The sequence below is a fragment of the Megascapheus bottae genome, chromosome 27 (genome assembly GCF_031878675.1).
Source record: "Megascapheus bottae isolate mThoBot1 chromosome 27, mThoBot2.hap1, whole genome shotgun sequence".
NCBI lineage: Eukaryota > Metazoa > Chordata > Mammalia > Rodentia > Geomyidae > Megascapheus > Megascapheus bottae.
Genome location: NC_143535.1, coordinates 22834735 through 22978913, shown reverse-complemented (window position 1 = coordinate 22978913; position 144179 = coordinate 22834735).

Below are 144179 nucleotides of genomic sequence, written 5' to 3'. Positions count from 1 at the left end.
TTTCATTTCTCTACATTGCAACAACCTGTGTGTTGGTGACGCTTTAGAGAGACTTGGGAAGGGTTCTGTTCTCTGTACTCAGTGTTTTGACTCTATCTTGCTTTGGCTGGAATGTGGTGACTACTAGTTAGAAAGCCTGGTGACGATTCTGTGGCCTTTCATCCACAGATACCTAGTATATGCTCAGAAAGGTTCTCCACCACATAGCACACTCGTCGCGTGCTCATTGGGCGCTCTTCACAGCCCACAGGGCTGGAGTTCACCAAGGCCAGCTATATCTTGAGAACTTGGCTCTGTTTTGTAGAACAGGAAGCAGTTTCTATCCACTGCTCTTAGGCATTTCAGGTATGCTTTCTGGTGGGTAAATGTGAATCTTGTCATGTCTTTTATGGTAATGAGAGGATTTGTGGGCTCAGGTTGTACCCAGGGGTGAAGGTTCCCAGGATAGTGGACAGGCTCAGAGAGAGGCTTGACCACATGCTTTCCTGCCTGAAGTTTCCTTTCATGCTTCTTTCTCAGGCCTTCTCCTTGCTCATCTTCCCTTGAGGGTCTTCTTCCCCCTAGGTCTTTGTGCCATCCATGATGAGCTAGCCTTCTGGCCAAACTAGAAATCTCATTATCCTAAAATCCTCAAGTACCTTTGGCTGAGGGCCAGGTGTGATTTAGGTCCAGATTATTTGCCATCCTCACAAATAAATAGTTGTCCAAGTAGACCCCACTGACTGGCAGTGAAAGGACCCTGAGTTGTAGGAGACCTGGGATCTGAATTTGTAACATCTCTCTGAGCAACAATTCTCCCCTCTGTAAGATGAATCTACTAACACCAGCTCAGAATACCATGGAGTTCAGTGCTGTGAAAATGCCATGAAAACTCTGAATGCTTAGGAGAAATATATAGTGTGCTAAACTGCTATTAGCACATGGCTGTTGAGGGGATTCAAACCTTGGGGGCTCAGATACCAGTCAACACAGGATCATAGTGCCCTCTTGTGGGGTGGGGTGGCTGTTCTTTCCTTTGAAATTGAGGGGGGACTACAGGGGCTGCAAAATCATTGTCCCATGGGGATTCCTAACATAGCTTCCTGGCACTAGCTTGAGTATGCTTATTGCCAGACCTCTATGCTCTAAGACTCACAGTAGCAGCAGCAGTAGGAATTCCTTACCCACTTCTAGCCCTTGCCACAGCCCTCTAGGCATACTATCTCTGAAAGATAAAGGGAAGAGTCAAACCCCAGACTAAACTGGAAAAACAAACTACTAAGACTATGCTCTATCTGCCCAAGGTGTCAAGGCCAAGTGTGGCATAAATGACTTAACCTCTAAGTGAGGTTCCTCCTCTGTGGAAGAGGGGCATGCATCCTAAGCATGTAATGGTTTGTTAATCTCATCTGAACAGGAGATTCTAAGGAGCTTCAGTGACTATCACTTCAATATTCACTCACTTCTTTCTTCCCTGTATGGTAAGATAATCTTGCAGGAAGCATATTTTTGGCTTCTTTGCATATAACATCCTTTTACTGATTCAGATATGAATCTTAGAACAGAGATCCTGGTTTGATTGCATCCTCTAAAAAAACATCTTTGCAAACTTAACCCCTAATGTAATTGTGTTGGGAAGTGCACCCTAAAGAGAAGCTTCTATCCCAATGAATGCAGGAATAGTGATTATAACATGGCTTTGGGTTACAAACCTGATATCTGTCTTATCTGTTCATCTTTCTATCTCTTTTCACTCAATCTCTCTCATACAGCCTTGACTAATTTCTAAATGACAACCAACAGGAGCCCTAACCAGATCTGATCCTTTTTAACTTGGACATATCAATCTCCAGATAAATTTCTATCTACTGTATCTTACCAAGCTTAGCATTCTATTATTATAGCTCCACAGAGACCAGACAAGGGCCTAAGTGGGATGCAAAAAGCTTCACCTTAGGAGCCGTTGGCTTCCTGGTGACAGGCAAGAATGAATAAGCAGTAGGTGAGAAATGGGAATGCTTCAGGCAGGGAAGCTAAATATTTATGAAGGCTAAAGGTACAGAGTTGGGCAGATGAAAACTCCATGGATCAACAGATGAATCTTCATGAACCCTTCCAGGTTTGTGACATCTCCCACCTGCAGACATAGGCACCTCAGCAGCAGGACCCGAATAGGCAGGCCTGGGGCAAGGCAGGTGGTATTCCAAAGTCCTCGGCTCACTAGGCTGCTTCTTCTAGAATCAGAACAGAATGAGGTATCTCTGGTGAGTCATAGGATGGCCCTAGCCACCTGCATGTCCCTTGACCTTGTAGAGCTACAGCTAGAGGGGGATTTCTACTTCCTACTGCCTTCACACTAGTTTTCTTCTCTTTATTTTTTTGGCCAGTCCTGGAGCTTGAGGGAACTCAGGGACTGGGCACTGTCCTTGGGTTTTCTCAAGGTTAGTGCTCTACCACTTAAGCCAAAGCACCAATTCCAGTTTTTCCAGGGCTTCATGCATGCTAGGCATGCACTCTACTACTAGGCCAAGCTCCCAGCCCCACACTAGTTTTCCTTCTTTTTTTTCCAGTTAAGAATTTTTTTATTGTATTTTATTGTCGGGAAAATGTATAGAGGGGTTATAGTTACATTCGTCAGGTAGTGGATGCATTACTTCTTGAACATTGGTACCCCTTCTCATGTTTTTGTCCTCCTTTCCCTCCCTCCTCCCCCACCCAGTCATCTTGTTTTCCCACTTCCCTTCCCTATTTCAAATAAACAAATAAGTATATATACAGTATACCAGGTAACAAAGGCAGATACAGTAACCACATGAGATTAACCATAAGTGGAAAAAAAGAGAAAAGAAATATCTTCACATAGTACATTAAGAACAGCAATCACAAAGATAAACCTCTTATTTCTATAACCTAAAGTTCATTTAGTTAATCTCATTCTGTATGACCATATGTACATAGCTTTTAAGGTATTGTGATCCTTTGCTAGGAGAATCCTAGATTCCACACTGGTTTTCTTGAGCCTGCTCCTGGTCCAGCTTTCTGGACCAAGGTCCCAATGTTTTGATTAGCTCTTTCATAGAAATACCTGTCTAGTAGCTCTGCTGGGGACACTGTTAGCACTCTAATCCCTGTCACAGGGAGTTTGTCTTTAAGAAGCCACCACTGATATCAGCATGACTATTGTTACTGAATTGGGCCTGGCAATTGATCTATGGTGGAAGTAGGAGGCCACCCCCACCCAGTGTGTAGATAAGAAAACAAATTTGTGACTAAAAACAACTTTACCTGCAGCTAAATCACTGGTCTCAATCTGCAGTGAGGGCCCTGTGCATTAATCAGGGCTTATCCACAGAACAGTGTGTTTTATATGGACAGCTGTATTAGACGGACATGGTGTGTTCTCATTGTCATGAACGCCCGCCAAAATGGTTTCTGAAAAGCTCCTCCTGTGTAATCCCATTTAGGCCAATGCTGTAACATGACTCCTGTGAGGCCAGACAGGCTTCAGGGTCAGCAGGACTATGTGTGTCCCAGTTGCTGAGGCCATGTCTTCCACTTAGACCTGGCTTGACTGGGCTGCCCCGGGAGTAGGTAAAGAAGAGAAGCTGCCTGTTGGGAGGATGGAACAGAGCAAATTTTCACTGATCTGAAGATCTAGATATTGATTAAAGCCATGTGATAAATTACTGTAAAGTTGCCCTTTCCTGCAAATGAAGCTGCCTGGCCAATCAGGGATGCAGCAGAGAAGCATAAGCTGAAAATCTTTCCATAGCTCCCAGTTCCCTGTGGCCTGAACAAGGATTTCAGGAAGCCTCCCAAGAAGGAGGCTGTGGAGTGGGCTCCAAAGCACAGTGCTGCACACCTCGAGCCTGTCCTGCTTCTGTGGGCAGCTTCCTTCTCTGCAAAGAGCAAAGCATTGCCGGACGCGATGGCTCAGGCCTGTAATCCTAGCTACTTGGGAGGCTGAGATCTGAGGATCACAGTTCAAAGCCAGCCAGGGCACGAAAGACCATGAAACTCTTATATTCAATTAACCATTAGAAAACTGGAAGTGGTGCTAAGGCTCAAGGGATAAGGCAATAGCCTAGAGCTGAAGAGCTCAAGGATAGAGCCCACGCCCAGAGTCCAAGCCCCACAACCAACCAAAGGTGACAAAGTCGACGACGACAACGACAACAACAACAGCAAAAGAGGAAAACATTGCATTTTCTGGGGACCTTACATTCATTTCTCTTCACTTGCTATACTTGTTATGATAGTACTCTGCCACTTGAGCCATACTTCCAGTCTACTTTTATTTTTGTCAGTCCTGGGGCTTGGGCTTGGACTTGGGGCTTGAACTCATGGCCTGGGCACTGTCCTTGGGCTTTCTCAAGGTTAGTGCTCTACCCCCTGAGCCACAACACCACTTTTTGTGTATGTGATACCAAGGACTCGAACCCAGGGTTTCATGCATGCTAGGTGAGCACTCTACCACTAAGCCACAATCCTGACCCCACTCTATACTTTACAAGTTATTTTGGAGAAAGAATCTCATTGATTTTTCTACCTGAGATGGCCTTGAACTTCTACCCTTCAGATCTCAGCCTCCTAAGTAGCTAAGATTACAAGTGTGAGCCACTGGCACCTGGCTCTGTGCATTATCTTTCTTGATCTTCAAGTAATGGAGCACTTAGGAAAAAAATCAAATGTGGAATATACCCACAATTCAGTTTTATTCAGCCATAAAGAAGAACGAAATTACATTGTTTATAGGAATACAGATAGGACTGGAAATTATCGTGTTAAGTAAAGTAAGCCATGCTAAGAAAGAGAAACATCATCTGTTTTCTTTCATATGTGAAATCTAGATACACACACACACACACAAAAGTAAAAGAAATGTTAGAGGAGGAAAGAAAAAAGGGGATGGGGAGGAAAAGAGAATTATATGGGTGAATACAATTGAAGTATATTATAGGAGCATATGAAAACAGCACAATGAAGTGGTGGTTTTTTTGTCTTTTTTTTTTTTTTTTAACAGTCCTGGGGCTGGAACTCAAGGCCTGGCACTGTCCTTCAATGCTTTTTGCTTAAGGCTGGCATTTTGTCACTTCAGCCACAGCACACTTCTGGCTTTTTCTGTGTATGTGGTACCAAGGAATTGATCCCAGGGTTTGTGCATGCTAGGCGAGTACTCCACCACTAGGCCACACTCCCTGCTTGAAACTCTTTTTTAAAAAAAGAAAAAAATCTATACTCAGAAATTTTAATTAATGGGAAGATCAAACAAAATCTGTGTTTTCAGTCTTAATTGTTTATTTGTTTTATTTATGTACTTTTTTTCTGATCCTGGAGCTTAAACTGGGAGCCTGAGTACTGTCCTTGAACTTTTTTGTTCAAGGCTAGTTCTCTATCACTTGAGTGGCAGCTCCACTTTGAGCTTTTTGGTGGGGAATTGGAAATGAAAATCTTATAGACCTTTCTGCCCAGGCTGACTTTGAACTGAGATCCTCAGATTTCAGCCTTCTTAGTAAATAAAATTACAACCATTGACACTAGGCTTGTTTTAAAGAATGCTTATAGGAAACACTTTTCTGATTATTATAGGCTGTGCTTATGAATACAACTAATCAATTCAGTGTTTGGAGGATTGTACCAAAAGTATTCTACCATTAACCCATATATGGAGGCAAGCAGAGCCCAGAGGCTGAGTCACTAGCTGCTAAGGAGCCACCACCATCACTTCTGACCCACTTCTGACAGAAGTCCTTACATTTCCTAAAGAACAAAAGTGTTAGTGGGCCGGGAGTTTGGCCTAGGGGTTGAGTGCTTGCCTAGCATGCACGAAGACCCAGTTTCGATTCCTCAGTACCACATACATAGAAAAAAGCCAGAAATGGTGCTGAGGCTCAAGTGGTATAGCTCTAGCCTTGAGAAAATCCAAGGACAGTGCTAAGGCCCTGAGCTTAAGCCCAGGACTGGCAAAAAAAAAAAAAAGGAATAAAAGTGTTAGTGCAGTGATAACCTTGACCTCTAGCAACCTTAAAAGAAAAAAATCAAGACTTCCCTAATGTCAGCTTCTAGGGTGAAAAGTGAATAAAATCTTACCATTTATGTTTGCTAAAATAACTATAATTTTAAGGGGCTGTGGTGAAGACATTCTTCTCCCTGAATTTCAACATTCTTTGGGCTTCAAAGTAGCACCACAGTCTAGAATCTTGAATAGCTAAGGATGGTGCCTGAAACTCAGCCATGAAATTTCTGAGTAGTGTTTATTCATTTTTTTTGCAGTCCTGGGCTTGAGCTCAGGGCCTGAGGACTGTCTTGGACTTTCTCAAGGCTAGAGCTCTACCACTTGAGCCTCAGGACCATCTCTGGCTTTTTTCTATGTATGTGATACTGAGGAATTGAACCCAGATCTTTGTGCATGCTAGTCCAATACTCTACCACTAGGCCAAACCCCCAGCCCTTAGTGTTTATTCTTAACAAGAGTCTTGAACAAAATTCTAGTTTGTAAAATACTGGCAAATGGTGAACTGGTGAACTCATGGATTTAGTTTGCATGTTAACTAAGATTATACGTGTGTATATAAATATGAATACGTACTTAGTAGATATACCACGTGGTACATTAACAATGTTCAGGTAAATTTTCAATAAATTACTTCTTGTTTTCCTTTTGTGCCCATTTGGAGGCTTGAACTCAGAGCCTTGGTGTTGCTCTTGAGCTTTTTGCACAAGTTTAATACTCTATCACTTGGGCCACAGCTTTATTTTCTAGCTTTCTGGTGGTTAAATGAAGATAATAGTCTCACAAAATTTCCTGCCTGGACTACATTTGAAGCTCAATCCCCAAGTCTCAGCCTCCTGAGAAGTTAGGATTACAGGCTTGAGCCACTAGTGCCCAGCAATAAATTGCTTTTGAAAGTCAATAAAACTTTGAAAATAAATTAAAGCTTCCTTAGAATTGAAGAGTTTGTTCTGTTTTGATTTTTTATGACCATTCTCTGGGGGCTGATGGTGTAATTAAAATGATCATTTCCACATTTATAGCTTAGGACAATGGGGTTTAAGAAATGATGTGGACTGTGTTAAAATTTGCATATGTCTGCTAAAAGATTTTGAATTCAAATTGATCTCATGTGTGTCTAGACTTTTAAATTGCTTTTTGGTCCTGATAGGAAACCAATGTTTAGATTTTCAAGGGGAAATAAACAGGCTGAGTGTGGAGACTCATACCTATAATCCTAATTGTGTAATAGGGGCAACAGAGGGAAGGTCACTGTAGTCTGAGGCCAGTCTAAACAAAAAGTTAGGGATAGACTTCCAGTATCTCAATAAATAAGCTAGGTATGGTGGTGCATATGTGTAATTACAGCTACAAAGCAGGCATAGGTAGATTGTTCAGAACCCAGCTCTGGACAAAAATGTGAGATCCTTCTTGAAAAATAACAAACAAAACAGGCTGAGACCTAATTCAAATGGCAGAATGCCTTCCTAGCAAGCATAAGACTCTTCACTTCAAACTCAGTACTATAGGGAGAAAATTACATGATTATATTCCCTTCCTTATATCAAACCATGTAGTTTTATTTGGTTTTCACATACCTCTCTGTTCTTTTTGTGGATAGTTGAAAGCAGAAATGGTAACATTGTCAACATCCTGCTCCATCCTAGCCACAGTCTGGTTTATTGAAGGTGAAACTAGAACTCGGTTTTTGCATTGCTGGCCTGCACTCAGGTTCATCTCACTAAGGTTCTAGGTCAGACAACACACTTGTTACCACTTGATTCTTGATTCCTTTCCTTAGCTCTGTGTGTGCGTGCGTGTGTGTGTGTGTGTGTGTGTGTGTGTGTGTGTGTGTATGTGTGTGTGTGTTTCAGGGCAATCAATTTCTTTTTCAAAGCAACCTAGTATAGGAAAAAAGAAAAATAAAAGACAAGATTGGTAATCAGGAAACCAGGATTCTTATTACAGACCTGCTATTCATTCCCTAGTTTTAAGATTTGAGTGTTCAAATTGCTCATCACATTTGACTACCTACCTTGAATCAGGTGCTAAAAATACACAATCTTATTTATGGCTTCTAAAAAAGCATAAGGATTGGGTGCTGTTGTTCCTGGCTGATGATTGAAAGATCTGAACTGATGAAAGCTGGCAGAATTCAGAGCTAGGGGAATCCATGTTACCCCTACTCCTACCCTCTCAGCCCTGGTGTCTTCTTTCCCATCATTGCCTAGGCTTCTGAGCTCTGTAGGGGTGGCATGGGCTCTATCTGTTGTTCTAAACTTTTACGCCTTATCTACTCTGCCTATTGTTCTACAAAGGAAAAGTGAGACCTGTGTCCAGAGAGTCAGCAAACACCTGCTTCTACTCTTGAGAGAAGTCAGTGAAGAAACTAGTTGGAAGCAGAATTTGGGGGACTCAGACCACATCTAAACCCCAGGTACTCAACATAGCCTCTGGACTTCTTGAGCTGGGGCACTTGAGGGAAGCATGGGCCATCTCTTTCTATGCTGCTGGTTTCTGTAGCGTCATATATTTGTGACATCTTCAAGTCTCAATCACAAGCTGAAAAGGTAGTAGTAGCCTCAGAATGCACATCACCCGACACATTCAACTTCCTCAAAGACTGAGGCCCCCAAAGGGCAACAAGCTTGCTCAGGATTAAACTCCAATAGTCAGTTATCAACCATAACGTTATCTCTAGAGTGTCTATAAGTATCCACCTTAGTAACAGACAACCTCTTGCTCCATTCTTCTGGTCATTAAGCTTCTAACAATATAGGTAAGAAAGTTTAGTGAAAATGTAGATAGAGCATAGGTGTTTAGTACTTGGCAGATGTTAAAGGTCAGGAAACAAACTCTCATCGCCTACTCCAAGAACAAACATCAGATAAGGAAAAGGACTTGTGTCTGTTCTCTGATGGGCAGCAGAACACTCTAAGGTCTCCTCTGGAAGCAGAAAGGGTTTGTTTAAAATTTTGGAAGAAGCTCAGAGTGGAGGGAAAAAGATAAGTCTTGCAGCAGCAGCAAGCATTACACCAAGAGTACAGACTTGATTTGGCTGATAACCAAAAGGTTTACATGAAAGGAAACCACTGCATGATTCAGGCAGAAAGAGCTTAGTGGGCAGGAGAGCATACTTCCAGCCAGCAGGAGATGGAGACCCATAGAGGGGGGAAGGAAGGAAAAGGAAACTGCTGGTGGGATTGGGATTGGGGTTAATATAGAAAGGGGGAAGGAGTATGGGGAGGAGGTGTGGCTACAGCAGATGTGGACCTGACCCCAGAGTCTGGGAACCTCCCATGCTATGTGACTGGGCAGTCCAGGATGTAACCTCAGAGAAAGAGGAGGCACCTGCCTCAGGTGTGCTCGTCACCTAGGTAACGCAGGTGCTGGGCAGATTCTTCTGGGAGAGGACATATGTGGTCCTGCAAGGAAAACAAAGAGGGAGTGGGAAGTCTATGTGCAGACTGGCATAGAGAAAAGTGGCCCCCTTCCCTGGCAAGCCTCGTAATGACTTCACGAGGAACTTTTCAATTTTACAATGGGCCAAAAGTAATATGCAGTTAGTAGCAACTGTACATGGAATTTTGAAGTATGGTTCTTTCTCAGGATAGCAATATTCTGTGGCCACAACTTCAGCATGCTGGGAGGTAGCAGAGATACAGTTTCAGGTCAGCCATTTAGTCACAACAGTAAACAGGTTGTTTGGGAGGATGGGTATTGCAGTGTTGGTTGCTATGTGGTCATAAGTGATCAGTTGCTTAGGTGTATCATGGCTTTTCAGCTTAAAATATTTTCTGCTTGTAAGTTTATCAGGTGTAAATCCATCCTAAGCCAAGGAAATCTGTGTTTTTCATAAAGAGAAGCCATTGTCTTCTGTGTTCCCCCCAACTCCATGTGGTCATCCTTGTTATTTCCCTTTGAATCTGCTTGTTTTCTACTTTATGTTTTTCAATGACACCCCTAACTTGCACTCTGTGTATAGACCTTTTGGCTAACTACTCTCTCCCAGACCCACAAGTTAGTTGTGCAGCTGGGAACGATTTAAGCAGTGTTGAGTGACAAGACACAGCTTTCCCAGTCCTGGGTCCCTCAGCTCCATACCAGGAAGGTCTTTAGAATCTTTTTTTTTTGCCAGTCCTGGGCTTGAGCTCAGGGCCTGAGCACTGTCCTTGGACTTTCTCAAGGCTAGAGCTCTACCACTTGAGCTTCAGCACCACTTCAGGCTTTTTTCTATGTATGTGGTACCAAGGAATCGAACCCGGGTCTTCATGCATGCTAGGCAAGCACTTTAACCACTAGGCCAAACTCCCGGCCTCTTTAGAATCTTTTGAGACCAAAAGCAAGAAATCCCTGCCCAGGAGGCCTCCTGCACTCTTTCCAGGAAGAGAAGTGTGAGTGCAATTATTTACATTGACTTTCGGAGGTAGTCACTTGTTTTCTGGGATTGGAGAGCTTGCAGGATGGACAGTGGGACATTAGAGAAAAGAGGGCAGGGCAACCTGACTCGCACAGAGAAAGGCCACTTCAGGCAGAGAGTGAGGTCAGAACTTAAAGTTTCCAGGTATAATGATGGACAAACCCAATCTGCCTTTCCAATAGCTTAGAAAAATAGATAGGATATTTTAAAATCTAACATTGACATTCACATTCTAGAAAATTCTAGCACATAAAAGATCTAAGATGTGTGCAGAAGGTGGATGACATTTTTCAGTTGCTCTTAAAAGGTATATTATTAGGAATAAACGAGAAGGGATTATGGAGAAGAAAGAAAGAGCAAAAGAGCAAACTCTACTGTCTTTTTTTTCTAGGCTAGGCTTCCTAATCTTTCTCAGCACCAAGGGATAATTGGCACACTCACACTGCCATTTCCACATTCAAGATCCTGAGCATGTCCATCAAACCCAAAAGATTCCTCCTGCAACTATATGACCCATTCCCTAAGGCTATGGGTTGTGGGGCTTGAACTCTGGGACTGGGTGCTGTCTCTGAGCTTTTCAGCTCCAAGCTAGCTTGAGCCACAGCTCTACTTCTGGTTTTCTGGTGGTTAATTGGAGATAAGAGTCTCTTGGACTTCCATGCTCAGGCTAGGTTTGAACCTCGATCCTCAGATCTCAGCCTCCTGAGTAGCTAGGATTACAGATGTGAGCCACTGGCACCCAGCCCTCCCCTCCCCCCCCCCCGTATTTTCTTTATGTCACTATACATTGCTTGGATTTTTCTAGGCTTTCTTTTCAGAGAAATCATATGTGGAATGCATTTCATTGATCTAACTTTTCACACATGGATTGATCCATCCTTTTACATGGAAAAGTGTTTTGTCTCAGGGAGCAGATATATCAAATTGTATTTAGCTACGCACGCATTGACAGATAGATGAGTTGTTCCCAACCTTTGACTGTTGTAATAAAACAACCATCAATGTTTGTATACACATCTCAGTGTGGTCTTCTCTCATTCTTCTTCTGTAAATATCTAGGATTAGAATGGCTGACTTGAATGTTAGATGTATGTGAGTTTAAACTTTTAAGAAACCCATTTGTTTTCAAGGTAGTTTCACCATTTCATGTACCTATAAATAGCATGGATAACCTGGTGGCCTCTCCTGCAATACTTTGGAATTCATACATTTGCGAGCTTATTATAGTTTTAATTTGCAGTTCTCCAATGACAAGCCAATTCTAAACACCTTTTCAAGAGCTCATTTCTAAAGCATATGTCTCTTCTTAGTAAATATCTATTCAAAGAATTTGCCTATTTTTCATTGGGTGGTTGAAGTGATTCTCACAGAATTGTAAGGGTTTCTCCATAAGACTTATTTTATAAAAAGATATTTTAGTCATAACTTCTTGGTGAGACAGCTGATCTTTTCTATCTTTTCTTTTTTATGTTCTAACTGCTTATTTATTTTGCTGGTACTTTTATTTTCTGAACAGTGACTTCTTGACAAGCAAAAATTTAATTTTGATGAAATCCAGTTTATTGAATTTTCTCTTATATTTCATACTTTTTATTTTTATACAGCAAACTTGCCAAACCCAAAGATACCAAGATTTTCTTCTTGATTTTGTTTCTTGGTTGGTGAAGTTTATTTTAACATCTGGCCTTAGATTGCTTTTGTTCATTTTTGAGTTAGTTTTTATATGTGGATAAGAATGATCACTTTTATTATCCAGTTATTCTGTTTGCATTGTTCTTTCCCTGATCTTAAAACATTTAAAACATTAAAACTCAGATAAAGATTTCAGGGGAAACTTTTCCAGCTCTCTCCTGCTCCTACTCCCTCCCTCTACAGAAGTCTTTCCTGGGCACTTTACAATGAATTGCAGTAATTTGGCACCTTTGAATTCTTGATTTTTCCTTTTAGAATGCCCATCAGTTTCCTAGCGTTCCCCTAAGCAGAAAGTTGGAGTGATTCTAGGACTATCATTTATTTCCTTTCCCTCTAGAATCACCATCCTTTGCTACCTATTATTTAGTCATTGCTTTATGTGTACTGCCCAATGTTTGTTTCAAGAAACAAAGTGTAGCTACTTCAAAACTAAACCCTGAAAGGTACGTTTCCATTTTTAAACTCTATAATTTGGTTTGAATCCCTTAGTCATACGTACTTTAAGTGATACCATGGTTTGGAAATGTGAGCCTGAAGGTCATCTTAAAAGATAAGAGTTTGAAAGCATCTATTTTTTCACTACTCCCCTAACATCTACCGTATGTGTGGTCCATTAATTAGAGATAAGAATCTCTTAGTCTATAGTGCCGGCCTATCTGTGAACCTCAGTCCTCAGATCTCAGCCTCTTGAGTAGCTAGGATCACAGGCATGAATCACCGTGCCCGGCTTGTCTTAACATCTTTTATTCCCTTGTTATTTCCCGAAACATTCGGAGAACATGGAAGGGCACACAGTTCGGGATACATTTTCTTTGTGTGTTGGTACAAGTCTTGGCAGCTTGAACTCCGACCCTAGGCACCATTCTTAATCATCTTTGCTCGAGGTTAATGCTCTACCAATTGAACCACAGCTTCAATTCTGGTTCTTTGGTGGGTAAATAAGGATAAGAGTCTTAAGAATTTGGATGAGTAACCCCAAAACAACTTTAGTTTTTCTTTTGATCGAATTAGTCACTGGTGATGCATTGCTTGTGATTGTTTACTCTTACCCATTATGGTTTTTTTTGTGTGTGCATGTGTGTGTGTGTGTGTGTGTGTGTGTTACACTAAAACACCATTGTGAATGTTGTGGGGAAAAAAAAGATAAGAGTTTGCTAGATGTGGTGGTATATATTTGTAATCCCAGAAGTCAGAGGACTAAGGCAAGAATAGAAGTTTTAAGCCAGTTTGAGCCACAAAGGAAAACTGGCTTAAAAGAAACAAGAGCTAGATCTTTTAGGGATGTCCTCAGGTCCTTAGGGATCAATATGCTCTCAGAAGAGATTGTGAGACCCCACTAGCTCATTTTGGAGATTATAACTGCCTGTTTTGGACACATGTATTTGCCATTGCCTGTCATCTGTTCTACAGGGTGACACAACTGGGGACTATCCTTGCCAAGCCTACTCTATACCATTCAGACTTCTCAAAGCAAACATGTTCCCTTTATAAGTTAGATGCCTCAGTTGTTTTCACAGTAAACACAAAGCTGATCAATAAAGACAGACAACTCAGGTAGACATTGCCACATGCAATAAAATGCAAGTGCCCTCATGAACCAAGCAAGCCTTCACTCTCCAAAACCTCACTATCTAAAACACAGAACTGAAAACATTAATTTCCCCCCGCATTGTTGTTAGCATCTATTGCTTGTCAAGATTTCATTTTAACATGATCTATGCACATATCTTGATCAGACTCAACCTCCTACATTGCTCTCCCTCATCCTCTTTCACCCCTTCCAAAGCTGATCTCAACAAGCTTCTTTGTTTTGTTTTCACACATTTATGGTGTGCTTTAAAGACCACATTTGCCCCCTTTCTCCTCATTTATCCTTTTATCCTTTCTATTCACTCTTTTCTCTTCCACCAGTGCCTACAACCTGAACAGAACCTGGCTTACATTTCTAACATTCTTTATTCACAGTGTATGTTAATTGTTCAAAGGAATTTCATCAGTTTGCAAGTATTTTATTAAAGATCTTTGCATCTGTGCTCAACAGTAGCCAAGCATTTCTCTGCAGGCTCTGAAAGCAAATCTTATCTCTAGCACCACCCACAGTGATGAAAATAAGCTAGACTCTCTCATGTTCAGGTTGATGTAGTTGAGATGAGAATAATGAGCTCTCAGTCTCAATGTTTTCTCATCATCATCATCATCATCATCATCATCATCATTATTAATTATTATTTCCAGTCCTGAGGCTGAACACAGAGTCGGAGCACTGTCCTTGGACACTTTTTGCTCAACGTTAGCCCTTTGCCACCTGAGCCACAGTGCCACTTATTTTTTTTATGTATATCGTACCAGGGAATCGAACCTAGGGTTTTGTGCATGCTAGGCGAGCACTCTACCATTAGGCTATGCTCCCAGCCCCTGTTTTTCTCTTTGTATGCCAAGAGTCACTTGTGACTTCAAGGAACTTTGAATCCAATGGGCCAGGGAAAGTCTCAATGACTATATCAAGCTCCAATTTGTATCTACAGAGTCAGCAATCATAGTATAGGACCCAAATGAATCAGAGTGGGAGAACCTCTGATTTTTACCCTGAAGTAGGAAAAGCAAGGAAGCCTGGCACTCTGCCTGCCACTCAAAACTTTCAGACCCACCAAATTGTTAACCAGAGACTGAAGACATTTTATGATCTTAAAAACCTGGGTACAAAGCAGTATTCCTACTTGACAATACATCACAGGTAGCCCAGACACAGCTCCTAGAGGCTTAGCACTCTGCCAGCCACAGGTTTGGAGGTATTTCCACAGTAACGAACAGGCAATGGAGTTTACTCTTTGCTTCAGAGGGTCAGCTACTCACTATGTGACCTATACTTCACAAGTTCTGCACACCCATGTTACAACCACTTCTCATGGCCATTTGTAGCAAAATGTTCTTAGGCTCCCGGTGATTCTGACTCCTTTTATGATCTCCACTGTATCTTGTTTTCAACCAATTGATCTTATCTCAAGTTGGTTCCTGGCTATAACTATAAGGGGAATAACAAAATGGTTTTGTCTTCAATGCTGACCTGTTACACAGAAGAATCATTGTTAAAACAAATCTTTACACTGGATTTTAAGCTTTTGAGAGCTATGGGCTCAGCTGTGACTAAATCTGAAAGTCTGTTGTCTAGTTTACTTTGTGACATTGGTTTCTCTTTCCCTCATTCTGGGGAGCCTGGACTAGAACTGTAAACTATTCCCTAGTTTTCTCTGTATTGACTTTGTGTTTCTCTATGCTTTACTCGAGCCCTATTATCCCTTTCAGGGATTCACAATGCTTTCTCTCCCTTTCCTGGAAACATAGTCTATCCTTTGTTAGTTACTCTGGTTGTTCTCATTTATGGAATCTCATGGTGGAAGTTTCTATTCTGTCCTCTTGCTGAGTATCCTAAGATCTATGTAATATTCCAGTTTACCTCCCTCTTTTAACCCACAACACATCTTCAAGGGAAGGGTATTTATAGATGATAGCCTGCCCAGGCTTGAAGAATAGGGTTCACTGCAATTTAACAAGTATATGCCCATGTACTAGTAGCACAGTCAAGATCTAGGACATCTCTTTTACTCCAGATGTTTCCTTGGGCAGTTTGCCAGCCAATGTCTTCTATTCCTTAATTGGCAAGCAGTGTTTGGACTTTCAAATGCTTCAGACAAACTTTTAGAGCCTGAAATTGTTATATAAATGGAGGCACAGTGCATGCACATTTTGCTAAGATTACTTAACTAAGCATCTTTATTTTTGAGATTTTGGAGTGTTGCATTTGTTTATAGCCCACTCAGATTTGTTAAATTCCTTTATAAGAAATAGGGATGAAGCTCTGGTAGAATACAACTTGAGAATATACAAAATCTTGGGTTCAATTACTAGAATTGCAAATAAATGTATAAATAAGTAAAAAGGAATTATGAATACATCATGATTTGTTTATCTGTGAGATTGGTTTATCACTGAGAATCTAGATGTTCAGGTCTCTTATGACTAAAGCTATCATGAATATTCTGATTCAAGTTATTTTTGTGAAAATATGACTTTATTCCACTTTGGTAAAACACCCAGGAGAGAAATTGGTGGACTATGGAATAAAGTGAGTATTTAAGAAAATTTGAAATTGTTTTCAAATGTGGTTATGTTATTTTAGAGTCATACAAACAAGTATGAGTCCAGTTACTCGGTGGCTACATCACACTGGTTCATTTCATTCATTTAAATTTAGCCATTCTACTATGTTTGAAGTGCTATCTCATTTGAATTTGAATCTAAATTTGTATTTTCTTGGTAACAATTGACATTCATTGCTGGTCGAGGGGCTTTTGGGTACTGTTTCTAAGCTTTCTTGCTCAAGTCTAGCACTTTATCCCTTGAGTCACAGATGGCTTGTTGGTGATTAATTAGAGATAAGAATCTCAAGGACTTTCCTGCCTAGACTGGCTTCAAACTGTCATCATCAGATCTCAGCCTCTTCAGTAGCTAGGATTACAGGCATGAGCCACTTATGCCTGGAATGATTGCATTTTCTTTTAAAGTTTGCATATGAATATTTACAGCATTTATTTAAAGCATTTTGTCTCTTTCTTGGAACTCTTAGTCTTTGTTGTTGTTGATGTAGCTCTTGATCAAAAAATACTTATTGGTGCTTTCAGTCCTTTTTGTGGTTTATGTAGTTATTGAGAAAAATATTTCCTATTTAAAGGCACCAAAAATACATCGCTAAGCTTAATTCTAGACATTTTGTGGGATTGGCTTCTACACTCAAAAGGCAATGTATTGTAGAGTCCTTATTTTTGCATTAGTGTGAAATTAGGGAGGCAACTCTATTTTTTTGGTCCAGTACCATATGTTGAAAAGCAACAAGTTCCTCCTTGAATTGACTCAATACTTATGTGTAAATATGTTTTCACATTCATTATTCTTTCCCACTAGTTTACTCTGTGATTCTTCTGTCTATTCTGGTTAACTTATTTATTATGGTCCTTTAAAAATCAAGTAAATAAATATTGAAAGAAATTCAGCCAACTTCACAGGTCAAAACTTTCTTAATAAAGACCCAGAAACATAACAAATCAAAGACAGTTTGGATAAGTGGGACTGCATTAAATTGCAGAGCTTCTGTATGGCAAAGGACATAGCTAGCATATTAACTAAAAAGCCTACAGAGTGGGAGAAGATCTTCACCAACCAAACAACAGACAAAGGCCTCATATCTAAAATATATCAACAGCTCAAAAAATTGAATCACTCCAAAACTAATCTCCAAAGTAACAATCATCCCATTAAAAAATGGGCCAAAAACTTGAAGTGAGACTTCTCTGAAGAAGAAATAAAAATGGCCTATAGACACATGAAGAAACGTTCAACATCTCTGGTCATAAAAGAAATGCAAGTCAAAACAACTCTAAGATTCCACCTCACTCCAGTTAGAATGGCCATGATCAAGAAATCTAATAACAACAGATGCTGGCAGGGATGTGGCCAGGAGGGATCACTACTACACTGTTGGTGGGAGTGTAAGCTCATTCAACCACTGTGGAAAGCAGTAGGATAGTTCCTCAAAAGACCAAACATAGAGCTCCCCTATAACCCAGCAATTCCACTACTTGGCATTTACCCAATCCTCCAGAAACAAGGACATACTAAACCCACTAATACAACTATGTTCATTGCAGCACTATTTACCATAGCAGATATGGAACCCACTCAAATGCCCCTCAGTTGATGATTGGATCAACAAGATGTGGTATTTATACACAATGGAATTCTATGCTGCCATCAGAAGGAACGATATCACCCCATTTGCTAGGAAATGGAAAGGCTTGGAAAAATTCATATTAAGTGAAGTAGCTAGACCCAAAGGAACATAGTCTCAATCGTTTCCCTCATTTGTCATAATTAGTATAGACCTTGGATTCTCCTAGCAGAGGTTTACAATAGGACAAAACCTAGACACATAAAGCCATATAGGAAGAGGCTAAATGAAAGGACCTCCAAGATATAGAAACTGTGTTATTTTTCATCTCTTTTGTTGTCCCTTGGTTATATCATATTGTCATAGTATCTTACCTTGTTATCTGGTATCTTGTGTATATGTTTATTTATTTGAAATAGGATAGGGAAGGGAGGAAAACAAGATGAGGGGAGGTGGAGGAGCGGAATGGGGACAAAAACAAAACATGAGAAGGGGTAGAAATGATTGTTAAGTAATGCACTTTCTATCTAGCAAATATAATGTAACCTCTCTATTAATTACAATTTTATATATATATATATATATATATATATATATATATATAAATTCAGCCAGCTTATTCCTTCCTTCTTGCTTTGGCTGTCCTGGATTTTTGGTATTCTTGTATAGATTTAAAGGATAAATTTCTTTATTTCTATAAAAATAAGTCTGTTGGTATTTTGATTGGGGTGATGCTGAAATTTTAATTGACATTCTAACTTAAATATTTCTCTCTATTTCATTTTCTGTTTTTGTATTTTTACATATTTTTCCTTTTTCTTTTATTCATATCAGGGTGATATGTAGAGTACATGAACTTCTTGAACATTGTTACCCCTTCCCATGTTTTTGTTCCACTTTCCCTCTCTCTACTCCATCCCATGCTATAAAGTTCATTTCCAACATTTTGTCTTGTGAATATCATTGTTACACTGATTCACCCTGTGTATTTTTCCTTTTTCTCAGCAAACTTTCTAGACTTTACTCTAAAAACTTGCATATTTGCTTCTCAATATTTTGAGTTTGTATGGTAATGTGTCATATAAAGTACTATTTTCAGTTTTTATTGTTATTTTTTATTTTATTTAATGTTATTTATTTATTTTTGTGGATCATAGAACTTGAATTAGGCCTGGGCGCTGTACCTGAGCTCTTCAGCTCAAGGCTACTGCCCTACCCTTGAGCCAAGCCCCACTTCCCACTTTCTAGAGGTTAATTGGAGATAAGAGTCTCAGGTCCCTTTGTGCCTGGGCTGGCTTTGAACCTTGATTCTCAAATCTTAGCCTCCTGAGTAGCTAGGATTACAGGCATGAGCCACCACACTCAGCTATTCTTTTTATTTTATCATCAAGGTGATATATAGAGTAGTTACAGTTACATTTGTAAGGTAGAGAGTACATTACTTCTTGAACATTGTTACCCCTTTCCCTGCCTTCTCCCCTAGTTTTTGTATTATTTAGAAATGCAGCAGACTTTTAGTTGTACTAGTCGTAGATTTAATTTTGCATTATTACTTATCTCTTGCTGATTGTATTGTATAAGGCTGGCAGGAAGAGAATAATATGAGTGTTGTGGGATGCTCATGTACCTCACTGCCATTCATATGAGTGTCTTTTATAAATATGTCTAGCTGCACAGGAGGCTGGGGCTCATCATTTGGCTTGGTGCCCAGAATGAAGCCACCAAATGGATAACAAGCCAGCCATTCTACGCTACTGTAGACCTAAAATGGTAAATTTATAGAATGTTAGATTAATGATAAGCACTATGAAAAAAATGAACAGTGTCTGTTTGATTGTTAAGTATAATCTTGACTTTATAACTGTGTCTTTGATTTTCCATGTGAGTCCTAGTCAGGATTTTCCTTGCCTATTATTAGACCTCTTTCAATCAACTTCCTGGTGATTCATGAGTCAGAGCAGCGCTGTGCCCACAGGGCCTGAAAACCCCCTAGAGGTGGTACCAACAAATGAAGAGGCCTTCCTCTTCAGTAGTCTAGGACAGAAAGGCTTTTGAAAACAGGCCTCTTTAATGAGTGGGGATATTTGCTTCAGTCAGGGATTCATTTTTCCTTCAAACACATTCCAAATCAATCAGCAAAAACTCACAATAGAGGTATGGCTCAAGTGGTAGAGCACCAGTCCTTGCCAAAAGGCTGACAATGAAAACCCTGAGTTTAATCCCCAATACATGTGCATGTGTGTGTGCATGCACACATACACAAATCATGAAACTAGTAAAGCTCATTCATCTTGACTACATGTTTTGAATATACTTTAATATAATTTAACCCTACATATAACAATCAAGACTGTATGTTGTAGATGGAAGCATAGACATACAAGCAAATGGGACAGAAGTGGACTCAAATACATCAGCCTAACGAAATATTCATATCTGACTGTAGGTCAGAGAAAATAAGAAATCGGTGCACAAGTTAAGAGTGAAACCTGACACTGACCATGCTGGCTTTCTTTGGAGCATTTTGAAATGCATATTTGGAACTGGACCTGAGGTGGCCCTCTTTAACTCCCACCAGGAAGACTTCTTGTTGGTTTGACTGCTGTTTTATCCAGCAGAAAGCAATGTAGCTCAATACTGCTTTCCAGCATCTGACCTGTGCTTCATGTCCAAACACATAAAGGGGTCTGTCACTTATGTTTTAAAATCTGTAACTCCAGATTTTTTTCTTTCTTTCTTTTGCCAGTCCTGGGATTTGCATTAGGTGTCTGGTCATTCTACCACTCGAGCCACAGCACCACTTCTGGCTATTTCTGTGTGTGTGATACCGAGAAATTGAACCCAGGGCTTTGTGCATGTTAGGGAAGCACTCTACCACTAGGCCATGCTCATTGCCCAGAGGCTTTTTCTTAAATTGCACTTGAAAGTATTTATACTCTCTAGGATCTCACGTTTGGAAGACAAAAATAGATCTCTAGTTCACAGACTGGACATTAGGAAACTGATCTCACATATCTGCCAAACCTAGAGGCAGCAATCAGTCCTAGTATTCAGTCTTGGACACCTTGTCTTGTGCTTCAGGGGAGATATCATTATCACAGTCTGAAGAACATGTGTACATGTTTACACTATGGAGAATAAAAAGAAGGGAGGTATCCACAAGATGACTGTAGCTTCACTACGCCTGTAGTCTGCACCTGGTGTGTAAATAAAAACCTGCAGACACCTTTATTCCCAGCATTTAAATGTCTTATAGAACATTCCCTACTCAGAGTGGCTCAAGAAGTCTCTGTAGCTGTGCAGTAACTGTGTACTTTGTCAGTCAGAGGTCCCTGAGCAAAGCTCAGATTCAGCCTCATGTCCAGCACTGAACCTTCAGTCTCTACTCAGTCATATCTCCAGAGAGCAAGTGGCTTTTGTGCTATACCCTGCAACAAGCACCATTCTGTATATGTGGGTGAAATGTTAATCTAATTACCAATAATTAATATAGTGGAACATGAATAACAATTGGAAGTATGGGGTACTTAAGTTCTGATTCTTTCAGAAAATTGGTACAATTTGGTTATTGAGAAAGGTGCTAGATTTTTCTGGGACACTAAGGTATTATTATTAAAGTTTAAATGAAATATTGTATGACCCGGTTTCAGGAATTTTTTAAAAATGTCTCTGTCTTTTGATTTGTTAAAGTTTTCTCCAACTTGGTGAGGATTGAAGAGATTTCTTCATTTCAACCCCAGGTGCTGCCCCAGTCTAGCTGAGGTTATTTGCTTCCTATAACTTTGCATAAACTTGATCTGAACCAGGAAGGACATTGTGAAGGCAAGGGTTAGGACACCAAGATGAAAATCAGGGGTTGGCAAGGAAGGAAGCCTCAGTTCTGGACCATCCCTCCTGGCAGATATGCTATTTAGAGCTCCTTCTCCTTGCTTTGTGGTCCTGGATCTGTGGACTAGAAAAGGAATCTCCGAGAAGTAGGAACAAGTGGCCAGTGAGAACCTGGGTCCATCTCATTGACTCTTCTGTGCAGCCTGACTTTGAACCATGACCATCAGATCCTGAGTAGCTAGGATTTCAGGCATTAGCAACCAGCACCTGGCAGTTCTATGATTTAAGATTGTTTAATTCATCTAAATGATTGGGTTTGTATGTAACATTGTTTGAAGCCTTCCCTATTTTTTTGACATCTGCAAGTTTGTAGTGTGTAATGGAAGTATTACACAATGGTAGTATTTTATTATTCATACTGGTGGTTTAAAACCGTTCTTAGCAGTTTAGAGATGCATTCACTATTTGTGTTTAAAAAAATCCAGTTCTTGGTCAGGAGTGTGGCCCCCTGGTAGAGTGTTTGCCTAGCATACACAAAGCCCTCGGCTCAATTCCTTGGTATTACATACACAGAAAAAGCCAGAAGTGGTATTATGTATCAAGTGATAAAGCATTAGCCTTGAGAAACCTCAGGGACAGTGCCCAGGCCCTGAGTTCAAGCCCCAGAACTGGCAAAAATAAAGGAAAGGAAAAAGAAAAGGAAAGAAAAAGAGAAAAGAAAAAAAATCCAGCTCTTTGTTATTTCTTCTATTGTATTTTATGGTTTTTGTTTTGTTCTGTTTTGCCAGTCCTGGGTCTTGAACTCAGGGACTGAGTGCTGTCCTAGTGCTCTACCATTTAAGCCACAGCACCATTTTCAGCTTTTTTCTATGTATGCGGTACTGAGGAATCAAACCCAGGTCTTTGTGCATGCTAGGCAAGCACTCTACCACAAGGCGAAACTCCCAGCCTATATTTTATGTTTTTAATTGTTTTACCTCTTTAATTCTTGCTTTTTAAAAATTTCTTTCTTTGGCTAGTGACATGACTTCATGGTAATACAGCAGCCTAGCAGGTATGAGGCCCTGAATTTAAACTTTAAGTACTGTCAAAAAATAAGAATAAAAATAAATAAAGAATACAATAAGTTTAAAATATAGGCATTTCCAATTTCATGAAGCTTATTACATTTTGCTAGAGAAGATATGCAATAAAATAGTAAAAGTAATAAGTAGATTACTATTGGTTGTGTGGGGTGGCATGAGAGTAGCAGTGTAGAAATGAAATGATTAATGAAATACACTACAGGTGAGGGAATGGCCAGTGAGAGGGTCTAGTCATGAAGAGCCTTGGTGGATACCATATGGTCAGTGACTAAGACAAGGACAGACATCCCAGGAAAGAAGCAATTGCTTTCATGAACCAAGACAGCCTTTGTGGCTAGCCTCACATCATTCAGCTTCATCTACCAGAAGAAATACCCAAGTTGGACAATGAGTTGTAGATTCGTTAATTGGGATCGAGAAGCTGAAAACCTTGAAATATCCCTCTCAGCTGATAATGTCCTTTCTATTTCTCTTATTCTTTACAATTATGTCCTTTTCTCTTCATTTTCAAATTTCTCTTAGCTGTGAGCAGCACTAATGACCATCCATCTATTATAAAAGGTAGGAAAAGCACTCCCTAGCTTGAAATAAGCCAGAAAGTGGTATTTAAGTGAAAAATAAAATTCACTGTCCATGGAAAATGAGAATAAATGGGGGGTTTCATTTTCTCAGAAGAAATAACATCCAGGTGACCGCACACTGTCCCTGTCTTGCTAATACAGAGCTTTCACAATCTGAAATGTCGATTTAGTGTAGTTCATGCTGTGATAGTGAAATTGAGAACAGAAGAACCAGGACACTAAGGAAGAGAATACGTTCAAACTCTACCTGCTAGTTCTTTTTACTTGACAAAGATCTATAAGTTGTTATTTCTGTTTAGTTTTTTCCACTTCCAAATGGTTTCCACTTTAATTTACTATGCACTTGAAAATGAAAATAAATCATAGAGTCTACAAAGAATATTTTGTCTAAGAGACAAGAATGAATCAATCCCTCTAGCTCTACACAGAATGGCAGATATTTTCACACATCTATCCCCTTGCTTCCATATGCAGGAGACAGCAACTCTAAAGAATTCTTAAAGTCTTACTTTCCTGGACAGAAATCCAAGAAAACCACTACTAAGTGAATAATGTAGACACTCTTAATGTAGCAATATGTGTTTCCTATAAAGCAAATATTCTATTCTTTGTCAAATGATCAATATTTTTGTTACCAGCTAACATCTTAGTTGTCAATAAACACTTCAGGATCAGAGGAAATTAGACAAAGGGGAATAGGGGTACAGGTAGATTTTTTTTTAGTCTTCAGGATTTGAGAAAAAATATCGATTGTTTATAAAAACACTTAGTTGTATGTTCTTTATTGTAACAGACTGAATGAGTTAAGACAGAGGTTGTTACCCAGGAATGAGACATGGCTCTAACAGATCCCTACAAGCATGGGAGGGGCTTTGGAACTGGATATTGGGCAGAAGATGAGAGGGGGAAGGTTGGTGCTAGAGACCTGCAGTGTTAGTCCTGGGGCAGTTAAGGGTGATTCTGGTATGGGTTAAAGTAAGGTAGGTGAGCTGTTACCTGAGCTGTGATCAGAAGGTTGGTAGAAATAGGAATTGTAATATTGTTTGTCTTATTAGGTCTCAGAATTCTCAAACCCATGAGCCCTTTCTGCTTTCCTAATTTTTCCTTTTTACAATTTTTGTTTGGTGCCAGTCCTGGTGCTTGAACTAAGGGCCTGGGAAGTGTCCTTGAGCTTTTTGTCCTCAAGGCTAATGCTCTAACACTTGAGCCACAGCTCCATTTCCAGCTTTTGTGGTGGTTAATTGGAGAGAAGGGTCCCATGGAATTTCTTACATACTCAGGATGGCTTCACACTGCAGCACCAGATCTCAGCCTCCTGAGTAGATAGAATTACAGGCATTAGCACTGACACCAGCCTTTTTTTTTTTTTTTGCCAGTCCTGGGCTTGGGCTCAGGGCATGAGCACTGTCCTTGGGTTTTTCAAGGCTAGAGCTCTACCACTTGAGCCATAGCACCATTTCTGGCTTTTTTCTATGTATGTGGTACCAAGGCCAAGGAATAGAACCGAGGTTTTCATGCATGCTAAGCAAGCACTCTACCACTAGGCCAGATTCCCAGTCTGCACCCAGCCTTTTATGATGGAAATACCTGTTCTATGCTGACCCTTCCATTGAAAACACATCACTTGTTATTTGTTTGATTTTGTAAGATCATAGCTAGAGATCTGGCCTCAAAATAGATCACATTAAATCTCATTCCTGCTTGATTTAGATAAGTATATGGACTTTAGACTTTTTAATTGATTTTGAAATAATTATGACATTTAAGATTATTGGGATGGAAACAATGTATTTGGTATATGAAAAGAACAATTTTGGTGGGGGAACAGGAGGCCATATCCTATGATCTGATTGTATGCCCCTACAATTCATATAGAAATATGACCTGCAATGTGAAGTCATTAAGAAGCAAAGCCTTTTGGGGCTATTTAGGTCATTAGTGTAAATATTTTACTAATAGGTTTGCTTCCCTATAACAGAGGCCTGCCTTTCTTCCCCTTCTACATGTGAGGACACTTAGAAAAAATGTTATTCATTTATTTGTTCATTCATTCATTAACTTATGTATGTAATATGTATGTATGTATGCATGCGTGCATATATGTGTGCATGTATCTATTTAGTGTTGGTACAGGGGCTTGAACTCAGGACCTGGTTCTCTTGTTCGACTTTTTCATTCAAGGCTGATGATCAGTCACTTGAGTCACAGTTTCACCACTGAAATTTTGCTGGTTAATTAGAGATAAAAATCTCAGGTTTTTCCACTTAGCCTGGCTTTGCATGTAAACATCAGTTCTCTGATCTCAGCCTTCTGAGTAGATAATATTACAGGATAAGCCACCAGCACCCATTAGAAAGTGCTGGGGTTTTGTTTGTTTGTTTGTTTGAGAAACAAGCCCTCACCAGATAGCAAATCTACAATTACATTGATTCTAAATTTGTCATCTTCTGCAATTATGTACATTAAATTTCTTTTGTTTATAAATTATCCACATGAAGGAATTTTGCTCTAATCGCCCACAAATACTAAGGTATACTATGGCCATTGCATTTGAAACAGTAAGAAAAGGTATTTTATGTATGTAAGAAAATGAAGATAGAAACACACATGTGGTTTTCCTACTCAGAATTTACACTTATTTAGAGGTAGCTCTGGGTGTCTCCTGTCTACCTCCTTAGATGCCTACATCTCAAAAGCAATGGATTTTCCATCTGCGAATGGCAGACATTTATCTGTCCTAGACAGAATGATCTCCTCTTTATGCTTTAAAACGTTAATGAATGCATTCAGCCCTCTTCAGAGAACCCTCTCCCACAGTGTAGTATTCTTTTCTCTCTAAAAGCTTTTCCTTTTAGGTCCTTTTGACCTGAATTCCTTAATGCTGGCTTTATTCATTTCCTCTGAATATGGATATAAAGAAAGCACACAGTTTATTTTATGAAAGAAGGCACAGCTGTTCTGAGCTATGATTTAAGTATTAGTGTCAAACGGTTATGATTCAAGATCAAAGTTTGTACCTTAAATCTATCAATTGTAAATTAGCATAACACTTCTTTATATTGCTGCCAGAGTCACAAATAATTTAGTTCTTGTGAGTTTACTTTGTCATGTGTCAAATTATTGATCAGGGAAGAAATGTTTTTCTTGTTAGTGTGATTTGAACTTTTTCTGGGAGTTCTCTTTGTTATGTCTTTCCAAGATGGAAAATGCATCTGTCCAGAGGAAGACAGTATCTGTGAGAAGTCCTTGTCACCTTGTCATTTTGTTATCCCCTCTGATTTCAGGAACATTGTCACACTTGTGATGCAGCTATTTTTTAAGCCTAGTACATCCAGAAAGAAGCCACACATTCACAATTTATTCACTTTATGTTGGGTATACTGCAGCCAACAGGATGCAATGATATTCAAAAGTGAATTGCATTCATCTTTGGGAATAGTGAACTATAAAAGGATGCAGGCAAGCAGAACATTGTGTGTAATGTAAGAAAAGATAAGCAATTTTCTCTTACTACTAAGTGACTTTAAGGGACCTAAGTTCCCAGTGGGGGTATAGAATGGTCAAAACGTGAAACCTGGAATCCTCCACACCAGGCTATTTTTCTTTCTTCTGGGTATTGCCCCTCCAGATCCAATCTTGACCTCCTTCAGTTGACTGTGTAATCTGGACACGCGTCTGATAAACAGCATCAATGAGATCATTTGTCCTCTAGTTTTCCAAGGGATCCAACAAATGGAAACTAGTAGCTAAGGATCACAGGAAAAGAGTATGGTGAAGAAAGCACTGTTTCTGTCCTGTTTCTTGAGTGTCCTACTGAGCAGCCACCCCCACGTGCCACTCTCTCCTCCAGGATAAGGTTGCTTCATGTGTCTCTTCAGTCCAAAGTATGAACAACAGATAGTACAGTGTTGGGGCCCTTCTCAGACGTCTAAGAGGCGGGTAAGATGGCGATGGAGCCCACGAAGAATCCCAGGAACACAGACTCCTGGGACCAGACTCTTGGTGCAGATCTAACTTTATTTTAGAAAATGCGTTTGCTAAATACAGATCAAGACTTGGATGGCACATAAGCAAATAGGGACCTCCCTGAATGTGACCCTCAGCCAATGGTGTCCTGAGACATGCCCCGCTCACCTGAAGTTTCCAGGAAGTCCTGCTCTAGGCAGGAGAGGCCAGGCACCCTGGACTGCTTGCATCACTGAGTGTGTACATGCACAGGTGGAAGCAGCGGGCACCTACACCACTAGCTAGGAGTCTCCACAGTACAGGATAGCTGTTTGTAATTCCAAAACACTATATTATCTTGTGGACACTATGATCTACACTTCAAGCACCAAATAAATATAAATGGTTACTTTATTGAATTGTCTTCAAGTGCTTAATTTGGATGGGACATCTTTCCTGCTCAGATCCTAGATTATCACTGGAGATGGCCTCTTTGGGGGAGGGTAGAATGGTTATTGTAACTTTGTGAACCAAAACCAGGTTGAACTGGAGAGAAGAGAAAAGGAAAAATAACATTATGTAGGATTCTTGTTGATTCCTTTCCTCCTAAGTTCTCCTAACTTTTGATCCAACTGAAATGTCAAGCAAATAAAACTAAGGACACCTCTGAGAGATAAAGACGTTCAATAGCTGAACAAGAGGGCCAATAGAGACCAGAGTGGATGAGCTAGCTATTTGATTTTTTTTTGCCTTGCCAAAATGGAGTTTTTGTAGCTGCAGATTCTTTAAACTTTCCCTTTAGTGCTGTTTAGAATTGCAAAAAAAATGTTGTTAGAATCTTGTCTCAATATTTATGTTAAAAACTACACCATATTTGTATATAGTTCCTAAGATTTGTTTTTAAGTGTTTAATCCATGGTAAAGTGTTTACAACAATGTTCAATATGAGTCACAAATAAATGTATATATTCAGCCCTCAATAAAATTTAGTTGTTCCTATTTCATTTTCTGTTACCTCTTCTCCTTTTTCCTCCTCTTTAAAAAAATATATATATATTTATATATAGAAAGATTACAGTTTCCTCAATCAGGTATTGAATCTATTTCTTTTTGAACCATGTCTTCCTTTCCCTCACTCTCTCCCAGTTTTTCCTATCTCTTTCTTTTCATAATTATTTTTTCTACTAATCTGATGTTTTCAGTCAGTCTTCACCATCCAGGATGCAAGGATCTCTACACATAACATTTAGGGAGTCTGATTTCTAGACAATGACCTGCCATCCTGACTTTTTCTTCTGATCACCTTTCAAGAGAAGAATCTTTGTTAGGAAACTGAGTCATAAGTGTTAGTGTTATGGAGTCAAACGGAGGGGATTCCACATCCCTCCAGGTGGGGATTTCATGTCCCACCACAGTCCACCACACAGAGACAGTCTCATAGAAAAAGGTGAATGTATTGGGGAAGTAGATGGTGAACTGACCAGCCAGGGACACAGTGCAGACTCGGGAGCTGACACTGTGACCCCAAGCGGCTCTCACGCTGGGTTTTTAAGGGCAAAATCCCTGTGGTCAAACCTGGCCACACATAGGTGGCCAATGGGATAGTCACATACACAGAGGGACCATTGCCAGCTCCGGCCACACGCAGGTAGGGTTACAGCCCAGTGTTTGAATTTACCTATCACCTTAGTTGGAGTTGGCGCTCAAATTGGGCAGGTCTCAACACAAAGTAGGCCCACCCCCACCCAAGCAGATATCCCTCCTCATGGGGGGTGGGGATAAGGTCAAGGTTGCCCCTCCCTGGAAGGGTAAAGGTGGCTGGGCTGTACCATTGTCGACCTTCCACAATGGGGTGGGGAACACTTAGGCATTCTGGATGGCACCAGTCCCTGCTCCCCTTAACACTCCCTGCTCTCCTTAACATTAGGAAAGATCAAGCCGGTGAAAGGAGAGGAAGAAGGCAGAGACCTCAGCAGACTAGAACAGGCTTTAGTCACAGCTACAGAGGCATTCCATATAATGTTGAACAGGGTGAGGGAGACAAAGTGCTGGGGGTATGGAGAGGGGGTTATGTTTTTATACATTCTAGAGTGAGACTCTTCTTTGGAATTTCATTGTCTGCTCCTGTTGGGGGTTTATTGCCTGAACTGTTTTGAATGTCAGATTTGATGGTAGGATGTCCTCCAGACACCAGCAGTCCTGCACAGATAAAGCAGATAAGGCTGTCAAGTATTTTCAGATAAAGCCTGTCTTATGCTTTCAGATAAGATCAGGGGTGAAGTTCTCCTGAGAACCAGGAGGGCCTCCCACAGGGGGAGCAACATGGAGTTATGAGAACAAGGCAGATTCCCATCAGTACTGGCTTCTCAGATCCTTGTTTGTTGTTTTTGTTTTTTTTCTTTTTCATTTTCCATTTTCCATTTTCTTTTTCATTTCTTTCTTTCTTTCTTTCTTTTTTGGTGGATCATGGGGCTTGAACTCTGTGTCTGGGCACTGTCCCTGAGCTCTTTAGCTCAAGGCTACCTGCTCTACATCTTGAGCCCCAGCCCCACTTCCAATTATCTAGTTCTTAATTGGAGATAAGAGTCTCTGCAGATCTCAGCCTCATCAGTAGCTAGGATTATAGATGTGAGCCTCCTGCAAAGCAGTTTCTCAGATTCTTACTTGCTTGGTTGCTTCAAAACCAAGCGACAAAAATATTATTTAGATGCTGTAAAACTACTAGGAGTTTTGAGACATAAGCACAGCTGATATAAGCTACCAAGGATTTCAATTCTTGTTTTAAGCAAATCTTCTTACTGAAAACTGAATTCTTTATGTTGTAAATTATCAGATATCTCATCACTTTACTCTCACATAAAGCTGAGATAAGCAATTTTTTCTCGTTTGTTTTGGGGTGGCAATGTCACTGGGGAGCTGGTGCTTAGGTCTGTGGTGAGCTGCAGAATATTTAGCTTTCTTTGAACATGATAAGGTTTTCTTCAGCAGCTTTCTGCCTCATTCAGATGCCTCTCTCAGAGAGAAATTTCAAAACCCTACAGACCAGAAAAGCCTCTATTCTATTCCCTTCCTTTACTTGTAGTGTGATAAGATTTATCTTCATACATATTATGTAAGTAATGTTCAATGTCTATTTTGTCCATTGGAATGTAAGTCCCATAAGAGTCAGAAGTTCAAGGATATTGTTCCCTGCTAAAGATATCCCTGGCACCCAGATATGCTAAAACTTTTCAGTTTGTTTTCTCTCTCCTAATGCCCTAAGAGATTATTGCGTCAATAGCCTCAGGAGACTGCACTGAATCTCACTGATATTATTAAATAGGCCATGAATTTGCAAAACAATGTTTTCACTAATACAAACTCAGTTACCTATGTCTTTTCTGCATGAAGAACCCTGATGGCTCTGTATTTGACATCAGAAATTATTTTGAATTTTTTAAATAACTAGAAGCTAGGTAAAAAGGAGGAGTCATTGTTTTTTTTTTTTTACTTTCACAAAGCTAATAGAAATAAGAGGATGAAAGATTATTTTAGGTAACAGAAATTGTTGGCCTGCATTGAGATAAATGTCCTTTCAAAAGTTTAATAAAAATAGTTTTTAATCCATAAAGCATTTTATATTCTAATAGATCAAGCTGGAGAAAAAAAATTACAGGTAAACCTTATTAAGAATCTCTGAAATTTAATCCTCTTTCTGGTGCTTTACTTGTTGTCATTATGGTTATTTTAATTTTTATTTAAATTATTTTGTAACCTATACCCTACAATACATAGATGTTCTTCCACAGGTCCTGTGAACTAATATAATACCTTGTTTTTACTATTAATTATTATATTATTAGATAATCCTCAACATGTTAAACTCATTGCATATCCTCGGATTCCCTGGTGTGAACTTCTTATTTGACAACTAGCAACATTTGTAGGTTAGTGCAAAATTCTTTCACAAAAGAAGGTTTTAATTTAAAATTTAGAGGTAACTCTTAAGCAGGGATAGTACACAATCAAGCCAGGCACCATCACCACGTCCCTTTGGGTAAAGGAAGTATGGGGTATTCTGCGGTTACAGGAGCGCAAATGAAACATCTTCCCTCCTTTTATATTGTGTGTCTCTTGTGAGCCTCAGTTAGATCCTACCACTTTGAAAAGTGCAGATCCATGTGAGAGAACTATGGCCAGATGATGATCATATTAAGGCACTGAATCTACCTATAAAAACTTAAAAACAAGTAGGGTTTTTTTTTTTTGACGGGGGCGGGGGGAAGCAGAGAAATCTGAACATCTACAAGAAATCACATGGCAATGTATCTCTAGAAATCCCCGAGGTATGAGTGAATGAGAATCAGCCTCTGATGGTTAGCAGATCTATGCAATACTAGCATGTGTAGGAAAGGAATGGGCATTTGAGACAGCTCAGACAAGTAGACAAAAAAGCCAGTGGGAGCACACTGGAAATCAGCAAGGGCCATGGAGAAGAGTTCTGAGATGAGGCATCAGGAGGTAGGGCAGGAGCATTTGAGCAATCTGAGCTCCATGAACTTTGAGGAGAAACAGCAGAGTGCTGCCTCCAAACAAAGCAAAACCAAAACCAAAACCAAAAAAATGTATTGAAGATAGACATCAAACTGAACAGGACAGATGAGGACAAAGAAAAGGGCATTTTACACAAAAGTGAACTATGAGAATAGCGCTAGGGGGTTACAGAAGTATGATTTTATAGATCTCAAAAACAACAAAGAATGAAGGCCCGCAGTTTGGGTCACGATGGAGAAATTGACATGGCATCTGCCCTCCCATCATAAGCACACCTGCAAGTCAACTGCTTAAAGAGCAGCAAGCCAGGGCTGTTTCCATTGAGAGAGGATGAGTTTCTCTCCATCCCATGCTCTTGCTTCCTGTCATTTTACTGGTGTACCAGGGAAAGAAGAATGAAGGAGTAGCCTGCTTTCCAAGCAATCCATTGGTGGGAAAATTGTGAGTCAGGTGTCTACAAAAGAGCCAAAGGAGGTGACAGGTTCACAGACTGGGGACTCAAGAGTTCTACACTGAGAATTACAGTTCAATAATTCAAGAAGCTCAGAAGGTAGGAGCTATCAAAGAAAGAAAACCACATCTATTCACTTCTTGACAAATAAGAGTAAAAAGAAAATACTTGAAGACACCTGAGTAGGAAAAGAGGTTTTATGGAAGGGAATTCTCACCCTCCACCTCCAGTGTAGGATTTCTCATTGGAAATGATGGATGCTAGATACAAATGAGACAACTCATCTGTAGCACTTCTCAGTTACTTGTATTAGATGAGTGTTGGGGGACAGGCGAGAAACAATAGCCAGTTCTGCAGAAAGACAGACATCTTCAGCACTACATACCTGCCAGCCATACAGAGTTTACAAAGAAATACCAATGATAAAGTTGAGGTCCATGGCTATATAGCCCCCCAGAACATGAGATCCTTCTCGCACACCACGGATCCAGGAACAGTTCTTAGCAGCAACAAGTCTGTGACATGCTTGTTCAAGCCCCAGTAATCTTGGCTCAGTTTGCCAATGCTTTCATGGCTGAATATGAAGCTTATTTTGTTTGGCTTGAAATACACTGTAATGGTGCAACTATCATACTATCTGCCCAGATTAATTTGGACAAAATGAACATGCTCCTACAACTATACTGGTAAGTAAAGAGAAGGACCAAGAATACAAGATTGAATTTTAAACAAAATCCTGTGCACTTTTCAACATTCAAGCCTCATCCAGGGTAACAATGATCCTGATCTAAGAGTCACAGAGCGCCTGCTTCACTTTTTTGAACATATGTCATTTCATGCCTGACTTTTTTTTCTTCATGATGATGTTTTACAGATAGTCCCACCTTGAGATACTTTCAATTTACTAATTCTCACTAATATATAGTTCTCCACTGTATGATTGTGTCACAAATTAACAGCCCATCTGCTGATAAGGATTGATTTTGTTCAACTTTAAGTTATTACTAAATCTGCTACTGAGAAGATTCTTGTTTACATCTTTTAGTACATATATGTAAGTATTTCTGATATTCAGAAATGTTTTAGTACACATATATAAATATTTCGGGTAAGTAAATGGGGAATGGTAATAAATTATAAATTCAGTTTTAATAGATACTACTGAAGTTTTCCTTTGGTGCTTTTTATACCAGTATTTGTCCTTGAACTCAAACCCTCACACACTCATTTTCTTTTCTTTTCTTTTTTTTGCCAGTCCTGGAGCTTGATCTCAGGGTCTGGACACTGTTCTTGGGCTTTCTCATGGCTAGAGCTCTACCACTTGAGCCACAGCACCACTTCTGTATTTTTCTGTGTATATGGTACTAAGGAATCTGACCTAGGGCTTTGTGCATGCTAGGCAAGCTCTCTACCACTAGGCCATATTCTCAACTGCTCATTTTCTTTTTGGTTCTCAGGTAGCACATTACCATTTGAGCCACACATCAACTTCCCACTTTACTTGTTAATTGAACATAACCTAATAGTAGTATTCACCCAGGCTGGCTTTAATCTGCAGATCTCAGCCTTCTGAATAGCTAGAACTATAGACATGAACTACTAGTGTCCAGTCTTTATTTGATATTATACAAATGTTTTTATAAATTTGTGCTTCCATGTACTCCTGTACATAAAGGTTTTTGAGTATATTGATTTATAAAAACAACATATGTAGTAGGAGTAGGAATTACTAGGTATTGATTTTGCTTTTACTTTATTTCACTCATGTTGCCTTATTGTACTCCTAAATTAATTATTTCCCTGATGAATAAGAAACTTGATTTTTCTTTATACAGGAATGTTGGCCATTTGAATAGATGTTTCTCTGAAATGCCATTCCATGCCTTGAACAACTTTTCCCTTTTGCTGTCTGTCTTTTATAAAATTGATTTGTAGAACTCCCTACAGATTTTTACTGAGTCTGGTCCAGTTAATGTATGCAAACATTTCTTTCTCTATTGAAAGTACACTTGTATTTTTCACTTGCTTAAAGTTGTCTTTGCCAATGGCACTCTAATCTCATGGCAGTCAATCTATCAAGTTTATTTTTTCCTTGTAGTTAAATAGTTAACTTTTTCTTTTTGGATTTGTAAGACAGATCTTCCTATACTGAGTTCACAAATACATTCTTCTAAGTTAAATTGTTTTCCACTGCTGGCTATTTTAAATACAGCTTTACTACCTGGGTAGAACTTATTTTTATTGTAGCTGAAGTAGAAATCAAGATTCAGCATTTTTATATAGATATTCTAATGTTCTAGAGGTAGAAATGTGTGACATTTCTCACCACTTAGTCAACTTTATATGTGTGTGTGCTTTCAGTGTTACCTGTTCTTTATTGGTATATTTATGTGTTTTTGATCTGTGTCTACTATCAAGTAAATATATCAGCAAGGAGCTACTTCATGCATTCTAGCATTACTGATTTTAAATAGATCTTACTATCTTTCGGTAAACATCTTTTAATCTTGCTCTACTCCACCAATATCTTATTGCTGTTTTGGACTTTGATGCGTTTTCTTGTCATTAAAAAATGGAATACTAATGTATATGTGCATATGTACACATACACACACATGCATGCTCATGCTACAATTTTTTATTTGATGCATCAAATCTATAGATAAATATGTATATAATTAATATCTTAGCAATATTACATTTTCTCTGTAACCATTATATATCCCACCATTTATTTACATCTTTTAAAATTTTTGTCAGCAATGCTTACCATTTTCTGGCTAAAGACCTACAAATCAGCTGGGCACAGTGGCTCACACCTGTAATCCTAGCTACTCAGTAGGCTGAGATCTGAGGATCAAGGTTAAAAGCCAGCCTGGGCACACAAGGACCTGAGACTTAACTCCATTTAACCTCTAGAAAACGGGAAGTGGGGCTTGGCTCAAGGGTAGGGTGGTAGCTTTGAGATGAAGAGCTCAGGTATAGCACCCAGGCTGAGTTCAAGCCCCATGAACCACACACACACAGACACACACACACACACACACACACACACACACACACACACACACACAAAGACCTACAAATACCTTTATAATTTGTTCCTAAGAGTTTGCTATTTTATAACCTTGTCAAAGCATTTAATTTTCTCACTTGTTATGTGAGACAATATAAAAATATCTGAAGCTAGAGGAAGGGACCTTTCCATTTCATGGCAGGGGGAAATCAGGAAGCTCATGTTTCCAGACCAGACAAATCTGGATCTCCTCAAAAGTTTGAAAGATAACATCTGAACATAAAAAGCTGGGTGTAATGCATGTGCTTGTCACCCTGTCACCCTTCCTAAGACTGTCAGTATAAATTGGAAGATCCTGGTCTAGGCCAGGCTGCACCAGGCAAAACTATCATAAAGGTAACTAAAGCACAAAAAAACTGGCAGAGTTCTTTCTAGAAAGGTGAAGACCTGCATTCAAACCCCAGTTCCACCAAAAATGAATGAATGAGTAAATGAATAAAATTACTTCTCAGTAGAGACCTTGTATCTGTCTTTGTAAATTGATTTACTGTCTCGATTGTTTTTTTCCATTTAACAAAGCAGTTTATGAACACAATGCATGCATCTTGATCAATGTTACACCCTTTCAACATTTTCACCCATCTCTTCTCTACATACCTCTTCCCCCACTTCTTAATTTTGTAGGACATACATCGAATTCTTTACTACATTCTCTTCCTTTCTCCTCTTCATTCATCAACCCTTTGCCCCTTAACCCCACTACCCTACCCTTTTCAAATACTTGTTTCCTGGTGCCTATTTTGTTGAATTTTGTAAGTCTCAATTTTTTTCATAGATTACTAAGGCTTTTCTGTGTCCCTGAAAGTAATGGTGGTTTGTCTCTCCCTCTTCAGTACCTGTGCATTTGGTCTGTTTGCTTGTGTTGTAATGGTGAGATAACTGTTTCCAGGTGAAAGGAAAGTGGCAACAACAGCATCTTTCATAGTGCTCAGAGCTCTACCACTGTGTTGCTGGCTTCACACTTTTGAATTAAGATGATCTATATTGAAGTTGCCCAGTGCCATATTTCATTATATAGATGCAGCATAGATTGTATATTGACTCATTTGATAGATAAGTGGTAAATCTGAGCTGAGCTCAACCCACTGCTTTAAGTTAGTTTTCTGACTTAAGTTTCTTCTGCAACATGTGCAGTATATGTGTTAATAACCTGCTTGCTTTTATCTTGTTAGTCTTGCTTTCTTGAAAGAACTAATCTTCTTGGTTAAGAAGGTTAAGAGGAGAAAAGTCATGTCTCTTCCCCTTCATGGCATAACGGAGAAGGAAATGTCAATGTCCTGTCTTTAGTACACTGACCATGTGGAAGCCATGGTACATGAAGGGAAATAAGTGGGGAAGAAATAAATATGATCACTTCAGTAATAGCAGTAAGGAAAAGGGCTAAAAGTGGAGTAACTCGAGTCACCTGGCTTCCAGGTGTTTAAGGAAGGGTTCTCCATATATCTGATGAGACAGATCTGCCACATAAAGACTGACTTCTCAGAAGTCTATAAGAACTAGGAAGACAAGGGTGTTTCCTGTGTTTTTCTTTTGTTTAGTATTGTTCCTTATCTGTGAACATTTGAGAGGGTGTTCACTGCAGAATAGGTGTCAATTGTGATAGAAAATGGCTAAACGCCTGTATATCTGGGTCAATAAATGTTAAGGTGACAATCAAGTAGTCCCTGTTGCTATGCTTTTGGTTCAGGAACAGGAAGTCCCATTCACATTCTCATATTGTTGGCTGAACACAGCATTCTTTTCATTTTTGTGCTTCATTTGTTGATCTAAGGAGTCATTGAACTTATTCTTGTCAGGTGGTAAATTGTTTTCACCTTATGGGCAACAAAATGTCTTCACAACACTGCAGAACAAAAACAGCCACAGCGAATACATAAATAAAAAGTCTGACTATGTTCCAATAAAACTTTATTTTACAAACAAGTGGAAGGTGGGATGTAGCAAAGGGCAATGATTGTTAAGCTTTGAACTCTTTCAAATCTCTTAAAACAACTGAGGCTTCCTTTACAAAATTATAGTATCAGTTTTTGCTCTTCTAACTGGTGAAAAGTGGTCAATAAATAAATACATACACATACACACATACATATACACAGAGTAAAAACACTGACTCTACCAATGGTAAAGTTGTCAAATATAAAAATCAGTAATTTAGATATTTAGGAAAAGCTTCTAAATATTATTAAAGTAGCAAGTATCCCAAAGTCAACATCTTCATTAGTATGCAGAGTTCTCAAATCCTATTCCCAAGAAATCTGCCTCAGTGATTTATTCTGTGGTATGTGAAACTTCTTCTCATTATCTGTCTGTTTGTATGGAACTTGGTATTTTTTCATATATTTTTATTGTAATTAATAGAAAGGTTACATTATATTCACTAGATAGAAGGTACATTACTTCACAAATATTAATAAGCTTTGTCATGTCATGGTCCCCATTTCTCACTTCCCCTCTCCCCACTCATCTTGATTTCCCTCCTTCTCTATTCTATTTCAAATAACCAATTAAACATATATAAAATATATCAGATAACAAGGTGAAATACTATAAAAATATGAGATAACCAAGGGACAGCAAAAGAGATGAGAGATAACATAGTACATTAGAGACAACAATCACTCATTATATGGCTTTTGGTCCTATGAGTCTGGCTTACTTCACTTAATGTGATTTTTTCTGAGTCTTTCCATTTCCTTGCAAATGGGGCAATATCATTCTTTCTGACAGCGGCATAGAATTCCATTCTTGTTTATCCACTCATCAACTGAGGGACATCTAGGTTGGTTCCATATCTTTGCTATGGTAAACAGTGTTGCAATGAACATCATTGTCCTAGTGGATTTAGTATGCCCTTGTTTCTGGACAATTGGGTAAATGCCAAGTAGTGGAATTGCTGGGTCTTAGGGGAGATGTATGTTTAGTCTTTTGAGGAACTGCCATACTGCTTTCCATAGTGGTTGAACGAATTTGCACTCCCAACAGTATAATAGTGATCCCTCCTGGCCACATTCCCTCCAGCATCTGTTGTTATTAGATTTCTTGATCATGGCCATTTTATCTGGAGTGAGGCGGAATCTTAGAGTTGTTTTGATTTGCATTTCTTTTATCACCAGAGATGTTGAGCATTTCTTCAGGTATCTATAGGCCAATTTTATTTCTTCTTCAGAGAAGACTCTCTTTAAGTCTTTGGCCCATCTTTTAATGGGATGGTTGTTTCTTTGGAGATTAGTTTTGGAGTGATTCAATTTTTTGAGCTGTTGATATATTTTACATATGAGGCCTTTGTCTGTTGTCTGGTTAGTGAAGATCTTCTCCCACTCCGTAGGCTTTCTAGTTAATTTGCTAGCTATGTTCTTTGCCATACAAAAGCTCTGCAGTTTAATGCAGTCCCACTTATCCAGTCTTTCTCTGATTTGTTGTGTTTCTTGGTCCTTATTAAGAAAGTTTCAACCTATGCCAAGGAGACCTAGTCTATCTCCTATTCCTTCTTGTAAAGTTTTCAGTGTGTTGGCTTTTACATCGAGGTCTTTGATCCATTTGGAGTTAATCCTAGTGCAGGGTGACAAAGAAGGATCCAACTTTAGTTTTCTGCATGTGCAGAGGCTGTCTTTCTTCCATTTTTGGCCATAGGTATGTGGTCTAATATCTAGGTCCTCAGTTCTATTCCCTTGGTCTTCAGGCCTGTTCTTGTGCCAGTACCAAGCTGTTTTGCTCACTATAGCTCTGTAATAAAGTCTACAGTTTAGTATTGAAATTCCTCCTGCGCTGTTCTTTCTGCTAAGAAGTGTTTTTGCTATACGGGGCCTTTTATTATTCCATATGAAATTTTGGATTACCTCTTCTATTTCTTTAAAGAGTGACATTGGGATATTGATGGGTATTGCATTGAATTTGTAGAAAGCCCTTGGCAAGATTGTCATTTTCATGATGTTGATTCTTCCAATCCAGAAGCATGGGTGGTTTTTCTATTTCCTCAATTCTGCTTTAATTTCCTTTTTCAGGGTTTTAAAGTTTTCATCAAAAAGGTCCTTTATATTCTTAGTTAAGGTAATTCCTAGGTACTTTAATTTCTTTGAGGCTATTGCAAAAGGAGTTGCTTTCCTGATTGTTGCCTCGTTCCTCCCACTGTTGGCATATAAGAAGGCAGTTGATTTTTGAGGGTTAATTTTATACCCTTCTACCTTTCCAAAGTTTTGAATCAGCTCAAGGAGCTTGGGAGTGGAATCTATAGGGTTCTTTAAATACAGAATCATGTCATCTGCCAAGAGGGAAAGTTTCACTTCCTCTTTCCCTATTTGGATCCCCTTTATGCTTGCTTCTTGCCTTATTGCACTGGCTAGGAATTCTAATACCATGTTAAAGAGGAGTGGAGAGAGTGGGCATCCTTGTCTAGTTCCTGATTTTAGAGGGAATGGCTTTAGCTTTTCACTATTAAGTATAATGCTAGCTGTGGGTTTGTCATAAACAGCCTTTATTATTCTGAGGAATTGGAACTTGGTATTTTGATAGATTCCATTTGTTCTAAATTATAGATAGTTGGGAAGAACTGCAGATATGCTACATTGCTATGGCAAAGAAGAATTTAGAATGGGATACAATGTTTGAACACTGGTGCCTCAGGCATGTAATCCTAGCTACTCAGGCGCTGACATAGAGATGGTGGCAGTTTGAGGCCAGTCTAGACAGAATGTATTGAAGATTGCTTTTCTAAAATAACAAGCAGGCTAGGAGTTTGTCCTGGTGGTAGAGTGCTTGCCTAGCATTCATGAAGGCCTAGGTTCGATTCCTTGGTACCACATACAAGAAAAAGCTGGAAGTGGTGCAGAGAACCAAGTGGTAGAGCTCTAGCCTTGAGAAAGTCCAAGGACCGTGCTCAGACCCTGACCTCAAGCCCAGGACTGGCAAAATAAATAAATGAATAAATAAATAAAAATAACTGGAGGTGTGTCTCAGTGGTAGAATGCCAACCTTGTCATCCTGAGGCCCTGAGTTCAAACCACAGTACTATTTTTTTTAAAGTAAGACTGGGATGGAAAGAGAGACATTAATTAAATCACCTGATTTTGAAATAGGGAGATTATCCTAGATTATTTCATATGGTTTAGATTTGGTTGGAATATGACCCTAACTGTCCATGAGCTGGAAATTTGGGGTCTAATAGGTGGTGCTGATATGGAACCATTAAGAAGCAATCTAGGCAGGAGTTAGACCATTAAGGGAATCAACCTCGGAAAGGATTAAAGGACTTCTTGTGGAACTGTGCTAGTTCTGCAATATTGAGTTGTGGCTCCCCACATCCATCTTCTGCACACACTGCTAGCCAGTCTCCTGCTACTGTGACACAATCTGCTGTGAGATCCCCATCAGAGCTGAATAGATACTAGCACAAGACCTTTGAACCCCACACCACAATGAGCTACAAAAAACTTACATAAACTTGTCTCTTTTTCTTTGTACAACCCCCCATTGCTGGGGATCAAATCATTCACAGAAGACAAGGAGTCTATCTCTGGCCACTATCCTACCCCCAAACCTATGACTGAACCTAAATTTCATGGCTTTGCAGATGGGACCACTAGCCAAGCTAGAAAGCATCAGAAAACTATTTTCCCTGAAGCCTTCAGAAATGGATTGACTCCTCTGCAGAAATCTTCATTTTTAGTCAGTGAGATCCATTTTTAACTCTGAATTAACTTGGAAAATAATAAATTTCCAATAAATTTATGGTCATTTGTTATGGTAAGCAGAAAGCCTACTACAACTATCACAGCAATTTCAGAAATCCCTTTAAGTCTCTAGATGTTTAAACTAAATAAAGATAAAATATATGCGTCCAATACTTTGGAATGGTGTCACCGGATTGACCTCAAAGTTGAAATGAAGAGAGTCTTAACTATGTTTGCATAAATGTGCTCAAATCCTAATTAAATTATTTAATTAAAATGAATAAAGTTAGACATTTCCAGGTGGTCTTAAAAGGTAAACAAACTAGGAAAATAACTTACAAGCATCCTAATAAAATAACCTGAAGAATCTGTGTTCTCTAAGACGAGAGAGTTGGTATATAGATACACAGATTTATGAGCAGATGGCCATTGGGAAAAGACACATTTATTTTAAACCCAAGAAAAACCATGTAAAATGTGCTCTGTGATGCCATCCAAAGGAAAAAATGACCCCTGTATTTCTTGTTTTCTTTCCCAACTGCAAAGTGAAGTGAGAGTATTTCCAAATAGATATTAATAGTTTTCTTTCTTTTGTTTAAAAAATACAACTTTCTTGTTTTTATGTCAGCACATCTTGGTTTTGTTTGATGTTTTATTTTATTTTTTTGAAACAGGTTCTCATTATAGATTCCAAGCTGGCATAAAGCTCACCACTGTAGTCCAAACTGTAATCGAAGGGCCCAGAATTCTGCCTCAATATCCTAAGGACTGGACATTACATCTTTTAATTCATTATTATTATTTTTTGTGGTACTTGGAATTGAACTCAGGGCCTTCAGGTTGCTAGGCAGATTCTCTACCACTTGAGAGATGTCTCAGGCCCGCTATTTATTGGTTATTTTCCTGGTGTGGTTTGGATTTATGCCCAGGCAGACCTAGGCGTTAGTCTTCCTGCTTTGCTTCCCTTCACTCCTGGGGATGACAGACACATGTCACTTTACATGCCATCCTAACAACAAGTGTGTGCCACCCCTTCAGGACATGACCCCATCAAAGAGAAGTGTTAGAAACTGTTCTACCTAGTCTGGCCTTGAACCAAACCCATCTCTACCTCCCGAGTAGCAAGGATTACAGGCTTGAGCCACTGTACCTAACATCTGGTTTGAATCTCATGACTATAAGATGTCAGAGCTTTAAAATTAAAGTTTTATAGAGGACTGACAGAGCTCAAGGAGGAGAATGGCATTCCAAGTGTGAGGTCTTGAGTTCAGTCCTTAGTACTGTCAAAAAGACCATATGAAAAGCAGAAATAAATATAAAGTGACTTCCTAGAAGCAAAATAAAATAACAAGAAGGAGGGAAAGGAAGGGAAGGGAAGCAGGAAGAGAGGGAGGGAAGGACAGAGGGAGAGAGGGAAGAAGGAAGGAAGAAAAAGAGGGAGGAAGGAAGGGAGGGGGGAAGAAAAGGGAAGGAGAGAAGAGGAGGCTGACCTTGGCTCCAGCCATGATGCAGTGGCTAGCTGTGGCTGAGCACACATAGGAGTCAGCTCTTGGGTTAAAAAAGGATTCAGGTGTGGAGGGAAGGATGTGGGCTGGGAAAGCTGAGGTAGCCAGAAGTATGCTGTCAGTATGCTGCCACAGACTGGCTGGATATGGCCTGAGACATTCTTTAGGGGGACTGAGTTTCTGCTTGTGCAGCCTTCCAAGTTTCTCCTTTCCCTAATACTGCCTTGTTCTAGGTGTGTTGGAACCATACCTAAAATACTTTCATCGTCCAGTCCTTCAGTTTATTTCCCATGCCTTTCATACCCAACACACACACACACACACACACACACACACACACACACACACGCATATATCCTTGCACATCCATGTCCTTACAGTGCTCATGGACAAAGCAGGCACACACTGATTGCTGACTGTCAGTCTCCCTGACTGGCTGGGCTTTACCTTCCTCTCCAATCTAGGTGAGTCTTAAGGTTGCATTTTATTCCCTGTAGAATATTTCTCTTGCGCCCACTTCATGGGACAGCAGGTGTCTGGACTCCCACTTCATCCCAGGCCCATCACATTCTGAAAGGCTGTTTAGTATCAACCAGGAGTTAATGCTGTGGCGAGTCTCTCCTCTCATCTGTTCCTTGAATCTCCAAACTGAAGACTGCTCTCCATTTGATCTTCCTTACCCTCAGGATGAGTAAGAGCCTCTCCTATTTTAACTGTACCACTCAAGTACTGCCCCAGGCTCCTCAGAAAACAGATTACCTTATAAATCCTTAAAAACACATGTGAAAATACCAAAGTGATCATTACTACATTTATTCAGTCAGTTAAGAGTGCTTGGGGGAGAAAAATAACCTGAAATAAATCTTCATTGGAAGAACATCTTTCATTTCTTGAAAGCAATCAGATGTCACCGAATCATCAATTTTATTTTGTTGTATGGCGAAAACTAATTTTCTAATGAAAGACCAGATATGACTGACTTGCTTCGTTCTGGGAAAGGGGAAAGTGGCCTCCATCATGTAAACATTCTAAATGTGCTGAGCAAGCATCTTTAGGAGTGCAATCTTCAGGATATCAGGGCCATGTAACCTTAGGGACACTCATGTGACAGCATTTCAACGCACCAGGACCAAACTAGTGAGTGGAGTCTGCTTGAAATTCTCTCCTCCTGCCTTGAATGACTCTGGGTCCTCAAGAAGGAGGCTGCATACATACCTAGCAGCTCCCTGACCTACAGCCTGGTTTGAGGCACCCAGGGTACAGCAAAGGCTTCTTGGTGGACCAGCATTTGGGAAAGGACTGAGTCTGAAGGGAACAAGAGCTGCTGGGATTCTTACATGACAGAATCATTCTCAACTTGGGGCCTCATTTCTCAGGTTCTAGCTGCAAACAGAAGGGAGGGGGCAGAACAAGAGATGGTAGATACAGACAAGAATGGGGTCATGAAGGGAAGGGAGGTTTATTGAAAGATCACTGTGGTGGGAAAGGTGTTTAAAGAGAATCAGAGAAGGTGAGATGAGACAGAAGGTGATAATAAACTCCAGATAGTGTTGTTACAACTTTACCCCCAAGATAGCATCAAGTCTACAGCAGGTGCCAAATTGGGAAGGTAGGATTAAAAGCCATAGAGGCTTTTCTCTTTGCCCAGGGATGATCTTCACAGGCACAGTTGGTCTCACTGCCACTTCTAGGCATGGCAGCTCCTAGGAAGCCTAGAGGCTTCCCTGCAGGTAGGGCTAAGCACAGGCCTTGAGTGTGTGAGGCTCATTTTCAGGGAAGGCATGCTAGTAGGGGTATCCTTGCACAGTGCATAGGGGTCCTGGCTTCTGGCAAAACACTGGGACATGATAAATTATGCAGGACTCTAGGCATTCACACACAGTGAAATCAAAGGAGAATAGTCTTAGGGGAGGACCACAAAGACTCAATGCCTATGTGTCTCTGATCATATAAAATAATATATATTGAAATGAACTCCAGAAAATGAAAACAAAAAGTTTTTTCCCCTTTGTTGTTGTCTTTTCCCCCTCATTACTTACTCATTTCTTTATTTGGGAGAGGGTAAGTGTAGAGCACAGAAATGGAGGGTTAACAATACAGCAGTGATACTATGTTGAAAATAAACTACACAACTTGTAGGTAGAAACAAGTGGAGGGAAGGAGTGACATTGTCCAAAAGGAAATGTACTTAGGATCTGATTTGTGTAACTGCAGCTCCTCTGTGCATCATCTTTATAATAACAATAAAAATTAGGGCAAAAAGGTTACAGTTGTGTGGCTGCACTCTTTTACTTATTTTCCTTTTTTTCCTTCCCACCAGTATAGGACTCTACTGGGCTGATAGAGCTGAGATGCACATTTAGAAAGTTTTCACTTTGGAGTCTTTTGCTGAAAGACGTCTAGCTAGTACTGATTTGAGAATTGAACCCAGCCAGCCCCACAGCAGGCTCTTCCCTCCTTACTGCTGAGAACCCTAAGTAGTCCAGAGTTCAGAGTGTCTGCTCACAAATCTAAGTTCAGCATGCTGCCCCTGAGAGGGAGGAGCTGGCCTACCCCAAACCTGGGATACACCAGCCATCCTAGGAGAAGCTTTCTTCTTGGTCAACCATTAGGAATCATTTGGGAATAAACCAGTTTATCTCATAGGAAGTGTTGTGTTGCTATTGGAAGATACTGGGGAAAAAGTGTGGACATACAAAGGAAAAGGGAGAATTAAGGGACAGAATAGCTCCATAGAAAGCACTGCTCTCTCATTGGACCTGCATTGGCAGCACTGGTGAGTATGGACTTCAGAGAAGAAAGTCCCCATCCAGAATCACTCAATGCCTAGTCTGTCAACAGATACCAAAGGCTCAGTATGGCTGGGACTATTTAGGTTGAGGGTCAAGACAGTGAACGGGGCTGGGAGTATAGCCTGGTGGTAGAGTGCTTGCCTAGCATGCATAGAGCCCTGGCTCAATACTACCTATACAGAAAAGGCCAGAAGTGGCACTGTGGATCAAGTGGTAGAGCACTAGACTTGAAAAAGTTCAAAGACAGTGCCCAGGCCCTGAGTTTAAGCCCCAGGACTAGAAAAAGAATGATAGATGAACACAAATCTAGAGAAGGCATATCATCATTGCCATCCTGCACCCAGTTCTAACACAGTAGCTGTGGTTGTGAGCAGAGAATGTGTGCTGGAAAAGTTACCAGAAAAACACATGTTCATCAGAGTGCTGCTGCCTGAACTGTGGGGCTCCAGATCCCTGCTCCTGTGATGCTCAGATGTGTGGCTATTATTTCTATTGCAGTCCATTTGTATGTTCTTTCATAGTTAGGTCAATCTGGACAGAAAATAAAAAGTATTGGCCATGCTTTGGAAGCCAAATAACTAGGCTACTGGCCTTGGCCTGTCTTTGCCCAGTAAGGAAGGCTCTTAAACCACAGAAAGTACTGAAATTAGGTAAGAAAACTTTGAAGCTCTTTTTACTACAAGTTGGCACACTTAAACTTCATTAGCATACCCTATCCACAGTGGAGAATCAGCTTCTCATGCCCCCTGAGGTTCCTGAAGGAAGGGATGTGCCCACTGCCATGGAATGTGATATGGGCAACCATTAACGCTTGCTCTACTCGTTTTTCCTATTTATATAGTACCATATATATGCATGTGTGGGCATGAATGCACACACCTGTGTATTTATATTTGTTAAAAAGTATATTTGGGTGTATGTGTATATAGCCATGCATTTATGTGGATGTGTGCATCTATGTGCATGTGTGTATAGATGTATATGTCTATATCTTTGAATGTGTATTTGTACATGTTGGTGAATGTGCAGCTGTGTATACACATGTGTCCATAGGCCTGATTGTGAATGTTCTGTGACCACAAATGGACTTCTTGTATACCTCAGCACACTGCATTGTCACCCTCATGTTTTTTCTATTTAGACTCAACCTAGACTATCTCAAACTGCCACCATCTCTTATGACATAAGGGAAATATTCCAAAAAATTTAATGTAAGACCTATACCTGCCCTTATCACTCACACATATACATTTGTTGTAATTCAGACTAAAAATCATCCTTGGAAGAATGAGCTTTTAAAATGAATGTGCACTGAGAAGGAGGAGGGTTTGGTTGTTTGCCTGTGGCTGCTGAAAGTGGAGAAAGTAGCTGAAGGGAGGTGGGCACCCTTGATGCAGTCTGCCCTGGAATATGAAAACACAGAGGTGAAATTCTTACAGGAAGAAGTGGAGGGAAACTCCCACATAACACCTTTGAAGTGTTTCCACAGGTCTCATCACCAGTTTGCAGCTTTGAGAGGTAAGAATTCCCTACGGTCCTTGAAAATAGACTCTGGTGTGTGTTGAATGTATGTCTGTGTGGGGTTACATGTGCATGCACACGCATGTGTATGTGGGTGTGCCTGTTGGAGTCATGAAATGTGTATGTATGCCTCCAGCATGAGGTACCAAAAAGAGTTATCATCTGAAATGCTAGAAGTGTATAAAAGCAGCCACATATTTTCTCTCTTTCTCTTTCTCCTATTCCCTTTCCTTTCATCTACCTTATATTGATTGAATATCTATTATCAAGCACAGAATAAGACATTCTTGCCTCTGAAGAACTAGCTACCCACAGTGGACTGTGGATATGAAACTAAAACACACATCTGTAATTAAAAGTTTCACCATCTATTTTGGCATAAAAGAATAGACACAATGAGAAGGAATCCTAGGGCAAGTCTAGTTTACCTTGTTATTTCATTTCTTTATGTTAAAGAATATGGAATGCCCTGAGAAGTTAGCATTTATTCAACCACAAATCAACATTTAACAAGTGTTTTGAGCATCTGCCATGTCAGGTGCTGAGATAAAGCCATGAACAGAGCCTTTACTTACCCTAACTTCAAGGAGCTAGCATTTCTTGGAGGTCATAAAACAAAGCAAAGCAAATTCTACCATATGGAAGAAGGTGACAGCTGCAGTGGAGAGAACCTGCCAGAGAAAGGCACTCAAGGAGGGAGGGCTGTAGGCTGCAGTCTTACATAGGAAGAAGATAAAGCTGAGAAGAGATAGGAGGGGACAGAAAGTGCCAGTGTATCTTCTTGAGGAACAAAAGGCTCATGTCCTCTGTTCTCATGAGGCTACTGGCTGACAGTCAGCTGCAGTTCACTCAGAGTTGGCCATAGAAGAGGTGGAGATAGAAAGTTCTACTAAATAATAGGTAGCACACTTGGCTATCCATTGAGTATGGAAAAAGAAAGGTCCTCAGGATAGAAAAAGCAGAAGATTGTGAGCAGTAGAGATTGACTTAGACAGCTGGTCAAAAGGGACAAAATAAATATACTGCACAATGAGGATAAGTAGATCTTAGAAAAGGGTCCATGAGTAGACATGTGGAATCAGTGTAAACTAGAAGGTTTCCTAAGCACAGAAGAAGCATAAATATTTGCTTGAGACAGGATTTAGCTTGTCAGTTCTTTCCATTGGCCATTTGGAGCAGGGCCTTTGCACGATGATGGTAGAAATAGAGACAATTTAACACCTAGTCTCCTAAGTTGCCACATACTATAGCTGACAACTAATGCACTGTCAAGGCACCCATCCTGCTAGAAACTGAGACCAATGGTAGAGGTATGACTGTTCAATCGGTAGCACCAATGAATCAACAATTCCCTCCAGTAGAACAGTATATTCCAGGACCTTTCCTGTCTTCAGGAACTGAGAGAGCCATACTGCTCCAGCACTGATGGAATGGTTGAAGTAGGCACAAGATCATACATAGATTACATGATCTTAGGATATTTGGATATTTTCCTTTCCAGTAAGGAGAGGAGAGATTTGGTCTTTGACCATGGAGCTCACTGTTTATGTGCTCCTACCATACTACCCCGACAAACTGACAGAAATGATCTGCTAAAAAAATACTGTAGTCAATATTTCTAAGATGAGTGTCATCCCCTGTTATTGAATACACACATGGAACTTTTCTGTGGTCCTTGGACCACATTAGGCAGAACAAATTAAGAAAGGGATGGGCTTGAGCAAATGTGGTTACACTCTCGGTGACCCATTTCTGGGTCTCTGCTTCTTGTTTCTGAAGCTGTGATTTATGAGTGAAACAGTGTTCTAAAGGGAGAAGTCCTTTTCCTAGGGAAATAGCCAGAGTTCTATTTAACTAGAAGTTAAATAGTACTTGATACTGATGGCCGAGGGAGGCACAGCTGTTACCATACAGGGAAAAGAGAGAGAGAAATATGCTTTTCATGCTAATGGTCACAAAAATCGTGACCCAGGCTCAAAAATGTGTAGACCAGGTGCTCAAAACACACATATAAGGGTCTTACCATACAAGCAGGTAAATGACTGAGGCTCAGAATATTTGCTAAGGGTGAGGAAAATCTGAAATAAAGATGGGACAAATGCTGTGACTTATATTTTAATGAATTGTTTTAGATTTCTGTGTAAAAAGTATATTTAAGGGAGGTACAGGTAGAGACAACTGAGAGGAGCCTGAAATTTTGTGGGGAGACTTATCAGGGAAAGTTGACAGAGGAAATATTTTCACACTTTGCTAACACTCTTCTGCCACTTCATCCATTTCCTCAGGGTCTAGAAGGGAATAATGAAAAGCCTGTCACATGTGCTGTGAGTTTGCAGGGCACTGAGCTGCTCAAGGGCAGGGCAGTAGCTGCTAATGACAAGCTTACAGCCTTGAATTCACAGATAGGATGGTTTTGACATGGTAGTGAAGAGTCTAGCTTTCCAATCAGAACACATGGGGTCAAAACACCAGATCACCAGCTGTGTGATTTTATACCAGTCACTTAGCCTCCCTGAGTACTATATTTCATAAAAATGACAATGAACAGTAAATCTGTCTTTATCAATCATCCTATGAGAATATAATTTTTTAAAGAGGTAAAGTGTTTAGGAGACTAGAGTTAAATTGTTCTAATAAATTTTCTTTCTCTTCCTAGCCTTGGGGCACAGACATTCCACATTTGAAAAGTCTTAGGAATTTTATTCTTGGACTTCCTTGAACTTGAAAGAAAATTAGATAACACTTTTTAGTTTATGTTTATTATTTTTTATATAGAGTGTGAACAAAAGATCTTGAGATTTTAAAGTTTCATTGAGGATTAAGGGTATTGAGATCTTGTCATTTGATTTAGTTTGTTTTTTATATGAATTTGCATACAACTATAGAATTGCCTAGAGTCCATGACAAGAAATGGGAAAAATTATGAAAGGGATGATATTGATCAGTATGCATTGTACTCATACGCTGATGTGTTGAATTAAATCCCCTCTATATAACTACTTGAAGATAATTTACAAAAATTTTTAAAAGAAACAAATTCAACGTACAAGAAAATTATAGGATACAAACAGAAAAGCTGAACACTTGTGGCTGAGATTTGAAGCTCATGGTTTAAAGAAAGCACTAGCAGGAAAGTTTGTGACACTCTTATCTCCAATTAGCCACCAAAAATCAGGAAGTGGTACCTTGGGCTCAAGTGATAGAGCATGAGCCTTGAGACAATACCCAGGCCCTGAGTTCAGATCCTGAGTTTAAGCCCCTGGACCAAAACAAATGCACACACACACACACACACACACACACTCATCATAATCATCATCAGAACAAAATCACACCATAGAGAAGATTGCCAAGAGTATTTATGACATATCCTTCTGGGAGAACATTTATAAAAATAGACAAGTAGCCAGGCGCAGTGATTCATACCTGTCACCCTAGCTACTCAGTAGGCTGAAACCTGAGAATCAAGGTTCAAAGCCAGCCCAGCACTAAAGAAAATGAGACTCTTATTTCCAGTTAACCACTAGAAAACAGGAAATGGGGTTGTGGCTCAAGGGGTAGGGTGGTAGCCTTGAGCTGAAGAGCTCAGGGACAGCACCGAGGTCCAGAGTTTAAGCCCCATGACCGAAATAAATAAACAAACAAACAAGCAGTTTCCTTGGAGGGAGAGGAAGGATAATGATCATGTGCTGTACACATTTGGGCATTCTAGAAGCCAAAAGTATGTAACCAACAGAAGAACAAAATGACATATCCGTGTACTTATTTTTAGAGAAAGTGAGTACTTTCTCTATGCTAACAAAAGTACTTGGAGTGCTTGGTATTGATAGGCTGAGATTAATTAAATAATTAATCAGACTAGGTGAATCTCCTAATGTAAAAGATTATGATTCATATGGCCATAGAAAAGGCTTCCAATTCTACTGAAGAGACAGTTGTATCCATAAGAGGGCCAGGGTTTACTGAAATCAGATCCATGTAAGCAATAACATTTCTAGGTGGAAACAAAATTGAGGAAGATGTGGTAGACAGCACCCAGTTGAGAAGAGGCTATCAAAAATGAATTTTGTATATTCTATGCCCTTGAGATTCTGTGAGTATAAGACTCTGAAATCTGTGGTTCTTTCTTTGAATGCCTGGGTTCTACTTTCATATACACAACACTAAGTACATACATGGGGAATTCTGAACTATTACAGGCTTCTGGTGTCTTTCTAGGTTTGTCTTCTCAGAGGAACCAGACACAGCTCACAGCCTTGTGGTTTTTAAATGGTTCAGAGTAGTTACTCCCAATGTTGGCCTACCTTCAACCGACATACAATCTAAATTTCAGCAAAACTTTTTAATGAGCTGGTCCAGTGATTTTCACACTGGAATGCAGCTAAATCAACTATGGATTATTTTAAAACAGGCATCTGACTTGCAACTCAAATCTTTGAATCAGAATTTCCTAGGATGCAGCTTGGTACTATAAGGATACAAGTGTCTTTAGCTGTCATGGTCATAAAACGTGTTCAGCACCTCTTGGATGCTGTGTCCTAAACATCTTCCTTGGCCAGCTCAGCCCTGGTTGTGTAAAGCTCTCATGGGAATGGGTGGGGTTCTTCTAGCTGAAAAATGTAGGGATGACACAAGGAGGTGATACAGCGGGAAATTAGTAGGAAGTCTTTATGGTGGGCCTTAATGAATATTGAAATGGATAAAAATACCAAAACTGTATACTCCACTCATATATTAATGATACATGCATGTACATATAAATATACACGCATATATATAATTTTCCGTACCAGGTAGTGATTGAACTCAACCACTTGAATTTGCATGACTGGCTTCTCTTCATCATACTTCTGGACCCATTTTTTGCCTTCAGTTTTTTTTTTTTTCAAGGTAGAATCTTGCTTTATTCTTCAAGCCCCTGGGTTGTGATCATCCTACATGTATTTCACCACGTTATTGGCTGTAAACAGCACATACCACTATTCCCTGCCATTGTGATTCCCAGTATAGCTTGGATAACAGGAGTATACCACTGTCTCCAGCTGTTGGTTGAGATAGAGTCTAGAAAACGTTTATGCCTGGGCTGGGCTGGAACTGAAAACCCCTTATCAGTCTCCACATCCAAAGCAACTTAGAGTACAGGCTTACTAACACGGAGCACAGCCATTTCTGTATCTTTACTACAGCAAATAATACTACAATGAACACAGGAATGCAACTACTTTGTAACATGCTAATTTAAATTTCTTAGAGTATCTAGAAGTGAAGTTTTTAAATCATATGGTAATTTTATTTTCAATTAACTTACATTCCTTGAGGCATACATCTAGAAGTGATCCAGTGCAGGATATATGGTAGGGAATCTCTCTCTCTCTCTCTCTCTCTCTCTCTCTCTCTCTCTCTCTCTCTCTCTCTCTCTTTTTCCCTCCCTCCCTCCTTTTCTTTCTTTTTTGGTGGGGATGGGGAGTGATGCTGGAACTCCAGCATCCAAACTTAGGTTTGAACTCAGGACCTGGTACTTGCCAAACAAAAATTCTACTATTTAAGCCATGCTTCAACCCCTTTTCCTTTTATCATTTATCAAATCAGGTTTCATATCCGTGCTTGGACCAACCTAGAAGCATGTCTTATTTTTGCTTCCTGCGTGGCTAGAATGATAGATCTGTGTAATCAACTTTTTGTTGGTTGAGATGGGCTCTTATAAACCTTTCTCCAAGGCCTTGAATCCTGATTTTCCTGAGATCTGCTCTCAAGAGTCCAGCCTTGTTTTTTTAAGGGGGATTACTGGGATTTGAACTCAGAACCCTTACAAGGCAGTCATTCTAACAACCTGAGTTTCATTTGTAGTATTCTGGGGAACCTCCAGATGGATTTCCATAAGGGCTGTAGTAATTTATATTCTCACCAACAATGTATAAGAGCATCTCCTCTTCCCAGCCACCCTTACCAGCTTTTGTTTTTAGTTTGTAAATATTTGTTGTTCTGACTGGGGTGAGATGGAACTCAATGATGTTTTGATGTTCATTTCCTTTATGGTTAAGGATAGAGAACTGTCTATTCTGTTTATTTCTCTGTTACTAATTGGATTATTTGGGAGGGGTATTGGTGTTTATTTTTTTTATCTTTTAAAATATTCTTGATATTAACTCTTGTCAGACAAATAATTGGCAAGGATTTTCTCCTATTCTGTAGGTTGTCTGTTCACTCTGGTAATTATTTTCTTTGCTGCAAAAAAAACCTTTTTAACTTAATGAAATTTATTATCTCTTCATTACTACTGAAATATTACTCAGGAACCTATTTTCTATTACCTATGCTTATACCTTGAAATGTATAGCCTATGTTTTCTTGTGTTGTTTTTTAACTAAAAACTTGTTTTATTCCTACATTGACACACACAATTATCAACAAAAAGATGAGGTTGAGTTCATTCAATCAGTAAATTTATCCGATTAACCTGTAAACCTCAAGGAAGGAATTATTTAACACATACTTACACTTTAGCATGCTTCCTGTTTGGGTGACATGCTTGTTTTTTTGTTATGGTAATGGTGAGGTACAAAGGGGTTACAGTGACTTAAATCAGGTAATGAGTATATTTCTTTTTGAACAGTTTCACCCCTTCCTTACCAATTGCTCCCCAATAAGTTCTACAGTTCATTTTTAACATAGTGTCTAGTCAATATTACTGCTGCATTTGTTCATCTTTTTTTCGCCTTTTGTTCTCTTCCCTCCTCCAAACAGATAAACTTACATATGAGACAACAAGTATAAAAAACCAAATTAGGGCTGGAAGTTTGGCCTGGTGGTAGAATGCTTTCCTAGTATGCGTGAAGACCTGAGTTAGATTCCTTGGTACCACATATATAGAAAAAGCCAGAAGTGGTGCTGTGGCTCAAGTGGTAAAGCTCTAGTCTTGAGAAAGCCCAAGGACAGTGCTCAGACCCTGAGTTCAAGCCTCACAACTGGCAAAAACAAAAACAAAAAACACAGCAAAAAAAGGAGATAACAAAAATGTAAAAATATCCTTTTATATGATCATATACAAATAGCTATTGAGCCTTTAGTTTCAAAATTTCAGATTTATATTAAAACTTTTTGGTCTATTTTAATTAGTTTTATAGATAAAAGAAATAAAAATCTAGCCAGGCGTGGTGGCTGATGCCTGTAATCTTAGCTACTCAGGAGGCTGAGATCTGAAGATCAAGGTTCAAAGCCAGCCAGGGCACAAAAGGAACTGAAACTCTTTTTTTCCAATTAACCTGTAGAAAATGGGAAGTTGGTGGGGCTTGGCTCCAGGGTAGGTTGGTAGCCTTGAGTTGAAGATCTCTGGGACAGTGCACAGGCCGAATTCAAGACCCAATTCCCACAAAAAAAGAAAAAAGAAAGAAGGAGGAAGGAAGGAAGGAAGGAAGGAAGGAAGGAAGGAAGGAAGGAAGGAAGGAAGGAAAGAAAGAAAGAAAGAAAGAAAGAAAGAAAGAAAGAAAGAAAGAAAGAAAGAAAGAAAGAAAGAAGAAATTGATCTCGTTTCTGTCTTCTATGTAAGTAAGGAACTTCACTTTTGATCTCTTAGGTTGGACCAACAGTCCACTTCCAGCTAAGAAGCAGCTACCAAAGATGGACCATCCTTCCTCTGTAACCCCTTTTAAGATTAAAAGTTTAGCCTGGTGTGGTGGCTCATACCTGTAATCCTAGTTACTCTGGAGGCTTAGAGCTGAGGACCAAATTTCAAAGCCAGTCCAGGCACAAAAGGACTTGAGACTCTTATCTCCAATTAACCTCTAGAAAACGGGAAGTGGGGCTTGGCTCAAGGGTTAGGCAGTGGCCTTGAGATGAAGAGCTCAGGGACAGCACCCTGACTGAGTGCAAGCCCCATAACTCAATGTGACAGAAAGATAGGTGAGGAGAGGGGAAGTTATTATTACAAAATAAATACAAGGTCAGACTCAAGCTAGAACCAGGCAGCAATTAACAAAAATTAAGCTAAGTTTAAATGCTAAGTTACAAGAACTGGGAGACTAAGTGGGGTCAGCTATCTAAAACTGCCTTCTCTTTTGACTCTATAAGTGGGTTTTAACAAGAATTTGTCTTCATATAATATGGTTAAAGTAGGGAGAACTAAAGAAAACTATTTCCAGCTTTCCATGCAGGAAATGGGAGTTATAGGCTCAAAATGACCGTTATTATCTGCCACCTTTTTTCTTTTAGAGCTGGAAAAATATGTATGATATCTCTGTCTCTCTAAAAGTACTCTTTAAACTATATCTGTACATACTGATACTTTTTTAATTATTACTTTGATATTTTCTTAGATCAGTACATTTATAACTACCTCCTTTACTGGCAAACATATTAACCATATATCACTTTTCTATATGTTATAGATACAATGATGCATGATACATACATTATCTTATAAAACTGCTCTGCATGTTAGTTAAGAGAAGAAAGGAAAAAAGTGTATATTTCTTCTTGATTTAAATCTCAGCTTAATTCATTAGGACTTTCTCTAGAGTCATATGTGATATTTGGAATTGTCACAAAGGAAGAGAGTTGGCCGCCGACACAAAAACTTATGAGTTCCATATATTACCACCTCATGTGACTTCTGTGCACACATTGTGTCAGTTGAGTGTGGCAAAAGAGAGATGCACATTCAAATGGCTTAGACAAAGGATATTTCCAAAAATAAAGATAAGTTGGAGAATAAAGGCAGAGTAGAGTTGACTTCATAATATGATACTTTCGCCATGTGTGCTTCAAATTAGTTCCCTAGCATTTCTGCTTCTTTCATTGGTCCTCATATGTATCTCTTGAGAACTTCATGAGTGGAAAACATGGAAGATGGAGCCTGGAGCCCACAAACCTATGTCCTAATCCATTCAACTACTGATTCAGCATGACCTCAATGAGGCTCTTCTTGGTTCCACCTTGACACATGCAAAACATCTTGCCAAAACCTGCAAAAGACCCACATTTTAAATAAAAAAAAAAGACCCACATTTTGGAGCAAGATTTTGTGGTGGCAGTTAGATTATAATGTAAACTAGAAAGCTACATATTTGCACTTATGCGCAATTTCATACAGACTTTGAGGTTCTTCTGGAGATTCAAATCTGTAGTCTATAAGCCATACTCACTCTTCTGCCTGATAGGTATGTGCATACATACCTGTAGAAGTCCAGAAGAGAATAATTACTCTTATTAAAAGAGAGTAGGCATTTGGGCTGGGCTTTGGCTTTTAAATGAACAAAGATGGGAAAGCACAGGAAAGGGATTGAGTTGATCAATGGAGTGACTCATAAGATGAAGCATAAGGCCAACAGCTGGACGTAGTTTAACACCATGGGTTTAAATGTTAGAATCTTAGTTCATGGTGTGATAATATTGAGATAGAATGGGACCTTTACAAGTGAAGTTTCCCAGGAGGTGGTTAGGTTATTGGAGATGTGTCCTCAGAAGAGAATAAAGTAGTTGCCATAAGACCCTAATTACTTAACAAAAGAGTGGCATTATAAATGAGTAAGGGTAGCACTGATTAAGATGTATTGTACATATAAATTATCATGTTGAATTGAAATACTTTGTATAACTACATAAAGATAATAAAAATTTATTTATAAAGAAGGGTAAGCCTAATTCTTTCCTGCTTGCTCTCCTTCCAACATGTTTCCACCATGAAGCCATCAGGCATGTTTCACTGCCAATTAAGCCCTTACCAGAAGATTTCCAAACTGGAGCCTAATAAGTCTTCCCCCCACTTCATATCTGACCCAACTTCAGTTATTTTACTATATCAATAGGAAGCAGACTAAAAGAGATGCACCACAAATAAATACACTCAGTTGTAAATCTGGTTTATCAAAAGTCAAGAGTCTACCATATACAGAGATGGCCTGTGGCCAAGTACAGAGATTTGGCTTGTGTGGTGGAATGTGAGAAAGGGCAGCAAGCATCCTCTTGGAAAAATATCTTAGTTCTCATTTTAGGAGAAGTTGTGCTTCTCTTAGAAAAAATTATAAAATGCTCATAGAAACCTTATAAAAATATTCTGATTTCCTTCTTTGGTTTAGCGTCTAGAAATTCTAGAGCCTAATATGGGCCCCAAATTCAGTAAGCGTACTGGAGTCCACAAACAACAACTCTAGAGCACAGAGGTCTTTTTTTATTAACATAATAATTTCACTACTGCTTATAGCTTAGCTTTCTTATGGTCATTGTTCCTATGTGCTTTCTTAACTGTCCCACATAATACATATTTTAATTTTCTTAACTTTATGCTGATAAGCTTCCTTATATCTTTTCTTGAACAAGTCAGGATATAAATAAATATATATATGGGGTAGTCAGGTTAGTGGGTAAGTTATATAACATAAGAGATTACTGAATTCATTTATAGGATGCCTCAGCATTACCTTGTAGATTGGTTTATAGTTGAAGGCAGACAAACAATTACTGTTTATTAGTATTGCTACTGAGGAATCATGCTTGCATGTTTCTTATGTATTTTAATTAACTCTCACAACTACCCCATGGGCTTTATATTCATTTCCTTGAATTATAGATAAGAACAGAGAGTTTAAATGTTACATTACAGCAGTATGGTAGAAAATAGTAGGATTTAGCGTCAAAGAAACTTGGACTCAAACACAGATATTATTCTCACTAATTTGACCAGCTTATGTTACATTCATTTCTGTGAGAATAAATTTCCTATTGCATCAGATAGGGATAGTATTCTACCTAACTTTAGATGACTGGTATAAAGGGATAAGTTATATAAGTGAACTAAAATGATAAGTTCCTTCTCTCTTCCACAAGATCATATTTCTGTGAACATTGTCAGGATGGAATCCATTTTGTACCCATCCAAAATGGCACTGGATGCCAAAAATGATACCTCAGGAATTCTTCTCTGGACTAATGAATAGCAAATGCTAACCTAGCTGAAGTGCTGACTCAATTATTGCACAAATATGTGTACAGCACATTGTCCTAAACAACATCTACTGGTCCAATAACTTGCTCTCTCAGTGACAGACATTATATACATTGTATACATTCTCTCAAGGAGATATAAGGACAGGCAGTGACACTATAAATTTCCTTCAGCAAATGCTAATAATAATGTATAATAATAACTATATATTTAATATGTAATATAATCTTGTAATGCATTACACATTATATAATAATTATATGTGTTCTTATATAATTATAATTGTACATAATTATATAATGTAATCATAATTATTATGATTATGATCATAACTCCCTCACTGTCTTGGGGAAAGTTAAAGTGTTATTCCATCCCAGGACCTCAGAAATACCTGAGCCAGAATATTATGACTCATTTATCATGCATATATTTATGCAGCCTCTATATTATCTAGCTGGTCCATATGGCATCCAAGTAAGGGATTTGACCTACATTCATACACCTTCCTGTCTGCTTCTCTCTTCACACTCACCCTAGGAATATATGATTTCACAAGAAGTATAGGGCTGAATAGAGATGTGAGGATTCCTGGGATTATTCCTTGCACCTTCTGTGCTATTCCATTTTGGTCATTAACTCCTCCAGGATTTGGACTCCTGCCTCATTCCCTTATCTGTGCTCTTCACCACCTCACTTTCTGGGAAGTGTATATCCATGGCTCCTCTTCTCAAAATCAGCTTGGAGAGTTTCTCACTGCCTCATTTAATGTGACCCATTGATAAGAATGCTGATGCCGCTCATTCACAAGCACTTGACAGCCCTGAAGCATCAGAGGATATGGGAAGGGGCATCTGCAAGGAATGTAAAAAGGATTTTGATCCCTGGGTCAAGTCTGGAGTTGAGTTGTTACTGGTAGTAGCGGAAAGGACCCTCTAACTTTATAATGGCTCATTTATTGAAGAGTGGTTGCTACTATCTGGAGAGGAGTGAAGATGGGAATATGAAATTCAGTGATGAAATGCTATTAGAATACTTTTTCATTTCTCATCCACTCAAGATCTCTCTGTGTACCTCACACTTGCAATTGAACCTTTGAACTACCTATCTTCAGAAACTTCCATGTAGGAAAAGCCTCACTACTTTAAATAAAATGCAAAGACAAGATACAGAGATGGAGATCTTATTTAACTGTAATAAAGTTGAAATAGAAGAGAGAAAATGTGTTTTTGTATGTGCATGTGTATGTGCATGTGGAGGTCAGACTATCAGCATACTAAACTAGACTTTAAACAATATGACACTTAGAATCTCAGGGAAGAAAAAAGTTAAAGTCACCAAATAAGACTAGGTTCAGCTGCACAAGTACATTGGAGCTGGGCGTAGTGGCAGCTATTTAGAAAGATTACAAATTAGATGTCAATGAGGAAAAGTTAATGCAATTCTATCTCAAAAAAGAAACACCAAGGCAAGGGTGTGGTGCAAATGATAAGAGTTCTTACCTAACATGTGCAAGGCCCAGGGGTCAATCCCTAGTATTGGGGGAAAAGAGAGAGGGGGGGAGGGAGGGAGGGAAGGAGGGAGGGGGAGGGAGAAGGAAGGAAGAAAGAAGGGAGTGCAGGAAAGAAGGCAGGTAGGAAGGGATGGAGAGAGGCAAGGGGGGAGAGAGGGAGGGAAGGAGGCATGGAATGAAGCAAGCAATCAAGCAAGCAAGCAAGGAAGGAAGGAGGGAGGGAAGTAAGAAAAGAGAGAAAGAAAGAGCAAAAAGTACAGTTTACTAATCACATTAAGGATGTGAGTGCATAGTGAAAGCAAATATGCAAACCCAGCTCTTTGAGGGTTAGGTTTCAAACAGAGGACACAGAACCATGCACTATTACCAAATAGGCCAAGTGGGGCTTTCTGAGGTCTTGTTACCAGAGTGAAGATGGTAGCCCTCAGAAGATGGTGGAGAGAGGCTGAAGAAGGGGTGTTGGGGGACGTATTTGATCTCAGTGCCTAGATTCAGAAGAAAACAGAGCTGCCTGGACACAGATGAGGGACAGGGATAGACTGTGCCTTGTTTGGTGACAGGAAATCTTCCATGAAAGCTGAATGTTATGTGTGGCATAAGATAAAGCTAGAAAAGTTTTGCTGGCTTTAAAACTGTCAAGCAACTACATATTTTCTTTGTAAGTTTCCTATTTTAATTTGTGGACCATGAAGTGCCCCCAAGGTAGGCTGAGCTCTGTTATCAGATATCTGCTCATTAAACTTATTGATTTTTAGGTTTTTCAAACCCCTGTAGTCTCAAACTATAGAAAAAAATGTTGGTGGCTGACTTTATGAGGGACCACAGTCCAAAAGCAGGTATTCAAAAGTTCCTCTATGACTGGCAAGTTTGTGTGGTGTCAATTTGGCTTCTGGGTGGATTGGGGACTCTGGAGGCAGGCTCTGCAACTCTAAAGTTGATGACCTTGGCCCATAGGCCAAGAGTCACTGAACAGAAGACACCCTTGTTCCCAGTAACTCTTCCATGAGTCCCTCAAGACAACACCAAGGAACACCAGGGTGACCCAGGAGGGGAGAGATTTCCCAGCAAAGCCGATGAATGTGATTTCAGGGTAAATTTCCTTCCATGATTATATTGTATTTCAGAGCCACTAAGATAATATTGCTGTGCTTTCCATGTCAGTGCCATCTCTGCTTCATTTGCATGTTCTGTGAGCTTCTCCACTGCTGTGCTAAAAAAAAAATTGCTCTGTCAGGGAAGGCTGTTTTGAAAAGAAATCCACACAAAGCTTAAGTCAGATAAGGAACCACCTGCTCCTTCTCTGCATGCATTGCATCAGAGCCCTCCTCTGTCACACCCACCACTCCTGCCATAAGTCCCAGATGGTCAGATGCTGGGTATTCCCTTGCATATAAAAGGAACACCATCAAACACTGTCAAAACAGAGCTAACAGGAAGCTTGTGGCCTGGGACAATGTACTCTGGGATACCTCTGGTCTCTGGTCATCCAACCCACTGCCTTTAAAGAAAAAACTCCATTTAGGTGTCAAGTGTCAGAAACAAAATGAAGTCAACTTCTATTTCAGCAACTTCTGGGCTATAGGAAATGCTTCATCTTCAATTTCTCATCTGTAAGGTAGAGTGGTTATTTCCCTTTGCATTGCTAAATTATTTTAAAGATGAACTGAGAAAACATGGAGCAAGTGGCAAACTCCAAAGCAAATGCCACTTCTCAAAAGGCACACTGTTACCCTCATCATGGACAGATAGACTGCTGCAAGATGGCAGAACTGCTTCAAGATCATCCCAAGAAAAGAATAAACGCTGTTTGCCAGAAAGAATTTTACATAAGAAAAAGGAGTAAACCTTAAAAAGAAAAGAAAAGAAAAAAGAATAAGACAGGCAAGGAACAAAGGGGAGGAAAGGGGAAGGGAGGGAAAAAGGAGGAGAGAGGAGGGGGGGGGAGGGGAGAGGAAAGGGAGGCAAACAAGTAGCTGGCACTCATGGATTGTATCTGTAATCCTCCCTAGTCAGGAGACTGAAAACTGAGGATCCTAGTTTGAACTTGACCCAGGCAGACAAATACAAGACATTCTTATCTCCAGCACAAAGCCTGACATGAAGGTGAGGCTCAAAGGAATAGCTCCAAACTCCAGCAAAAGAAAAAAGAAAAAAAAAATCCCCTAAGGAAGCGCACCCTGAGTTCAAGCTCCAGTAGCAGCACAAATAAAGCAGGATGATCAATGACCTCACAAGGAGAACGTAATGTGGAAAGTGGAAAATGAATTATTGTGGAGAATGCATTTTAATGGAATTGTGGAAATAAGGGACTGTGGCTGAGAGCCCTTCCCCCTGCCTCTGTTTACCTAGACTTAACTCCCTTCCTCCCATCTGTTTACCCAGACTAATTCTATATCTTGAGACTTCCTGTCACCCCTAACCAGATAACCAGGTATTTACTGTTTCGTATTGAATATACTGATCTTGTCACTTTAGATAAAGAAGTATGGAATTTTTTGTTGTTGTTTTTGCCAGTCCTGGGGACTGAACTCGGGGCCTGAGCAATGTTCTTGGGCTTTTCCTCAAGGTTAGTGCTCTACCGCTTGAGTCACAGCACCAGTTCTGGCTTTTCTATATATGTGGTACTGAGGAATTGAACCCGGGTCTTCGCGCATGCCAGGCAAGCATTCTACCACCAGGCCAAACTCCAGGCCCAGAAGTATGGAATTTATAGTTGTGAACACCCCCAGCATGTTTGTTGGCCTTATTCACAGCACGTTTGTTGGCCTTACACAATAACGTCTATGACAAAAGGGCACCAGGTTTAAGGCTTTAGCCCCCCTCCTCCCTGCTTTTACACATCGGGGCTGCACACTCTGGGATCCCGACCTTCGGTGTAGGTAGTCCTGGCGAGTCAGCTCCTTCCTTCTGACATACAGATCGGATCGGATTGGTCTCTATCTCATTAGCTGAAAGCACCAAGTGGGGTGATTAGCACCCATAGACAAGGATTGCATCTCTCAGAGATGGCTAGAATCTGGTTTCTGAAGCTGAACCTCTACAGCTGAGAAAAGGGGCCCAGTATTTAAGGCCTGGCATTGGAACAGAGTGCCCGTTCCAGGGAATGAGTAGGCTGGCCTTTGGGACGCTGATAGGAGCTGGAGACAACACAATGACTGCTATAACTAGCACTGTAGAGACAATGATCACTCAGCACAGCTGGCAGTGGCAGATTGGGCTCCCTCTATTGAAAGATCCTAGACAAAATCTAGCTGGCAAAGGCTGAAAGCGGCTTGCAGAGTTCTGTCCCAAGTATTACGGAACAGAAAGTAGGAAGGTTGGTTTCATCAATTAGCCTCTACAGTTTACCCTTTAGGTATTAAGTACCCAAATACATCTAACTGCCCCCCAAAAGATGCAGTGAGACTTCATAAAAAAAGGAAAATGTACTAATTAGTACCCCCAAATAGGATATAAAATCCCCTACAATTATTGTTTGTATTTGATGGCACCATAAATAGCTGGGTTATATTATTTTACTCATAGGGATATGGGGTTATGGGGTATAAATAGCTGGGTTATATTAATTTATTCATAGTCTTAACTAAATATCATCCAATCTCTAGACTAAGTTGTAAAGAAAAGCAAACTTCCTTCCGAAATCCTTAAACTCCTATTTAAAATAATAGGGGAAAGTGGGGCTGTGGCTCAAGTAGTAGAATGTTAGCCCTAAACTGAAGATATCTGGGAGAGCACTCACGTCCAGAGTTCAAGCTCCATGACCAACAACAACAACAAAAAGAAAAAGAAAGAAAGAAAGAAAGAAAATAATACAGGAAAAGAAGAGAAATAGATGGGAAATTTATAAGTAAATATAACTTACAACACATACATACATGCATTCAAATTGTTTTATCTTGCTTCCAAAGTGAAAAAAATCTCCTAACAGCATTCTGCCATAAGCATAACCTTTATTGTTTTCATTCATTTAGGTAGATTGTATGAGATGATTCAACTTAAACATCAAGAAAGATATATCACAAAATCTGAGTGTCAGTTACTCACACCTGTAATTCCAGCTGCTCAAGAGGGTGGAACTGATGAGGCATATTTAGAAGTCAGCCAAGCAGAACATTCCAAAGCACTACATCTCAGATTAACCAGCGAAACTCTGTACTAGTGACATTGCTCAAGTATAGAGAACCAGAGCTAAAAGCAAGCAAGACAAGCAAATTCAAGGCCCAGAATTCAAGCCTTGTACATACAGAGAAAGACACACACACACACACACAAACACACACACACACAGAGACAGAGACAGAGAGAGAGAGACAGAGACAGAGAGACAGAGAGAGAGGCGCCAAGATACCTCATTCCTATGGATGTTTAGATAACTTGTTCAATATGAAACCTGTGACTTAAAAATAGTTGCTTTGATATTTTAGGATAATTTGACTTATAACAGACTTGCAAAAATAATAGAAATTCTTGTATACTCCTTATCAAGATTTTCTTTATGTTGTTTATTAGACTACACATATACACAAATGAGCAAACCTGAGAATGGATTCTTGGCCTTGTGGCATCCTGTAACTCTCTTTTCCTTTCCTGACCTTGATACTTTTTCATCAATGGGTAGTTGTTTTAGAAAATAACCCTTGTTTTGGCTTATCTATTGTTTCTCATGGTTGCATCAAGATCATGCAGGATAGGAAAGAATGTCACAGGGTGACGTGCTGTCCTCCATGCAAGCATCGGTGTTACTGATCATCAAACTGTGTTATTGGTGATGAAGTTGACCTTGATAGTTTGATCAAAGTAGTGTCTGCCAGGGATTAATACTGTAAAGCTATGATTTTCCTTCTGTAGTTACTAACTATTCTAGTAAATATACTTTTATACTGCATAAACTTACACTTCCATCCACTAAATTTAGTATTCAGTGGCAGATTTTTGCCTGCAGCAACTATTTCTCATCCTTCTTCTAGCATCTTGGATATGCTGCCATTAATTTAAAATTTTAGGGCTCAGAAAAATTCTTACTCCTTTCCCTGAGTATCTCTCTCTCTCACTCCCTCTCTCCCCTTTTCCTCCCCCCTTCGTCCCCCTCTCTCTCTTTCTTTCTCTTTCTTCATATGAGTCTTAAAGTGACAATATCTGCTGTTTCTTTCCTAATGGATAGTCCTTTTTTTGTTTGTTTTTGTTTTTTGCCAGTCCTGGGCTTTAGCTCAGGGCCTGAGCACTGTCCTTGGACTTTCTCAAGGCTAGAGCTCTACCACTTGAGCCTCAGCACCACTTCCGGCTTTTTTCTATGTATGTGGTACTGAGGAATCGAACCTGGGTCTTCATGCATGCTAGGCAAGCACTTTAACCACTAAGCCAAACTCCTGGCCCAGGATAGTCCTTTTTAAAAGGGGTTCTATATAGCCAATCTGGGTTTCATAACTCTTCCTCTATCCCTGACCTTGCAGGAGCACAGCATCTTCTTTCTCCCTTCTCAGAAAAGATTCAGGGGGAAAAGCTTGAGGAAGTGTGTGAACATCATCCTTCTCACAGTCCCGGGGCTTTGGTATTTTCAATGTAACACAACCTATAAAGTGAATTAAATCCATAGTTTCTTTTTGCCTCTTTTATCTCTGATCTTTTTATCTCTCCTCTTGGTGGCCTGTGCCTTCCTGTCATCCTCCCTTTGAGGCCAGGAGGATCTATTCCTTTGTATTCCAGATCAATACATTACCTGCATTTTCATCATTTTGACTGGTCTGGGCTTTAAAGATTTTTCTCAAGCTTAGTGTGAGAGGAAGAGTCTTTCCAGTGAATGGCACTTGAGGTTGTCATAAAAAAACACTGGGTATTTTTTAAATAAATTTGTTATCTTGTTGTTCTGAAGGCCAGACAACCAATGTCAATATGTTAGCAAAGTTGCACTTCTTCTTGTGGTTCAAGGAGAGAAACCTTCCATAAGTCATCCAACTATTAATGGCTTCAAGAGTCCATTCCAATCTCTACCTTCCATGTTTGCATGGACTGCCCATGAAGTTTCAAATATCTCTATCTGTCCTTTTCTCATGGTGATACTTTACACTGGATTTAGAGTTTACCTGGGAAATTCATCTCAAGGTTATATCTGCTATGACATGCCTCACTGCGTAAGACTGTATTCATAAGTTCCACGATTGCAATATGGACATTACAGTTTGGAAGAGAGTTCTCACTCAGCACACACAGCATGTGAGATTGTTGGAACTTAGTTTGTGGTAACTTTCATTCACTCGATGGGTCACTGGAAGAAGTACACATGAACAGAGATCCAGGGATTCACAGAAGAGATGCACAGTCAAGGCTTCTTGTCTCAGCATAGATGCTTCTCTATGGCTAGATCAATGCACCTGCCTATCACATCCCCTAGGGGAAAAATCAAAGTCCCTCCTTTATTCTCACTGTTTGGTTTGGGTTTTGGTCTTAGTTTTTTGTTTTTTTTTTTCTGGAAATGCCTCCCAGACATTCAGTTATGTAAGTCTCAGCATTTATACAGGTATTTGCACAAACATATCCTCATCAGAGAAGGCTTTTCAGAATGATGTGTATACAACAGCATCATTTCTCACTGCCAGTCTAGACTCACCATTCTTTTGCTTTCTGTGTGTTTCAGCATGGCATAGGCCTTCCAGTTCTCTGGACTTTCTGGTGCCATAGTGCAAGGAGGAAAAAAAATTCTTACTCCCAAATAATTTGGAGATGAGAATCTACCCTGAAATTCCAGGGCAGAATGTTCCAGGTCCAAAGTCATGTATTTTATTTTTTAGTAGCTTGACCAGTTCATCCAATTACCAGCTCATTCTTTTTCTTAGAATAATTATTGAGTCATTTACTTTCTGGGCCTACTGTAATGCCAGTTACCATATTCAACTAGAATCAGCACTTCTTCTCAAGCTCCCATGCCCATTCCTGATCCTTTACAGGCTTCTTTCTTTATGATGGCAGAGACATGGGCAGGGGAAATTTCTGTTTTATTGAGAAAGAGAGGAGATCCAATTTCCAATGCTCTGGAAGAGCCCTCATTAGAAAGTGTGAGAACGAACTGTGAAGCAAGAACCATAAGGTTAAAGTTTCCATATTTGCATCTACATGAATATTTCATCCTCTCTCCTGTCTTCTAGCTTCCAAACCCTAAAAATCACATGGATTGTCTGAAACAATTAGGTAATTTCCCCTCAAAGATATCCCTAGCTTTTATGTATACATTGTTAGGCAAAAGTGTTTCTCAGATTTTCTTGTACTAAACTTACCAGAGTTTTTGCTTAGTTCTGAGACATTTATATGATGCTGCTGAACATGAAGGAATAAGGGGTAAGTTTTTGAAGGCTGAAGAAACTGAATCCACTGGTAGTAGCTCTAGCTTTCAGAGAGTTGATTTAGCTTTGTGGTGTAGGAAATGTCACCTTGGGCAAACATATAAGAAAAACTCACATGAAATTAATTATAACAATTACAAAAATTTAGGTCAAATTTTCATATTCATTTATGACATAAACTGTGGATAAAAATTAAATGAAATAAACATACAACGCTTATGATAAATGATATAGCACAAAGAGAAGCAAAAATCTCAGCTAAAACACATACACATTTAATGCTGGATACAGTCTCTCTCCTTTGTGTGTGTGCCAACACTGCACTTGAACTTAGGACCTGGGTGCTGTCCCTTTCTCAAGGCTTGGACTTTTTGGTGGTCAATTGGAGATAGGCGTCTCATGAACTTCACTGCCTGGACTGGCTTCAGTCTCACCATTGTGATTGGTTAGGATTATTATAGGTGTTCAGCTGTGGATATAGTCTTTTGTGACAAATATTCCCATAAGCTCTTGAAGAAAGTTTCAATAAATTTTATAGCATCTCTATGTATAGTTAGGCACTTATATCAAGAAGTAAAGAAATATTTATATTTTGATCCATAATTACCATATTGCTGCATTTAGAACTTATTAGAGTTATTACTCATCATATGTATAAAATGGATTAAATAGAATTAAATAAGTCCAAAGAAAAACCTGAATGGAAGTGGTTACATAAATTCTAATACAGCCATCATTTAAAAATGATGATTTGTACAAATATTTAATGACATAGAAAAAGATCACTGTATAATTAATATTAAGTCAAGTGAACAGGATACCAAACACAGGGTACAGAATGACCTCAGCTACCAAAGCTGGTGTTAAATATGAAGAAATGCTCATTTGTAAGTGCAAGCACAGCTCTCTCTGGCTGCCTGAAGCACTGAGGTTTCATTCATTCATTATCATTTCTGGTAATTAATTTTCTAGAGCGTGGGTGCATTCCTTAAAAGAAAAGTTGTCATTGGGTTTGGAGAAAATAATTTCCTAATGATGATTTCTAAGAATGCCCCTCTAGCCCTAGCAGAGGATACAAAACACTACTCTGTACAGTGTCTTTAACAGTGTTTTTAAAAGGCTATGTCTTTTATAACTTTTATATATGTTGGCAAAATCATTGTCAAAATCTAGCCGAATGACATCACAGAAAGATTGTGGAAAGTCACTTGTGTGAAGGGGGTCTCCTGGCAGGGAACTGTGACTGTGAGCTGTTTAGAGCCCTTGTAACTGTCACAGCTGTCTTTGGCAGAAGTAAGCCAGGTGTTTACACCATCCTATTGAAGCCTGTGGCAAAGCTTACATGTCATAGCAGTTTCAATAGAGAAGACTCCTCTATCTCCTACGCTCAGGCCTGCACCCAATGCTTCTCTGCTTTTACATAGCCCACAAAAGAGGAGTGGTTCACTCCTTCTCTGAAATGGCTCCTCTTGATAAGGCTACATATCACAAGGCAATTAAAAATAAATGACAAGTCTAAATTACCTGGGTAATGTCTAATAGAGTCTATTTCTCTGAATTAGCTGTATAATCTCTAATTTGCTCAAATCTTTATTATGTCTATTTATGGAAGCAAAATTTATATAAACTTCTTGCTTCTCATAGTGTACAAGAATATATAAATAAAATACTAGTGAACAGAATTCAGAAACAATTAAAAAATTATACACAAATTAAAAAAATTATACAATCAAGTAGGCTTCATCCCACAGATGCAAGACTGGTTTAACATTCGCAAATCAATGTAATACATCATATCAAGAGACCTAAGGATAAGAATCATATGATAATTTCTCTGGAAATGTAGAAGGCATTTGACAAAATACAACATCCATTCATGTTGAAAGCACTAGAAAAAATAGGAATAAGAGGTATATTCCTTAAAATAATTAAATCCATATATGAGAAACCTACAGCAAGTATTATTCTAAATGGTGAAAGATTGGAACCATTTACCTTAAAATCAGGAACTAGACTGGGATGCCCACTCTCTGGAACCCTTAGCCAGAGCAGTAAGACAAGAGAAGGACATCAAAGGGATCCCCATAGGTATACAAGAAATTAAACTATCCCTATTCGCAGATGACATGATCCGTTACCTGAGTGACCCAATAAGCTCCACTCCCAAACTAATAAACCACGTTAGCAAAGTGGCAGGATACAAAATTAACCTTCAAAAGTCAGTAGCCTTCTTGTACCCCAACAATACACAAACAGAAGGCCAAATCAAGAAAATGGTCACATTCGCAATAGCCCCCGAAAGAATAAAATACTTAGGAATTAGTGTAACCAAAGATGTAAAGGAATTATTTAATGAAAACTATAAAAGCCTAATGAAAGAAATTAAAGAGGACACCAGGAAATGGAAAGACATCCCATGCACATGGGTAGGGAGAACAAATATAGTGAAAATGGCTATACGGCCAAAATTGATATACAAATTCAATGCAATCCCCATCAAAATTCCAAAGACATTCATTACTGAAATAGCAGGCATAATTCAAAGGTTTGTATGGAACAAGAAAAGACCTAGAATAGCCAAAACAATTCTAGGCAAAAAGAGCAATGCAGGTGGTATTATAATACCAGACTTCAAACTCTACTCTAGAGCCATAATTACAAAAACTGCATGGTATTGGCACAAAAACAGACCAGAAGATCAATGGAACAGAATAGAAGATCCAGAAATAAAGCCACATACCTATAGTCAACTTATATTGAACAAAGGAACCAAAGATATACAGTGGAACAAACACAGTCTATTCAATTTTTGGTGCTGGCAAAACTGGGCATGCAGAAAACTAAAAATTGACCCTAGCCTTTTGCCATGTGTAAACATTGACTCAAAATGGATCAAAGACCTCAGTGTCAGACCGGAAACCTTGAAACTACTACACGATAGAGTTGGAGAAACACTGGAATTCATAGGCAGAGGCAAAAACTTCCTGAACAGAATCTCAGGGTCACAAAAAATTGGAGAGAGACTCGATAAGTGGGACTACCTAAAAATAAAAAGTTTCTGCATAAATAAAAGCATAGCTATTAAAGTAGAAAGACAGCCAACCAACTGGGAAAAGATATTTACCAATAATACATTAGACAAATGGTTAATATCCAGTATCTACAGGGAACTCAAGAAACTAATCCCCCCCAAACCCAGCAAACCAATCACTAAATGGGAAAAGGAACTAAAGAGAGACTTATCAAAAGAAACGCATATGAGAAAAAGCTCATCACCCATGGTCATAAAGGAAATGCAAATAAAAACAACCCTAAGATACCACCTTACCCCAACAAGAATGGCCAAGATTTTGAACTCAGACAATGTTAGATGCTGGCGGGGTTCTGGAGAAAAAGAAACCCTACTGCACTTCTGGTGGGATTGTAAGCAAGTTCAGCTACTCTGGAAAGCAGTGTGGAGGTTTCTTAAAGAACTGAAATAGACCTTCCCTATGATCCCGCCATACCACTCCTGGGCATCTATCCTGAACATAACCCAGGATATGATAAGGACACCTGTTCAGCTATGTTCATCTCTGCACTATTCACAATAGTCAGGCGATGGAAACAATCCAGATGCCCTACTGCAGATGAATGGATACAAAAAAGGTGATATATATACATATATCTGTATATGTATATGTATATATACAATGGAATTCTACATAGCCAACAGACAAGATAAAATAATGGCATTTGCAAGGAAGTGGATGAATCTAGAACAAATCATGTTGAGTGAGACAAGTCGAGACCAAAGAACAAAAGGCGCATGGTATCCTTAATATGTGGAAGGAAGGACAGATCTGTAACAATTTTGTGACTTCCTAGATATTTGAATAAAACTGTAATCGTTGCTACTCTGGAGCAACATGGGTATGGGGAGGGACACCCAGAGCCAGCCTGAAGTCCTCTGGAGCCGAACGAGATGGTAAGTATCGATGACCCAGCCCTCCCCCAATTACTGGGGAAAAAACCACACGGAGTCAGTAGCTGTGTCAGCCATGAAAGCGCAGCAGATCTCACTTTTATTGCGTCAGGCACTGTGGGGGAAAGAGAAGGTGGGAACTGGGAAGCTAGCCAATAGGAAGAGAGCCACCGTGCTATCACTAAGGGTCCAGGAAAACTTTTAGGTACTGGGCGGGACCAGTGCAGGAAAGCACTTGGGATGGGACCTGTGCTTGGGGGGGGGGGGGGTCAGTTGAATCGCGTACACAGAGATGTCTAAAGAGAGGTATGCAAGGAACGTGAGGAATGCCTGGCCAAAGCTCTTTAATGGCCGCTGAGCCAGAATGATGAACAGGCCTCAGAGATGGAGATAAGGCCCCAACATGTAATTACATAATGAAAGGAAATATAGTGGAGAAACTTAAGAGCTCAAGCTCTTAACACATGTAAGTAATCTCTTAATGGCCATAAATATATTATATACATGTATAAAATGCCATAATAAAAGTTTATTAAAAAAGAAATAACTGATTGGGTTCTCATGGCTCACTCCTGCATTCTGAGCTGCACAGGAAGCTTAAATCTGAAGATTGTGGTTCAAAGCTAGACTGGGCAGGAAAGCCCATGAGACTTTTATCTCCAATTAACTAACAAAAAAGCAAAATAAAAGGACAATGATGAAAACAGCAGAAACAGAAGTGAGGCTATGGCTCAAATGGTAGAGTACTAGTAAAAAAAGCCCAGGGACAGTGCCCAGGCCCTAAGTTCAAACCCTAGGACTTGCACACGTGCACATATACACACACAAAAAGAAAGAAAGAAAGAAAAAGAAATACCTGTTTTAAAAGATATCACCAACGAAATGCATAAGCTCTAGAATATATATATATATATATATGACCATGAAAATTGCAATTATGCAGCAAGTTATCTTGAAAATACTATTTTATTTTATACAGAGGTTTCAATATTCAGGTTAGGTTGTCTTGCAATCCTCAGTTTATCAAGTATTTGGATTACAGGCAAGTGCTACTATACTCTAAATCAAATTTTTGTGTGTGTCTGGGGCCCAGGTATTTTCCCTGAGCTTTTTCACTTTAGTCTCTACCACTTGAGTCACAGCTCCAGTTCTGGTTTTTGGGGTAGTTAATATGACTTTCCTTCTTGGATTGGATTCTCAACCTCCTGAGTAGCTAGGTTTACAGCCATGAACCACCAACATTTGGTTTGGAAATAGTGTTTAAACACTCTGTTTTAGTAGTGGGTTGACAGTACTGGCAGCTCAGGCCTTGGTTTTATAGTCAGACTTCATTAATATTTGTACAGGTTAAAGTGACTGGCTTGGTCCATATGTTTTGTTTATTTTTGTTTTCTTGTGCTAGTCCTCGGAATTGAATTCATGGCCTGGGTGTTATCCTTGAGCTTTCCTTTTTTTCATGGCTAATGTTCTACAGCATGAGCCACAGCTCCACTTCTGGCCCTGAGTGAGAGTGATACCATAGCCAAGAGCCCTGAGTCAAAGGAGGGAGTACCTGATGTGAGACCATGTCACCGTGTGTTCTCACAGCATATTTCAAAATATTGTTGGCCGGTCTTCAAGGCATTCACTTTGTTGTGGTATCAATTAATCAAAAGGACGTGAATCTGAGAGATGTGATTTTTAAATTATATCTCTGGGACTTACTTCCAAACTTAAGAAGAACCACAGGCTAGATTTCCCCTCCCACCTTAAGAAAAACAAACAAACAAACAAACACAGACACCACACATGAAACACAGGATTTTATGCATTGGTAGGCAGTTATGTTGGATAGTGAAGTAAGAAACTAGGAAAACAAAGGAGTCTCATAATTAACTCCACTTAATTCCTGGCAAGAAGTACAGAATACCACAAAAAAAAATTGCTCTGGGTGCAATGGCTCATGCCTCTATTTCTACCTCCTTAAGAGGCTTGAAATTTGTGGATCATTGTTTGAAGCCAGACCAAGGAGGAAAGTCAGTGAGAATTTTTCCTCCAATTAAGCACAAAAGAAAAGCTGAAAGTGGAGTTATGGGTCAATTGGCAGAGGGCTAGCCTTTGTGTAAAACAAAAACAAAACAAAACAAAACAAAACTAAGCCCGGCCTGCTGGCTCATGCCTGTAATCCTAGTTACTCAGGAGGCTGAGATCTGAGGATTGTGGTTCAATCCTCAGTGCCCAGCCCTGGCACTAGAAAAAGGGATGGGGTAAGGTGGTAGCCTTGAGTTGAAGAGCTCAGGGACAATGCCCAGGATCAGAGTTCAAGCCCCACAACAACAACAACAACAACAACAACAACAACAACGAAAAGATTTACAAAATTACCAAGCTCACAGAAAGAAAAATAGTAAAACTTAAACTGAAGGGTAATTATGTTAGAACTAGATGTAGAGAATGAATACGTAATGTATTATTTTAACATATTATAATAGAAATTATAATAAATGCATTTCCTAGGTTTGAGAGGTGGAAGATATATGTTTTAGAAAACTACAAAAGAAAGGGTTAAATATAGACATATAATGAACTTTTAGAGTTGAGATGAGTAAATAATAGTAAACATCAGAAATCTGCTGGATGTTAACATATTACACATCACAAATCTTAGGGAGCTTCAAGGAAAATTAATTAAAATGCAAACAAAATAAAATTCACCTGAGTTTTCAGAAGACAACAAATTGCTTGCATTAGGGGAAAATTATAGTCCAAAAGGAGAGGCATGACATGAGGGACAAGGTGAGACAGAAAAATATTTAAAGAAATGCTATTCCATGTATTTTCCAAGTTTGTTAAACATTGTAAAGTTACAGACTTCAGAAGTTTAATGAGGGCTGGGATGTAGCTTAGTGGCAAAGCACTTGCCTACTAAGTACAATGTCCTGGGTTTGATCCCAAATACCAAAAAGAAAATATATAAAAAATACAAGAAATAGATACATACATATATACATGCATACATGCATACATATACATGAAGGTACGTAAATATGTACATGTACGTGAATATGTTTGTCTTTTAGTTCTAGCTCTGGCATATAAGCAAAAGCATGATAACTGGCTTTTGTGGCTTGGCTGGTCTCACTCAATAAAAACTGTTCTTAATAACATTACACAAGACAATGATTTGTAGAGATTGCCAAGGTTCTTTCTGAAGCAAGGATAATGCATTTTGTAAACAGTTGCAATAGCTTTAACTGCTATCATAAAAAACAATTTTACATCATGTTCAACATCTTTAGAAGAAAAACAAAATCCCAGCATAAAAGCAATCTGAAAAGTAAATTAAGGCTAGTTAGTTGCTAGCAGAAATCATTGGAGAAAACTGACATTCTGAATGGCTTCCCAGAGCCATTCCTTTTACCTGAATTAGTGTGGTCCTGTACTTTTGTGAAACTCATGTATCAATACTCTGACTACCTTCCAGAGCTGGAAGAAAATTAAAAGCATGAGATTTATAACAATGTCACCTCATCCCATCACCTCTCTCTGCCTCTAAATCCTCTTGTTAAGCCACACTGGTGGCTCAGGCCTAGAAGCCTAGTTACTCAGGAGGCTGAGATCTGAGGACCATGCTTCAAAGCCAGCCTTGGCACTAAAGTCTAGGAGACACTTATCTCCAATTAATCACCAGAAAACCAGACGTGGCACTGTGGCTCAAGTGGTAGAGTGGTAGCCTTGAGCTGAAGAGCTCAGGGACTGCGCCCAGGTCTACAGTGCACATCTCATGGCCGACAGAAAAAATAAAAAAAAAAAGTTCCCTCCCTGTGTGATTGTTAGGCACACCTTGATAATTCAGGATCACTCCATCTCAAAATCACATATGTAATACCCCTTTAGCTATATAAAGTAACACAGAATTCCCAAGAATTAAAACATGAACATTTCAGGAGTAGGAAATAACTATACAGCTGGTGGCAAAAGCTGTGTTATTTATAATGATTAAAATGTCCGTCTACAGTGCATTTTCTTACAATGGATTACTATGCAACATAAAAAGTATCAGCTATGTATATAAAACATAACTTCTTCCCATAAACATTATACTAAGTGAAAGAAACTAAACACCAGAAAATATACGTTTATTTAGATAAAATGCTTGATTATGTGAAACCAATCTGCAGTAAGAGAAATCAGGTCATTGATGTCTTGGGTGGACCTTCCCTCAAAAGAACATGAAAAATTTTTCTGATTTTCTGGGTTAAAGGATTTTCTTTCTTTCTTTCTTTCTTTCTTTCTTTCTTTCTTTCTTTCTTTCTTTCTTTCTTTCTTACTTTGGTAGTTCTGGGACTGTTGAACTTGGCCATATCCATGCTAGGGTCAGGAATTTGATTTTATTATTAAATCATTTTTATTATCTTTCAATAATAAGTATACAAAGAAGTTTCAATTTAACATGGCAAATAGTATAATGAATCTTGATCATCATCACTCTTTCCATCTCTCTATCTATCACAATTCTATCAGGAATTTGATTTTAATTATTCAGTGATATATATATATACATATATACATAGTATGTAAATACACACATCTGTATACATACATAGTATGTATATACACACATACACATGCACATATATATATGTGAGCCCAGAACCTCATATTTATATTCTCAGCTACTTAGGAGGCCAATATGGGAAGGAATAGTGTTCGATGTTCAAGGATAACCCTGTAAAAGATTGTAAGACACCTTCTTAACCATTAAATAGCTGGGTGTAGCAGTATATGCATGTGTGCAAAAAGGGCTGGAGGTGTCACTAATAGGTAATATGCCTGCCTAGCAAGCATGGGGCTCTGTATTCAAATGTACTGTCGCCAAAAAGAAAATAAACTTTATCTGTTGAAAGTAAAAGTGTATTTTATGTAAAATATGCCTCAATTGGATTGATTTAGGGAATAATCGGTTTCTTTAGCTCTTTTCTATGTCCTTATATTTCTTTCTAGTGAACTAACAAGTCTCATCAAAAGCCAAAGATGTGTGCTTCTTTCTTGGAGGGATGCCTTATTCTGAATCCTTGATTACATCAATAAGAAATTTTAACTATTTGGCTTTGCTTGAGGCCTACTTTCTCCCCTACAATGAATAATTACAGTTCTAACCTTATTTTCCAGAGACTTCATCATTCAGAAACAAACCAACCCTTGCCACACAGACAAAGGCATGTTACAAAAACCTCGTTTATTATGAATCATAAGTGATGCTGTATAGATTTTGCACAAATCTCTTCTAGGGTGAGTGTGGGGACGCCTAGCTAGTGGTGCAAGAGCCCTGCTGCTTGCCACCTGTGCTTCAGCACGTACACACTCAGTGACACAAGCAGTCTGGAGCCAGAGGGCAACTGGCCCCTCCCTCCTAGAATAAGACTTCCTGGATACTCCAGGCGAGCAGGGCGTGTCTCAGGACACCACTGGGCTGAGGGTCTCATTCAGGAAGGTCCCTATTTGCTGACTTGGTGGCCACCTCTCCATCTGTATTTAGCAAGCACGTTTTCTAAAATAAAGTTAGATCTGCACTAAGAGTCTGGTCTCCAGAGTCTGTGTTCCTGGGTTTATTCGTGGGCTCTGTCACCATCTTACCCACCTCCTAGATGTCCGAGAAGGACCCCAACAACTGGAGCCCAGACGCGAGGCACGGCTAGCAGGTAAGTGGACCTCTTCAAGTAACTATATGGAAAGGGATCTTGGAGAGCAAGCACCTTCACTTTTCTGATAGAGAGCTTGAGCAATTTTATGAAAGTGTTCTGTCTCTTTGCCTGTGGGGGAATTGCAGGCAGGATACAGGATGAGTTCATGTGGGAAACGGTAGCTGGGCAGGGTCAGAAAGAGGAGCACATTGGTGATTTGCCTCCTTATTTCTTCCCCATTGTGGCTGCCATTCTGAGTTGCCTCCGGGGTTCAGCCACCTTGGCTCTGGCATGGGTCACAGAGACCGGGGTCCCCCTGGAAGAATGCCCTGCTGCTCCTGTAGATAAAGGCACGGCCTCACCCACAATGGCTGTGGCACCAGTAAATAAGGGACAAACCACTGACCCTTGCAAACCAAGGTGAGGGTCAGCAAATTTATCCATCTCTGATTGATCTCAAGCTCAAAAAATGAAAGCAGACCTCCCCCACATCCTGGCTGTTCCTCCTTAGAGATTCCCTTATGCCCTTCGGCCTCCTCAGGAACCCCCTGGGGTGGGGAGCCCTTCCTTCAGTAATCCTCTCCCATGCTTATTTTACTTGAGGCCAAGTTGAACCCTCAACCTGGCCTTCTGGAAGCGTTCCTGGTAATTGTTACTCCCCAGGCTTCCTTTACCCTCAGTCATACAGCAAGCCGCCCCAGCAGATCTGGGAACCACACAGCCTAGAACCACTTCAATATCAGAAGGAAGTTTACTTTTGGGGATATGTTTCTTATGACATAAATCCACCTTTTATAAAGCTGAGGTCAGGGGCAACACCAATTCCTCGCATGGAATTCAGATCTCCTCCCAGGCCTTAATAGATACTAGAGGTAAAAGAACTTGCCTTAGGAAGCAGGAAGTTCCTGCCTTCTAGAAACTCTGCCACAGGCCCCAGCTCTAGGGGTTAAGCAGCCTAGCAGCATCTTCGCAAGGGCATGCAAGGGCATGCCCTCTGCCCTGGCCATAGCTGTTCAGCTGCTTGTTCTAGAGGACCTGACCAATAATCGCTTGGGAGAAACATTTTACAAAATATGGATGCTGTGGCATTCTACGATGACAGCATTATCTATGAGAAAATTGGCATAAAACTACTCCCCCAATTCTAGGGGCCACACTCTCCCACCGTTTCCATTTCCCCCTACAGTTAACTTGGAAATCGCATGACCCTGTGTGGGTGGAGCAGTGGCTTATTGGCAGGAAAAACAATTGGAGCTACTAAAATTAATATAGAAACAGCTTCAGAATTCTCTATTTTTTGTTTTCAAAAGGGCCAGGCAAATACAGGTTTCAAATACAGGTTTCTTCATGATCTCCCACAGTAAATATACCCATGGGGGCCACCCAACCAGGGCTCCCAAGTCTTTCATTAATTCCTAATAATTTGTATATTTGTGCTATTGAGATAAAGGATTGTCTTTTTCCATAAGCAGTGGTCTTCCTTTACCGCCCCTCCTATTACAATCCTTTTCGGAAAAGCAAAGGTTAAAAGCAAAGGCCTCCCTGTATGTCTGTATTTTTTTCTAGAAAGTGCACTGTGGGCCTAAAATGGAGAGGAAAAGCTGGATGCAGCAAGTTCTCTATGGCCTGGGTGGTCAAGGGATGCCCTGACCCCCTTTCTGGAGTTCTTGGTCAATAACAGGGCACGTGTGAGAGGACGTGTGGGTTGGAGGCCCACCAGCAACACATGTCTAAATCTAAATAAGCTGTTTTGTGAGAATATTCATCTGAGTTCATGTCTTTGTGTTAAGTGTATCTGACCCAGCCCAATTTTCTTGTTGTTTTGTTTACCCTCTCGCTTGAGAATGGCCTCTGCTGGCTGGCTACCAAGGAATGGAGATCTCCATTGGGGAGAGCAGGGCCCCATCATCTTTCCATCACTCTGATAGTTTAAGGCCAGGCATGCCATCAGAAGTTTGGAGGTTACTTAAAAGTCTCTGCTTCTCTGTCTTGTCCATGTTGCATGTTTTTCCTTGGGTATTTTTTCTTGTCTAGTTTTGGATCCTTGTGGTTTTTGTGTGTGTGCGTGCACATCTTTGATAGCTATTTGAATCTCTTAAAAACTTTGGAATATGTATAGCAGATATTAATTTGCACGCTTTTAGATGTTTGAGTGTAAATGCGTGTGAATGTGTGTGAGCGAACTCAAGATCAAACTTGTATACAAGTATACAAGATTATACTTGAAACTAACATACAAAAAAGGGGTAGTTGGTTAAATCTAAGTCTAAACTCCAAGGAAAGTCAAATGCCTCAAAGGATTATTGTATTGTTTTAAAGAGGAACTACTTTAAAATCTAGTATTGTAATGCATAGAGCTGTTTACATTGTAAACATTGTATTCTGTTTAGCAAAAAGGCATCAGGGAACTTGGAATTTATTTCCTTGAGTTTAAATTTGGAGATTAGTATCAGAAATTTAAATGTGAATTTATCAGTTTCAAAAAAACCTGCCTATTTGTTTTTTAGAAAGCAAAGGACTGCGTCCTGCCTCTTCCTTGAAGACTGACACGGAAATCTGATGGTAAAGTGGGTAATGTGATGATTAGTATTTCTTAACTTGCCCCCTAAAACATATTAAATTGGGAAAAAGGGTTTTAAAAAGAGTAAAAAGGAAAATTAGGGCTAACAAAATGATTGTTTAATTGCTATTTCAGTTCACCCTTATAAGTCTCCAGCAGTTCCCCTTGTAAGTTTGTAACAGTTTCCAGCAGGCACACAGAAAAGAACAGCAGATCTTTCTTCAGATGTATATTTGGCCCTTACCAAGTTCCAGGTAAGATCATGCTTAGAGACTACTTCTGTGTTGACCACCTTGTTGCTTTAATTGGAGTAAAGTGGCATTTATAGGACGCCTTGATCTGAAAACTGCAGTTCTGAGCCAGCCTGGGCAGAGCAAAGTCCCCGTGAGACTGTGATCTCTAATCTTCCAGCAGAGTGCTGTGATGTAGAGTTGCTTTAAACTGGCAGAGTGCTAGCCTTGAGCTGGAGAGCTGAGGGACTGTGCCCAGGCCCTGAGTTCAAGTCCAGCAACCAACCAAGTGAAATGTCGATGGGACATTTATCTCTGTGTGAGAGATGGTGCCAGATCCTAGAGTCATTTGCACTTGGCCATCCAAAATTATCAGAGCCAGGAGGTCATAAAATAGATTATAAGCATGCCTTACTAATGCCTGTGTCTACTAGGCAGGAACTTGTCAGAATAATAGTGGGTAGTTAAAACTTAAGGCTGTCAAATAAATGGATAGTTTACAATCATAATTTTGCTCAAAGCCCTAACTGAGCAGATTTTGGGTTGACACCACCCACAAATTCACAGAAGAAGCTTGTGAACCTGAGTTTATGTGCCTATCAATCTGTAAAATAGGCTAAGCTTTTAGGGTCCCTGGCAAAGTATAGAGACAATGCCCCTGAGTCAGCTTGAAGAAGTTACAGAAGATGGATCTTCGCCCAGATTCTACTCCTGGGACTTTAGATAGCTCACTCTTGGCTACAGGCCCCCTTAAAAAACAAATATAAGTGGGGGGGTACAGGTACCTAAGGCATGAGGCCTCAAGATAAGTTTGTTGATGCTTTATTTACACTGAACTTTTAAATTTTGATTCTAAAGGATTTTTCCCCTGCTTATAAGCATTGGGGCACCATCCTACCTCGCCCAATCCCCCTGCCCCTTGTCTGATGGAAGGACCTGATCACTAACACCTGGAAGGAGCAGGCCCCTCTGTTAACAATAGGGCGAGGTTGTGACTCATGTGTGCCATTATAATGAGATGCAGACTGGGAACCCTATGAGGTTGGCCCCAGCCCTTACCAGGATGTACAGGTGTAGACCAGAGAATAGAAGGATTTCCTTTGTGGATGTTGGCTGTCTCCCCTACTTAATATCTCCATTTGGATTTGCCAACCCTACAGGTGAATCACCTGAAGAGCTAGAGTGGTAGTCAATGATGGGTAAGATCCCCAGATTGGGACAACCTAAGTTAGACAGGCACACCCTTGAGTAAGGCAAGCATCTCCTAATGAAACAAAAAAGAGGGAGATGTGGAGTACGTCACATCAGGGATATGGAAATCTATGCTGTAGAAAAGGAGGCCTAACTCTTGGCCCAGTGCTCACCTCCTGGTCTTGGGACCTCACCTGGCTGAGATGGCATCTGCCACTCAGTTGAAAGGCATGGCTATGTTTTGTGACGTAAAGTAAGGCTACCTCTGGGATAGACCCCAAACCCTTACACCTGTTGGGGCCTGACCTCCATCTCTGAATCCTGATTCTGGCTCCATTTCAATTAAAGGGCTTTGGCCAGGCATTCACTCCTTGCATACCTCTCTTAAGGCATCTCTGTGTATGTGACTTGATTGAGCCCCCCACAGCTTCACGGGTCTCGAGCTTTCCTGCACCTGTCCCGCCCAGTACCCGAAAGCCCCACCCAGACCCTTAGTGGTAGCACGGTGGCCCTCTTCCTATTGGCTAGCTTCCCAGTTCCCACCTTCTCCTACCCCAACAGTATATAACTAATTGTCTGACGCAATAAAGAGAAGAGAACAGCAGATCAGATCAGCAGAGAGATCTGATGCGCTTTCATGGTTAACACTGCTTCTGACTGAGCGTGTAATTGGGGGAGGGCTGGGTCATTGATACTTACCATCTCGCTAGGCTCCCGGGGGACTACAGGATGGCCCTGTGTGTTCCTCCCCGTTCCTGAGTTGCTGCCCCAGAGAGAAGCAACATACACCCTCTTGGGCAGCACATGATTCCCCTTCTTTGCATAACTGCTAACTCTCAAGTTTCAGGAGCAGGTAAAGTTCAAGTTCTCTGCCACCATGAAATGGCCTCTCAGCAACACCTCCGCCAGCCACATCCAGCTGACTCCCAAGCAGGGGACCATGATAGGATTATGAACAATACAATCAGAGGAATTGCAACCCTATTTTCTTCCCTCCAAGCATGCTGGGGAGAACAAGGGGGGCTGTGATTCCCATTTACCCCAGTCCCATCTGAAACTCACCTAGCCCTAGTCCTCTTTGGCCCACCAAGCTCATTTCCACAGCAGCAGGACCCGTGTTTGCTTTAGCTAAGTTGGTTGAGTTTATCCAGGCTTGCCTAGATGCCTTCTAGTTAATATCTTTGTGTACCGTTTAGGCCCCATCCTACATTCTGTTATGAGGGTCTGTAAATAAAAAAGTGGAGGAAACTGTGAGGACTCCTATCTAGTAGTATAGGAGCCCCGCGGCTTGCCACCTGTGCTCCAGCACTTACACACTCAGTGACACAAGCAGTCCAGAGCCAGAGGGCGCCTGGCCCCTCTCACCTGGAGTAGGAGTTCCTGGATATTCCAGGTGAGCAGGGCATGTCTCAGGACACCATTGGCTGACAGTGGCATTCAGGGAGGTCCCTATTTGCTGACATGGCGGCCGCCGCTCCATCTGTATTTCAGCAAGCGCGTTTTCTAAAATAATGTTAGATCTGCACCGAGAGTCTAGTCTCCAGAGTCTGTGTTCCTGGGCTCCATCACCATCTTACCCCGCTCCTAGATGTCCGAGACGGACCCCAATAGGTGAGTATCTTCTGACCTTGAATAAATTGAGAAAGAGGTGAGGAGAGTGAGCGAGATACAGCCTTCACATTCTCTGTGGCCCTTTCATTCACACTGTGTCCTTTCACTCACACTAAGAAGTTAGTGCTAACTTAGTCCAACCTGTTGTTCTTCCTGAGATGATAGTGTTGTCTGGAACCAGGCAACCTATGAAACCCGATTTTCACCTTTATAATGAGAACAGTGTTCTCAATTATTTAGTGTCTGGGAACTCACTGGAATTGTCCAATTCATATCCAGTTTGGTGAAATAACAGCTTCCATACCTGATCATTAGGGCAGGCAAGTACTCTTTACAATGAGATAGCCAAATACCTTAACTGTTGATATGAGGAAGAAGAAAAGAGGCTTTGGAATCAGAAACAAGGGGGAATACTGGTGATCTGAAGATGTCTGAGATGTGTGTGTCATGGCCTGTCAAGTTGAGAACAATTTAGTTGACCTAGTCTATAACTCTACCCTGTTTACAGTTAAAAAAGAAGCCAATATTTTATCTAATTTATTGTGCTTCTAGCCATAAACACTGAGTTAGGGTTCAGAAGACCAAGAAACTACACTACTTGTCTTCTTTAGCCCACGAAAAGATGTTTTACTTGAACACCCACTGGAAGAAGATATTTTCCTATAGGTTGCAGACCTTTAAGGAAGAAGAAAGACTTAATACATCTGGAGATGAGGAAATTACTTATCATAAGAAGATCTTAAAACTACATTGGCTACTCAATCTGCATTACTATAAGGTAGTTCAGTCAAGAGGAGTCAATGGGCTTTCCATTTACAGCATCTTGCCCTCCTTGCTAACTTCTTCCTTTACAATGAGTGAAGATAGTGCTAACCTAATCTTCCATTTCCAGGAACCTATATTTTCATCTCCTTGGTCAGTAGATCTGCCGTTGCAGCTAACATCACTGAATGTCACCACTGTTTTGACTGACCTCAGAACTCCATTGTTAAAGCAGTACTGGGAAGAACATTTAAGAGAGTGTAGAGGGAGAGGTTTAGATATTTGGAGGTAGGTTATTAAAGAGAAGTTATTGTGGACTCCTTGGTAAGTCTAGTGAGAGATTATATAAAAGCTAGATTTGGTCTCACCCAGATGTCTCTCCTCCTGCTTAAAGATGTAGTTTTTTGCTTACTCCAGCACACAATTCCTTCACTGTTGTCTGTCAATATGTAAGCAGTTGAAAGTTAAACCATTATCAGTGCAATACCTTTGAATCTCCAAATTAGTGAACTAAATAAACTTGTGACAGGCATTTTTCTATAGTGCCAAAAATCTGGCTAATCTTATCACTGTCCATGGACTTTCCACTTCCTCACATTCTTCTCTCTACTTTTACTTTTTTTTTTTTTTTGCCAGTCCTGGGTTTGAGCTCAGGGCTTGAGCACTGTCCTTGGACTTTCTCAAGGCTAGCACTCTACCACTTGAGCCTCAGCACCACTTCTGCTGTTTGCTATGTATGTGGGGTACCGAGGAATCGAACCCAGGTCTTTGTGCATGCTAGGCAAGCACTCTACCACTAGGCCAAACTCCGGATCCCTTCTCTCTACTTTTAATGTGACCTAGCTTTTGGCTTTTTCTTCTCTGTTTATTCATATAGATGTGTATAAGTCTGAGGCTTGCTAAATCTCAGAGAGCCTATGCTCACTGGCTCCACAAGAAGAGGCACATACAGAGTTAGGAGTCTGGAAGTGAATGTGAAATAGTCTGGGGAGATCCAGCTCCATACATGCTCCATTCATCTTGAGAATGAGGGAGAAAGTATCATTGAAACTATTCTAAAACTATGTGACTCTTCTTCGGGTCAACAGCAGCCCTAAATAGCTAGTTTGACCAAGGGCTGAACGGAGAAGCAAATTCTTTTGCACTATTGAAGATTTTTGATAAATTTTGTCCTGATTGTATCCTTCTCACCTATTATTGAGAACAAGTGGCTATACTTATTTATGTCTCAGTTAACACTGTGCTGAAAGTTCTAGCCTTATAATATGGCAAGAAAATGAAAGACATACAGATAAGAAAGGAGGAAATGTAATTGGCATGATTGCTTCAAAAGTAAATTCCCAAGGAATCTAAAAAAAACAACCAAAAAGAACCTAAGAACTAGCAAGTGAGTTCAGCATGACTCTAAAAATATCAACAATCAAAACTTGATCACATTTCTGTATAATAGACATAGAATCAAAAAGTTAAGCTATGATACCATTTGCATGCCAGGAGTTTGGCCTAGCAGTAGAGTGCTTGCCTAGCATGCATGAAGACTCCAGTCCCTCGGTACCACATACACAGAAAAAGCCAGAAGTGGTGCTATTGTTCAAGTGGTAGAGCAGAGCTCTAGCCTTGGGAAAAGCACAAGGACAGTGTTCAGGCTCTGAGTTCAAGCCCCAGGACTGGAGAAAGAAAAAAAATGCTAAAATACTATAAAATACTAAAAAAATTGCTAAAATACCTAAAATATTCAGGTAAAAATGTAACCTGCCATGTACAAGAGTTGTCTGCTGAAAACTACAATAAAGATAAAAATTTAGAAACATCTAAACAAATGACGACATTATATTCCTAGATTAGAAGACCCAATAAATAAAAGCTATTTTTTCCAAGAAGATATACAACTTTAATAGTGTTCCTATTTTTTCTTTTCTTTTCCTTTTTTTTGGGGGGGGGGTATGGGACTTGAACACTGGCCTTGGGCATTGTCCTTGAGTTCATCAGCTTAACTTACTCCTTGAGCCACAGCGCCATTTCTTATATGTGTGTGTGTGTGTGTGTGTGTGTGTGTGTGTGTGTGTGTGTTTTATTGTAATTAATAGAAGGGTTATATTATATTCCCAGATAGAAGGTGCATTACTTCACATACATTGATACCCTTTCTCATTCTTGGTCCCCATTCCCTCCCCCCACCCCACCCCTCATCTTGTTTTCCTTCCTTCCCTATCTGACTTCAAATAACCAAATCCACATATATACAATATATCAGATAACCAGGTAAAATACTGTAGCAATATGAGATAATCAAGGGACAGCAAAAGAGATGAAAATAACATAGTACATTAAGGACAACAATCACTCATTATATGGCTTTTGTTTCTATATCCTTTAGAATCATTCTATATGGCCTTATGTATCTAGGTTTTGTTCTATTGTAAAACTCTGCTAGGAGTTTATGACAAATGAGGGAAACCACTAAGCCTATGTTTCTTTGAGTCTGGCTTACTTCACTTAATATGATTTTTTTCTAAGTCTTTCCATTTCCTTACAAATGGGGCCACAGCGCCATTTCTGTTTTTTTCTGGTGGTAAGCTGGAAATAAGAGTCTCACTGTCTTGAGTGCCTGGGCTGGCTTTGAACCTCAGTCCTCAGATCTCAGCCTCCTGAGTAGCTAGGATTATAGGCATGAGCCACTGTGCCCAGCTAATAGTTTTCTTATTCAAATCTCAAGATTCTTTTGCCAGTCCTAGGGCTTGAACTCAGGACATGGGCACTGTCCTTGGACTTTTTCAAGGCTAGAGCTCTACCATTTGAGCCATAGTACCACTTTTGGCTTTTTCTGTACTAAGGAATTGAACTCAGGGATTCATGCATGCTAGGCAAACACTCTACCACTAGGCCACACTCTCAGCCTTCAAGATTTTCATACTAGATAAAATTATTCTAACATTTACATGGAAACCCAAGGTTACTTGAGCGGCAAAGCCATTTGTGAATTAAGAATGAATTGGGACTAGTTGTCCCACCTGGTATTAAAATCTATGTATGTAGAATAATCAGGAGTGTGTTGTAGTGACAAAAGGATAACCTCACAGGTCACTGAAACAAGAAAACAGAAATAAAGCCATACAAATATGCTCAATTGATTTTCCCCAAAGTGACAAATGCAATTCAGTGGAGGAGGGGTAGTCTTTCAATACTTAAAATATTTGCTCTCCAAATGACCATGTCAAGAAAAATCAAATCAAATCTGGAAACTGGGAAAACATATGTAAACCATATAATGTAGTCTGGAGTTTGAATACCCTCTACCCTCTAATGACTCTTTTTAAAATTTTTAAGTTTATTTTTATTTTTTATTGTTGGGGTATAAAGGAGTTACAGTTACATTCGCCAGATAATAGGTGCATTACTTCTCACACATTAATACGACTTCTTATGTTTTTGTTCCCAGTTCCTTCCCCCCATCCCTCCCAATCATCTTGTTTTCCCCCTTCCCTTTCCTATTTCAAATTAACAAATAAACGTATATACAATATACTAGGCAACAAAGTCAGATACAGTAACAATGAGATTAACCAAAGGGCAAAAAAAGAGAAGAGAAATAACATAGTACATTAAGAACAACAATCACACAAGATAAAGCTCTTGTTTCCATATCTTAGAGATCCTTTCATTTAGTGTCATCCTTTATGACCTTATGTATCTAGGTTTTGAGCTATTGTAATCCTCTGCTAGGAGAGTCCTAGATATGTACTAATTATGACAAATGAGGAAAACCATTGATCCTATTTTCCTTTGGGTTTGACTTACTTCACTTAACATGATTTTTTTTCCAAGTCTTTCCATTTCCTTATGAATGGGGCAATGTCTTTCTTTCTGATGGCAGCATAGAATTCTATTATTTAAAAGAACCACATCTTCTTGATCCAATCATCTACCGAGGGACATCTGGGTTAGTTCCATATCTTCACTATAGTAAATAGGGCTGCAATGAACATCATTGTGCTAGTGGTTTTAGTATGTTCTTGTTTCTGAACATTTCCCAGTGACTCTTGTGTTAAAAGTTTTGCATACCAACACAGTACTATTGGTATGTGATGGAACCTGTAATGGGAGGCGGGGTTAGTGAGAAGTCTTTAGGTCACCGAGAGCATGCCCTGGAAAGGGATAGTAGGATTCAGATCTCTTCACTCTTTTCTTGTTTGTCATAAGGTGAATGGATTTGCTCAAACAAAACAGAAAATAAGCATATGGCATGGTATTCATTATTATTATCAATTAAAGAAACACGATTATTAAGTCTATAAGAAAATATCATTGCACATTAAGTAGAAGACCTAAGCTTAAAGGAAATAACAGCACAGATGTTAGTGAGGCCATGGAGAAGCTAAAGCTTTCATACTGATGGTGGGAACAAAACTAAAACATGATATTGTAGAAAACAGTTTAGAAATGAAAGAGAGAAAAAACTAAGACATGTTTACCAGTAACACAGAAATGAATATCAAGTCTTTAAGTAGAAAAATACCTGTCTGCACTTAGACTTCGTACATAAAGTGCTTATATGAGATTAATTTATAATTGCTCCCAAATCAAAGGTTTGCAGTAAGTAAATGTTTAAATAGTTGTGATCTATCTACTGCAAGGAACTATACTTGAGGGAGAGAAAGGAATAACCAATAACTTGCAGAACTACCATGATGCCACACGAAAGCACTATGCCCACAGAACTGACATTTGCCTTTAAAAGGGCTTGCCAGTGGGATTCCCTTTGTGTAACATTATCATATCACAAATATGCAGAAAAACTAATAGGTTAAAGGGATTGTGAATTTTTGAAGGCAGAAATCTGGAAGTGACTATAATAACCCAACAGACCTTTGTGAGATTAGGACAAATTGAATAGTGATTATACAAATCTACATAAGTGATCAAATAGCAGAGAACTTTAGTCATTGCAATTTTTACTGGATTTTGATATTGTGTATAAAATGTAAATTTTGAAGGGTATAAGGAACTGAACTATATTGTTTGGCCACTTCTTATGACTATAATTATTTGAAACAATTTAAATTGAAAAATAGCCCTCTATACATCCTTTTATTCCATGAGTACAGAGAAGACTAACACTGTCTCAAAGAAAGCCTCCCTAGTCAGAGCATGCTCCAGTGCACCTCAATGCCATAATAATGCCTCTCAGAATGGCTTATCAAAGGAGTAACAGATAATAGACCCAGGCAATTATCTGGTTCTCACAGCGTCTTTTAGTGAGGAACAGTCTATCCCAGACACTTGAGAAGAATAATTTGTATTAGCCACAGGCCTTTAGAGGAAAGGATGGATTACAACACAACTGTCACATCTGGAAGAAGCTGTGTTACTGCACAATGACAAACAGGCTGGAGCTTGCGGACTTGAGGAGCTACACAATGCACAATCTTGAGCTGGGCTCAGGATGACAGAAAGATTTTATTTGCAGCATATAAAGCACAGGAATGATGAATACTTTATTCAAGTAAAAAATACAAATCAACATACAGGGATAAGGAAAAATACACATTAGAAGAAAATGATATTTTTGGTCTACAAAAGCCAAGTTGTAAGGGCTGGGGAGGTAAGCAAAGAGAAATCAGGATAACTTTTCCCAGATCCAAGCCCAATGAGAAGAACTGAAGCATGGTGAAAAGCCCCATGGGTATCTGAGGTTAGAGAGAAAACTCTAAGACATTGTTTCTGTCAAGCTCTCCTGGGATTTGTCATGCTGGAGGCTTTATTACTTTAGAAACCAATGACTTGCTTATTTTCAGCAATTTAGATCATGTCCATTTCTTGTCAGGGGACAATAGCATGTGCACACTTGGATTCAGTAATGCTGCTGGGATAACCAGACACTTCTAGGTTGTCGCTTCACCTGTCACTCCAAAAAGCAAAATATATTTAACAACCAGCACCTAATTTTTATATTTTGCCAATTTCTGCTGCAACTGGTTGGACTAACTCTATCCACAGAACTTTCAGGGATGCAGGAAACACCAGAGATACACAACCAGCTTCCTCCACTATGCACGTGAGCTACTGTGGGGAGAAAGCTGAGACTCAACCCCAGTACTGTAGGGGGCTCCTGTCTAGCTGCTCTGAGATAAACAGCATTGTTCTTATGAAAGGTGCAAAGGCATTTAATACTAAATTCCCACAGGAGTTTGTCAGTTCTAATCTTTCTGCCTACTCACTGACTTTATCTCTTCTTCTGTCATCTAGGACCCAAGGAGCTGCAATTCTCTTTCTCACTGCCTTGCAACCACATGTTCGCAGACTCACAGAACAATTGAAACCCTGTAAAACTGAACCAGGGTACAACAGTACCGAGTATCCTGAAATCCTGGGGAGAAGCATGGACTATTACAATGCTAACTCATGAAGCCTCTGAAGGGTAAAGGTTGAATGTGTGATGGCGCTTATTCATCCACTTCTCAGAAAACATTTCTCTTTTTTTTCTTGCCCTTTCTGTTATTTTCTCAAATGTCATTTATAAGAGGTGACATGAGGGATCAGATGGGGCTGACGTCCTGCTTTGACTACATTCTTGGAATGACATTATTATGTAGGTAATACAAAATTTTCTGCCATTGTTCTCAGTAGGTAGAGCTCCCATATGAATCTTCTGGTTCCACAGCAGGCAGAGACCACTAGAGTTGCAGCCCTGCACAACATCTACTTGGTAAGGCAGCTTAGTGGTAGGCAGTGCCTCCTCGAATTCTTGTCTCAAGAATTTGATGGCTAACGTCTAGGATAATGGAGAGTGTTTGTCAAGAACTTTATTCAGCTACTGTTACTTTTGCTGTCCACTTTGTCTTCTCTGTGCATCTGTAGACTTTGTCCTATAAATGGCTTAGTCTAGGGTTTTTTATTTTAATTTAATTTTTTTATTTTTTATTGTCAGGGTAATGTATAGAGGGATACGTTTACATTCGCCAGGTAGTAGGTGCATTACTTCTCACACATTGATACCTCTTCTCATGGTTTTTGTCCCCCCCTTCCCTTTCCTAGTTTAGGGGTTTTTATAGCCTGAGTGGTGCACTGTGCTCTAATTGGTTGCCCCTATTACAATTGTTCTGCAAGGTAGCTTTTTACTGATGTGATCCCACAATATTCTGATTGGTTGTTCATTCCTAATCTGGTCCTTTCTGAAAATTCTCTCCCCATAGTCCTGGGAAGGTTGTAAAATCCAGGAGTCAGAGAAGGGCAAAGCCAGGTGGTTTGAAGCAATGTCTACTTTGCTCCAGTTTTCTGCTTGTTAGGCCAATATGCTATCCAAAGGTCATGGGTTCTGATTAGTTTATCCTTTCAGAGTGACATATATCTGAACTCAGAAAAGAAATATGGAAAAAATTAGAAGAGGGGGAGAAGGCCCCAATCTGACTGAAATGACAGGGTATTTTAAAACCCTGCAGCAGGACTGCAATGCAAGAACCTGACAGTGGTAGCTAGGTGCCGGTGGGTCATGCCTGTAATCCTAAACTATTCAGTAGTTTGAGATTTGAGGACTGAGGTTTAAAGCAAGCCCCATCAAAAAAGCCCATGAGGCTATTATTTCCAAGAACTTACTCAGGAAAAACTGGAAGTGGCACTATGGCTCAAGAGTACTAGCCTTGATTACAAAGAAGCTCAGGGACAATTCCCAGGCCCTGAGTTCAAGCCCAGGACCAGGCAGAAGCAGAAGAAGGAGGAGGAGGGGGGAGGAGGAGGGAGGAAGGAGGAGGGAGAGGGAGGAGGAGGCAGCTAACAGTGTCTGATGGCAGCTAGCAGAGGACCAGGGGGCTGGAAGGGCATGCAAACAGAACAGACCATGCTACAGGGACTGCACACACCCGGTTGAGAATCCAGGACTAAGTAAAACCAGTGGGAAGCTACTAATGAGTCTTAAGCACAAAAGTAAATGGCATCTGACATATATTGTTAAAGGTCACTTTAACTTCTATGGAGACTGAATCTCAGGGAGGTAGGAAAGGATCCAAAAAGAGCACAGTCCTTTATGCCATGTAAGTGATTAATGCTATTGCTTAGTCCCCAAAGTGCCTGTGAAGGCAGTGGTACTGATTGCAGATGAGTTTCAGAGGTAGAAATGACATGGACTTACTTATACATTAGGAGTGAGAAGGAAGGAAAAGGAGGTGTCAAAATGACTTTCACATTGCTGCTGAACAATTTCTGGCTTGTGCTCTTACATTTGTGCCTTGGTGATTTTCTAAGATAATAAGGGCTGAAGTAGGAAGGTAGTATTAGAGAAGACAACCTTAGGCCTTTTGTTTGTATAGTTTATCTTTGAGATGCCAGTGAGGTTTCTAGAAGGCTATAACATAGAATCTATAGCTCAGAAGAAACCTGAGGGCTGGTGATGAGGATCTGGGAACTGGCTGGCATGTGGGATCGCAATGTCAGCTTCCCTTCTGCTAAGATGAGTGGTCTACTACCTCCCCCAAAGACCATTGTTAATAGGCTTGGCCTTCACCTCGGATCTGAGGGCATCTGGGTAGTAGAACTTACTGACCACATCAGCCCTTTCATCAGTAGAAGAGTAAAGCACCAGCATGGAACCATTATTGATTAAGGCTAATGACTAATGACTGGACACAGCACTAATTTTATGAAGTGAAAGTGAAAAAGAGAAGGGAAGAGAGAAAGGGAAGGGAAAGGAGAAGGAGAAGAACGAAAGAAGGAAGGAAAGAAGGAAGGAAGGAAGGAAGGAAGGAAGGAAGGAAGGAAGGAAGGAAGGAAGGAAGGAAGGAAGAAAAGAAGGAGGGGAGGGAGGGAAAAAGCGAGTGAGGGAGGGAAAGAAAGAAAGGAGAGAAGGAAGAAAAGAATTAGAGAGGAAGGAGAGAGGGAGGGAAGAAGGGAGGAAGAAAGGGGAGGAAGGAGGAAGAGAGGGAAGGAGGAAGGAAGATTAATTTCAGAATCTCAGTATGTGGCTGTGGCAATCACATTTGCATACGGTGCTGTATTTCAGATGACTTGAGTATGCTAACTGGGAGCAATCCATATTTATGATTTGAAAATTGCTGACTGAATAATCACACATTAAATAACTTCTGTTTCCTTGTATATTATTGTTTCTAATTAGCAATGGAGGAAAATAAAGTCATTATTATTTATGGTACAGTTTAAGCTTGGCATATACACCAGGCTTACTTTCTAGCTTCACATCCTTTAACTGTCATGGCTGGATTCTTCCACAGGGCCTCATAGAACAGGCTACTCTGACTAGGTGGTTGCATGCCCTTTCTTCCCTCCATTGCTCTCAGCACTGCACATGTTCAGTCAGTCTCTAAGTCTAGCCCCACCCAACCCTCTCTTTATAGCTTTTAAGTAGTCTTCTGTGGCACAAAGTAGAAAATGTCCTAATTCTGAAACCATTGATGCTTGGTCACAGGAGACAATGGCTTACTGTGCATTACTCAGTCTTTGTGCTTATTAATTTTAGAAGAGACAACTATTGTTGAAATATTTTCTAAGTAAACCCAATTGTAAGTAATAAACATTCATTAAACAATAAGCACTTATTAATGGACAGAATTTGTTTTCTTAATAAAAAACAAATTAAAAATAAAAAAAAACAAATTAAAAATAAGCCAGAGTCTTGACCCATTAGACTTTGTTTCACATATTGATGAAGAAACCCTGTGTTTAGTGGAGGGCTCTACTTTCCTTCTTGTAATAGTCTAGTTACTTGGTTTCTTCCCCCAAGGTATACAATTGACAAGAGTATGAAAGGAGCACCACTTCTGGCTTTTTTTTTTGCCAGTCCTGGGGTTGAGCTCAGGGCCTGAGCACTGTTCTTGGATTTTCTCAAGGCTAGAGCTCTACCACCTAAGTCTCAGCCCCACTTCCGGGTTTTTTCTATGTATGTGGTACCAAGGAGTCCAACCAGGGTCTTTGTGCATGCTAGGCAAGCACTCTACCACTAGGCCAAACTCCTGACCCTATGACTAGTTTTTAAAGAAAATAAATACCTCAAGAAGCAGAAAAGAGGAGAGTTGGTATGGTAGCAAGTTCTAAAATCGGAGGACTGAAATGCAGATTAGAAGGCTATACAGACTTCTGTTCTAGTCTAAAGAGCCTCAGTCTAGAAAATCAGAATTTGCTATTAATTCCAATTTGTAAATCTGAGTGCAAGCTAGCCAGAAAAGTGCCAGTTAATAAAACAATATTTATTTGTCCTGCCAGATATTTTATTTATTTATTTATCATTGTAATTAATAGAAGGGCTACATTATATTCACCAGATAGAAGGTACATTTCTTAACAATCATTGCTACCCCTTTTCATGTTTTTGTCCCCATTTCCCTCCCCTCAGCTTGTTTTCTCCCCTTCCCTATCCTATTTCAAATAAACAAATAAACATACAATATATCAGATAACAAGGTAAGATGAGAAATAACATAGTACAATAAGAACAACAGTCAAACCTTATATAGCTCTTGTTGTTATATCTTGGAGGTCCTTTCATTTAGCCTCATTCTATACAGCCTTATGTATCTGGGTTTTGCCTTATTGTAAACCTCTGCTAGCAGAGTACCAGGTTTATACTAATTATGACAAATGAGGGAAACCATTGAACCTATGTTCCTTTGGGTCTAGCTTACTTGACTTAATATGATTTTTTTCTAAGTCTTCCATTTCCTTACAAATGGGGTAATGCCGTTCTTTCTGATGGCAGCATAGAAGCCCATTATGTATAAATACATCTTGTTGATCCAGTCATCAACTGAGGTGCCAGATACTTTACACATCAATGATTTACAGATAATTCACTTGGAAGAACTATAGTAAATAAAAAGAAGTTTTTCTATATGCTATGGGATAAGGAGTTTTTATATACTGTGGGACAAGATTCCATAGTAATAGTACCAAAACAGGGGAGATATGTGGGGATGGAGAACATCTCAGATGTTCTATGTACCACCTATGGTCAGTCTCACTCAGAAACAATTTGCAAGTGGCTTCAGCCCAGTATTTCCCTCTACCTGAGCTCCAAGGAAACAGAGGTGTGGCATTCAATTAGAAGCTTGAGACAGCCTGGTAATCAGCAAGCCAAAGTTCCCCATGGTGAGTTCTTGGGTATCTATATTGCCTTTGCCAGATAAAAGATAATATTGTTCAGACAAACAGGTTACACCTTTCATATTCTATTCAGAAGGTAACCATTCTCTTGAGACTGGAAAAGAGGTTGGTGTCATAAAGTCAACAGGCAGCAGCTGTGAAGTGAGAAAGGTGAAGTTCATAGGACCAAGATGGAGACTAGATAGGGTAAAGTGGGGATGTATAACTTCACAGAGCAGACCTGCTTCTCCTCATTAGCTCTTGTCTCTAGATGGACAGGTGGATCCAGGCTGGCACCTTCATCTAACAGTTCCAAAGGACTTACAATAACCATTATGTCCCATAACCATTATGTGGCTTCAGGCTTCCAGAGGCAGTTGTGCATGGGGCTCTTCTCCAGAGGCCCTATGTCTTTCACACCATCCTGCATCCCCTGCAGCCTCTAGGACACACAAAGCAGTCTGAGCAGAGAACTAGATGAACAGTAGAAAGCATGTCTGTGTCTGTACTTCCTACCAGGGGTACAGATGGGCTGGAGGATAAGGATTCATGAGCAGGACTCAATTTTCCTACCCCAAAGTCTGGCAGGAATAAAAGGCAGAAATTCCCTAACAGTCATATACTTCCCCTCAAATAAACAAATTTTAGAATTTACTGAAATCGATCCTAATGATGACAATTGATTTCTGAACACACTTCACCAGTGCACAAGTTTGTGGTTTTACAGTGATGGACCCCTTCGGCGTTGTTTTCTGCACAGGGATAGAGTGCTGCACATGAACCTGGGGCAGCACAGATCTTCAGAAAGGTTGTTCAATCCCAGTGTATCTATACTTACATCTATTTAGGGAGGTAGTGGGTGTTTATATGGTTATAAGTACAAATCCCTGGGCTTCCAGGACCAGGAGTGTGGCCTGGTGGTAGAGTACTTGCCTAGCATGTGCAAAGCCTTGCGTTTGATCCCTTGGTACACATACACAGAAAAAGCCAGAAGTGGTGCAGCTCAAGTGGTAGAGAGCTAGCCTAGCCCTGAGTGCAAGCCCTAGGACTAACAATAAAAGGGAGGGGGCTGGGAGCATGGCCTAGTGGTAGAGTGCTAGCCTAGCATCAACAAAGTCCTGGTTTCGATTCCTCAGTATCACATGCCACAGAAAAATCTGGAAGTAGTGCTGCGGCTCAAATGGTAGAATGTTAGCCTTGAGAGAGCAAAGAGACAGTGCTTAGGCTCTGAGTTCAAGCCCCAGGATTGGGGGATAAAAAAGACACTGGGCTTCCTATTTGTTCAAACAGCAACCTGGACTCATACCTGTCAGGGTTAAGATTGTTTTTAATTCTTATTTATTCTCCAGATTGTTTGCTCATTAAAATTCCTTCAAATTATGCTTTCTTATTGGGGATTCAGCAGCCATCTGTGCTTGACAAGTTGGGCATTCAGTAATAGCTCTGGCAGGACCAGCCTTGGCGATGGGAAGTCTATGCCCTGGGGCCCTGGTAAGCCTTCCAGAGATCATTACAAAAGTGCTTCCTGGAACTAGAGGCTGAGTGGCAACTAGTGCTAATCCTTAGCACCTGTGCTTACGAGTGTTGTAGGAAAGAGCTATAAGGGAAATTTATCCCCTCCAGGCAGAAATTTTACTTTCTGTCAGTGTCACCATTCAGTCATATACCCAGAAGCAGCCAGTGAGAACCAGTCCAGCCCTGTCACTGTTTAAATAAGCAAAGCTATAACTCAGAAAAGGCAGGCTCTCAGCTAAGGCCACAAGGGTAAACAAGAGGATAATATCTGAGTAAAGCTGAGTGCTCTATTCCATAGCAAACCTCACACAGGATGGTTGACTTTACATCATCAAATCCGGTCTTGAACTTATGGAAGAGCAGTATCCTTTGCTGCCTGTGGCTGTAAACACTTGAGAACACTAATGTATCAAAATCTAAGGTTAGAGAGTTCCCAAGTGACAGGTGGAGATGTTCGGGAGAAAATCAGAAGTGAGAAGGAAGCAGACCGCACTTGGGGTCAGGAATATGTTGTCCAAAGTCTAAATGGAGTTAGGATTCTCTTTTCTACTCCTGGCTGGTGAGAACTAAAAGGAAGAAGTGAGGGATTCCAAAAAAGACTAGGAGCAGAGCTAGACATTCATGGAATCCTCTGGGCAGCCTAGAAAGTAGTGCTGAAATTGGGATTTTAGACCCAGGCCCAGAGACTCACATTAGATCTGGGCTCTTGCTCCCATACACCAAATAAAGACACATAGTAAAGAATAGAGAAAGGTTTATCATATGTTTGCCATGAGAAGACAACCCTTCTCTACACCTTCAGCTGACTTAGAGGTTACAGATATTGGCTTCAATTTAAACAGGGAGAATTGGAGCAAGGAAAGAGAGAAATGCATAGTTAAAATGATTCTAGTCAAAGTATGGCCTAGTTGATTGTTATTTCAGTCTTTGTAAGAATTCCGGTGATATTATTATCACTTTACTATTGGAAGAGGAGCATGTTTCCTGTGCAGGTGGTCTCCTGAGTTTGGGGCTGTTTTGTTTTAGATGATAAGATGATGGCATTGATGTTTGAGGGGAGGTTTGCCCTTTTCCACAAGAAACTTACTGGTGACTCAATTACCCAAAGTGACTGTAATGTGACTGCAATCAGAATATAACTCAGATCAGAGAGCACAGATGCCCAGTTGTATGTCCAACTTTTAATTTTGAGACCCAGCAAAAGGAGCTTTTAAGTTACCAGACTATATTACATAGTGTGACTGCCACAAATCAACTCAGAGTACACCAAGTGTCAGATTTACCTAACATACAATCATACAGGTTTCACAGCAAGTAGCCTACCATTGATTTCCTGCTGAGAAAGCCCTTTCTCCACGTAAGATGCTGCCACAGGCAAATAAGATGGTCTGGCTTCACACTCACCCTCATTATTCTACTGATCCCAGATCCTGGTGGAGGGGGGAGGTGATCACTAGAAGCGATGAGTTCTTGGATGTTAAAGGAACAATCTGTGTCTCCATTGTAGCCCTCTCGCTCTGCTAAGACAGACTAGGCTTTCCTGAGAACACACCTTGGTAGTTAGTGAGTTTCTTTCTGACAAGGGAGCCTGCCAATCACTGGAAGGAGTTATTTGACTATTGGATACCAACTTTGTAATGTCAAAATGAAAATGTTTTAGAACATATCATTGTAAAAATATAATTTTATTTAAAGCAAAGACAGCACATAATCCAGACTAGGTGCTGTCATATCTGATAGCAGGTGCACCAAGAACTCTAAAATCAGCCTGAGAAAGTGGGTTGGGAGTTTGGCTTAGGTAAGTGCTCTCCTTTGATAAGATAACCTGGTTTGTTTAATCTTCTTGCTTTTACGCTCTTTTTTTTTTCAGTTTGGACCAGAGATTTTAAGGTTTGTCTACACCATATTAGATTTAGACATTATGATGCAGATGTTCGAATGGAAGTTAAAACAAAAGATGGATTCTGTCCGTTGCTCACCCCAAGGCACATGTCTACTTCTGATATAAACATGAAAATTCTTTTTGCATACCCTTGTACAAACTGTTTATGTCCTGAAGAGTTATTTTCCCAAGGATTTTCTTTCAGGATAAGTGTGTATTTTTCTTTTCTTTTTTTTTTTCCTTGGGTCATGGGACTTAAACTCAACCTGGGTGCTGTTCCTGAACTCTTCAGCTCAAGGCTACCACCCTACCCTTGAGCCAAGCCCCATTTCTCATTTTCTAGAGGTTAACTGGAGATAAGAATTTCAGGTCCTTTTGTGTTTGGGCTGGCTTTGAACCTTGATCCTCAGATCTCAGCTTCCTGAGAAGCTAGGATAACAGGTGTGAGCCACTGTGCTTGGCAAGTGTGTTTCTTTCAGATATCATTATTTGGTTCTCAGAGCACACTAATTGTAATTATTTGGACAAGCAGACAGGTCATGTACAAAATACTTTTTTCCTTTTATTTTTTAACAGAATGTTACAGCTAATTGAGTGAGTATAAAATGTAAACAAAGAAAATGATTCTGGTAGTTTTTAATTAAGCTATTTGTTTATACAATGTCTCTAAATTTCTGGCTGCTCTTTCCCATGATTCAATTTTCCTGATCTATTTTGTCTCATTGTGAGCTAAGAATCTAGTTTCTCAGAATAGCCAGGGAATTGATGTAATGCCAAGAATCATAACTCATCTTTATAATAAAATTATTTCCCTCATTTCATTAACCTCTGATATTATTTGAATCCTATAGCCTGGTCATGGTTACTTTCAACCAAATATTTTTTTGTATTTAAAATTTTTCTCTTAAAAAGGAGCTACCTAACTAAAATAGTAAATTTGTGAGGCAAAAGTATTTTTTATTTCTTTAAAATATATGTAACTGAGGGCCAGGAGTAAAGCCTAGTGGTAGAGTGCTTGCCCAGCATGCACAAAACCATGGTTAGTTTCTTTGGTACCACATACTCTGAAGAAGCTGGAAGTGGTGCTGTGGCTCAAGTGACAGAGCACTAGCCTTGAGAAAGAAGTGTCTAAGGTCAGTGCCCATGTTCTGAGTTGAAGCTCCAGGACTGACAAAATATGTATGTGTGTGTGTGTGTGTGTGTGTGTGTGTGTATGTGTGTGTGTGTGTGTGTGTGTCTGTGTGTGCGCGTGCGCACGCCCCGCGCGGGCGACTAATTACAGCAAAAGTTATAATATCGTTTTTATGGTTTCTAGGTATTTACATGTAATACATGCAGCAGTTGTGGAAGAATGGGAATATATCTCTTTATATTCTATGGCATTTGGCCTAAGATGACCAGAAAACATTATTTTTTCAGGACATCATTTTGCCAGACAAGCCTTTCATTCTTTCTGTCTCTATCCACTCATAAAGAGTTCTCGATTTTTACTATTTTGATTGAGAGGGAAGATTTAGCTAGCCCCTCCTAATCTTGTAAGTAAACATTAAAGACAGAGCATAGTAGAGAAGTACCTTACCTTTTGTTATGTTTTGTTTATTTTTTTAGTTTACTTCCTAGTTTTAACTAAAGAATTTAATTTCCATGTCACTTCACCTATCTATCCTACCTCACAGACATGGAAAATAATATGAAAATTCATCCAAAAATTGAAAATACAACTCTTCTGTGATGAGTATATGTCCAAAGGAAATAAAATAAGATGCTGGAGGGATATCTCATCTCTTGTATTCATTTTAGCTTTATTCATAATAGTTAAATGTAAAATCAAGCTAGATATTATCTCTATGAATATTTATGGGAAATAACAAGTCAATTCAAAATTACTTTGGTTATTTATTCTAGGTAGAATGTACTTCTCAAATATTTAGAATTCACATATTCTACATTAAGGACCCACAGTAATTTTTATCAGATTTCATTAAAGTATGTATAAATGCTCCTCTTCACTTGATAGCACCCTTTCAGAAAATTTAGGCAACTCATCCAAGTCACGAGCAAAGTAAAAATGAAAACCTGATAAGTGAGTTTGAAAACATGAACCTCATCTGATATCTCTACACTATGCTGTCTCCATAAAAAGTGACTGCTACAGAAAATGAGAGTACCCGGGATATCATTGTGCTACCTTTGCCATAGGTGTTCTCAGCCTTGCAAGTTATCACATTCTCTACCTGTGGGTTGGATTATACTTGTGTAAAGGCTCAATGTCAAAAGAAGCTTGGTTATGGTTGATGTGCATTCAGCTCAGACATATACAAAGTTTAACATCTCTTGAGATCAGAGGAGACAAGTGAGTATTCAAATATTCCTAGCTCCTGTCCTTCAGATAAACAGTCCTGGGAGGCCTCTTTTATGCTTCTGAAGGGTTTTCACAGAGAAGACCCCATCACATGTAGCAGCCATCAGGTGGGCACACATTTTTCTTTTTTTCCAATCAAGATCTGTAACTGGCTTAGCATTTAATGCATTGATTTTTAGTGTTCCACTTGAGGTCAGAAGATGCACACCTCTGCATAACCTTTACCAGGTGTGCAATACTTTCATTACCTGAAATAGTTTTTTCATGGTCATAGTCGATCTCTTGCTCTACTCCTTACCCCTATTTGGGATAACTTCTATTTAGTTTATTTTAGTTTTTCAAATACTAGCATTTCACACGAACAATATGAACCAAGCTCAGAAATCTAGTACCATGTTTTTGAGATTCATTCATGCCATCCGTGTATCAACCTGCAAATTTTATTATTTGAAGTTAATGCTTTATTATACATACAAATGACTTTTTAGCCATTTATCTTAGTGTGACTAGGTTGGTCATTTCTAAGTTTGGTTATTTTTAGTGAAGCTATCATGAAAGTCCACGTATGGATATATGCGCTTTCCTTCTTGGTGATATCTAGATGTAAATACTCTCCTGTCTTCTCAATCCAGCTTCTTTCAAACTAACCATCAGAACTTCATCTCAGGCTTGATTTGCAAAATATTAAAAATAAATGGCTCATTACTTGACATCAATTCCTCACTGAAGAAATCACAACCACATGTCTGCCTTGCTTTTTATGCCAATAGCCAATTTCTTATTGGTCACAAGACCCACCCAGCACCATAATTCTTGATGACATCTTCAAGATGTCATGGAACTCTTTCTTATGTGGCCTTTGCTTTTACATAGGACAAAAATATTTATCCTGATTATGTTGAAGAAAACCTCTGGAGCCAAATGCCAGTGGCTCAGGCCTATAAGGCTAGCTACCCATGATACTGAGATCTGAGGGTTGCAGTTGGGAGCCAGCCCAGGCAAGAAAGTCCTTGAGACACTTACTGCCAATAAACTACCAAAAAGCCAGAAATGAACCTCAAGTGGCAGAGTGAAGCTTTGAGCTAAAGAAGCTCAGGGACAGTGCCTAAGTCCCAGGACACACACCCACACAGACGCGCACACACACACGCACACAGCCTCTAAATCTTAATAAATTTCATACATGGCCTTGATTTTAGTTATCAACCATCTTTGAACTTTAAAATCTAATCTATGGATACATATTCCTACCAAAAAGAACCTTTGATAATTGCCAGATACCAGAGCTAGGCAGGTGATACAAGCCATCTACAACCTGTAATTGTACCAGAAACAAGAAATAGGAAAAAAGGGTTATGTCACAAAGGTATAGGTTTAAGATTTTTTCCAAAGAATATGCTTAAAAATCATAAAAGCAACACTCACTTGCTGAAGACACCTCTACCAACCTAACCTGTAATAATTTGCATGTAAAATGAGTAACATTTGAAACCAATTAAACACACCAAATTTTGACATATGCAATTCTGTGAATTCTTTTTTTTTTTTTTTTGCCAGTCCTGGGGTTTGAACTCAGGGCCTGAGCACTGTCCTTGGGTCACACCACCACTTCCAGCTTTTTCTATGTATGTGGTACCAAGGAATCAGACCTCAGTCTTCATGTATGCTAGGCGAACACTCTTACTTACCACTAGGCCAAACTCCCAGCCCTCTATGAATTCTTAGTCAATTTAATGTTCAATAGAACTAGTTGTTAAGAATATTAATATATAATTTGAGAATTCATTATTATTTTATAAGTATACAAATTATTGTATACTTTTAGCTATTGTAAGTACACAAGTAAACAGACTATACAAATAAAGAACTATTAAATTATACAATTTTGCCCCATTTTGTTACTTCAGAGTAGCCATAATTGATGAGAAATAAATCCCCTCTTAGAAGAATTGTAGTTTATGAATGCAAAAATCAAAATAGAATTGAAAATCAATAAAATAATGGATCTAGGCATGTTCACTGATAGATGTTAAAATCATTAGTGGAAAAAACTAATGGGAATTTTTTATAATGTAGGTATGAGAATGATACTAATCAAGCACACTTATTGATTTATTTTCCTTTGTGTTCCTTCCTATTGTTACCTTCCTACAAATTTGTTTCAGAATAAGACAAATAAACAAAATCCCTAAATTCCCAGTCAATGTATCAAATATGTTGCCAGAAATTTAGGGGGGCTCCATTCTTAACTCTGGCAAAGGAAGACTTTGGGGAAGACACAAACATACAATGAAGGCAACAGAAAAGTCTGTAGAAAATCAATGTGATTGGCAAAGAGAGAATGTGGCAGAGATATACCTTGAGAAGGCCCATGTCAACTATCTCAAGCCATCTTCATAGCTACAGAGATTGGCTTTGGGTTCAAAGGAGGAACTGAGTTACTAGAAGATGTTTTTCAGATTATTTTATCTCCTTTCTTTTTCCTGTAAAGGCACCAACAATTTAGTGTCTCATCCTTATTTCCTTATCTTTTTGTTTGTCTTTCTTCCTCATTTTTTTCCAGTCTTATGTTCCCATTTCATTTTCAGGCAGGTTTTACCTTTGTAACTTGTATAGACCTTGATTCCATGACTGTGCTTTTCTACAAGGTACCGTCATTTTTCTTTTTAACTAATTAATCTTTGAGTTTCCAAAAGTGACCTAGCAGACAGTGTAGGCTTCATGATGTGAGACAGAAAACAGGCAGAGCCACAATGGCATTCTTATTCTTAGAAGTAGACTCATTGACTAGGCACTGTCACTGGACACTTCTTGCTCTCTGGCACTTGAGCCACGGCACCATTTCTGGCTTTTTCCATGTATGTGATATGGAGGACTCAAACCCAGGGCTTTGCGCTTGCTACCACTAGGCTATGCTCCCGGCCCCTGGGTGGGGGTGGGGGTGGTTTCTTTTGTATGTGCTGGTACTGCAGGTTGAATTCATGGTCTTGAACTCTTAGTAGACTTTTTAATTCAAAGCTGGTGCTCTATGACTTAGCCCACACCTTTACTTCTAGCTTTTCAATAGTTATTTGGAAATAAGAGTCTCTCATATATGTCTGCTTGGGCTGTCTTTGAACCTCAGTAGCTAGGGTTACAATTATGAGTTATCACCTTCTGGAGATTAGATAGATAAACGATAGATGATAGATGATAGATAGATGGATGGATAGATAGATAGACATTTTCAACATTTTTTGCTAGTCCTCGGGCTCAAACTCAGGGCCTGGATGCTATCCTTGAGCTTTCTCAAGGCTAGTGCTCTACACTTGAGCCACAGCAACACTTCTAGCTTTTTCTGTGTATGTGGTACCCAGGAATCAAATCCAGAGCTTTATGCATGCTACGCAAGCACTGTACCACTAGCCATACACTTAGCCCTTCAACATGTTTTATTTATTTTTATGCTAGTTCTAAGACTTGAACACAGGACCTGAGTGTTGTCCCTGAGCTGTTGTGCTGAAGGGTAGTGTTCTATTATTGAAGTAATAGCTCCACTTCTGGGTTTTTAGTGATTAATTGGAGATAAGCATCTCACACATTTTTCTGCCCCTGCTGGCTTCTAATCATGAACCTTTGATCTCAGCCTCCTGAGTAGCTAGGATTATAAGTATGAGCCACCAGCACCCTTCACAGCATGTTTTATTATATGTCACTAAAATAATATCTTTTCTCAATTTTTATTAAAAGTTAAAATACACACATATGTATCAATACTTTTCAGAACGATCTAAAAATAAAACGCATCAGGACAGTTATTCTTTAAATAGTTCTGCATCTTTCTTTCAAAACAGAAATACTAGCTTGGCATGGTTGCTCATGCCTGTAATCCTCGCTACTAGGGCTGAGATCTGAGGATCGAGGTTCAGAGCCAGCCTGGCCACTAAAGTCTATGAGACTCTTATCTCCAATTAACTGCCAGAAAATTAGAAGGAGTGCTGTGGCTCAAGGGGTAGGGCAGTAACCTTGAGCTGAAGAACTCCAGGATAGTACCCAGGCCCAGAGTTCATAGCCCATGACTGACAAAAAAATAAATAAATAAAATCTGCAATAGGCCCCTTTAGAAAATTAAACACTGATAGTTATGTGTAATCCATGCTCAGTGTCCCCCAATTATTTAATAAATATCAACAAGGATTCATTCTATAAACATAATTTTAATACTTTTACTACATTTAAATTATCAATAATTTTAATAATCAATTTTCTAGTCAATTATATTCTTAATATCTCCTTTGTTTCTCTTTCTATCTTAATTTATTTGTAGAACAAATTTCAAAATGTGTTCTATAGAGTTTCCAAAATATGAATTTTGTTGAGTGGTTTCTGGTGGTCCATTTCTCATCTTCGTTTGTCTTTTTTTTCTTTTTTCATCTTTTTTTTTTTGTTTTTGTGCTGTTAAAATCAAACTTCAGGCATTTCTGCAATTTCAGTAAATTGCAGCTATGCCTGGACACTTAAAAATCAATCAGATTTTCATCCAGTCAGGTAGCATGCAGCATCTAATTGTCTTTTACTGAGGCTCTTATCAGCTGTTAACCTATAGGCACTAATTTATTAGGAGTTTGTAAAATAGTAACATTCTGTATATCATTTCTAGATACTGTATTAGTTGTAAAAACTTTTAGGAATGTTCCTACAGTTTCTCTTTACTAAGAGAATAAATTGTACCTTTTATCAATTAATTGTGGTAACTGCATATACTATGCTTACTTCCTGTATAGGAACTCATAAGCTAAACTCTGGTTTAGGAAAGGAATTAAGTATTTACTTAATTCTCATCCATTATCAAAAAAGTGAATTTATCTACAAACGACCTTCGCTGAGGTAAATCAGTTTTCCTATCTTCTTTTGTTTAGTATTTTGTTATGAAATCATGGTTTTAGGTATATTTGATGGGGTGTACTTACTACAGTTATGGAATTTATTGCTGCTTGAGTTTCCCCATTTTCAGTTAGTGGAACCCACTGCATTTGGCCCCTGCATGTCTCTGACATGATCTTGTCATTCTGTAGTGGCTTCCTTGCTTTCCAGTGAAACAAAAAGTACGGGCTCAAATTGTACATTTCCAGCTACAGACCTATAATCAGCCATTTTTCCAAGAAGCTTTGGCTCCTTTGAGTGATGAATGATATATAATGACTACAATTTGGGTGTTACGGGTTTTCATCACTATAGCACTGCCCATTGTTTCTAAGCCTTCCTGAAGATAGAGATAGATAATATGCATTTATAAATTATAGGGTTTTTACCTAACCTCATCAATCACACAGCATTCGTCTTTATCCTATGCTTAAAATCCTGGCTCTCAATCACACCACTTTAATTAATCATTTTTATCACAATCAGTCACAAAGCAATCACACAGCAGTCTTAAATTAACAATAATAGCATTAGGAAAGAATATGATGAAAATTATTTCCAGCACTTTTCTTTCTGACTAGAGATGTACGGTAACTATGTCTGGGCTGAGTCGTTGGGAATGGCTCCTCTTTTTTTTAATGTTGATATCTTGCTGTATATGTGCCTAGCACCTTCCCTAAAGCTCATTAAAGGAACTACAGAGAAGAGAAAGTCTATGGGATTTTTTTTCGTTCTTTCTTACTTTTTTTTTTGCCAGCCAAAATCATAAAGTAGAGGAAATGGCCTTTAATACTGACATTAGTGAATAAGTAACACCGATCAGCTACAGACTCTCCAAAGTCCAAGTTGTGAGTGGTAGCCTTTCAAGGGTCAGTGACTCTGTCAGTGTCCTTCTCTGTAATACATCTGGGAGAAAAAGTACATATTTCTTAGTTAATAAAGCTTAAGATTTTTGTTCAAATGTTCTGTGCAAAAATATATGAAAAACAAGAATACTACTTTCGAGGGTATAAAGACTGAATTTAGGAAGCAAAAATATTGAGATATTTGATTTTCTTCCAGTATCTAAAACTCCATTTTCTGTGGCCATAGGAAAATACCCAATGTTACATACTTTATAAAGTAAAAAGATTAGGTGCTCATACCTGCAATCCTAGCTACTTCAGAGGCTGAGATCTAAAGATCCAGGTTCAATGCTAGCCTGGATAGGAAAGCCGGGAGACTCTTACCTATAATTAATTACCAGAAAACTGGGCTTGAAACTGTGGCTCAGAGTGGTGTAGCCCTAGCCTTGAGCAAAAAAGTTCTGGAACTGCACCCAGGCTCAGAGTTTAAGCCCCATTATCAACAAAAGTAAATAAGTAAGTAAATAAAGAGAAAATAGATAAGTAGGTAAAGATAAGATAAATGCAGATGTTGTAGTTAAATGGACAGGAAACTGGTAGCAGTTAGAGGAAACTTGGTCAGGGAAATGAGGCCTATACAATTGGCACATAGAAGCTGATTAGCCAAAATCTGCCTGACAGTGAAATGTGAGAGGAGGGGGGTAGGGGGGGAAGAAAATAAGGACAAAAGAATGAGGAAATAAGGATAGGTCTCTAAAGCTTTTGTGCTTTTATAGGAATGAAAAAAGAGACATGTTAAGCAGAAAATCACCTTCAAGGATCCAGGTTCAGGCCAATCTCTGAAACTATAAAAATGGCTAAAAATAGTTGAGATGGGCTGACTTTCCATGGCATATTTATACCAGATTTATATTTATACATGATTTCTTTCTCTGCCATATTTCTTTTCTACCATCATCTTTACTATGTTCAAGTCTTACCTAAAGTCTTCTTTTGTTAGACATAAGGACTTAGGCCAATTTTCTACCCGAAAATCCTGGTAACACATTTGGCATAATGGCTGGGAATTTAGGGAGTAAATTTGTCTTTTTATGACTTGGATTCGTGGAAAGTTAACAAAATTAGCCACATGAAGAAGGGGCCAGTTGTCACTCTTGCATTCACTCCCAGAAATGATCATTAATGCCATCAAAGAGTAGAGCCCTTAGGACTCAATTACTGAGCATTAAGCCATACACCTTAAAGTTTGAGCCACTTCAACATGGCTACACTGGGAAATAGACTTCCAGTACATGAATCTTCGAAGGACACACTCAAACCACATCTAAGCCCCAGCACTAGAGGCTAAGGACAAAAACCCATGTCTTTGGTTAGATGAGACTAAAATTAAAGCCTTTCTAATCATATTCTTTGGTCTTAGTGAACTTCCTAAAAGCCACAGTTCCTGGAGCAGCACAAGAAAAGGCTGAGATAGCAGGGACAACTTAGGAAATGGAAAGATGGCAGTAGAAATGGCCATAGACAAACAGGGAAAGGAAAGGCTGATGACACCTAGGGGAGCCAGATGATATATCAGGATAAGAACCTGGCATATGAAGAGGAAGCACATCACTTGTTAGAGGTTTAGACAGACCCACTTCCTCTGGCATAGAAGCCCCAAGCACAGTAAAGCCATCCTTTTCCTTCTACTATCCAGGGAAGCCTGAGCATACCACAGAGGCTGCATCTACTAGATCTTGTCATTGATAGCCTCTGAGTGGTCAAGAATTTGAAGTTTAACCAAGTATGCTTTTCAAGAGCCTGTTGTACTCTTGGAGAAAACAGATGACCAGTAGTACAAGTAGAAAAATAAAATCAGTGTAAGGATCACCTATCCAAGAAGAAGAATAAAACAACAGTGGTAATAATGACAAAACATACTAGTCCCAAATCTGGAGGCCATACACCAATCTTGGCAGTCCCTTTGCAGTCTCATCTTCAGTTTAGGAATCCCAGCTCTACTGTTGCTATAGTGTGAGTTTTTCACTATCTCAATGCCTTCATTTGGGGAATGGAGATAATTATAATAGCTACCTCAATATTTCATTTTCATGATACATATAATGAGCTTTAAAGTGCTTGCTCAACAACTTATATGTAACAAATGACTAGGAGCTACATTTTGTCATAGACGTTCTGTGTTAGATGCCAAATTTAGAAACATTAGGAAATAGCAAGAATCCCCAGAAGTCTTCTGGTGAGGCAGGTGAGGGCCTTTGACAAGGATGATCGCTTATTTTTGCTGCATGAATACAACAGACTGGGCAGGGTGTGTGTGTGTATGTGTGTGTGTGGGGGGGGGGGGGGTGTTCAGGCCCAGCAGAGGGAAATTCCTGCCACAGAGCTGATGTGAGAGTGACTATGAGAATTTTACTGTGACTCTAAATTCTTCCCAGCAAGAATGACTTCAAGCTCTTTTTTTTTTTTTTTGGATTCAAGAGATCCAGAACTTTAAAAAACCAAAACCAAAACACACATCTTTTTCAACTCAGAGGGGTTTTGAATAGAGAAGATCCTGATCTTTTAGAAACTGTAAGTTTCTTCCCAAACAATCAATTAAAAAGCCATAAGACTCTATTCTATTCAGGGAATTCATTAGTGTTGCTTAGAAGAAATTAAAATGAATGTTCAAGAGCTCCTTTTAGACTTGTGAGAATTCTATGACAGTGTAAACTTCAATGAGAAGATTATATTAGTAAGAGAGTGAGCAGTGAATACATTTGCATTTTATGAATGGAAAATGTTTCCTGAAATTAGCATCAAATTAGAAACACTAAGCAAGATGAAGCAGTCAGAGAAAGCAGAGGAAGAAGCAATGGCAGGGAGGACAATCTTAGCTCTCTGAGCCATCTTCCTCCTATGCACTACATGCAGTTGGTTAGATACAGTGTGAGCTCCTGGCTTGGCTGGACAGGGTTGGTAATTCATGAAAAAGTGACCTAATAAAATAAGACTCCCCTTTTCCCTAAAAGCTTGGCCTTAACCCATAATTTTAGGAGAAAGAGGAAGTGGTTCATTCTAGAGGTCACTTATTTATTCAATGAATGAATAATGAATGTCTAAATCTTGTATCCATTATCACCTATCTCGACTTTGTAAATATCTTTTGTCCTTGAAGTTGATTTGATGTCCTCTGACCCTCTGGAGCCCTTTCTCTCTTCTTATTGGTGCTATTGGTGTTCACTCTGGCCTCTTCCCACTGAAGGGTCTATTGCTTACTACCCATTCATCTCCAGTGCAATTTCTCTCTACTAGGGCTTTTCCATCCACGTGACACATGAGCTTCAGATTCCTTCATGCCGTACCTTCCCATTTCCCCTGTCTCTGGGTGGCCATCCACTCTCATTTTCCTAGCTCTTGTTCTGTCACTAGAGAAAATTTTGGCCCTAAAGAAAAGCCCAATTATACATTAAATCACAACCAAAAATCCATTTTCTCATAGACTTTGACTGGAATTGCTCTTTATCTCCATCAAAATTCCCACTTAACTAATTTTACAACTTTTTTAAAATTTCTATTTGTTGAGGGCCACTGCATGTTTATTTCCTTTATTATCTTCATTAAGTCTGTAGTCAGCATGATGCTTGCTTCCTTTTAATTAAACTCCATTCCCAGCTCATTGTAGTTATTTTACCAATATGTTTACCAATATGTTACTTTACCAACATGTTCTCGGTCTGCCTGCTAACAAACTGACTTACCGGTTCTACATAAACAATCTGCTCTGTGTGCATGCTGAGTGTGCCTTTATTTTAAGTGATTTCTCTAGATGAGAGATATCTTCACTACCAGACAAGGATGAAACATACTTAAGAAAAATGTATTACTCTTTTCCCATTCTGAGTAAGAAACATTAAGAATAGTCACGCCTGAGGCAATTTGTATCCATGTCATTTTCATTATCCTTTGATTTGTTTCAGTGTGAGTGTGATAAGAAACAGTTCCAAAGCAGGGGGTAGGTTAAATATCAAGCTAAAGCAGCTGACCAGAGACTCACCACCCTACCACCCTTCTCAATGGTAAGGAGTTTGTCATAGCACCAATGAAGTACTTTTGGACAGGGCTTGCTTTTCTGAATTCCTTGCAAGTTGACAGATATTGCTAATTTATAAATCCAGGAAATGCATTTGGAATATTAAGGACAGAGAAGTCTGGTTTGGGAAATGTCTTTACCTCCCCTGATTTGTCCTCTACATTGAAGTAGAGGACAAGAAGTGAGGAGAAATCAAGAAAAAGGGTAAGAAACAGAAGAAGGAAGAGGAGGATGGAAAGGGAGGATAAGGAAGAGACGATGGAAGAGAAAAGGGACCAGAAAGGGAAGAAGGAAGAGCTATTTATCAACCGATTTCTATACTTAACAATTTCTTTTAATCTTTAAACCAATCCATTATGATGAGTTCCTATCATTCTTATTTTTACATTTGACATAAACTGAAACTTGACAAAGAAAATGGGTCAAATTTTATCCATTAATGAAAAGAATCCACATTTAACTCAAAAAGTCCAAACCTAGAACACAAGACTATCACTTATTTCATTATATTTTTAATGAAAATAAGTTCTAAAATAAAATAAAATACATGGAAAACATGGAGTATCTGATGCTCTGATCACTTCAAATGTGAGGAAGATATAGCTACAGCAAGTGATACCAGTTAATTTGGACACCTGCTAATTTTAGCTACAATTTCAACCAAATCATGAGCTCAGTTACTTCAAAGCCAGGACTACATCAAAACTGAGACACTGTAGTCAGCAGTCCTCGAGGCCTCTATCTCTGCCTCTACTTCCACCTCTACTGTTTGCTCTGGAAACTTCTCTGCTCCTAAAAACCAAAGCCACACACACACACACACACACACACACACACACACACACACACACACACACACCTTTTGACTCATTGCAGTCGTTCTTCAATTAAAGATGATCTTAACCATTGTTCTGCTCAGAGTTCTTTTACTTTAAATCTCTATCTTTTGCTAGGTTAAGAAAACAGAGATTTGATCTTTTCTTCAGACACTAACAGTAACCGAGGCTGCAGCTCCCAGTTACTCAATCACACAGAATGGAACCAAGTCACACTGAAGTATGTCCCAGACATTGTCACCTTGTCGGGTCAGCAAGGGTAATAAGTGCATTGTGCACTTACAGTATTTTTCATTTAACATGGGGTTATTAGGCCCAATCCCTGTCACATATCCAGGAATCTTATCTGGAAATCCACTCTGTCTCAAGAAATTGTCCATCCAATGCTATACAGAATAAAGCTTCACTGACAGCTACAAATCCTACTCTCCTTGAAAGATTTCTCTTTGTCTTTTATCCCTCCCATTATCTAACTTCTGTAATCTCTGGAGCATGTCACATCAAGGAAATGGAAACCTATGCTGTAGAAAAGGAGGCCTAACTCATGGCCCAGTGCTCATTTCCTGGTCTTGGGACCACACCTGGCTGAGATGGTGACTGCCGCCTGGTTGGAAGGCATGGCTATGGTTTGTGATGTAAATTAAGGCCACTTCTGGGATAGACCCTGAACCCTTCCACCCTCTCAGACAGCGTGTGATTCCCCTTCTTTACCTATAGTGAGAGTACCTTCCCTGCCCTGCCCACCATTGTGCAGATAGTCTCCCACATCCTATGTTAGTTGAATGTACTTCCTGCCTTGACAGGTCTCCCTGACTCATCTGATTGTCCTCAGGTGAGGGAGGGCTGGGTGCCGGCTGTCAGTCAGCCCTCTCCTTTCTCAGCTTGTCCTGGTTGGGTGTGTGTGTGTGGGGGGGTGTTCTCTCTATCCCTCCTGCAGGTCGGGACCAAGGACTAAAAACCCCGACATAATCAACTACCACATCACATGCCATAAATTATTTGTATTCATTCAGAATATCTGAGGCATTTGAAATACTTGTCTGAGTCCTAGGAAGTTTAGCTCTCTAACTCTCTTTCCTCTTACCTTCCAAAATACTGCCTTCTTTCTTATAGATCTTTCTTCTCTATTATGATTTTCCCCCAATGTATATGATTTTTTGTGGTAAAATTCACAAAATAAAAGATCTAACATTTAAGGCTGGAAGTTTGGCCTAGTAGTAGAATGCTGACCTAGCATACACAAAGGCTGGGGTTCAATTCCTCAGTACCACATACAAACAAAAAGCTGGAAGTGGTTCTGTGGCTTAAGTGGTAGAGCACTAGCTTTGAGAAAGCCCAAGGACAGTACTCAGGCCCTGAGTTTAAGCCCCAGGACTGGCAAAAAAACAACCCTAACATTTAAACCCCTCTAAAGATTATAAATCAGTGACATTAAGTTCATTCATTCATTCACAATGTTGTATTTCTATTTACAGAACTTTTTCACCATCACAACATAGAAAGTCTACTATAAATAATAATCTTCTAAATAATAACTCCTAATATAATTATAGGAGACCACTGGTTTAGACTGAGCTCTTGTCCAACCTCTGAAACTTAGCTGTTTTTCTGACTTTTGAGGAAGCAAGAGAGAGATACTAGACAAATCCCCACTAGGCCAAATAGCTGGTATAACAGGGCAGTCCCCAATGCTTTAGCCTGTACAAAAAGTCTCACTTTATAATAATGAATCTGCTTTGGTTTGCTATTTTTGCTTGTCTCAGCCTTTTTCTGCTTATAAAGCCAACTTGCTCTGCTCAGTTCACTGGAATATTGTTTTATAGAATAATGTAGTACTGCTTGATTCTGGAATCACAAATAAAAAGTCAATTAGGTTGTTAAACCAAATCAGTTGTAATCTGGTCTTCTGACACCTCTCCCCAAAATAGCACTAAACAAAGCCTCTCCTTATACTCATTCCTCCACTTCTTTACATTACTTTTCTGTGTCTGTATGTTTGACCATTCTAGGTAATTTACATAGGTGGAATCATATACTATTATGGATTCCACTTACATAAGTCAAATCATGTATATTGCATTGTCACATATTCCTCTCAACATTTTTCCAATGCAACCATGTTGGAGCAGAGTCAAAATTGTTTTCTCATTCTATAATAGTTATATTACTTTGTTTACCCATTTTACTACTAGTGAACTTTTGAACTGCCCTTTAGCTACAATACTTTAGTCAACTGGATTGTTCAAATATCTGTTTGAGACCTTGCTTTCAATACTTCAAGGAATATACATAAGATTGAAATTGCAGCAAAATATACTAACTCTATGTTCATTTTTTTGAAGAATTATTAAGCTGCTTCTCCACAGCAGCTTTCTTATTTAAAATTCCAGCCAGGAATATTTAAATATTCTAATTTTAGGAAACCTTACAAACGCTTATTTTCTTTTTTTTTTCCAAATATTTTTATTGTAATTAATAGAAGGACTACACTATATTCACCAGATAGAAGGTGCATTGCTTCATGAACATTGATACCCTTTCTCATGTCTTGGTTCCCATTTCCCTCCCCCCACCCCCACCCCTCATCTTGTTTTGCCCCCTTCCCTATCCTATTTCAAATAATCACATACGCATATATACAAAATATCAAATAAGGGGAAATACTATAACAATATGTAATAACCAAGGGACAGCAAAAGAAATGAGAGATAACATAGTACATTAAGGACAACAATCACTCATTATATGGCTTTTGTTTCTGTATCCTGGAGGTCTTTTCATTTAGCACCATACTATATGGCCTTATGTATCTAGGATTTGTTCTGTTGTAAATCTCTACTAGCAGAGTCCAAGGTTTCTACTAATTATGACAAATGAGGGAAACAATTGAGCCTATGTTTCTTTGAGTCTGGCTTACTTCACTTAATATGATTTTTTTCTAAGTCTTTCCATTTCCTTACAAATGGGGCGATGTCGTTCTTTCTGACAGCAGCATAGAATTCCATTGTGTATAAATACCACATCTTGTTGATCCACTCATCAACTGAGGGGCATCTGGGTTGGTTCCATATCTTTGCTATGGTAAATAGTGCTGCAATGAACATTGTTGTGCTAGTGGATTTAGTATGTCCTTGTTTCTGGATGATTGGGTAAATGTCAAGTAGTGGAATTGCTGGGTCATAGGGGAGCTCTATGTTTAGTCTTTTGAGGAACTGCCATACTGCTTTCCATAGTGGTTGAACGAGTTTGCACTCCCACCAACAGTGTAGTAGTGATCCCTCCTGGCCACATCCCTTCCAGCATCTGTTGTTATTCGTTTTCTTGATCCTGGCCATTCTAACTGGAGTGAGGTGGAATCTTGGAGTTGTTTTGATTTGCATTTCTTTAATGGCCAGAGATGTAGAGCATTTCTTCATGTGTCTATGAATGGTTATTATCTTTAATGTACTATGTTATCTCTCATCTCTTTTGCTGTCCCTTGGTTATCTCAGTTACAGAGACTTGGCCGTCCAAATTCAAGGTATGGCAGGCTGAATTTTCTTAGAACAACTATTTTCTGTTTTTAGACCACGTTTTGTTGCTACACTTTGTAGGCAGGCATGATACTGTGTCTTTACATGAAAACCAGTCAGAAGGTCAAGAAACAATACTACAAATGTATTTTATTCAACTCATAACTGTATTCATGGGAGAGGAGTGTATGGTATGATTACCTTCTAAAGTTCTTTATTCTTAATACTATCACAGTAAGCTTCAACACTAGAATTTTAGAAGGGACAAATTCCAATCATTGCATGTGTCATCAGTATATCTGCATTCTATTAATTTGGATTCCACAGTGACTTATAGTGAGCATCTTTCCATGCTTATTTTCCATCCATGTATCTTCTTTGAAGTCCATTCAGATTTCTTGCTCATATCTCAATCTGTTTGTTGGATTATTGTTCAGTTCTTTAAATATTTGGATACCTGTCCTTATTTGGGTATATATTTTGCAAGTTTTTCATACCCCATAATGTAGTTTATAACCACTAATATATCCTGTTTATGAAGTGTCCATTGAAATAATTTACCTATATTTTATGGATCATTTACCTGTGATTATTGGCCTGCAGGAGTTCCTGAAATAGGAAGTCCTTCTTCAGCATGTATTTTGCAGCCATTTTCTCCTTTTCTGTCATTTATCTATATGATTTCTTAATAGTTTCTGTTAATAGGCATTTTAAAAATTTAATGAAGTCAAATTTTTCATTTTAATAAGGTTTGCATTGCTTTAAAATGAGAATATATTATAAGAAGCTCATCAGGATATTTTGCTGTTGTGCAAGCAGAAAAACCTGGAACTGGGCTCCAGTGGCTCATACCTATAATCCAAGCTACTCAGGAAGCTGACATCACAGTTTAAAGCCATCCCAGCTAGGAAAGCCCAGAAATGGAGCTATGACTCAAGTGGTAAGAGTGTCAGACTTGCGCAAAAAGATAAGCCAGTGTCATATGCACATCACACACACACACACACACACACACACACACACACACACACCTGCAGAGTACAGCCTACTACACATTTGGACTATGTACTATATGGGTGTATGTGTGCAGGCACACACACATAAGCATACATGCACAGTCCTATAGCCTATTGTTCTAGCCCAATGCTTCTAACACCGTGCCAAACAAAATAACAAAAAATTAAAGCAAATAGGAAAGAATCATTCAATTAAATTCTTGATAAACATGAAAGGTGAACATGAAAAGACACAATGTAGAAGACTGCGTTACAATGAACCACTTTTTCAAAAATAGAAGAAATATACAGGGCTATAATTTTATTTAGCTACCAATACAAGTTTTGTTTTTACTGGCAACATCTCAAATATATGAGCAATGTGCTGCACAAGATATTACAATAGCTATAGCATCACTAGCTAAAGAATTCTTTAGCTCCTCCATAGTCTTATATGCATCATGACTATATATATTATTCATGCTATTACATAGGCATATGATATATATACTTCTTTCCTGTATTCTACCTAAGAAAAATATTTGTTGCTACTAAAAAATATTCTCCGTGTACGTGTGTGTGTGTGTGTGTGTGTGTGTGTGTGTGTGTGTGTGTGTGTATAAGCTCTAAGATTTAACTTCAATGTTTTGGTCCATAATCTGTCCTAGACTGATTTTTGTTTGTGTTCTGAGGAAAGTGAGCATAAAAATAAAGTTATAAGTTTTGGGGTGACCAGACTTCAATCCAGGAGGCAGGACTGAAAGATGGCCTCATGAAGGAAGTTTGAGCTAAGTCTTCAAGATTGAAATATATGTAATGGATAGATCACAGGGAGATTTGGAAGGAAACAGTATATGCAAATACATGGGCAGAGAAAATGCTATGGATAGTCCAAAAACTTATAATAACATAGTCAAGCTAAAGGTATTTGTGGGTAGGTAGGGTAGGCAGAACACACTTTTTGAGGCAGTACTGAAAAAGGTGCAATCCTAGTAGGGCACTATAGTGACAGAGAAAACTCTTCTGTGCAAAATGCAAACAAGATATTCCATAGTCTCTTAATTTTCAGAGCTTAAAAAAAACATGTGCAAAAACAGAATGCATTCCTGCATGCTATATACTGCTAACAGATTTACTATCCATTCTGAATAATTTGTATGAAATCCAAGACTTTACCATAAATTTTTCCTAATTTATTACATCAGATAGTTTCTTACTAGCACTAAATATATTTATATCTATGCAATGAGATCAGCAGAGAAACTGCTTTGTAATATATATTTCCTTTATAAATTCTAACGACATTTCAAGAGACAGAACAGTGAAGGGAGAAGGAGACAGAAAGTGGGAAGGAAACTAGACAGAAAGGCAGGAGGGGAGAGGCCTCTAGGACTGGCAATGACTGAAAAGGGAATAGAACTTTTCAGGAAGATGATAAGCATGTCAGCATCGGGGAAGTCTGGATTTTGTTTGTTTTGAAGATTACACCATGTCTGATACCATTTCTGTAAAATGACTACCTGTTTAACATAATGGGGCCAAAAACTTGAAGCCAAAGTGAGAAGGAGAGGCAGAAATGGAGCCCAAACCAAGGAGGAAAAGCAAGAAGTAAGAAATTATGTAGAATGAAGAATGTAAAAGGTATGGAAATAAAATAGATAGGAAAGTAATACATAGAAGAGGGAGACAAGAAGAAGGAGAAGCTGGGCACCAGTGACTCACATCTGTAATCCTAGCTACTCAGGAGGCTGAGATCTGAGGAGCATGGTTCAAAGCCAGCCCAGGCATGAAAGCCCATCAGACTCCTATCCCCAATTAACCACCAGAAAAACAGAAGTGGTGCTGTGGCTCAAATGATAAAGCACTAGCCTTGAGCAGAAGAGCTTAGGGACTGGGACAATGCCCAGGCCCAGAGTTCAAGCTGCATGACTGACAAAAATAAATAAATAAATAAATAAAAAGGAACAAGGAAAACCGCAGGTCAGGAATGATAAAATATGGTAAAGGACAGGAATCAAGTGGCTCACACTTGTAATCCTAGCTACTCAGGAGACTAAGACCTGATAATCATGGTTCAAGGCTAGCCCAGGCAGAAAAATCCCTCTGGGACTATCAGAAGCAGAGCTATAGCTTAAAGTGGTAAGCAAAAGAGCTCAGGAACAGGATCCAGGCCCTGAGTTCAAGCCCCACAATCCCCCCCCCCAAAAAAAAGTAGTAAAGAACCAGTGGCTCTCACAGACTACCTTGTCAGGATATATGAATCTCATGAAAACCCCTGAGTCACAGAAAACTGGAGCTCTCTGGGCCAGGAGTTTGGCCTAGTGGTAGAGTGCTTGCTTAGCATGCATGAAGACCCAGGTTCTATTCCTCAGCAGCACATACATAGAAAAAAGCTGGAAATGTTGCTGTGGCTGTGGTAGAGCTCTAGCTTTGAGAAAAAGGTCCAAGAACAGTGCTTAGGTCCTGAGTTCAAGCCCCACAACTGGCAAAAAAAAAAAAAAGAAAAGAAAACTGGAGCTCTTGGCTGTTCCAGTGGCTTCAGTCTTTTGAAGTCAACCTTTTTCGATAAATCTCTATAAATCTCTGAATCAATAGGCAGATCATCCACTGTAGGAAAAGGTCCAACTAACAGCAAGTATTTATTTATCCTCTGAGCTGGCTCCTGAGGGGAAGAAACTAGCTGTGTGTGTGCATGGATAGATGTGCCAGTGTGGGAGCTTGAACTGGGCTGAATGCTGTCTCTGTGCATTTTTTTTTTGCCAGTCCTGGGCTTGGGCTTAGGGCCTGAGCACTGTCCCTAGATTTTCTCGCTAGGGCTCTACCACTTGAGCCACAGCACCACTTCTGTCTTTTTGCTATGTATGTGGTACCAAGGAATCGAACCCGGGTCTTCATGCATGCCAGCAAGCACTCTACCACTATGCCAAACTCCCGGCCCTGTCTCTGTGCATTTTTGTTCAAGATTAACATTCTACCACTTGAGCCACTGCTCCACATAAGGCTTTTTTCGGTACTTAATTTCTCAAGGACTTTCCTGCCTACATTGGCTTCAAACCACAATTCTTAGATCTCAGCTTCCTGAGTAGGTGGTATTTGAAGCATAAACCACTGGCATCTGACTAAGAAGCCAGCATTTGTGGGTAGCACCTGCTGTTGTACTGGAATTCAATCACAAGAAAACAGAGGAGCCACATTTTGAGAGTGGATGAATTAGAAGTCTTTACTGGAAAGTTGGTAACTTCCAGTGGTCTCCTGTCTCAAAGACTGGAAACACAGAACAGAGCTATCACAGAACTTTTAAAGGCAAGACCACATGTTTGGAGTGAAGAACAAGCCTTTAAAAAGCAGGTCTTATATAGGAAATGCTCATTTGCCAGTGGAACACTCCATCTATGCAAGTGGCTAGGGGGTCAGCTTAGACCCCTGGGGGGAGGGAGTATGTCTCAAATCTTCCATTTAGGGAGCTAGCCTCAGAGGCAAGTGAATTAAATGATTTAGGGAGATAATCAAGGATGAGCAATCTCTGTAGCAAAAGCTCTCCTAAATGGCAAAACAGCATGACATCTGCAATTCAATGAATGGCCTTTCTCACCTCTAGGGTTTTGAATCTGAGTGGAAAGTCCCCTCCACCCAGCAAGGCACCAGGATGGCTGTAAGAACAAGGTGATATTTACTTAGACCTAGTCTCCTCACATCATCACTTACAAGCTAACATATCTCTTCAAGATACAGAACTACACTTGATGAAACAGGGAAGAGAGAAAAGCAAGAAAAAATACCCCTTATTATGCCCAGTATTAGGGGAAGAAGAATAAACAAGTGCCAGACATCACTTATATAGCCAACCCTGTGCTAGGTCATACATTGTGCCATCAAACATATGCAACTTTATCAGACTGAAAATAATGTCCATTTTTTATGCATGATATAAAAAAACTATAAAATATAAAAAAAATAAAGCTTTAAAAGTTGCCTATAGCTGGGAGCTGGTGGCTCCTGGTAATGGAAACTATTCAAGAGACTGAAATCTGAGGATCATGGTTCAAAGCCAGCACAGACAGGAAAGGCCATGAGACACTTATCTCCAGTTAACCACCAGAGAACTAAAAACAGTGTTGTGGCTCAAAGTGATAGAGCACTAGCCTTGAGCAGAAGAGTTCAGGGATAGTGCCCAGGACTTGAGTTCCAGCCCCATGACTTAATAAACAAAAAAATTTTGCAAATATATAACTTGGCCCAAACACAAGTGATAGCAAATACAAATACCCATTTTCAATCCTCAATATGACCAACAAATACAAGAGCATAAATAAATGTATCATTATGTGGGATATTCATTTCTCACCTTTCTTTGTGACTCATTGTCCAGTTTAGTGCTTACAGTATTGCAGGTTACTCTGTATATATTTACAAAATGAATGACTGAATAAGCATGAGCCTATGGTAGTTGAAGTTGAAAGAAGATTGACTTTGTTTTGGAAAAACAAAGCAATAACATGGAATTGGTGGCATTCTTTTAAGACTGTGATGGGCAGGGATAATATAGGGAGCAGAGAAAAATAAGATTTTAGTGATAAGAAAGACCCAATTTTAACTGCAAAGTAAGTCCCTGATGACAACCCCCTATTTCTTCCAGGTCAATCCCATTTGTTTTCCTTAAGTACATGACAGATAACATTTATCAGGCCTATTCTGTGTAACCTATTTCAAACAGATAAATACAGGATAAATACAGAGAGTGCACATTTATTTAATTGTGGATGACATAGCTTGTTACAGGTCACTAATAGATTGGATCACAAATAAGGATTCAAAAATAATTTTAGAAAAAGATGGGCCAAAGTCAGCGAAACTGACATTTACAAAGACAAATATAGAGTTATTTACCCAATAAATACCATGAAGTGCATCCAGGTTTCAGGACCTAGGCTAGTTCCTATGGGTCTAGAGGAGTTGAAATTTGAGCTGAATTATTAAGAAAAAAATAAGAGGCTTTTTGGGAGAGAAGACAGAATAAAGTAGTCACAGAAGAAAAAACAAATGGCACAATCCAGGTCCTAGAGACACAGAAAGTTCAATACATGGAGGCAGGGGTGGCTTCACTAATTTCTTGCTGTAGAAATGTGCATTGAATATCCACATGTGCTCAGCAAGGGCCAAGTGCTGGGAACACAGCCTGGGGGAAGGCTGACCAGCCATTGTTGGACAGTTTTGTGCTAATTTATAATGAAAAGCAGGCCCAGAGTTTTGCCTAGTGGTTAAAGTGCTTGCCTAGCATGCACGAAGACACGGGTTCGATTCCTTGGTACCACATACATAGAAAAATGCCAGAAGTGGTGCTGAGGCTCAAGTGGTAGAGCTCTCTAGAGCTCTAGCCTTGAGAAAGTCCAAAGACAGTGCTCAGGCCCTGAGCTCAAGCCCAGGACTGGCAAAAAAAAAAAAAAAAAAAAAGAAAGCAAAGTAATGGAACTACTGGTTGGTTGGTTGGAAAAGGCTTACAGTAGACCAAGAAAAGAATTAACGTGGCCAGCATTGCTGTGGTTTGAAAGCTACTCTTAAAATTTCCTGTGTTGGAACTTCACTACAAAATTACTATGGTGATGGTGATGGAGATGACCCTTTAGGAGGGTATTTTAGAGGTAGAGGACATCATGAGGGTAGAATCCCTGTAATGCCAATGATGGCTCTTAAGAAGAAAAGAGGCCCCAGTTTGTGTGCTTGCTGTCTCCTCATGGATGCTTCCCAGCCTTCTACCATGCACATGTACCAAGAAGATGTTCAGCAAAAGTATCTCTCAGTTTGGGCTTCCCAGCCTCCAGAATGCTGAGAAGGAAATCACTTATTCTCAGTCTGTTTATGTCTTTGGGACGGTAAGACGAGGCACAGAAAAGGAGGAACAAAGGCTGAACAAATGCAGCAATGGTATTCACTGGACATTAGGTTGAAAGTGAACTATACAACTTGTGAATGGAGATGGGAGGAAAACATTGGGGGAGAGCAAGGGCAAGAGTGACATTGCCCCTCCCCCCAAAATACTCTTTACCTGACTCATGTAACTGTAAACCCTCTTTGCATCACCATTGTAATAATAAAAATATTACACTAAAATAAATGAATAAATAACTTAGCAATATAAAGTGGACTAAATAGCAATTCATACCCCATGTTGCCAGGGTATTTTTTTCAGCTCTGGAAGTCCAGCATCCTAGAATCTCCCTTCCTCCCAGCAAACCAGGACGATTGTTCTTCCTAGCATGATGGGTCTTCTGAAGCAAGTAACAACAAAATAAGATTCTCTTCCAAGAGAGCAGGTCACTTTTCAAAGACCAGCACACACTATTACAGGCAGAGGGTAGACAAGGTTAAAGGCTCTCAGATGCTTCTCAGTAAAAATCCCTAGAAGGCGCTATCTTCTTCTGAGTCCCAGCTTTAGGCCTGTAGACTTAGGAACCACATCCGGTGGTCTGGCCATACTCCACAGGAATTAGTAGGAGACGCAAATGAAACAAAGTATGAAGCAAGACCTGCTCCTCACATGTCTTGGGAGGAAGAGGCAATCTATCCAATAGCCTTTAACCCTTTCTCACACTTTCTAAGGAGTTCCTAGCTACAATGACTCACACTAGCCTTAATATTTTTGTCAGTTCTGGTCTTGAGCTCAGGGCCTGAGCACTGTCCTTGGGATTTCTCAAGACTAGAGCTCTACCACTTGAGCCTTGGCACCACTTCTGGCTTTTTTCTATGTATGTGGTACTGAGGAATTGAACCCGGTTCTTCGTGCATGCTAGGAAACACTCTACCAACAGACCACACTCTTGGCCCCACTAGCCCTAAATTTTAACCCAATACCCCTTACTCCTTGCATCTATGGGCCAGACCCTGTGTATTGCGCTTTACTATAGGGACTGACAACTCCTGTTATGTAACTTCACTGGATTGGCCTCTTGAGCCCTCCAACTTTCTATAGTATAGGAGGCATGATCTTGAAAGACTTTGTCTAGAGCAGGACTAAAACATAGTTGCAAAGCCTTAGCTTATTATCATCATCATCATCATCAACAACAACAACAACATCATCATCATTATCATCATCATCATCAAATGCAACAACAACAATATCAAGCCTGGTTATAATACATATTGATTATGCTCTTCCCAAAGTTCTCTTCTGTCTTTACATTTCCTACCTGACATCTCTTGAAGCCTAGGGCCCATTGTTTTTAATCCTTGCACAAGAAATTCCTCTTCTTTCTCCCTCTCCAGTCCAACTCTTTTCCCAGGGCTCACCCCAGATGAACTCTTCCAGTGAGTCTGTTGGTCTACATATCTGGGCTCAAAGCCACACTTTCCAGTAAATGCTGCTCCATTCCTTATTTACATCTTCAATTCTATGGCTGGCACATAAAAGCAAAAGGTAAATGCTCAAGAAATGTTGGCAAAATGCCTGAAAATGTTTTTATTATGACTGAGGATCTCTTTTCCTTGACACTCTCCCTTTGACAAGTGTTCCTTCACACCCATATTTCCAGTTCTGTTTCATAGCTCTCTCCTGACACTTTCCCTTCTCCAGGAGAGATTTGAAACTGTTCATTCCCTGACTTCCCTAGCTCCTGGGTCCTTACTCAGCTGCATAGCTTGTCCCCTGGTATATTTGCAACATATTTCGTTTCTGCCTCCTTCAGCTGCACTGTGATCTTCAACAGGGAAAGGACCACCTTTCTTCTCTTTGCAGCCTTTTGCTCTCAGACTGTGCCAAGAAGCAAGCACCCAATCAGGGTCCACTGAATGGCTTAGTGAAGGAAGGAATTCTGTGCAAGCAAACAGCCAAAGCATCATCCATTTCCAGTGTAAAGAGTCACAAGCCTTCTTTTTGTTCATAATGACACCCAACTTTCTGCTTGTACAGCTTCTAAAACAAGAAAAAAAAACCATTTTCTTTTGTTGTAAAAGCAAAAATAACCCAGGACAACATTTTTTCAGTTAGTTTTTGGAGTTGTGTGTATGTGTATTGGAACTTGAACTTGAGGCCTCTGGGTTTTTTTTCATATATTTTTATTGTAATTAATAGAAGGGTTAGATGATATTTGCCAGATAGATGGTGCATTAATTCCCATACATTGATACCTTTTCAAATATCTTGGTCCCCATTTCCCTCCCCCCCACCCCCCACCCCTCATCTTGTTTCCCCCGTTCCCTATCCAATTTCAAATAACCAAATACAAATATATCTAATATATCAGGTAACAAAGTGAGACAGTGTAACAATATGAGATAACCAAGGGGCAGCAAAAGTGATGAGAGATAACATAGTACCTTAAGAACAACAATCATGCATTATATGGCTTATGTTTACATCATATTTTAAATGACAAGTTTAACAAGCAAGTGTTCAAGGAGGGAATCTCTAATTACAATCACTGGGACTTAGTATTTAGAACTTAGTCAAAATTAGGCTAAGGGTTTGTATATCATAGAAACATATTAATTTATGAAATAAAACATTATGTCTATAGAGTCATAGGTTTTTATGTCTATATAGTTATGTTTGTATTTCCATTACCATGTCCATAGCTTTGGGTATGCAGTTATTGAGTCCTCGCTCTTGTACTCTTTGGATTTAATAGCCGCATATTAAGGATACCATGAGCCTTTTGTTCCTTAGGTCTTGACTTGATTCGCTCTAGATTCATCCACTTCCCTGCGAATGCCATTATTTTATCTTGTCTGTTGGTTATGTAGAATTCCATTGTGTATATATATCACATTTTCTGTATCCATTCATCTGCAGTAGGGCATCTGGATTGTTTCCATAGCCTGGCTATTGTGAATAGTGCAGAGATGAACATAGCTGAGCAGGTGGCTTTATAATATCCTGGGTCATGCTGTTCAGGATAGATGCCTAGAAGTGGTATTGCGGGATCATAGGGAAGGTCTATTTTCAGTTCTTTAAGGAATCTCCACACTGCTTTCCAGAGTGGCTGAACTAGTTTACATTCCCACCAGCAGTGTAATAGGGTTCCTTTTTCTCCACAATCCTGCCAGCAACTGTCATTGTTTGAGTTCAAAATCTTGGCCATTCTTGTTGGGGTAAGGTGGTATCTTAGGGTTGTTTTTATTTGCATTTCCTTTATGACCATAGATGATGAACATTTTCTCATGTTTTTCTGCCATTTTAATCTGTTCTTCTGATAGGTCTCTCTTTAGTTCCCTTGCCCATTTAGTGAATGGTTTATTGGGTTTTCGGGGGATTATTTTCTTGAGTTCCCTGTAGATACTAGATATTAAGCATTTGTCAGATGTATTGTTGGTGAATATCTTTTCCCAGTTGGTTGGCTGTCTCTTTACTTTTGCAACTATGTTTTTATCTGTACAGAAACTTTTTATTTTTAGGTAGTCCCATTTATCGAGTCTCTCTCCATTCTGTTGTGACCCTGGGATTCTGTTCAGGAATCTTTTGCCTGTGCCTATGATTTCCAGTGTCTCTCCTATTTTATCATGTAGCAGTTTCACGGTTTCCGGTCTGACGTTGAGGTCTTTGATCCACTTTAAGTTAATGCTTGTGCATGGCGAAAGGCTAGGATCAATTTTTAGTTTTCTGCATGTGGCTGCCCAGTTTTGCCAACACCAATAATTGAATAGACTGTGTTTGTTCCACTGTATATCTTTGGCTCCTTTGTCAAATACAAGTTGCCTGTAAGTGTGTGGTTCTATTTCTGGGTCTTCTATTATGTTCCACTGATCTTCTGGTCTGTTTTTGTGCCAATATCAAGCAGTTTTTGTTATTATGGCTCTAAAATAGTGTTTGAAGTCTGGTATTGTAATACCACCAGCATTGCTCTTTTTGCCTAGAATTGTTTTGGCTATTCTAGGTCTTTTCTTGTTCCATATGAACCTTTGGATTATACCTTCTATTTCAGTAAAGAATGTCTTTGGGATTTTGATGTTTATTGAATTGAATTTATATATCAATTTTGGCAGTATAGCCATTTTCACTATGTTGGTCCTCCCTAGCCATGAGCATGGGATATCTTTCCATTTCCTAGTGTCCTCTTTAATTTATTTCATTAGGCTTTTATAGTTTTCATTGAATAATTCCTTTACATCTTTGGTTAAGTATATTCCTAAGTATTTTAATCTTTTGGGGGCTATTTTGAATGGGATCATTTTCTTGATTTGGCCTTCTGTTTGTGTATTGTTGGTGTACAAGAAGGCTACTGACTTCTGAAGATTGATTTTGTATCCTGCCACTTTGCTAAAGTGGTTTATTAATTCTAGAAGTTTGGGAGTGGTGTTTGTTGGGTCACTCAAGTAGAGGATCATGTCGTCTGTGAATAGGGATAGTTTAATTTCTTCTTTCCCTATGTGGATCCCTTTGATGTCCTTTTCTTGCCTTATTGCTCTGGCTAAGGGTTCCACCACTATATTGAAGAGAAGTGGAGAGAGTGGGCATCCCTGTCTAGTTCCTGATTTTAAGGTGAATGGTTCCAGTCTTTCACCATTTAGTATAATACTGGCTATAGGTTTTTCATATATGGCTTTCACTATTTTGAGGAATGTACCTTTTATTCCTATTTTTTCTAGTGCTTTCAACATGAATGGATGTTGTATTTTGTCAAATGCCTTCTCCGCGTCCAGAGTAATTATCATATGATTCTTATCCTTAGCTCTATTGATGTGATGTATTACATTGATTGATTTGTGAATGTTAAACCAGCCTTGCATTTGTGGGATGAAGCCCACTTGATCATAGTGTATGATTTTTTTAATTTGTTTCTGGATTCTGTTGGCTAATATTTTATTGAGGAGTTTTGCATCTGTGTTCATTAGAGAGATAGGTCTGTAGTTTTCTTTTTTTGTTGGGTCTTTCCCTGGTTTGGGGATGAGAGTAATATTAGTTCATAAAATGAGTTTGGTATTGCTCCTTCTGTTTCTATTTCTCGGAAGAGTTTCAAGATTATAAGTGTTATTTCATCTTTAAACGACTTGTAGAATTCCGCAGTGAATCCATCTGGACCTGGGCTTTTTTTGGTTGGCATTTCCCTGATTGCTCCCACAATTTCGTTGTAAGAAATTGGTCTGTTCAGTTTGTTTACCTCATCGTTGTTCAGTGTGGGTAGCCTATATTTATTTAAGAAATCATCCATTTCTACTAGATTTTCTTGTTTCTTTGAATATAGGCCCTGGTAGTACCTATTCATTATGGACTGGATTTCTTGGGAATCAGTTGTGATTGTTCCTGTGGGGTCTCTAATCTTGTTTATTTGAGTCTCCCCTTTCCTTTTTTTGATTAATCTTGCCAAGGGTCTGTTTATTTTGTTGACTCTTTCAAAGAACCAACTTTTTGATTTATCAATTTTGTGTATAGTAGATCTTATTTCAATCTTATTTCAGAAATCTGAAATTTCTGATTTTATTTTTGTTATTTCTGTCCTTTTAATTCTTTTAGAATTAACTTTTTCTTGCACCTCTAGGTGTTTCAGTTTTTTTAAGGTTATTTACGTGCTCTTCTTCTGTCTTTTTAATATGCACTCCTAGTGCGATAAATTTGCCTCTTAGAACTGCCTTTGCTGTGTCCCATAAGTTCCTTTGTGATGTTTCATTCAAGGAAGTTTTAATTTCATTTCTGATCTGATCTGTTACCCAGGAGTTATTCAGAAGTGTGTTGTTCAGTTTCCATGTGATTGAATGTTTTATTGACTTTGACTGCATTGTTCAGAATTAATCTGACTCCACTGTGGTCTGATAGAATGCATGGGATTATATCAGACCTCTTGTATCTGCTTAAGTTTTCTGTATGAACTACTATATGATCTATTTTGGAGTGTGTTCCATGTGCTACTGAGAAAAATGTGAAAAGTTTCGTCGTTGGGTGGAAGACTCTGTGTATATCTGTTAAGCCCAGCTGGGCTATGGTGTCATTTAAGTCGATTGTGTCTTTGTTTAATTTTTCTTGAGTTGACCTGTCATTTGTTGAGAGTAGTGTATTGAGGTCTCCCACTATGATTGTGTTTGAGTCTATCTTATTCTATAATTCTAAAAGAGTTTGTTTGACAAATTTGGGTGCTCCCGTGTTGGGGGAGTAGATGTTTATAACTGTAATATTATGGGCATGGATTGTACCCTTTACTAATACATAATGGCCATCTCTATTTTTATGTACTGATTTTACTGAGAAGTTAATTTTGTTGGAGATTAAGATTGCTACTCCTGCTTTTTTGCATGGTGCATTGGAGTGGAAAATCCATTTCCATCCTTTCACTTGGAATTTGTTTCTGTCTTTGTCAGTGAGGTGGGTCTCCTGGAGGCAACATATGGATGGGTGGTGTTTCTTAATCCAGTCTGCTTCTCTGTGTCTTTTGATTGAATTGTTCAGCCCATTCACATTTAGGGAGATTATGGAGAAGTGGTCAGTGTCCATTGTCATTATTTATTTTTACTTCTAAGTTTCTTTCTCTCTTTTTTTTCCCCTTTTGTGTTTAGTGAATTATAGATGTTTGCTTCTTGGTGGGGGTTCTTGATGTTATACAGTTTGTTCTCAATTAATTAGTATTCTTTGTAACGCTGGTTTAGTGTGCACGTATTCATAAAACTTCTCTTTGGAGTGAAATATTCTTGTTTCTCCCTCAAATGTAAATGCTAGTTTTGCTGGATATAACAGTCTGGGTTGGCAGTTGTTGGTCTTCAGGGCATCAATGATGTTTTTCCAAGCTTTTCTTGCATTTAGGGTTTGCATGGAGAGATCTGCTGTAATTCGAATTTTCTTCCCATTATAATATAGCTCCTTCTTTGTTTTTGCAGCATTTAAGATCAATTCCTTGGTATTCGGGTCTAGTGTCTTTACTATGATATGTCTAGATGAGTTCCTTCTAGGATCTTGCCTGTTTGGGGTCCGGAAACCTTCAATAATGTGAGTATTTTCCCTTTTGAAGTTGGGGAAGTTCTCTGCTATGATTTTGGTGAATAAAGGTTGCATACCTTTGTCCTGAAATTCGGCCCCCTTCTCAATTCCTATTATACGAAGATTAGACTTCTTTGCTGCATCTGCCAGTTCCTGGAGCTCTCTCTGGTAGATTCTGATTTTTCCAAGGTGGCGATTCTCTGTTCCAGCTCTTGTGTTTTATCTTCTGTTTCTGATGTTCTATTCTCCATCTCGGTCAATCTGCTGCTTAATACCTCCATTTTTGCTTGAAGTGTGGACACTGAGCTGATCACGTCTGCTCTGAGGGTATTAATCTTTTCTTCCATTTCTCTTTTGAATTCGAGGAGATCTGCTTATGTTCCTAGAATTGTTTTTGGAATCCTGTTTTAATCTCTTTAATCATGTCCACAATCATCTCCTTGAATAGGGTCATGTTTCGTATCCCTTCAGGTGTCATTTCTTGGGATGGTGACATCTCTCTTGTCCCTTCACTCTTGTTTCCTTTTGGGCTTTCCGTGGGACTTTGATTATTTATGTATGTCATAATTCTTCTTTGCGCTCTCCTAGGCATCGAGAACTGTTGTTGTAGTTCGCTCTGTGGTCAGTAGGTAGCAGTCTTTACTTGGATTGGGACCGGTGGTTCTGGGAATATGTGAATACCTGTGGTTTTTGGCCAAATTGATTCCTCTGCTGACTAGGTCAGAGTTTGCAGTTTTTGCAGGTGTTCTGGCCTGTTCCCAGAGGCTGTGTGCTGCTGCACGACTAGCTCTCAGCCCAACCAGTGGCCTCACAGTGGACCGTGGGATGGATTTGCGAGTTTCAGTGTCAGCGTGCTGGGCGGACGGTTGGTTTTCCTGTGCTGCTTCTAGGGGCGGCCCCTGGGCAAGGGTCTGGGGTTTGGGAGTTTCCAGGGGCTCTCAGCAAGATCAGCAGGTGTCCTCTCTGTTCCCTGAGGACGTGGGCTCCAAGGGCGGAGCCGCTCCTTTCTGATTCTCAGAAGGCAAGTGTGGCTGCTGGTGGGCTCTTCAGTTCCCTGCTGCTTTGTCAGAGAGTCTGTGACTGTGGGGTCCCCTCAGTGCTGTCTTGCTCAGGATTCCCAGCTGGAGGATGCCCGGCTCAAGATTTGAGGCGGACAGATGCTGGCTCCTGTTTTACCACACACCCCACCCGCTATTGTAAAGCAGGGTCTCAGCGCCCCCCACTCTCCAGACCCAGTGGCCTGGGAGAGGAGCCTGGTGGGCGGGTGGGAGCTGGGACAGCTCTGCCTCCTTTGGTGGGGTGCTGGGTCTTAGTGTAGCCGCCTGTCAGTCGCCAGTCGCCTGGGGGAGGGGGCTGTTGAGGGAAGGGACAGGATTCTAAATTCCTTGCCCCCCTGCTCCTGCCAATGTTTCTCAGGTAGGGTTGAGGGGTCTGAGTTAAGTTCTATTGCTTGGCACCAGCTCTGCTTTCCCGATGGGTTTGGGGACCTGCTGCACTACTCACACCTCTGCGTTCATCTGTGGGTGCTCCACGGTGTTGGGGAGTCTTTCATTCCCCTCGGGTCTCCTCTGCCACCTGTGTTCCATGTCTGGGTTCCACTGCTTGCTGTTCTGGTTCCGAGTCTGGGTTCCACTGCTTCTGTGGCTTACTTGCCCGGTCCTATGCTGGTTTCTGCAGCAGTCAGGGCTGCCTGGCCCGGCGCCCTACGCTGCTGCTTTTCGAGGCTTGGAGCAGGCGGCGAGAGGTGGGGGAGGGGTCTTCGCGTTCTGAATTCTTTGAGAAAGTTGGATGTGAGCTTTATCTGGATTTCTTTTCTGGTTTGAGTCCTTCTCCGTTGCTTTTTGAGTTTGTTGTGGATTTCTTAAGGTAGTTGGCTCATGGGACTCCCTGGTCCTCTCTTTTTGTGAGAGAGAGCTAGGCTGTGTCCCTATTGTCTCGGCACCATCTTCCGCTCCAGGCCTCTGTTTTTACTTGTCTTTTTTTGACATTTTAAATATTTTTATTGTTGGGATAATGTGTAGAGGGGTAACAGTTACGTTTGTCAGGTACATTACTTCTCAAACCTTGATACTGCTCACTTGTCTCTGTGTGTGTGTGTGTGTGTGTGTGTGTGTGTGTGTGTGTGTGTGTGTGTGTGTGTTGGTTGTGGGGCTTGAATGCTGGGCCTGGGTGCTGTCCTTGAGCTCTTCAGCTCAAGGCTAGCACTGTACCATAGCATCACTTCCAATTTCTTGGTGGTTAATTGGAGATAAGAGTCTCATGGACTTCCATGCCAGGGCTGACAGTGAACCATGATCCTCAGAGTACAGCCTCCTGAGTAGTTAGGATTGCAGGTATGAGCCACTGGTACCAGCTCACTTGTTTTTTTTTATATTCATGATTGGTGCTATGCCATTTCAACCACACCTTTTCTTCTAGAACTTTGCTGGTCAATTGGAGTAAGAATCTTATATACATTTTTACTTGGTTGGCTTTGGTTTTGTCATTTGTGTGTGTGTGTGTGTGTGTGTGTGTGTTTTGCTAGTCCACGGGCTTGAACTCAGGACCTGGCACTGTCCTTGAACTTTCTCACAGCTAGCACTCTTCCACTTGAGCCCCAGCACCACTTCTGTTTTTTTCGGTGTATGTGGTACTGAGAAATCAAACCCAGGGCTTCGTGCATACTAGGTAAGCACTCTACCATGAGGCCACGCTCCTGGCTGCTGGCTTTGATTAATGATCCTCAGAGCTCAGTCTCTGGAGTAGCTAGGATTACAAGCTTGAGCCACCCTGCCCCACTCAAATGAGTTTTTGAATAATGCAGTACTAGCATAGGATGTGGGGCTTGAGTGGAAGGTTAAAGCAAATTTCAATGAAGTTACGTTCTGGGTAGAAGTGAGGCCAAGGGGTAAGCAGCATGCATGGCCTGAATTAAATTGCAGAGTTCCTATGCAAATTATTGTATGCACTGGAAGAAGTAGCCATACCTTTGGGCTTGTTCAAGAAGCAGGGAAATGACTGAAGGCCCCTGTAAAGGGTCCCTTTTCTGCCCCTTCAGTGCTCGGAGATTTATCTGACTGAGCTGAGCTATAGCTAGGTAAACACATTAGGATTGATTTCTGTGACAAAAAGAGGGATGTTTCAAGAAAGATGATCCTCTCTGTAACCTCTATTTCCTTCCTTGAGGTCAATTCCTAGCACTGTAATACGTAATCATAACAGAAAAGTTTTAAGGACTCTGTCTCCTTAACACTCAGTGACATGACTCTAGCCAACATATTCAGAATCTCTGCCCACCACCCTAGAGAGACCCCATACACAGCAGTTGTCTCTGTAACAGAATCCTCCACCACAGGAGGAGCTAGTACCCTGGGCAGATGAGGAAACCATGGTACTTGAGTCTGTGTGAGGTGGGAGAGCTAGGGCTCGATGTTGCCATACTCTGCAAGACCAGAATCCAGACACCTCAGTATCCTCAATGACAAACTTCATAGTATTTTCCACTGTACCCTGAGTTCTGTGCTTGGAGATGTCTGCAAGACAATGAAAGTGCAGAGACAGGGAGCAGGGCCAAGGATTAGAGGAACGACTTATTGCAATATTATTGACTGCCACATACTGTGCTAAGCAATGTAATTTGATTTAATCCTCCAGAACAATCTAATAATGTAGGTACTATTAGTATCTTCATTTTATGTATGAGGAAGCACAATCCTATAAAACTGTACAGCTTTCTGAGAGCTGTACATCTAGTAAGGTATTTTCTGGGTAGGATACAGATTTTGGTTTAGTGTGTTCCTGAACAACCTAGCCCCAGTGTGAGGATGAGGATGGGCCCTGAGTTACCAAGAAGCTAAGAAAAGATAGAGAGATACAGAATTGTTTAGAATACAATTTATTTTTATTTTTTATTTGCCAGTTCTGGGGACTGAACTCAGGGCCTGAACACTGTCCTTAGGCTTTCCTCAAGGCTAGTGCTTTACCACTTGAGCCACAGGACCACTTCCAGCTTTTCAGTATATATGTGGCACTGAGAAATTGGACCCGGGTCTTCGTGAATGCTAGGCAAGCACTCTACCACTAGGTTAAACGCCAGGCCCTAGAATACAATTTATTAGTGGACTTACTGGAGGAAGCTTGGTCCTGGTCAGCAGTAAAACCAGTTGATCCTAGAAATTTGAGTTTGAAAGAGTATGTGTGTGTGTGTGTGTGTGTGTGTGTGTGTGTGTGTGTGTGTGTGGTGTGTATGTGTTTGTGTCTGTGAATGTGTCTGTATGTATATCAGCAGTTTCATCTAAGCTGGAATGTATCTGGCTTACAATAAGTTAATATAAAAAAGACAGGCATAACCTTGGGCTCAGCATCTGAGTGAAACTCCACATACCACATTAAAGGCTTGGCTCATTGGCACTACATGGGAAAACTCATCAGGGTCACTGTGTGGTAATCACAGCAGTTATGACTCGAGAAGGCTTCAGTTGGGAAATGGATGTCCCTAGAAAAAATCATCTTAATCGAGGTAACTCAAGTTTAGAGACAACAAATGGCACATGCTTTCTCTTTTATGCAAAAGCTAGACCTGAAATATACTGAGGCATGATAAATTCTACAGGACTCTAGGCAGTCTCAAAGGAGGAAATTCTGAGGATCTTACAAAGTAAAACCAAAATAAACTCCAGGGAATGGAAACAAGAAGTTGTTTTCTTTGATGTTTTTGTTTTCTTTTTGTCTTGTTTATCTGTTTTTGGAGAGTAAAGAAATGGAGGGACAAAAGGTGAACAAATACAGCAGTGGTAACTACTGGACACTTGCTTCAAAATGAACTACACATCTTGTGAGTGGGGCTTGGAAGGAAAAACTAGGAGAGAGCAAAGGAAGGGGTATCCACAAAGCCATTGCTCATTACCTTTATAACAACAATTTTAAAAAATTTATAAACAAGAAGGCTGAAATAATGTCAAGCTGAGTTCATTCACTGCAAGAGTCTGAAGGCCAGGCATCTCACCTCTACTTGAATCTTTGACAGAGAATCATGGCACAAGGAACACCTGGTTTCCTTGTCTCTTCTACTTGGAATCATGGAAGGAGTGACACTAGGTGCACACTATAATATATATTGTGGGACATAGGATGTTCAGGCTGCTTTGAAATTCCTTTTCACATAACTTCCATAGTCATTTTTAGCTAGCACTTAGTCTTACTGGGAGCCTGTACAACTCTGTTTCAGGATCTCCAGGCCAGAAGTTTCTTAAGAATATGAATGAAATCTGCTCCTTGTGAAATCTGCCTCTTTTAGATCTCAGACTCTGATATCCATTCACTCCAGAAATATTTATTGATCAGCTACTACAGTCCAGGCCAGGGAATTGATAACTTGTAGAAACCAAGAAGTGATGTCTAAGTAACATGCAAATGTTAAACGAAGTAGGGGAGAGCAGGACACTCTAATTATCACATCACTCTGCCAGTCAGGCTCTCTTGTCAGGTCAGCTTGCCTGTGCATCTGGCAGGATCTGGGGACATTTAAATGGACTGCCTAGCATAAGTACCAATTAAAGCATTAGAGTGGTTCAGCTTTGGCAGCTTCTAGCTTGCTTATTCCCAGGATGAATATTGAGTGCGGCATTGCTGCCAAAACACCACACCAAGCAAGAGTCTGCTGGGTCGTGCATGTATTGGACAATCGAGAACAAGGATCTGCTACTCAGTGAGGCCAGTCTAGAGGGCAATCGACAAGAGGAATCTTGCCATCAAGAAGAGAATTTGGCCATATCGCTTTCCAGTCTCATTCTGTAAGGTGGAGACTATATTTCTTAATCGCTAAGTGTTTCAACTTACATTAACTTAACTATTCTACCAAATAATTCCAATATTTTGTTGGGTTTATATATATAATATAGTACAAATGTTGATCACTCTCCATGTTAGTTTCCTATTCTGGTTTTAACTGTAGCCACAATATGATTCTTCAAAGCAAATCCAGACCTAAGGGCATGTGATTCAAGTGTTAAAGCACTTGCCTAACAAGCATTGGGCCCTGAGTTCAGATTCCAGTACCTAAAAGATACATAAGCCAATATTCTGTCTTTATAGTCACCTTTTTGTCTATATTGGTCCTACTAGAATGTTAAAGAATCATTTCCTCATTACATGACCTTGAATTTCACATAGCAGAAGTTCATTTTTTTTTTCCAGAGGTTCATCTTGCAATGAAGATAAAGTCAACAGGTGTTGCAGATCGATGTATAATGCAGGTTGGAAGTTCATTTATGCTCATGGTGCTTTCCTGCTTTCAACACATCGAGTTGGATGTTTCTGCACAGGTGAGATGTCTTCCCTATGGTAGTTCCAGAATTAGGCTTTAATTTTCTTGGGATAGCTCTTGTGCCCTATTTTTATTTATTTATTTATTTATTTATTTATTTACTTACTTATTTACTTATTTATTTATTTATTGTCAGTCATAGGCCTTGAACTCTGGGCATGGGTGTTGTCCCTGAGCTCCTTGGCTCAAGGCTCTACCACTTTGAGACACATTACCACTTCTAGTTTTCTGGTGGTTAATTAGAGATAAGAGTCTCATGGCCTTGTGTTCCCAGGCTGGCTTTGAACTGCAGTCCTCAGATCTCAGCCTCCTGAGTAGCTGGGATTACAGGCGTGAGCCACCAGCACTCGGCTGTTATGTCCTCTTTTAACCAGTAGAAGGGTAAAAGAGTTAAAGGCAGATCATCCAATATATGCAGTTTTGGCACAATGACTATTTGAGATAGCAACCTCAGAAAGGAAGACCTAAACTTCCCACTCTTCCTCTCATCTCCAAAACAAGGAAATACAGACTTCATCATCAAAGACTTATGATTCACTCAGAAATGGATCCTATACTCCTTATTTTCCACTAGCCAATTTCCCGGATTGATGCACCTATTGTCATTTCCTCAGAAAGTTAGCATCCTCTTTCTAAAAAGCAGAAAGATTTTTATTTGACCTTTTCTCTGGGTTATCACTCTTATGAAGATTCTCAAGTACATGTGAAAATACAACATCTATACTTTTATCCTGTTAATCTATCTGTGTCATTCTGGCTCCTAGCCTCAGACTACATCCCAATTAAGAACTAAGTTGAGCAAAAATAGTTGTTTAGCCTACCTTAGAAGCAAAATTTTGGAAAAGTCCATCAGTGCACATTATTTATACATTTAACAATAGAAGCCAAAGTACAAACAAGAGAATACCATGTTCTATCATTGCTAGTGGTCAATGAGCAATGATTTTTCCCAAACCTCATAGTCTCCTAGACTAGAGACTTTGAATACAAAGGGAGAAATATGTCACCCCAAGGAAACACCGTAATTCCACTGATCTAAAAGGTATGCATGCTTCAAAACTACTTGGGCTCCTCACTTTTCTGAACTAACACACTAGTAGCAGCTCCTGTGTTGCCTGCTGATTGGTCCTGCCTATGGAGGGAATTGAAGTGCTACCCATGAAGAAATTAAGGCAGGCCATGTCTGCAATGCAGGGCATCCCCTAATACATCTCTTCATATTACTATGCTCTATGCATAAAGCTGTTAGAAACCTACACAATTTAGTTCAGCCCAAACTACTAATGGCACAAACCTCTGTGAAATTATGATATGGGTGGCTCACCAGGTTAACGATCACGGTCAATTGAGGTTCTTGCTGAAGGCAGAGGAACAGAGAGGGAAACAATTGGAGATTTTATAAATACAATCAAAGACCACATGAACACTTAAAAAATGAAGACTGGTTGTCATGAATATTTACTTTTTATATAGTTATAAATATGGCTCTTTTGTGTGTTCTTTGTTATCCTCCAATCATATAACATGAGCTGTATTGATTGTCATAGTATTCAAGCACTTTTCAGTTTACATCATGGTATTTAAGATCCAAGGAAAGACTAAGCATCCTTTGTCATGGAGCTGTTTAGCACATTTTATGTGGCATGCAAGATTATATTACATTAAGCAGAAATATGACCTTGTTACTGACATTACTTAGAAATTTAGTATAGCTTAAAGAAATCCATCTGTGTGCCAAGTACATGAGGAGTGGATTCATCATGATTAATTCTGTCTCAACTTATATTAATCACAAGGAGCTCAGACATTGGGTCAAACATTATTCCAGATATTTCTATGAAAGTGTTTATGGATGAGATTAACCCAACACTTACCTTGGAAGACTTCTTACACTGTACTGGTGACCACCTTCCTCTACCAGTTGTAAACCTCCATAAAAAGACTTACTTCAGGCATGAGAGCAGCAGCCTTTAGGCCTAAACTGTTATGCCAGCCAAAGGCTCCAGCCTGTCAGCCTCCCCCATCAGGGTTTGGATTTTTAAAACTGCACTATCCTTTGAGCCCATATTTTTCTACTCTTATTCTAAGGCCAGGACTCAGTCACATTCATAGGAAATTTTAGAGAGTATGAGAATGTATGTTTGATTGGTATCTAGAAAGATAAGAAACCAGTTTGATGAACACCTAGTCTGTCTCTTCCATATCAAGATTTTGTAGGTCGAGTTAAAAGACACTTGGTGATACTAGATTCCCAAAATTTGTTTAAGAAAGATGCTGCATGCCACATCCACTTTGGACAAATTATTGCTCGTAACCAGAGCCAATATGTTAAACCTTACTGATAAAAGTTTAGCCTTTTGCAGTTCTGGACAACTTTTCAGAATCAATTACAGCAATGTAATCTACTTGGCTCCTATGTCTTAGGCATCAAGTACCAGGCTAAAGTTCTATAGACAGGAGAGCAAAGCTCTCACTATCCTTGGGCTAGATGAGAACATGAAAATATATGTAAATAATTTTAATGTCAGTCATCTGGCCCTGAAGACTATAGAAGAGGTCACAAGATGTACAGTGGAAACTAAGAAAGGAATCCTGGCAATAGGAAAGAAGAAACTTAGAGAAGATCCAAATAGTCAGATACACTGTACAGTTTGCTTGGCCACATCCTTGGGTACTGAAATGACACTTTCAGCATCCTATCTCCTTGCTCCTGCCTGGAGAAGAAAATGATCTCCACCAGGGAGAAGGAAATGATCTCTACCAGGCCTAGGTCTGGAAATCTGAAACTTTATATTACTACAGTAGGGAGAAGGGACTAATGAAGAAGGAATAAATGAAGAATGAAAAAGGAATATATGAGAGGAGAGTGAAAATGAGAGGAAAAATGGAAGGAGAGAGGAAGGCAGGAAGGAAGGAGAGGAGAGAGATAAAGAAGAAAGAGAAAGAGGGACAGAGGGCGGTAATAAGGAGGGAGAGAGAGAGGAAGGGAAAAATCATTAATCATTAATAGCAATGTAGTTATTCTTTTCTCATTTTATTTTTTATTATAGAAGTAATGTATAGCGGGGTTACAGTTAACATTCACCAGATAGTAGGTGTATTACTTCTCACACATTGATAACACTTCTCATGTTTTTGTTCCCATTTTCCTCCTCCATCTCCTCCCAATCATCTTGTTTCCCCCCTTCCCTTTCCTATTTCAAATTAACAAATAAATATATATATATATAATATACCAGGTAACAAAGTCAGATATAGTAACAATATGAAATTAACCAAAGAGCAACGTAGAAGAAAAATAACATAGTACATTAAGAATAACAATCACTCAAGATAAAGCTCTCATTTCCATATCCTCCAGACCCTTTCATTTAGCCTCGTCCTATATGGCCATATGTATCTAGGTTTTGCGCTATTATAATCCTCTGGTAGGGGAGTCTTAGATGTGTACTAATTATTATAAATGAAGGAAATCATTGGGCCTATGTTCCTTTGGGTCTGGTTTACTTCAATTAATATGATTTTTTCCAAGTCTTTACATTTCTTTACAGATGGAAATGTCATTCTGATGTCATTGTGTGTAAGTACCACATTTTCTTAATCCAGTCATCAACTGAGGGGACTCTGGGTTGGTTCCATATCTTTAATAGCAATGTAGTTCTATAACAATATTTTTAAAGTTCAGAATCACAACAAACTGCTAATTACAAATCATTAGCTACGAAATTCTAGAAAAATAACATCAATCAATCAAATGATTGACACTCTCCTATTTTTCCCTTTTCTACATTTTTATTGGCAGTGGAATAGGATAATTTTCTTTTATTCATTAATAATGTGGCACTCACTTCAAAACAAGTTTCCATAACAAAGAGAGAAAGCTAATCCTGTCCTTGCTCTTGAATGGTTGATCTGTTTAACTCTTTGACTTCTGATGAATTTATTACTACTGACAGGAAGTACATTTTTTTGAGTTGCTGTGCATTGGAGAGCCTCTGCTAAAAGCTCTGTGTCCTAGCTAGGCATCTGAGCTGAGGCACACATTAAAGAGTCATCATATTGCATTGTTTACTGTGGGAAATGTATTGCTCTCTGTCATCTATGTTATGCTTCATTGCTATTATCTCACTATCCAAAAGTTAGTCCATCATCTATAAGATGTGTGTCTTCACTCTGCCCTTGAATGACTGCAAATCATGTAAATATACAACACTGAGTCTAAAGTAAAGGAAAGCTCATTCAGATTCTCTATTGATCAGTCCCTACCATACTTCACATATCAATAGAGGAAACTGCTGGCATTGGCCCTGCAAGAGCATGGCAGAAAGGGCCAATCTTAAGGAGAGGGCAGCACAGACAGCCCATGGGTAAGCCTGAGACATGAGAAGGTCTTACATCCATATTTCTGCCAATGCTGTACCCATTGCAGGGCTGGGGAAACTAAACCCAGAGCTTCTTCTCTTTGCTAATCAATGCTCTCTCACTTAGTTTTTGTTAAATGGAGCCTCTAGAGAGTGGGTCTCATTCCCTCTCCAGTGGCAAAGTAGCCCCATGTGCCTGGCCAATTTTGGCAGCCACCAGTGTCTAGTTATGAGAAAGTGCCTATTAGAGAGTTTAACCCCAACTTCAGAGGCAGAATTGAAAAGGAGAAAGGCACTGTTCCTGGATCCTGAAATTAGTTTAGAAAGCTCAGTTTGAAGAATCAGCCCTCATTGAACTTGGCTACCCAAGATAATAAACAAACACCTTTGTTAAGGGCTCATCTTCATTCAGATTTCAGATAACTTACATCCTAACATTGTCCTGAAGAAATTGTGAATTTTCCTGTGAACTAAGCAGGCTATTATTATCTAGCAAGGAGAGTAGCAAAGACCTAGAATGCCCTTGTTGTGTGTGGGAAGTGGCTGGTGACGACTCCGAACTCCCCTACAAAGAGGCCTTCCTGCTCTCTGAAAACAACAGTGCTCTGTGGCTCTGAGCTAGAAGCAGAGGCAAGGATTGAGTCGGGGAAGGGTGGCTGATTGTGGCATCTCCTGAATGAGTGGATGGTATGGCTTATTTGAGGAACTACCCTTTGGAATGTGAAGATAACACCATCACTCACAAAGTCATGGAGCATAGAGCTGAGGGCATTTTCTTTAATCTACAGATTTCTGCAGATTCTGTGGGTAAATATGACCGGAGTTACCTGGCAGAAGGAAGAGAAAGGCCTCTAATGTGGGAGCATCACTTTTCTGCCCCCCAGGAGTGTTCCCTGAGCAGCAGCTTCATGCACAAGCTCCCCACCTCCAACCCCCTCTACTACTGGGATTCCTAAAGGATCACATGAGAAAGAGGGTCAGATTGCAGCTGGAGTATGCTTGCCAGGCTGTATGTAAGCAAGGTTCTGGATGGAGCATACGCCCTCCTGAGGACCTGAGTAACTGAAATCTGCTTCCATTGTGGCAGGTGGCTGCAGGGTCATAGGATTCTTTACAGGCCCCAGTGGTAAGAACCTTCTTCTGGTATAGGTCACTCACCATCTTGGAGGGTGTCCAGGGAAGTGCCCTCACTCTAGTGCTCATGGAAAGTCTGCAAGGTAAGCATCCCATATTCACTGTGCAAATGAGGTGACCAGTCACTCCATTGGTGGTAGACAGACTTGACTAGGATCTTCTGACTTCAAATCAAAGGAGAGCCGGGATTCTTCCTTTCCAGTGTCCATGAACTCCTAGCCTCTATGAGTTTATGCTTCTAGCAGATCTAACTCACTGGGACTTCAGTGTCTCTGTGGCCCTGTGGCTGTCAAGCCACAAGGGTAACTGTGTCTATCCCCTTCCTACCTCCTCCTTGAGCTCCTATTCTCCTCAGGGATCAGAGGATTACCTGGAGGAAGCACGGCTGGATATTTGGAGAATTCTCAGCAACAGAACTGCCTTGCTTTGCAATCTCAGACCATGGCCATCCTTGGGAGGTAATGAGAACAAGAGGTAACACCATGCCTGCTCAGCAGGGGTGTACCCATACTAAAGATAATTTCCTACTAGGTGGACTTTGGTCCTGGAATGTCTGTTGTGGGTACCTAGTCTCCATTGTGTTTAGGATAGCTGCCACAGTTCTCCTAGAAAGCCCTCCCACTACACACACACACACACACACATACACACATACTTCAGGCCCAGGCTTTGAGCTCATATGACAGTCAACATATCACAGAGTGCTAAGCACAAAGGCCTAAGGTTGGAACTGGCCCAGAAACAGGGATAAGGAAAAAGAAAAACTACCTGTTCTCACCTTAACCATCTAACGTGGCCATAGTGTCTCTCAGCTGATGGACATACAGACCATCAGAGGATAGAAAAGAGCCCAACTCTGCCTGACCAATTCCATATCTTGCAACCAGCTCACAGATTTACACACATTGTCCCTCTCCCAGCCATTACCATAGCTTCCTTCTCTTCTTCATCCATGGTTAGCCTCCTTTGCAGATTCATGTTTATCTTTTCACCTCCTTCTCAAGGTGATTTTCTCTCTTTTTTTTCCTTTTTGAAATACTTAGTTTCAGTCCCACATACACATGCACATACACATGCACAGGGTTCTTTTCTTTTCCTTCCTCTGGTCTTTTATTTCCCTGACTTTTCTTTTGCTATGCTCTACGACCCTCCACCATGATCCTTCCCACACACATTATTCTTACCTCTTCTTCCTAGCCCACTCTATCCCTCACCTCTCTTTCCTGTTCAATAGTTGATTGCCACCTGAAACTCTAGGCTCTTCCAGGATGTCTTCAAGGAGCATCAGATTGTTCTGGAATGAAAGACATGCAGAAAGGAGACAGGAGGGACAACCCTTCACATTTCAAATGTGCTGAGTACTGCTTTTGTGAGTCTTGATACACTGCATTGAAAAGAAGAAGAAAATCAACACATCAGGGATAGGCCTAGCAAAATTCTGTGAAGAAGATGGACAGATATTTGGATGCAATCCAATTCCTTGTGATGCAATGAAGGTTACATGCAGCATACTGTGGGGAGACACTCATGCTCTGTCAAGTGTCCTGATGCCAGCGTAGCCTGTGCACAAGATGTACTTGATTTTCATTTGGAACCATCACAAGACCAACTTCCCTCTGCATTTGGTAATGAGCTATACATCCCAGGGGAAGCATGGCCAGCTTTCCCTCAGATTTGGGTAGTGATGGGCAAATCTCCAAGAAAAGAAGTGAGAATTGAAAACTATTTTTATTTCAGTAACTAGAGAATTGCAGATGCTCTGGCATTTAAAAAAAGATGCTGTCAAGTTTGGAGGAGGATTGTGGGCAACTGAAAAAAAAATCTCTGGCCTGTCCTGTTCTGATCTGAATCTGATCTATGCTGGCTGCTGTCCATGCTGGCTCACTCCTGTCACTCTCCTTAAACCTCACCATCTGTTTTCCAAGACAGGAAATGGTCCTTATCTTTCCTCCCTGTCCAATTTCTCTTGAGGGGCTGTGGTCTGCCCCTGGATATGCTATTGATGCTGCTTCTTTTTAGATGCTCAGTCACAGCAACATCTTCATTTATAGTTCTATCCTTCCTGGAGGCATGTTTCTTTGCAAAAAAATTCACCCTTACTGAAGATAAAAACATTTTAAAGATGTAGTAATGCCCTCTAGGATATGGAAATCCTTCCTATCTGGTTTCCATGGTGAACCCATCTTTTGCCCAGATTCCATGGGTTGTAATCATCGACTAACTTATGCTTATGGACTATGTTCAAGGTCCAGACCCTTAAAAGGAAGACAAGACTCTAGGAATGAATATTACCTCAGTCACAGGAAATCAGGACTCAGAGGAAGTAGAGGAATCCATGTGGGCCCCCCAATATGGAAGTGGAGAACAAGGCAAAAACAGGAGACCACACTGGGCACAGTGGCTCATGCCTGTACTACTAGATACACAGGAAGCTGGGATCTGAGAATCAAGGTTCAAAGAAAGCCTGGACACTACAAAGCCATGAGACACTTATCTCTAATTAATCACTAGAAAACTGGAAGTGGGGCTGTGGCTCAAGGGTAGGGCAGCAGCCTTTGAGCTGAAGAGCTCAGAGACAGTGCCCAGGCCCAGAGTTCAAGCCCATGACACCCTCCCCCTCCCTAAGGAAAAAAAAAGAAAAAAGAAAAATATAAAAACAGGAGGCCATTGTCAGAGTATAGGGAACGACAGGGTCATGGCATAGCATCCACAGCATCATTTAACTATCACCAGTTACTAATATAGCCAAAAAGAAGCCAGAAAAGCCGCAGTGGAGCACCAGAGGGCTCCTGTATAGCGCTCCATTTCATAGAAAATGGGTATTGAGACACAGATCCAAATACTCTAGTAGGAATATAGAGTATTTATATTCCCATTACCAGGACAAGGAAGAAAAGCAAATTTCAGGTCATATCTATACAGATACACGTTTTCTTCATATCCTAGTACTTTTTTTTCTCCTTTTGGAAGGTTGATGACTACACAACATAAAATTTCTCTCCCACTGGCCCAACTTGTCTGAGTACTCATTATTTTAAAAATATTTAAACTGTAAGCCATTCTTATGACTTAATATATTCATTCTGGACTAGAAACATGGCCAGAGTTGGGAATGCAAGACTAGAACAGTTGAGCTGCCTCAAGTCCAAAGTTGTTAATGTAGGCCCCCTAAGAAGCTTTCAGAGAAAAATTAAATTACCTTTTCTATCTCCTCTACATAAAGACATGACAGACTTCATCCATCCAATATGGAGGGCCATCCAGGCAGGAATAACAGAAAGGAGATAAGGGGTTAGGTAAAGGGGTCAGTAGTCAGACATAAGGGTTATTCAAGATCTTGCATTCATTATCAATCAATCAGCATCGTAGTTCCCTGCCTGGAATGATCATACTGCTGCCTCCAACTGAATACCTAGTCTCTTCTCTTCGTTCGTTCGTTCCTTCCTTCCTTTTTCTTCCCTCCCTCCCTCCCTCCCTCCCTCCCTCCCTCCCTCCCTCCCTCCTTCCTTCCTTCCTTCCTTCCTTCCTTCCTTCCTTCCTTCCTTCCTCCCTCCCTTCCTTCCCTCCTTTCTTTCTTCTTTCCCTCATCTGAACATGTGCAGTAGATGCTTCCTGGTTTGTCCTGTCACCACTAATTGAGTCTTGAGGTTGACTCTTGAATGACCAAGTTTGGCCAAGGCACTTAGTTACTTGTAGCTGTACTGATTTTAGAAATACCCCAACCATCTCTGTTTCTTATTAATGATTCTTGCGAGAAAAAATATAGCACACACAAAGCATTAGTTGAGAAAAATGGTAGCAAATGGTAACAGCTTTCAAAAAGCAGTGTTTTATGATCAGATAAACTAACACTTATCAAAATGAACTGCATGAACAAGAGGATTTTTTTTCCATTGTTCCTGTTTTTGTTTTCTTTACCTTTTGTCTTGTTTGTTTGCTTAACGACTTGGCACAGAAAAAGTGGGACAAAAGAAGAACAAAATGCAGAAGTGATACTTACTAGACACTATGTTGAAAATGAACTATACAACTTGTGGTGGTGGGGGCAGACAGGAGAGGAAAAGTGGGAAAGAGTGAGGGAAGGGTTGGCACTTTTCCAAAAGAAATGTACACTTTATATGACTTATATAAGTGTAATCCCTCTGTACATCACCTTCACAATAAAACTTTAAAAAAAGGTAGTGCTTACCCTCGGATACTCACATAAGCCTAAGTGGCTATAGTCAAGGTTAGAAGTGTGAGTCTCCCACAACCCTGAAGTGGAGTGTAGTCTAAAGTTACACTTCTAGCTCTCAAAGTCCAGCCTGTACACAAGCTAAGTAAAATAATTAACAAATCGGGCATTTGAAAATGAGTTGGTTCACTTGCAACTTAGGCTATTTACCATCATTTTCTTCCAAGGGTGCCAAGGATACAGGACTATTTCCATGGCAACCACTGCATTCACTGAATTTTGTCTTACTGATGCAGTGAGGCTCAAAATCACTGGCTAGATTAGGCAAGAGATGTCTTGGAAGGTGTATGCTTGCAAATATAGGTACATTTTTCATCTTACTCTTTCCTTTTGGAGCTCTAAACAAAGGCACTGCAAAAGGAGATTCTTTAATTCTGCCAAGGTCATAGTACCACAAAAGTATGATGACAGGATAAGACAATACCACCCCAAAATATACTTTGTTAGTGTATTTGGGAATGATTACACTGCGATAACTGCAGTCTATGAGTATTTCGGACAAACTACCTTTTTTATTTTTTTTTGTTTTGCCAGTCCTGGGCTTAAGCTCAGGGCCTGAGCACTGTCCTTGGATTTTCTCAAGGCTAGAATTCTACCACTTGAGCCTCAGCACCACTTCCAGCTTTTTTTCTATGTATGTGGTACCAAGGAATCAAACCCAGTCTTCATGCATGCTAGGCAAGCACTCTA